The sequence below is a fragment of the Hakea prostrata genome, chromosome 4 (genome assembly GCF_041222555.1).
Source record: "Hakea prostrata isolate BN-2017 chromosome 4, UWA_Hpros_2, whole genome shotgun sequence".
Lineage (NCBI taxonomy): Eukaryota > Viridiplantae > Streptophyta > Magnoliopsida > Proteales > Proteaceae > Hakea > Hakea prostrata.
In genome coordinates, this window is record NC_142603.1 from 44,523,855 (window position 1) to 44,668,033 (window position 144,179).

The window sequence follows — 144,179 nt, forward strand, 5'->3', positions numbered from 1 at the left end:
TAAATTTCCTTTTTTCTTTTATTCATTTATTTTTCTCTTGACAGGTTATGGTCGTTTGGTTAGATCTGAATGTGATATTCTGTAATAAAGATGACCATTCTTGGTCTTTTGGCTAAGATCAGGTGTATTGAAATGAATCATACTTGCATAGAAGTTGTGAACACTTTATGAGCTCATATTCTGTCTCTGCATTGATTTCATGTCTGAGAAGTGGTAATTGTATCAGCAATCTACATGTATTCCCCCCCCCCCTCCCTTCTGTTTTTTGTTCCCCCATGCCTCTAGGTATGCAATTCAGATCACTACAATCCTCCATAACCAACCCCACGCTGATTCGAATCGATTGACATGTACAATCTAATACCAATCCATGTGCAGGTGCCTTCTCCTCTGCAACCATTTTCTGGTGAAGCTTGCAGAACTCTGCTCCATCAATTGTGCTTGTGCCATCTTTGGCCAGATAGATTCTCCTGACCATTTACTGCAATTCTCTCATATTAGTTTGCACCTTCCATGTCTTTCCTTGACATCTTTTCTTCCTTCCTCTATTGCAAAATTTTTAGGAAAGAGAAGGCTAAGCAATTTCACCTACTTGTGTTTCTCTAAGGCCTGCTCTACCCTCTCTTCAATCATAGAAGGTCAGCAGTAGCATGCCAATTTTTTACTTGGATTCCAACCAGATCTTGATGCCAGCATTTCACCGACTGATATATACTGTAATTGCTTCTGTATGAGGTTAGGTCATCATGAAAATGCAAAACAGATGAAGTTTCTTTGAATTCTATTATTTCTGTGCATGTTTAACTGGGAGAGGTTGTAAAGGCACGAGAGTAGCTTGAAAAAAGGCCAGTGAGAAGTATATGTTGTACCACTCTGGTGAATTGCTATGGTAAGCAGGAATCTTGTGCAAGTGCTCGTCAAGTTCATCAGGATCGATGCCTGTTTCAGGTGATGATACCCAGGTTAACACATTGCCTCGTTTCTACATGTTCCAGCGTCTCTGATCACAAACGTGGGAGATGGGTTTCAGTTTTCATGGATGTTAGCTTAATCCCTTTGAAGGAATTCCTGAACACTGATCTTAAAAAATGTCGATGTTCTGTTCTCTTTTTATCTTTTCAAGAATTGAGTTTTTCTTCACTCGGAAAAAGTTTGAGCCCCTTACCAATTAATGTTTTGTAAACTAAAGAAGAGTGTTTTAATCCAAAAAAAAGGGTGAACTTGGTGTCAAAGATTTTTATAATAGTAGATGGAGCAGTTTTTCTATGCAGTTTTACCATAGCAAGTATTTGTTATGAAGCTGTTTCGATGAATGCAAGAAAAATAGGAGTTTATGATGATATGAGTCGTAAGATCAATTCAACAAGTGAGGGGATTTTTTTTCCTTCTTTTTTCTTTTGTTCGACGGCAAAGTTTTTATGTAAAAAGGAAATGTTTATCTTTATCATCTGACCCAATCCCTGAGGGTCGAGGGATTCTTCTACACAAGGTTTAAAGTATCCCACGATACCATATGATACTAGTCGATACGTATCCATATTTGACCCAACCGATACGATACATCTCGATACGTCTCTCCATTGAATTACACTAAAATACATTAGTCAGAGCGATACAATACTCGATACAAGATGATATGTCTCTTAAAATCACCTTACCGATACGCCATGCGATACTGAAACTTTAAACCTTGCTTCTACACATATAATTACAAACATTTATAGAATAATATTTGTTGACTAAACCATTGTAAAACCAATGGTGCACAGCTTGACATTTAATCTATGACCCCATACCAAAAGACACTCCATGGAAGAGAAAGAGAGGAGTGTCAACCATTTTATGGGGGAAAAAAGAGAGTGATAGAGACCAGAGAGGTTGGTGTCACCCAGTTGATGGAAAATCATGAAAAAGAGTTAGTGGATGAGGGTTGGTGAGAATGGGTGAATTGTGGTGACACCAAGTAGGTAAGTTCAATCATTCTGATTCAAAATAGTCAACATAAAGTTTCAGGTGCATGTTTGTGTTAGTCCTTCCACTACTTGGTACTTGGTATTAAGGGACCACAATTCATGAGTTCATAGTTTTTATGCTTTTTTTTTGGGGGTGGGGTCCGGGTGGAATCCAGATCATCACCTCGACGGGGAGCACAGAGTGCTCCACGACGGTTTTTCCACCACAAAAACGATGGGCCCCATCTCTGAAAATTATTAAAAAAAAAAAAAAACTCCCATCACCACCCTGGGCCCCCTCTGTTTTTTGTGGTGGTAAGCCGTCGTTTGTGCTCCCCGACAAGATCGTTGATCCGGATTCGTCGGGGTGGGGGGGGAGTAATAGTTTTTAGCATTCAGTCTCTACTTAAGAGGTACTTAAGTGGTTTAATACACTATTTTATTTCATAAAAAGTGAAAATTTTTAAATATTTTTATTAATCTCAACATTGATATGAACTACATTCTCTCCCTCTTTCGCATAGTATTTTTTATATATTCTTGTTTTTGGGTATGCTCCTCACTTTTTTGCCCTCTCATCATCTCCAAGTTTGCTCACTCTTTATCCTCTCTTTTCTTTCTTCTTATCATTGACTCCGACTTTAGATCGAGGCGGAGTCGCCTTCCTGTCAAAAGAGCATACAGTGTTTTTCAGACACTTTTTCACCACAAATTAGTGTGAGACCTACATCTAAATAAATAATACAAATTTTAAAAGGTGAAACCCCTAATACATCATACATGCTACTCTTTCAATTTTGTAGTAAAAAAGCGTCAAGGAAGTAGTATGTGCTCCCCCAACGAGAAGGTGCTGGTCATCTAGACTCTTTTAATTCACTCTTTCTCCTCTCCCTCTTACTTTACCCTCATCTGCAGCTTTCCTACCTCTCATCATAAGTTCCTCGTGTCGGCGATATATGTGACATTTCAACGTGTCGCTAGGGGGCGACACGACACCCCTCAGCGACACCAATAAAACAATAAGTCGGCAACATATCACCCTGTGTCGGCGATATATGGCCGACAAGTCAATATATCGCTACATTCGCCAAATATAACAGCCTTTCGTTTGTTTTTTGCCGATTTTTCGTTCGCTTTTTGCCAAAGCATGAACCATACTCAACATAATTGTATAATGAATTGTAAAATTTAGTACATCTCTTTACTAATTGTATATTTGTGTTCTCTTTGCATATTTACATTAGATTATATGAATTTTCCAAACTTCCAGTTTTGCCCGCATATAACCGAACATGTGCCAATTATAAACTTTAGGTTAGGTGTTGTTTTAGGTCAAAATAACACTCCCAATATGTTTATTGACCTCGAATTAGGTTACACGTCAAATTTCAGGTCAAAATGACCTAAAATACCCTTCGAAACAGGGGTTCGATTTTTCATCGAACCCCTGCCAAAAGTCGATCGACTTTTGGCGACAAGTCGCCGTGTTGCCAGGGTCTGACACGGTGACACGGGCCGACATGTCGAACCTTGCCTCTCATCCCACCTTGCAGTGCAACTCATGGCATGCTCCCCGAATTCAGTCCTCCTCTCCTCTTTATTTCTCACTCTCTACAACTTCGCTTTACTTACTTCCTCCTCCACCATTATTCTTTTGACTGGTTATGGTAAATAGCATATATTATTATTATGGAAGTATATTATTCGAGCATTAATATATTGGAATTGGAATAGCCAATAGCCTTGTAACATTGTAATGAAATTTTTTTACTTTAAAAAATTATGTTACAAATGCACTGATTATTAAATATTTTAAAATTACCCCATAGTAAGGAAGTGGAGGAGAAAAGATACAGGAAAGAAAAACCTTTTTCTCACCTATAACCATATCTTCACTAAGAATACACATATCTGTTATAACTGTCATCTGACTCTCACCATCCTTTACCTAAACACTAAAATGACCTCTTTGATAGTGACTCTAATGGAATTATGGAAAACATATTTGCATGATTCCATCATTGTCATTGTTACCAAATTGTGTTAGTAAGGTCATAGTGATTAGAGATACTTAACCAAATAGTTATGTTTTGATATGGTTGTCATCAACTTGTTAAATCAAAAGTTAAATCAAGTTCTTTTTAACTTGTCTTATATTAGACAAGTCCTGAGAAAGCAATTAGCTTTTAAGTGATTGCATCGGGTATTGTATTGGTCACATGATTTTAAGAGATATTTGTCTCGTATAAGATATTATATCATATTGGTCGATATATTTTGATGTAGTCTACTTCTACTATGTGTTAAAATAAATAAATAAATAAATAAACATATATATAGATATGTATTGACTAATATCATGCTTTTAGTGCACAATATCGGTCAACATGAGAAATGATAAGATAACTGGATAACGGAGATCGATAGTTTCGAATTGATTTGGTGAGGTAAGGCTACGTAAGAAAATTGCTCACCTAAATCTATTTTTGCAAAAGCCATCGAGTTTGTCCTTGATAAACTCTATAAGGAAACCAACTGATTTACTGTTAGAGTGTTCACATCCGAACAGTGTCAGATATTCTTTTAGAGCTGACTTTTGAATGCTGGATTTATTTATTTTATTTTGGATTAAGAAGGTAATTATGGTGGTGGTGATGGAGCTTTAAAAATGGAGAATCATCTTCACGCGCCATTTTAAAAATATATTTGTTCTTTCACTGTTTGTGTTTTTCCTCCACTATTATTAGTTTCACGTTAGTAATAGTGGATGCTGTGTAAAAAACTTTGCATGAATTTATCTTTCAATTTTGTGGCTTATTACTCGAAAATGAGCAATTTCTAATTATTTTTGGTTATGCAGGATCATGAAATCTGTGGATGATGTTCTTCTTCTTTCCCAGATTTTCGGTCTTATGTTTTCATAAGGCCAGCTCTACCCTCTCTTCAATCATAGAAGGTCAACAGTTGCATACAATATTTATAAACTTGGGTTCCAACCAGATCTCTATGCTAGCAATTCACTGACTGACATATACCGTAATTGCTTCTGTATGAAATTAGGTCATCATGAAAATGCAAGACACATGAAGTTTCTTAGAATTCTTAGTATTTCTGGGCATGTTCAGCTGGGAAGAAGTTGGAAAGGCTGAGGAGTTGTTTGAAGAAAGGCCAGTGAGAAGTAACTGTTGTACCACTCTGATAAGTTGCTATGGTTAGCAAGGGAATCTTGTCATAGTGCTCGTCGGGTTCATCAGGATCAATGCCTGTTTCAGATGATGACACCCAGCCCAACAAATTGCCTCATTTCTACATGTTCCAGCGTCTCTGATCACAAACTGGGAAGATGTGTTTCAGTTTTCATGGACGTTAGCTTAATCCCTTTGAATGAATTCTTTGAACACACTGATCTTATAAAATAAGGGTGAACAGGTGCCAAAAGGGAGAGTTTTTCTATGTACTTTTATCATAATTTTTTTTTGTTGAGAGGCTGTTTTCATAGTATTTCTAATCCAATGCAGTAAAAATAAGAATTTATGATGATATGTAAGTCAAATCGTAAGAAAAATTCAACAAGTGAAGGGAGTTTCTTTTTTTCTTTTTATTTTTGTTTGACCTCGGAGTTTTTATATAAAAAAGACAATTATTTTATATATGTATAAGACTTTCATGAAAATTTCAAGGATATTCAAACTTTTCACCTTATATTGTAAGCATCCGGATCATCTCCCCGCTCGACCACAAAAAGCGTCCCCTGATGGAAACCTTTTTCAAAAAGTATTTTCCACCGTGGGCCCCACTAATCTTTGTGGTCAAAGTGCTCCCTGTCAGGGTCGCTGATCCGGTCCCATATTGTAAAGCATGGATATTTGTCAATCGACCCAATTCCCTAGGGTTGAGGGATTCTTCTCCACTTATGATTACAAACATTAACTATAGAATAATATTTCTTGGCTAAAACTATAGTCAAACCAATGCTTCACAGCTTAGGCTTCAGTCTATGCCCCCATACCAAAAGCCACATCATGGAAGAGAAAGAGAGGAGTGTCAACCATTTTATGAAAACACAAGAAAAAGATAGAGATCAGAGAGGTTGGTGTCATCCACTTGATGGAAAAACATGAAGAAGAGTGAGTGGATAAGGTTGGTGAGAATGGGTGAATTGTGTATTCCCAATAGCAAAGTTCAATCAGTATCAGAGTGAGTGGATGAGGTTGGTGAGAATGGGTGAATTGTGTGTTCCCGAATAGCAAAGTTCTATCATTCTCATTCTAAATGGTCAACTTAAAGTTTCAAGTGCATGTTAGTGTTACTCCTCCCTGTAGTTGGTACCTGGCATTAAGGTACCACAATTCATCAGTTCCTAGTTTTTATGCTGCTCCTCTTCTTCTTCTTCTTTATTTTTTTGGTAGCAATAGTTTTCATTAGTTAAGTGGTTTGATCCACTATTCTATTTCCATAAAAAGTGAGAATTCTTCATTCTCTCCCTCTCTCTCACAGTATCTTCTATATATTTTTCTCTTTGATTCTACTTCTCATCTTTTCGCCCTCTCATCAGCTCCAGAGTTTGGCTCACCTTTATCATGTCTTCTCTTTCTTCCTTATCATTGGCTCTTGGCACTTTAGTTTGAGGCAGGATTGTTTCCCTATCACAAGAGCACATATTGGTCTCTCAACACTTTTTCATCACAAAATTAGTGTGAAACTTGCATCTAAATAGTAATAAAAATTTTAGAATGAAACCCTAGTGGGTCCCACATAGATCTCATACAATGTTGTGGTAAAGAAGTGTTGGGAAAGTATGTGCTCCCCTAACAGAGAGGTGATCTGGACTCATTTAGTTCACTCTTTCTCCTCTCCCCATAACCCTCCCCTCCTCGAAAGTATGTTTTATATTTTTTTTTATTTTATAGAAATAAAGATAATAGATTACTCAGAAGGACATTTACATAGTTTAGCTACATCTATAGTAGTCCAAGTGTTTTTTAAGGCTATTGATGACCTATAGGCTAAAGTGGAAAACCATAGCTTGAGGGTGGGGTTCAAGAAAGTAGTAATATTTATAATGTTTGTACAAGAAGTTAGACGTGCCAAAATAGGGACAAAAGCAATTGGCCACTGCTTGTACTTTGTAGGTTGAAAGAAGTCCATGGTTTGTTGTAGCTTGCATCAGATGTTTGCAAACTTTATAAATGAAGAGTGGGCTCGATCGATTCTTGTATGAAGACCAATGATTGTAGCTTCAAGAATTTCACCTCTGTGTATACTTCCTGTGCTAGCATATATAAGCTATCCTTCCCACAAAATACCTACGCTCCATCCATTGAGTTCAGCTGTGGGTTAAGTACCCTTGCACATAGTAAAAGAGGCAATTGAGAATCATTAGTGATGCACGACTACATGGTTAGAAACATATTATGATAAAAACAAGTGAGTGTGTGCATTTCAACTATTCTACCAACATTATCTAAAGATAATTTAGGAGTTCTTAGAGGTAGTTGGAGGGTTTCATTCCAAGAGGAGATGTTACTAATGTTTCTTTGTGGGTTGGGGTTAAATTTTTTTTGGTTCCTTTCCTGCCATGCAAAGTAGCAAGTGATTATAAACATAGATAATAACCACTTTTTGCAGCATTTGTCAATGGTAGGAATAGAAAGGAAGGTGGTGCATAATTGTAATAAGGGTTGTTGTGTGAATTCATCTAAACGTAAGCCAAGCGGGCTAGTAGCCCAAATTCATTTGGTCCATTCACAGGAAATAAAAAGGTGCCAAGATGTTTTGACATCCTTTTCGCGGAGAACAAAACTTGGTTGAGATGAGGTCCATTGAGCGAGGACCGACCTGATTGGAAGTCCTTCATATAATACCCTCCAAGAGAAACTTTTAAATTTAGGGTGGGGGCAACTTCCAAAAGGATTTCCACCATGGGCGTAGGGGGCCATTATGGTTAGAGATTCTTTGTTTTGTTGGCTCCTTTATTGCCAATTTGGCAAAGAAATTTCCATTACAGGAGAGGAGAGAAAGCCATGAGTCATTTCTCGATGTAAGGTGGAGGGATATAAGAAAAGTGAGGTAAGGCTGATTGTGGGTAAGAGAATACTCTCTTAGTTGATTTGAATTTTTGAATTGTGCAATCGTTGCATCTCGCACCCAAACATTATAGTTGTGTGGCGAATGACAGAGGGACCGATCGGAACCTGGACCCGCTAAAGGAGCAAACCATTTAAACTTTAGGCACGGTGGGGGACCAGGCTTTATTGTTTCACCCTCCTTTTGTGTTTGGGTCAGACCTAGAAGATGTTTCTCTTCAAAAAAAAAAACATTATAGTCGTGTGGCTCTTGGATTGGTGCTAAGATTTGTTGATTGTTGAGAGGTTGTGTCCATAGGTCAAACCAAAAGGATGTGTCTCTTCCATTACCAATTTTTCTTGCCACCATTTTCTTTAGGCGAGGTAAGATGTTGCAGATGTTGTTCCAAGTCCATGAACCCTTTTTTTATTGTACTTTCGGATCGAATAAAGATGTATTTGGAAAGTATTTAGCCTTAAGAGTTTGGACCCACCGTGCTCCTTGATTGGTAAGAATTCTCCACCCTTGTTTCAGTGGAATTGCAGTATTGACATCCTCCATTTTTTTTGAATCCTAGACCTCCATGTTCTTTGGGGAGACAACATTGGTTCCATGATATGAGTGTGAATTGCTTTTGCTTATTAGGATGCCCAAGCCAAAATTTTTGACACAATGAGTCAATTTTCTTGCAAAAATTAATAGAAAATTTGAAAAATTGCTTATGATAGAGAGGTTGTGAGTGAAGAACTGATCGAATTAGTACTTCCCTTCCGGCATAAGACAGATATGATGCTTTCTAGGAAGCCATTTTTCCTGCATTTTGTGAAGGATGAAATGTAAGGATTTGGACTTTGCTCTTCCTAGGAAGAGATTTGTTCCTAAGTAGGTTGCTTCTTTGCTCATCTCTTTGATGCCGAGAGTAGACATGAGAGATTGCTTGTGCAGTTGTGAGACATTTCTACTAAAAAAGGCTTCACTTTTGACAAGATTAATTTCTTGACATGTAATATCTAAAAATGAGTTTAGAATTGCTTTGAGGGTCAAAGTGTTTTTTTTTTCTTTTTCTTTCTTCACGGCAAAACAATAGAATATCATCAGTGAAGAATAGGTGTGAAATTTCAGGGGCCCTTCTTGCAACTTTAATTTCTTTGAAGAGGTTGAGAGATCTATACTCATTAAGCAATCTCGAGAGGATCTCCATAATTAGGATGAAAAGATAAGGGCTCAGCGAACATCCTTGATGAAGTCCGTGAGAGCCCAAGAACCAAAGGTACGGGCTACCATTAATTTTAATAGAGAAGGAAGAAGTGGAGATCAAGAGAGTGGATGAGATTACACAATTTTTGGTTGAAGCCAATATATTGAAATAACTTGGTTAAGACCCTCCATTCGACTCTATCAAAGGCCTTAGACATGTCAAGTTTGAGGGCTATGTAGCCTGTTTTTCCCTCGTGTTTCTCATAAAGTGAAAAATCTCTTGGGCCAAGAAAATATTGTTAGAAATTTGCCTGTTAGCCACAAAAGCCCCTTGACGCGGAGAGATGACATCCCTTAGGAGTGGTTTAAGTCTTGAGGCCAAGAGTTTGGCCAAGATTTTGTAGCTTACATTACAAAGGCTGAAGGGCCTGAAGTCAGTTATCAACTTGGGTTGTTCTTTTTTCATGATGAAATAGAGTAGGGTGCGACTAAATTCAAAGGGTAGAGTGCAAGTAGTGAAGAAGGAGAGAACAAATTCAAACAGATCATTTTTTTGTAAGGTCCCAATGTTTGTGATAAAACCAAGCGGTAAAGCCATCAAACCCTGGAGCTTTGTGTGGTCCTAAAGAGAAAACCACTTTTTTAATTCTTCCAAGGATGGGGGAGTAGAGATCCCAGCCAATACTTCGGATGAGGGCAGTTTGGGAATAAGCACCCAATAAAAGAGGGATCCAAAGGATTATTGGAGGAAAATAAGTTATGCATAAAATTAGAGAAAGCTAGAACAATTTCAGAAGGAGAGGAGATTAACTTACCATTATGCTCTAGAGATTCTATCTTTCTTTTGCACATGCGTATTTTAGAAGAAAGATGATAGAATTTAGTGTTTTTATCCCCGTCTACCATGTATTGACATCTTGATTTTTGAAACCAAAATTTCTCTTCATCTAGTAAAGCCCGAGAGAGGGATTGCTTTTTACAATCAATAAGATCCCAATTTGGGCAAGGTGAGTTTTCCAAAAATTCAATTTCGGTAGAAACATTATGAAAAAAAATCATCATTGTTGCCAAAAGTTGATTTGTTCCAATGTTGAAGGAAACAAGAGGGATTAGAGAGCTTACAATTGAAAGGTACGTTACCTTCACTTACCCATGATGATGATATAGCCGAAAAATAATGCAGGTGATATTGCCATGCATTTTGAAAGTGACAAAGTTTTTGGCCAATAATAGGTGTGCAATCAGGGATGAGGATGGTTAGGTTGTGATTAGAGTCCGTAGCAGGGAGCTTTTTTAGGGTTGCATTCAGGAAAAGAGCAATCTAGGCTAGGCAAGCAAAGGCTCTGTCAGGTTTTCCTTAATGAGGGATGGTGCTTTGTGCTTGTTGGACTAAGTGAAGGATGATGGTGGCAAGTCAATCTCAATGATATCCAAAATGGAGCAAAGGGATTGGAATGTGGGAAGAGCCATCGATGGTTTAAACACACCTCTGAGCTTCTCATTTGGTGATAGGATCTCATTAAAATCCCCAAAAATTACAAAGGGTTTGTTAAGGAGAGAAGCATATTTTGTAAAAAAAATTTGTCGGAGGGGCATATAAAAAGATAGCGACCCAATCTTTCTTTTCATATGTGCAGTTGATTGCCATAAAATGACGATCCAAATTGAGTAGATTAACATTGATTTTACTCTCAGTGAACTTTAGAGCCCAGAGGACACCTTTGAGTCCTCTAGAACCTCGACTGTCCACAGAGGCAACATGTTCAAATCCTTTAAAGAAGGAAATTCACTTGTTGAAAACAGAAAGTTAAGAGGAACATTTTGTTTCACAGAAGAAAACCAGATCGGGTAGAAGATAATAAATATCCAACAATAAGGAAAAACCTGAAAAACAAAGACATAGACAGGTGCAAGATTAGATCATTAGTTATGCATAAAAGCGATTGTAGCATCTAGGTTTCCTAGAAAAATTATAGAAAAGACAAAAGATCTTACCAAAGAATATACAACAATCAAAGAATACAAACAAGAGCTTAAGATTTAAAGGATGTAAAGGTACCTCGGGGGTGTTCGGGTCCTGGTTGTTTGTCATCTTTGCAAGGCTCTTAGATACTAGTTGGTTTGTAGTTTGAGGGTTCAGAGGTGCTTCAGTCTGGGTAGCATTTTTGGCCAAATTAGAGTTGTGGTTATGATTGATGTTAAGGAGATAGAGGTAGATGCAGTTGTGAGCTTCCATTTCATTGAAGAAGTTGAAAAAGACAATGAGAGGTTCATTACAAGCATTGAGGGTAGCATAAAGGTTCAGGATAAGGGAGGCCAATGGTATGAAGTTTAGATACGGTTCAACACTTCTTTTCCGTTTTTGAGATGGAGACTAGCGTCATAGGCATTACTATTAGTCCCTAGTCCCTTGGTAGAAATCCTTGCTTGTCTGGAAATTGATTAAGGATCGGGCTAGATGGAGCACCATTAGCAGAAATGGGAAGGGATTGGGCAATATTCTCCAACTTCTCAAGTCGATCAAAAATCTGAGAAGTCACTTCATTAGAATTAAGATCTTGCTTTAGGAGGTTTTTGACTTCTTGCAACCATTGTTGGGTGGTTGAGTGATGTTGCTTAAATAATTCTTTTAGTTGCAGCTACCTATCAATCAACTCCTTGAAGTTTGAAAGTGGCTCATCATCTTCTGAAAGTTCCATGATTGTCTTGCCTTTATCAGCATCTTTTTCTTCCTTTTACTTTCTATCACTTCTTCCAGGTCTTGCCTTTATCTGCATCTCTTTCATCTTTACCTTCTCTATCACCTTTTCTTTTCCCTTAATTGAAATCTTTGTTGTATTTTTACAAAGAAGTGAACCAGACTTCTTTTCTTTACCTACAACAGGAGTATCAACAAAATCTTTGATTCCAAATCCTGTGAATGATGCAGCAGGCTTATAGGAGCCCATGGTATGCAAGACCTGATCATCTTCTTTTTTCTTCTTTATCTTCTTCTCCTACTTCTTTTTCTTTATTCACTTGTGTTGCAATCTTCGAACTTGTAGGCACAGAGAGTATAGCCGAAGGCATGGCCAGCTAGGATTTTAGTTCAGAAGTGAAGAAGCTTCTTGATAAACCAACAAGGAGATGAGCTACAGTTAGGCTATCATAAGAGAGCTGGGAGTCGTAGCAGAACACTTGATCATCACATTCATACTTTTTTGCAATAACCGATTTGATGGGTGATTTTCCCACACTTAACACAAAGTGCATTGACTTCATATTTAAATTCAATTGAATGCCATTCATTGGTTAGAAGTTGGATGAAGGTTTTTCGGAGAACATGCTTGTTGATATCAAAGAGTATTCTGATTCTAGCAACATCACCTGCAAGTCCCAAATCCTTAGGTTTCATTTGAACATCAAGAACCTTTCCCACCTTAGAGGCTGCTGAAAGGATCCCATTATAAGAAACATTGTTGAAGAGGATGCCCCATAACTGAATCCAAATTAGGATCAAAGGAAGCTTTGTGATTTTTCTGTTATCTCGCAGGGGAAGCAGAGCTAAATGTAGTAAGTAGCTTCCAAGCCACCAAGGAGACATGGAGAGATAAGAGTTTCGGTGGAGCTCAGAGATGAAGATTGCTTTGAAGTTTTCTCTTCCAACCTCGGTTACAGAGATGGCACCAAGATGTAGCCATTCCTTTGCTAACCGCTTACAGGTGGTGGTGATGGGTTCTCTTGGAAAACCAAGAGCAAAGCCATACAACACCAGTTTAGCAGAGTTTTCCTCAAGAGGGAGAGACCCAGAGTGATGTAGTGAAGCTCTTAAAGGTTCTACTACCTTCCAGGAGTCACTACATACACCTCTGTGGGTGTCAAAGCCTTTGGCTGAGTGCTTAGGAATGCCCGGAAGTAGAGGTCCACTAGGAGCCACCAGGTCGAGAGCCAGAGGGAGGGCAGGAGTGCTACTTGCTTATGCTAAGATTGTGGAGTAAAACATGGAAAGCAGGAAACATGGGATAGTGATAGGTTGAGGGAAAAGGAGATGAAATAGTGATAGTGATATGTTGTCACTTCTATTTTTGGTGAATGAGTTAGCTATGAAGTAAATGTGATGGGATTTGGGTGGGTGAGTGGAAAGTAAGTTTAGAAAAATCAATGAAATAGAGGGTTGTGTGAAGACTATCACTTCCGAAAATTTCAAACATGCATAAAGCCAGAAACCTAAACCGAGCATTAAAGACTTACCATGACTTCATGCCCCAAGCGGGAGTTTAACCTGCGAAAGAGAAGAAGTAGACAGAGGGGAATATTAAAGAAGTAGAGGTAGAAGAGGGGGAAGAGGAAGTAGAATAAAACAAGATCCATAGAAGGGCAGCTGTATCAGTGAAATTGACTATTAGCTTGAAACCTAGAAAGGAAGTTGTTATTTACAACCAAAAAGTGCCCATTTCATAAAGACATTGTCATAACTCCTAAGCTTTCGAAGGAAGGAACTAAAGAAGATGATCATCTTTCTCCATTTTAGTGTGGAGTGCTCCTGGAAGTATGTTATTCAGCATTTAACATATTGGAATAGGCTTGAAACATTGTAATGGAATTTTTTACTTGAAAAAAAAATTCTATTACAAATACACTGATTATTAAATATTTTAGAAGTACACCATCAATAAAGAAGTGGAGGATAAAAGATATAGGAAAGAAAAACCCTTTTCTCACCTATAACCACCTCTTCACTAAGAATCCACATATTGTTATAACTGCCATCTCACTCTCACGATCCTTTACCTAACCACTCAAATGACCTCTAATGGTGACTCTAAAGCTGTCTTTATTTGCAAAGGTGCACTGGGAGAAAAAAAAAAAAACCATGTGAGCCCTATGTGTAATGGGGTGAGGGAGAAAAAAAAAAGGAAAAGAAGGGATTTTGTGAAAAAAGATTAAATGTGGGTCCTAATTTTTTGCTTTTTACACTTTTTCATAAAATTTTGCATATTTTGTGAAATATTTAAAAAATGCATGGGATAAGAAAGTTATAGGGGTGCAAGTTTGGCCCTGGCAGCCCTAACCCGCCCTAAGCCCGCCCTGAGCCCGAATAGGGCTTGGGCTAAAGATTTTGGCCCTAAGGGCGGGTTAGGGCCAAAATATTCTGGCCCTGAACTAGGGCCAAGGGCGGGCCTGGGATTACTCTCTGGCCCGCCCAGCCCGTCCCTGAATTTTAGCCCTAACCCAAGCCCTGATTTTGGCCCTGATTTTGGCCCTGATTTTGGCCCTGATTTTGGCCCTGATCTTGACCCTGATTTTGGCCCTGATCTTGACCCTGACCCAGGCCCTGATTTTGGCCCTGACCTAGGCCCTGATCCTAGCCCTGATTTTGGCCATGATCCTAGCCCTGATTTTGGCCATGATCTTAGCCCTGATATTAGCCTTGACCCTGATCCTGGCCCTAATTTGAGTCTAACGACTCTGGACCCTCCACCCACATGGAGATGAATTAATTGTAATACATATAGGTGGATACTTGACACGTGTCAAATTTTAAAAACATGACCATGTTTTGTAGAAAATTAATAAAAATAAATTATAACCTCATTACCAATGTAATAAGCATCTATTTGATTTTGGCCCTGATCCTGACCCTAATTTTGGCTCTAATCTTAATATTAATTTGACGATGATCATGTACTACAGTACTAGATTTTTACCCTGATCTTTATACTAACATTGATATGAGTCTTGATTTTGATATTTAGTCACTTTGATCATATTAGACTATAAATTCACTTTTTATATTATTTGTAAGGTAATTTTTATTTTTCCAACAAAGTCATTTTTAGTTCAGTAAAATATGGATTTTGTTTTTTGACTAAGGCAAGATAATATATTATAAATAATAAAAACTATTACATAAAGAATTAATATCTAACAAATCTATACCCTAACTTCTCATCATGAATATCTAACAAATCTACTGTGATATTTCAAAAAAAATTATTAAAAACATATAGCTATGTTTGTAACTAAAACATCATTTTCTTTAACTATGAAAAAGAATACTTTTTTTTTGTTGAATACTAAATTATTGTCGATTTACTTGTTAACAAGGTTTTGAATATGATTTTTTTTGTATTGAATAAAGATATCAATTTATTGAACAGTTGTGAATGAAAACATACTTACCTATGGCTTAAATTCTTGACTTTGGAGATAAAATTTTCATTTATCAGATTCCTTTTGAATTATGAATCTCTGATGTTTCTAAGTTTACAAAAAGAGTTTGTGTGACATTCTCTATAATTGATTTGACTTTCAAATATGCCTAAATTTAATTACAATTCTTCTCTCTACTTATTCTATTTCATGAATAATTTTAACTCTTTGGTGCTGGAGAAAAACCAAAGGAAAAAACAGAATAAAAGAGAGAGAGAGAGAGAGCAAATTAAAAAACCCTAGAAATTTGAATTTCTCTATTTCTCTAAAATCTAAATGGGTATAAATAGTTAAATACATATTGAATCTAAGTTTTGGATTATTTGTTGACATCTTTAATATTTTATTTTCTAGAATTGAGTTTGAAATTTAAGTATTTAATTACTTTAATATGTATTTTAATTCCTACCTGTCGTACATTTGATATTTACGACCAAAGATATGGCCAATTAAAGCTAGGGACAAGGCCAATTAGGGCCTGGGTCAATTAGGGCCAGGGACAGGGCCAATCAGGGTCAGGGCCAGAGACAGGGCCAATTAGGGCCAATCAGGGCCAGGGACAGGGCCAATTAGGGCCAGGGACGGGGACATGGCTAATTAGGGCCGGGGGACGGGGCCAATTAGGGCCAAGGACGGGGGCCAATCAGGGCCAGGGGGACGGGGCCAATTAGGGCCAGGGACGGGGGCTAATTAGGGCCGGGGACGGGGGCCAATTAGGGCCAAGGACAAGGCCAATCAGGGCCAGGGACAGGGCCAATTAGGGCCAGGGACAGGGACAGGGCCAATTAGGACCAGGGACAGGGCCAATCAGGGCCAATCAGGGCCAACCCATCCCGACCCGGCCCAATTAGGGCCCCCCCCCCCAATTAGTTGGGCCCGGGGGGGGGGGGCGGGAATGGGGCGGGCGGCCCCCGGGGGGCTGGGGCGGGGGAAAACATTCCCCCCCCCCCCCGCCGGGGGGGGGACAGGCTCAACTTATACAAATTGGGCGGGGGGGGGGTTTGGAAGGGGCGCCCCCGCCCCCCCCGCGCGTGTCCCTGGCCCCCCCCCCCCCCCCCCCCCCGACCCCTTTTTGTTGGTTGGGCGAAGGCCCAAGAAAAAAAGAAAAGTGGGTGTGGGCCCCCCCGAAAAGAGGAGTTGTGTGTTTTTTTTATATAAAAAATGATGATGATTTTTTTTTGAAACTGAAAACAAAAAAACCAAAAAATATGGACTTGGAGTGCTCTCTATCTTGGTTTGAAGGCATTTCTACCTATTAGGTAAGTCACTTGACTTGTGTGCAAAACCCCTTTAGGTTTGGATTTGTTCTGGACCTTCAATTCCCCGTTTTGGCCTTCTTTGCCAAGATTGGTCGACCGATTGGTCGATCGGGCCATCGACCAATCCACTCGACCAATGAGTGTCGTCTTTGGCAATTAGGTTGATTCTTGCTCTATTTAAGTCCAACCTCGAGTCCACTTCGTATTTGCTGCCTCCAAACCCTCTCGGAACGAACCAAAGACCTCTCGCAAGTCATCTCTCTTGCATCCTTGGTGTTTTCTTGACGGATCTTCGTCGGAACTCTTCTTTTTGCATCAAAAGGTATGTCTACTCTCTCTTTTTCTCCTCCATCTTTGTTTTTCTTTCCTTTTTGAGTTGAGACAGTAGAAGAGATGCTGCATCCTCTCGTTGCAAACATCTCTCGAACATGTTCTCATGATCATCCTAAGGATTTAAGGCTAGAACAATGATCTTAACCATGATCATTGCAAGCTTTTGAAGGATTCATGATCAAACCATGATTTAATCTCTGTTAATCTTCTAATCTGAATTCCGATCTCTTTGGATCTTCTTTCATTGATCATGTTAGTGGTTAATGGTTGTGTTTTCTTTCCATGATCCATAATCCATAGAATTCTAGTTGTTCTCTTCTACCTTACTATGTGTTCTTCATGATGCATGATAGTTACATATATGGTAGGTTTTATTTCCTTATTTAGATTTATGCTTCTAAGCCTTATTCCATGAAGACCTATGCATGTTTTCATGTTTTCATTACTGAAAGCAATGATCCATCCTCCTATAGTTCTTGTCCTTGTTTTCTATTTCAAATTCATCAAGATCCATGTTTGAGTTAATTATGGTAACTTTTTGTTTCCTAATTTGGATCTTGATACCTTGATTTGATTAGTGTTTTGAGGTCCCCTATATGCTAGAATACTACCGATGTAGTCTACCCCTTGATTAGTACCCTTTTGAACCACCAAATTCGGATTTCATATCTTAAAACTCCGATTTTATAGGCTATCGTCGCATTGGTCGACATTGGTGTCGGACCACTCGACCAATCCACTCGACCAATGAGTACAAAGCAACTCGCAATTGGTCCCGTTTCGGATGTTTTGATATATTTTCTGTTAGGGATCTTTCCTAATATGTTGTATATACTTGTTTAGGACCTTCTTCTCAAGTTTGCCAAGATCTTACTTGATTTCTTAGGATCCTTTTGCGAGTTATAAAAGGTAAGGATGGTTATTTCCTTAATTACATAGATAGCATGAATCTAGTTTCTATATTTGAATATCATGAATATGTTTCCTAAATTAGATTCTTACAATGATATACTACTGTTGCATAACTTTGATTACAGTAGCATTACTTATTCATATTGAATTGATTCATGTATGATTTACTTACCAAAGTTATACAAGTGATTGTAATATCGATTTCTTTCCATATATGTAGTTACCATATATGTGATGATATGAATTGATGCATGTGTATGCTTACGTTTGGTTTGGAAAGGAGAGGTGTCCTTTCGACACTTCTCGTCCTTGGACTACTACGGGAATATTATGGGATGTTTCCGGAGATGCCCTCTGGACACCTTCCTAAACTGTTGGATGACATATCTAGGATTGTCTAGTAGTGTTTGGCTAGGATGTCCTGTTATGTCGGACCCTAATCGGAGGGGTATTGAGACCGAACGACCCGTGGTAGCAATGGGGATTCATGGGCGCTCAAGACCGGTAACCAACCCGTGAGAGGACAGGAATCACATTGTGGGGGCCATTTATTGGTAGGGTTGCATATGATTAGACTTGGGCTCACGGGCGCTTAAGACCGGTAACCAACCCGTGAGAGGACGTGAGAGCTTCCCGTTTACCATATGTGGATGATCAATAGGGTTGATGAGTCCGTAGTCCGAGTTGGTCGGTGCCATAGGATACGCCGACTCTAGTGTGAAGGATACCGGAAAGGATCGTCGGGGACGAGGAATGGAAGTATCTCGGATCCGACTTGATGTAACCAAGTAGAAGACTTGCATTTGGCTAGGTTTTACCCCCGACATGCGCCAAGACTTATACCAAATGGTTGTGAGAGAGTGTGTTGACCTAACCCCCCGCCAAGGTTTGTCCCCGGGGGGCCCAACAAAAAGGGGGGGGAGAGGCGGGAGAAGGGGGGGGGGGGGAGGCAAGAAAAAAAAGGGGGGGGGGGGGGGGGGGGTTGGAAAGGGAAGGGGGGGAGGGAGAGGGAGGGAGGGGAGGGAGAGAAGGAGAGAAGGAGGAAAGAGGAAGTGATGGGGGGGGGGGAGGGGGGGAGAGGAAAAAGCTGTGTTCCTTTGTTCCTCAAAGAAGATTCAGTTCCATATTTGTGGAAGTCCGGTCTTTGAATTTCAGGGTGAAAAGAGAAGGGTTTGTAAGAAGGTGCTGTCTGCACCGATGCAAGTCTATGCCCTAGTGGATGATGCTTCATCCGAAGGCAAGGGTATAGTGGAGAAAAGAGTCGATGAAGTCGAGTTGTCTGCGACTTTGTTGATGTCTTCCCCGATGATCTATCGGGAGTGTCTCCGGACAGAGATGTCGAATTCTCTATTGATCTCGTCCCCGGTGCCGCACCGGTATCTAAAGCTCCGTATAGGATGGCTCCTACTGAGTTGAAAGAGTTGCAAAATCAGTTGAATGAGCTCATTGATAGAGGTTTCAGACAGCCTAGTGTGTCACCTTGGGGAGCTCCGGTCTTGTTCGTCAAGAAGAAAGACGGTAGTATGCGCTTGTGCATCGACTACCGTGAGTTGAATAAGTTGACTATCAAGAATAGATATCCGCTGCCCGTAATCGATGATCTCTTCGATCGGTTGAAGGGTGCAGTTGTGTTCTCGAAGATTGACTTAAGGTCCGGATATCACCAATTGAAAGTGAAGTCTAGTGATATCTTCAAGACAGCTTTCCGAACGCGGTATGGTCACTATGAGTTTAGAGTCATGCCCTTCGGATTGACCAATGCTCCTGCGGTGTTCATGGACCTCATGAACCGAGTATTTCATGATGTGCTTGATAAGTTTGTGATTGTTTTCATTGATGACATCTTGATCTATTCGAAGAGCGAAGAAGAGCATGCGAGTCATCTAAGTTTCACTTTGCAAAGGTTGCGGGAAAAGAAGTTGTTTGCTAAGTTTAGCAAGTGTGATTTTCGGCTTAAGAGAGTGGTTTTCCTTGGTCATGTAGTTTCAGCCGAAGGTATTCGTGTCGATCCCGAAAAAGTCCAAGCTGTGGCTGATTGGGAGAGACCGAAGTCAAGAACGGAAATAAGAAGTTTTCTTGGATTGGCGGGTTACTACCGAAGGTTTATTGAGAACTTTTCTCGGTTGGCTACTCCTATGACTAAGTTGACCAGGAAAGAAGAGAAGTTTGTTTGGTCCGACGCCCGTGAGAAGAATTTCCAAGAGTTGAAAGATAGATTGACAAGTGCCCCGGTTTTGACTATACCCGATAGTTCCGGTGGTATGACAGTTTATACCGATGCGTCAAAGATTGGTTTGGGTTGTGTACTGATGCAACATGGCAAGGTCGTAGCCTATGCTTCTCGGCAATTGAAGGATTATGAGCGGAATTACCCCACTCACGATCTAGAACTTGCCGCCGTTGTCTTTGCTTTGAAGATTTGGAGACATTATCTTTACGGTGAGAAGATTGCCATTTTCACGGATCATAAGAGTTTGAAATACTTCTTTACCCAAAAGGAGTTGAACATGAGACAAAGGAGATGGTTGGAACTAGTCTCCGATTATGATTGTGATATTCAAGATCATCCCGGGAAAGCAAATGTTGTTGCCGATGCTCTTAGTAGGAAGAACCGAAGAAGACTTTGGATTTGAATGCTTTGAGTTTACCATTGTGGTCTTCTATTGAGAGTTTTGGTTTGGAAATCGTCCCCGAGAATTCTGATTTTATTCTTTTCGCCATGACGGCAAGATCTGGTCTTAGAGATAAGATTGTTGCTCAGCAGAGTTCGATCAAGAGTTTTTGACCAAAGTTGAGAAGATTTCTTCGGATCCCGAGTCGGACCCCGACTTTGGTATATCCATGGATGGTGCTTTGTTGTTTAGAGGAAGACTGTGTGTGCCCGCAAACGATGAAGTTAAGAAAGAAATATTGAAGGAAGCACACCAGCCGCTTTTATCAGACACCCGGGAAGCACCAAGATGTACAAGGACTTGAAGGAACATTTTTGGTGGATTGGTCTAAAGGCGGATGTTGATGATTTTGTTGCCAAGTGTGAGACTTGCCAACGTGTGAAAGCCGCTCGACAACCTCCATCCGGATTACTTCAACCCCTTCCTATTCCTAGTTGGAAGTGGGAAGATATCTCCATGGACTTTGTGACTAGCTTGCCTCGGACAAGTAAAGGCAATGACACCGTGTGGGTGATTGTTGATAGGTTGACCAAATCAGCCCATTTCATTCCTATGAAGATCACTCATACTACTGGATAAGCTAGCCAGGCTTTATGTGGATAATGTGGTTCGCCCGCATGGTGTGCCATTGAGTATTGTTTCGGATCGTGATCCTAGGTTCACCTCAAGGTTTTGGAATAGTTTGCAGAAGGCCTTGGGAACCCAATTGAACTTGAGTACAGCTCATCATCCACAGCCCGATGGACAATCTGAGCGGACAATTCAGACATTGGAAGACATGCTCAGATCTTGTGTGGTGGATATGGGTGGTAATTGGGATGAACACCTAGCTTTGGTTGAGTTTGCCTATAACAACAGCTTATCAAGCAACAATAGGCATGGCTCCATTCAAGGCTTTGTATGGTAGTACTTGTAGGACACCTTTGTACTGGACTCGAGACAGTGAAAGAAAAGTCTTAGGTCCCGAGATGATTGAAGCTACAAGTGCTATGGTTGATATGATAAGAGAAAGGATTAAGTCCGCCAGCCGAGACAGTAAATCTTATGCCGATAAGAGAAGGACCGATTTGGAATTTCAAGTTGGAGAGAAAGTCTTTCTCAAGGTCTCACCAATGAAGGGTGTGATGAGATTCAATGTTAAGGGAAAGCTTAGCCCTCGTTACATTGGACCTTTCGAGATTTTGGAAAAGGTTGGACCCGTTGCGTGATCGATTAGCATTACCTCCGTCTCTTGCTGGTGTGCACAATGTGTTTCATATTTCGATGCTCCGAAAATACATAGAGAATCCGGAACACATTTTGCAGCAAGCACCGAAGGACTTAGTGCTGATTTGACCTATGATGAAGAACCGGCCGAAATCCTGGATAGGAAGGACAAGCAACAAGGAATCGCGCCATTCCTTTGGTGAAGATTCGGTGGAAGAACCATACCCCTGAAGAAGCTTCTTGGGAGAAGGAAGAAGACATGAAGGAGAAGTTTCCTTACCTCTTTGGAAGCACAGTACGCTTTCAATTTCGGGGACGAAATTTCTTTAAGGGGGGAGAATGTGAAACCCAGCCCTAACCTTGACCCGGAAACCTTGTTGTTTGTAGGTCCGATGACCCGAAGTAAAGTAAGAAGTCAGCTTTGGGCCATCCCAAGAGAGGACTTGGTGTCCGGCTTTGAATCCATGAAAGTTGATGATGAGGTTCTATTTATGGAAACCGAATCCCGATGAAGATCTAATTAGTTGATGGACTTGGAGTGCTCTCTATCTTGGTTTGAAGGCATTTCTACCTATTAGGTAAGTCACTTGACTTGTGTGCAAAACCCCTTTAGGTTTGGATTTGATCCGGACCTTCAATTCCTCGTTTTGGCCTTGTTGCCAAGCATTGGTCGACCGATTGGTCGACCGGGCGCCGACCAATCCACTCGACCAATGAGTGCCGTCTTTGGCAATTAGGTTGATTCTTGCTCTATTTAAGTCCAACCTCGAGTCCACTTCGTATTTGCTGCCTCCAAACCCTCTCGGAACGAACCAAAGACCTCTCGCAAGTCATCTCTCTTGCATCCTTGGTGTTTTCTTGACGGATCTTCGTCGGAACTCTTCTTTTTGCATCAAAAGGTATGTCTACTCTCTCTTCTTCTCCTCCATCTTTGTTTTTCTTTCCTTTTTGAGTTGAGACAGAGAAGAGATGCTGCATCCTCTCGTTGCAAACATCTCTCGAACATGTTCTCATGATCATCCTAAGGATTTAAGGCTAGAACAATGATCTTAACCATGATCATTGCAAGCTTTTGAAGGATTCATGATCAAACCATGATTTAATCTCTCGTTAATCTTCTAATCTGAATTCTGATCTCTTTGGATCTTCTTTCATTGATCATGTTAGTGGTTAATGGTTGTGTTTTCTTTCCATGATCCATAATCCATAGAATTCTAGTTGTTCTCTTCTACCTTACTATGTGTTCTTCATGATGCATGATAGTTACATATATGGTAGGTTTTATTTCCTTATTTAGATTTATGCTTCTAAGCCTTATTCCATGAAGACCTATGCATGTTTTCATGTTTTCATTACCGAAAGCAATGATCCATCCTCCTATAGTTCTTGTCCTTGTTTTCTATTTCAAATTCATCAAGATCCATGTTTGAGTTAATTATGGTAACTTTTTGTTTCCTAATTTGGATCTTGATACCTTGATTTGATTAGTGTTTTGAGGTCCCCTATATGCTAGAATACTACTGATGTAGTCTACCCCTTGATTAGTACCCTTTTGAACCACCAAATTCGGATTTCATATCTTAAAACTCGATTTTATAGGTTATCGTCGCATTGGTCGATCGATTGGTCGATCGGACCACTCGACCAATCCACTCGACCAATGAGTACAAAGCAACCCCGAATTGGTCTGCTTCGGATGTTTTGATATATTTTCTGTTAGGGATCTTTCCTAATATGTTGTATATACTTGTTTAGGACCTTCTTCTCAAGTTTGCCAAGATCTTACTTGATTTCTTAGGATCCTTTTGCGAGTTATAAAAGGTAAGGATGGTTATTTCCTTAATTACATAGATAGCATGAATCTAGTTTCTATATTTGAATATCATGAATATGTTTCCTAAATTAGATTCTTACAATGATATACTACTGTTGCATAACTTTGATTACAGTAGCATTACTTATTCATATTGAATTGATTCATGTATGATTTACTTACCAATGTTATACAAGTGATTGTAATATCGATTTCTTTCCATATATGTAGTTACCATATATGTGATGATATGAATTGATGCATGTGTATGCTTACGTATGGTTTGGAAAGGAGAGGTGTCCTTTCGACACTTCGTCCTTGGACTACTACGGGAATATTATGGGATGTTTCCGGAGATGCCCTCTCGGACACCTTCCTAAACCGTTGGATGACATATCTAGGATTGTCTAGTAGTGTTTGGCTAGGATGTCCTGTTATGTCGACCCTAATCGGAGGGGTATTGAGACCGAACGACCCGTGGTAGCAATGGGGATTCATGGGCGCTCAAGACCGGTAACCAACCCGTGAGAGGACAGGAATCACATTGTGGGGGCCATTTATTGGTAGGGTTGCATATGGTTAGACTTGGGCTCACGGGCGCTTAAGACCGGTAACCAACCCGTGAGAGGACGTGAGAGCTTCCCGTTTACCATATGTGGATGATCAATAGGGTTGATGAGTCCGTAGTCCGAGTTGGTCGGTGCCATAGGATACGCCGACTCTAGTGTGAAGGATACCGGAAAGGATCGTCAGTGGACGAGGAATGGAAGTATCCGGATCCGACTTGATGTAACCAAGTAGAAGACTTGCATTTGGCTAGGTTTTACCCCCGACATGCGCCAAGATTTATACCAAATGGTTGTGAGAGAGTGTGTTGACTTAACCCCCGCCAAGGTTTGTCCCGAGGGATGAAGGACCCATTACCAATCGGCTGCTCAAGACCGGTGAAATGATCCGTGAGAGAATCCAAGATATCTTAAATGGTTGAGGATGTGAGTGGACTTTCCTAAAGAAGTACGGTGCTATGACTTAAAGCATGTCCGCCAATAGAGACCAAAGCATCCATAGAGTTAGATTCATTCATTCATTGTTTGTCTCATATCATATTGCATTTATGTTTGTTCTGGAATCCCGCCATTTATGTTATTATGGATTTTAAATCGCTTTACCGGGTTTCTTTGAAACTCATTCCTTTATTGTACAATGTTGTTAGACTATCCCGCTGTACCGAGTATTATGACGGTCCCTATGAAGAAGCGCAAGGCGAAGAGACATATCTCCAGGAAGGTGATTGCGGTTACCACAATTACTCAAGATCCCGCGAGTGGTTATGCTCCGTACGATGCTTAGTCCGACCATTGAGTGGAAGCGTCCTTGTGCTATTTATGAGATCTATACATACAAGGATGTCGTCTATAAAGTGGAGAATAATTTAGTTACCCAATGTACTTGCTACCGGGATTAGATTTTGTCTAGTTTATTCTTTAGAGCTACTTTTCCGCCTGGATGTAAAGTGGGATTTTTGCTTCACTTTACTTATCCGTTTGATACTCCGATTATATCTATTATTCTCGATTCGTTTATGATTCATTCTTTCATTATTGGATCTATGATTTATCTTCCGCACTCTTGTTATGATTGTTCATGATTATGTTATTGTTTATGTGGGAGGTTGATCACTCGATACCGATCTTCGGGCCGTGGATCACACTCGGGTATGCCGATAGGGTACCGGCCGGGAGGGCGGATGATTGGTATCGGAGCCCAAGGTTCGAGGAGATCCTAACCACAAAAGACAACAATCGAACATTCCCGAGTCATTGATCTGAAATGACTCTTCTACTCTTAGAAGTGAATAATAGAACACCGAATTAGAAACTTGACCTTTGAGGCATAATGTAACATTTCGAATAACATACCATAATTATACTTGAACAAATGACACTAATGCAAGGAAAAGAAAAGTGCATAACATACAATAATTAAAGAGAAACAAAATGAACTTCATTAATTTCAAAAGTTTTTACAATGATTACATCTGAAATGCATAAATGGAAAATCCTAAAGTACAGCCTATCTAGGTGATCTACTCGATCTCTCGTATGCTCCGAACTCCTCTCGCTAGCCGAGTCACCCGATGCTCTATCCTATCCCGTCGTGACTCCATCCTCTCGTACATCTGCTCCCGTCCGACCTCCATCCTCTCTAGCATGGAAGTCATCGATCTCATCTCGTGCACCAAGATCTGAAGTCTCCGGAACCGCATGTGAAGGGCCGCCCGCCTCGAAGTGTGATGAAGGAAACTCGTGATGCACTGTGCTCAGCCTCGCGCATATCTCAGTATCATCTCCGGCCCGATCATCACTATCGAGACCGATATCCTCTCCTCCATCCTCCGATCCCCGATCCTCATCCTCCGATTCATCATCATCCTCACCCTCCGGACCAGGAGATCTCTCTAACCGATGTAGTCTCATCCGTCGAATGGTCCGAGTCCCAATGGGGTATCCCCGTGATCTAGTGTCCATCGGTGTATCCTCGAAACTCACCCCGAAATGCCCGAAGATCAAAGTCGAAGCCTCCCATAGCAAAGGTTCCGCATGCTAGGCCGCAGAACCAAGTCCAAAGCATGACCCGCTGAATGATGTAGGAGAGATCGATCTCGAAGCCCATGTAGATGCGGTAGATGACCAAGGCCTCCATCACCGTGACCCGATGGTGATGTCCGGCTTTTGGCATGATGTTTCGGCCGACTATGCGACCGATAATACGTGCAGAGCCCGTCATCCGTCCGCTAGTCCACGGTGTGTAGCATCGACGGCTATCCCATAGCGTAGAGCATATCTCGCGAAGCTCGTACGGCATCGATGGCTGTCCAGATCCGCTTCCGCAGTATCCACACACACCGCCGTGGATAGTAAGGGACCCGCAAGATCTCAGCCGTTGTCCGGGTAGAGAAGCGAATCCGAGTCCGGAGGACCCCGCTCCCGAGGACAAGTCCGAGTGGATGTGCCCCGGCCTCGAGCCTCCTCTCGTGTAAGTAAGGTTGCCGAAGAACAACCTCACTAGCTCCGGTATACCGGCAAATCCTCGGTGAAGAGATGAGTCCACCGTAAAGTGTCGAACCTCCGCCGGATCCTAAAGGCTCCGAGCTGGCGTAAATGAAGTAGACGCCCCATCTCGATGTTACAATAGCTGAAGTAGGCCTCGCATGCAAAACTCGGCCCGAGGTGTGTCAAACATGTCCGGCCTCCTAACCTCCTCTCTAGGCTCGAAAGGAACCCGACCTCGCCCCTAAGAGCACCTACGATGCGACCTCGACCTCTACCTCCTCCCTCGTCCTCCCCTCTCGCATGGTGTATCTCGTGGAAGAGACAAGAGACATTTCCAATTAGTGCTATTTTAAGATTTGAGCCAAAAGGGTATTTTCGTAATTTTTCGGAAAATTTCAAATTTGGGGGAAATTTGATTTGAACATACTAGCATGTGCGCAATACTTGGAATTTCATGTCTATGAAGTTGTTTTGATGAAAATCGATCGAAAACTTGGATTAAAGCGAAAAATTCAGCAAGAAGGAAATTTGGGGATTTTGCAATTTAGGTCAAAATTGGATTTTTGAAAAGTTGAAATTGGTTAAATCAAATTGTATGGACCTATCTACAATGTCATCTTGAGCATGTAGCATTTGATCTCGTGCTAAAATTTCAAGCGGTTTGAGAGAAAACGAAATTTTTCTAAAGATATCGATTTCGGTATAAAACTTTGCGAGATGAGCACCAAATGTGTTAAAACTTGTTGTCTATGCATGGCATTGTGTTTAAAACCTAGGGAATATGTTTCTAAGCATTCCTAAGCATGATTTCTAGCATTGGATACAAGTAAAGCATGGTTTTATTGAAATGCAAGCATGAGAAGATGATAATGGAAGGAAGAATGAGAGATTTACCTTGTTTGTGAAGATGGTGTGTTGTGGTGTTGTTGTTGAAGCACTAAATCACCTCAAGAACACTTGTGGGAACTCTTGGAGATTTTCCCTAGAGCTCTCTCACCTTTGGAAGAAGTTAGAATGAGGTTGGAATGTGGAAATGAGGCTTATAATGCGAATTTTCGGATTCTCGTCTTCATTGGTCGACCGATTGGTCGACCGGGTCACTCGACCAACCACTCGACCAATGGTCACAAAGTTGACCTCATTTGCTGTTGAATTTTTGGAAAATGTGATTTTTGCCTTATGGAATATTGTTTGATGACTATATGGATATATTTGAGCATGATTTAAGTTTTCAAATCATTTGGACTTGTGGTTTATGTTGAATCTTCGAAATTCGGTATTTTGATGTTCTCGGTTTTGCAGTAATGGTTACTCCGAGAAGTGGGCGTGGTGAATCCAGTGGTCATGGAGGTGGTGAAGTACCTCAGGGAGGTGGTGAAGTACCTCATGGAGGTGGTGAGATACCAAATGCTGATCGGGGTACTCATGAGATCCCCGGTGCCCCGAATGTTGGAAGTTTCGTAGATATTGCCAATATTATGGGCAATATGATGCAAAGCAGCAAGCAGCCCGGCTCAACCAGATGTTGGTGGGTTTCATGACTCGCATAATGAGACCCGGCTGGTGCTAATGTGAATCCTCATGCCGCAGTCCCGAATGCGGGAGGTTTAGCTGGAACTCCTCATACTCGCCCGATGGAGAGTTTTCTCAAGATGCAAGTACCCACTTTTACCGGAGTTACCAAGGACCCCTTGTTTCCTAACAAGTGGCTTCGTGAGTTGGAGAAGGCTTTCCGACATCCGCAATGCTCGGAAGCTCGAAGATTTTGTTTGGTCGAGCGTGGTTGCAACAAGAAGCCGATGCATGGTGGATTTCCACTCGTCCTGCTTTTGGAAGGTTTGCATGCAGGAGTTGTAACTTGGGAGTTATTCAAAGAGGCTTTTTGTATGAACTACTTTCCCGAGGCGGTGAAGGATGCGAAGGAAGCCGAGTTTATGATTCTCGACTCAAGGAACTTTGTCTCGTGTTGGAGTACCAACAGAAGTTCGAGGAGCTTCATTTCTTTGCTCCAGATTCTTTGAAGGAAGACCTCGCCAAAGCAAAGAAGTTCTTCAAAGGATCGCGCCCGCCATTAAAGCTTACCTCACAGCCCAGCCTATAGTGAGCTATGCTCAAGTGGTGCAGAACTCGAAGAAGTTGGAAGAAACAGAGAAGGAAAGTGCTCGTGTGCAAAAGCCTTGGCAGTCAAGGAATTCTGGTTTGGTGGATCGCAATGACCGTCGTCGTTATGTGAGACCTACACCCTACCCCACTCCTACCTTTCAGGCTAAGAGTGTAGGTCGAACACGGGGTTTTCAGCAGCCCGGCCAGTTTAAACAAAGATGGCGGAAACCGACCACCAGCAAGTGCAAGTGCAAGTGCAAGTGCAAGTGCAAGGCCTTTTGTTCGAAGCCCTCCGTTGCAGCAGCCACCCCCGTTGGATCCAAAGCAATCCCGTTTGCTTCTACCGCAAGCAAGCTGGTCATTTCGCTCGTGCTCGTCCGAAGCGGCCCGCCCAAAGCAGCTCCCGCCCTGGTGGTGAAGAGTGCTCCCGCTCCTCCCTCCGGTAGAGTTTTCGGTATTTCCAAGATCGAGCAGGATCCAAGCCATGATGTGATTACAGGTACATTGTTAGTCGCTTCTATTTCGCATTTGTCTTATTTGATACGGGTGCATCTCATTCGCTCATGTCATCGCATTCATCAAGAAGACTAACCTAATCCCGAGAAGTTGTCTAGTTGTTTATTGATTAGTACACCTACCGGTCTGTTGTGAAACTAGATAAGGGGTTATCTAAATGTCCTGTGTTGGTTGGTGAGAAGAACTTGGAAGCCAATTTTGTGATTCTTGACATGAAGGACTTCGATGTTATTTTGGGAATCGATTGGTTGACAGCCCACAAAGCCTGTGTTCCTTTGTTCCTCAAAGAAGATTCAGTTCCATATTTGTGGAAGTCCGGTCTTTGAATTTCGGGGTGAAAAGAGAAGGGTTTGTAAGAAGGTGCTGTCTGTGACCGATGCAAGTCTATGCCCTAGTGGATGATGCTTCATCTCGAAGGCAAGGGTATAGTGGAGAAAAGAGTCGATGAAGTCGAGTTGTCTGCGACTTTGTTGATGTCTTCCCCGATGATCTATCGGAGTGCCTCCGGACGAGAGATGTCGAATTCTCTATTGATCTCGTCCCCGGTGCTGCACCGGTATCTAAAGCTCCGTATAGGATGGCTCCTACCGAGTTGAAAGAGTTGCAAAATCAGTTGAATGAGCTCATTGATAGAGGTTTCGTACAGCCTAGTGTGTCACCTTGGGGAGCTCCGGTCTTGTTCGTCAAGAAGAAAGACGGTAGTATGCGCTTGTGCATCGACTACCGTGAGTTGAATAAGTTGACTATCAAGAATAGATATCCGCTGCCCAGAATCGATGATCTCTTCGATCAGTTGAAGGGTGCAGTTGTGTTCTCGAAGATTGACTTAAGGTCCGGATATCACCAATTGAAAGTGAAGTCTAGTGATATCTTCAAGACAGCTTTCCGAACGCGGTATGGTCACTATGAGTTTAGAGTCATGCCCTTCGGATTGACCAATGCTCCTGCGGTGTTCATGGACCTCATGAACCGAGTATTTCATGATGTGCTTGATAAGTTTGTGATTGTTTTCATTGATGACATCTTGATCTATTCGAAGAGCGAAGAAGAGCATGCGAGTCATCTAAGTTTCACTTTGCAAAGGTTGCGGGAAAAGAAGTTGTTTGCTAAGTTTAGCAAGTGTGATTTCTGGCTTAAGAGAGTGGTTTTCCTTGGTCATGTAGTTTCAGCCGAAGGTATTCGTGTCGATCCTGAAAAAGTCCAAGCTGTGGCTGATTGGGAGAGACCGAAGTCAGTAACGGAAATAAGAAGTTTTCTTGGATTGGCGGGTTACTACCGAAGGTTTATTGAGAACTTTTCTCGGTTGGCTACTCCTATGACTAAGTTGACCAGGAAAGAAGAGAAGTTTGTTTGGTCTGACGCCTGTGAGAAGAATTTCCAAGAGTTGAAAGATAGATTGACAAGTGCCCGGTTTTGACTATACCGATAGTTCCGGTGGTATGACAGTTTATACCGATGCGTCAAAGATTGGTTTGGGTTGTGTACTGATGCAACGTGGCAAGGTCGTAGCCTATGCTTCTCGGCAATTGAAGGATTATGAGCGGAATTACCCCACTCACGATCTAGAACTTGCCGCCGTTGTCTTTGCTTTGACGATTTGGAGACATTATCTTTACGGTGAGAAGATTGCCATTTTCACGGATCATAAGAGTTTGAAATACTTCTTTACCCAAAAGGAGTTGAACATGAGACAAAGGAGATGGTTGGAACTAGTCTCCGATTATGATTGTGATATTCAGTATCATCCTGGGAAAGCAAATGTTGTTGCCGATGCTCTTAGTAGGAAGAACCAGAAGAAGACTTTGGATTTGAATGCTTTGAGTTTACCATTGTGGTCTTCTATTGAGAGTTTTGGTTTGGAAATTGTCCCGAGAATTCTGATTTTATTCTTCTCGCCATGACGGCAAGATCTGGTCTTAGAGATAAGATTGTTGCTCTGCAGAGTTCTGATCAAGAGTTTTTGACCAAAGTTGAGAAGATTTCTTCGGATCCTGAGTCGGACCCCGACTTTGGTATATCCATGGATGGTGCTTTGTTGTTTAGAGGAAGACTGTGTGTGTGCCTAAACGATGAAGTTAAGAAAGAAATATTGAAGGAAGCACACCGGTCGGTCTTTCTCTTGTACACCGGGAAGCACCAAGATGTACAAGGACTTGAAGGAACATTTTTGGTGGATTGGTCTAAAGGCTGATGTTGATGATTTTGTTGCCAAGTGTGAGACTTGCCAACGTGTGAAAGCCGTTCGACAACCTCCATCTGGATTACTTCAACCCCTTCCTATTCCTAGTTGGAAGTGGGAAGATATCTCCATGGACTTTGTGACTAGCTTGCCTCGGACAAGTAAAGGCAATGACACTGTGTGGGTGATTGTTGATAGGTTGACCAAATCAGCCCATTTCATTCCTATGAAGATCACTCATACTGGATAAGCTAGCCGGGCTTTATGTGGATAATGTGGTTACGTCTGCATGGTGTGCCATTGAGTATTGTTTCGGATCGTGATCCTAGGTTCACCTCAAGGTTTTGGAATAGTTTGCGAAGGCCTTGGGAACCCAATTGAACTTGAGTACAGCTCATCATCCACGATCGATGGACAATGCGAGCGGACAATTCAGACATTGGAAGACATGCTCGGATCTTGTGTGGTGGATATGGGTGGTAATTGGGATGAACACCTAGCTTTGGTTGAGTTTGCCTATAACAACGGTTATCAAGCAACAATAGGCATGGCTCCATTCAAGGCTTTGTATGGTAGTACTTGTAGGACACCTTTGTCTTGGATCGAGACAGGTGAAAGAAAAGTCTTAGGTCCTGAGATGATTGAAGCTACAAGTGCTATGGTTGATATGATAAGAGAAGGGATTAAGTCCGCCTGATCGAGACAGAAATCTTATCTTGATAAGAGAAGGACCGATTTGGAATTTCAAGTTGGAGAGAAAGTCTTTCTGAAGGTCTCACCAATGAAGGGTGTGATGAGATTCAATGTTAAGGGAAAGCTTAGCCCTCGTTACATTGGACCTTTCGAGATTTTGGAAAAGGTTGGACCTGTTGCGTATCGATTAGCATTACCTCCGTCTCTTGCTGGTGTGCACAATGTGTTTCATATTTCGATGCTCCGAAAATACATAGAGAATCCGGAACACATTTTGCAGCAAGCACCTGAAGGACTTAGTGCTGATTTGACCTATGATGAAGAACCGGCCGAAATCCTGGATAGGAAGGACAAGCAGCTGCGGAATCGCGCCATTCCTTTGGTGAAGATTCGGTGGAAGAACCATACCCCTGAAGAAGCTTCTTGGGAGAAGGAAGAAGACATGAAGGAGAAGTTTCCTTACCTCTTTGGAAGCACAGGTACGCTTTCAATTTCGGGGACGAAATTTCTTTAAGGGGGGAGAATGTGAAACCCAGCCCTAACCTTGACCCGGAAACCTTGTTGTTTGTAGGTCCGATGACCCGAAGTAAAGTAAGAAGTCAGCTTTGGGCCATCCCAGTAGAGGACTTGGTGTCTGGCTTTGAATCCATGAAAGTTGATGATGAGGTTCTATTTATGGAAACTGAATCCTGATGAAGATCTAATTAGTTGATGGACTTGGAGTGCTCTCTATCTTGGTTTGAAGGCATTTCTACCTATTAGGTAAGTCACTTGACTTGTGTGCAAAACCCCTTTAGGTTTGGATTTGTTCTGGACCTTCAATTCCCTGTTTTGGCCTTCTTTGTCGGCATTGGTCGTGATTGGTCGATTGGGCCGATCGACCAATCCACTCGACCAATGAGTCTTGTCTTTGGCAATTAGGTTGATTCTTGCTCTATTTAAGTCCAACCTCGAGTCCACTTCGTATTTGCTGCCTCCAAACCCTCTGGAACGAACCAAAGACCTCTGCAAGTCATCTCTCTTGCATCCTTGGTGTTTTCTTGACGGATCTTCGTCGGAACTCTTCTTTTTGCATCAAAAGGTATGTCTACTCTCTCTTTTTCTCCTCCATCTTTGTTTTTCTTTCCTTTTTGAGTTGAGACAGTAGAAGAGATGCTGCATCCTCTGTTGCAAACATCTCTGAACATGTTCTCATGATCATCCTAAGGATTTAAGGCTAGAACAATGATCTTAACCATGATCATTGCAAGCTTTTGAAGGATTCATGATCAAACCATGATTTAATCTCTGTTAATCTTCTAATCTGAATTCGATCTCTTTGGATCTTCTTTCATTGATCATGTTAGTGGTTAATGGTTGTGTTTTCTTTCCATGATCCATAATCCATAGAATTCTAGTTGTTCTCTTCTACCTTACTATGTGTTCTTCATGATGCATGATAGTTACATATATGGTAGGTTTTATTTCCTTATTTAGATTTATGCTTCTAAGCCTTATTCCATGAAGACCTATGCATGTTTTCATGTTTTCATTACCGAAAGCAATGATCCATCCTCCTATAGTTCTTGTCCTTGTTTTCTATTTCAAATTCATCAAGATCCATGTTTGAGTTAATTATGGTAACTTTTTGTTTCCTAATTTGGATCTTGATACCTTGATTTGATTAGTGTTTTGAGGTCCCCTATATGCTAGAATACTACTGATGTAGTCTACCCCTTGATTAGTACCCTTTTGAACCACCAAATTCGGATTTCATATCTTAAAACTCTGATTTTATAGGCTCTATCATGCATTGGTCGATTGGTTGGACCACTCGACCAATCCACTCGACCAATGAGTACAGCAACTCGTGAATTGGTCTGCATTTTCGGATGTTTTGATATATTTTCTGTTAGGGATCTTTCCTAATATGTTGTATATACTTGTTTAGGACCTTCTTCTCAAGTTTGCCAAGATCTTACTTGATTTCTTAGGATCCTTTTGCGAGTTATAAAAGGTAAGGATGGTTATTTCCTTAATTACATAGATAGCATGAATCTAGTTTCTATATTTGAATATCATGAATATGTTTCCTAAATTAGATTCTTACAATGATATACTACTGTTGCATAACTTTGATTACGGTAGCATTACTTATTCATATTGAATTGATTCATGTATGATTTACTTACCAAAGTTATACAAGTGATTGTAATCTTGATTTCTTTCCATATATGTAGTTACCATATATGTGATGATATGAATTGATGCATGTGTATGCTTACGTTTGGTTTGGAAAGGAGAGGTGTCCTTTCGACACTTCTGTCCTTGGACTACTACGGGAATATTATGGGATGTTTCCGGAGATGCCCTCTGGACACCTTCCTAAACTGTTGGATGACATATCTAGGATTGTCTAGTAGTGTTTGGCTAGGATGTCTGTTATGTCGGACCCTAATCGGAGGGGTATTGAGACCGAACGACCCGTGGTAGCAATGGGGATTCATGGGCGCTCAAGACCGGTAACCAACCCGTGAGAGGACAGGAATCACATTGTGGGGGCCATTTATTGGTAGGGTTGCATATGATTAGACTTGGGCTCACGGGCGCTTAAGACCGGTAACCAACCCGTGAGAGGACGTGAGAGCTTCCCGTTTACCATATGTGGATGATCAATAGGGTTGATGAGTCCGTAGTCCGAGTTGGTCGGTGCCATAGGATACGCCGACTCTAGTGTGAAGGATACCGGAAAGGATCGTCGGGGACGAGGAATGGAAGTATCTGGATCGACTTGATGTAACCAAGTAGAAGACTTGCATTTGGCTAGGGTTTACCACGACATGCGCAGTACTTATACCAAATGGTTGTGAGAGAGTGTGTTGACCTAACCCCCTGCCAAGGTTTGTCCCGAGGGATGAAGGACCCATTACCAATCGGCTGCTCAAGACCGGTGAAATGATCCGTGAGAGAATCCAAGATATCTTAAATGGTTGAGGATGTGAGTGGACTTTCCTAAAGAAGTACGGTGCTATGACTTAAAGCATGTCCGCCAATAGAGACCAGCATCCATAGAGTTAGATTCATTCATTCATTGTTTGTCTCATATCATATTGCATTTATGTTTGTTACGGAATCCTGCCATTTATGTTATTATGGATTTTAACTACCTTCTTGGGTTTCTTTGAAACTCATTCCTTTATTGTACAATGTTGTTAGACTATCCTGCAGTCTTGAGTATTATGACGGTCCCTATGAAGAAGCGCAAGGCGAAGAGACATATCTCCGGGGAAGGTGATTGCGGTTACCACAATTACTACGAAGATCCCATGAGTGGTTATGCTCCGTACGATGCTTAGTCCGACCATTGAGTGGAAGCGTCCTTGTGCTATTTATGAGATCTATACATACAAGGATGTCGTCTATAAAGTGGAGAATAATTTAGTTACCCAATGTACTTGCTACTGGGATTAGATTTTGTCTAATTTATTCCTTAGAGCTACTTTTCCATTTGGATGTAAAGTGGGATTTTTGCTTCACTTTACTTATCCGTTTGATACTACGATTATATCTATTATTCGATTCGTTTATGATTCATTCTTTCATTATTGGATCTATGATTTATCTTCCGCACTCTTGTTATGATTGTTCATGATTATGTTATTGTTTATGTGGGAGGTTGATCACTCGATACCTGATCTTCGGGGGGGGGGGGCCCCCCCGGGGGGGGGGGGGGGGGGGGGGGGGGGGGGGGGGGGGGGGGGGGGGGGCCGCGAGAGAGGGGGGGCGGGCTTGCGGGGGGGGGGGACCCCCCCCCATCAATCAAACAAATCATACTTTTTGGACGAGTGGTAAGATCCATACTTCTCAGTGGCGAGGTCATGGATTCGACGTGGATGACAAAGCTCTCCCCCTGAAGTTTGAAGATGAAATCAAGGTGCACGCAAGCAAGCTGGCCGAATGAAACTCAGATACCCAAAAAAAAAATCATACCTGTGATCGTGAAATCAAAATACCTCATGCCCTAATTGTATTGGACCGAACATACAAGGGTAAATTGAAACAACAGAGAAGACAAGCACATGATAACGGAGTTCGGCATAGCCTACTCTCCGGGATTCGAGTATGAATCCAATCCACTATAGATATGGGAGATTACAGATTTTAGAAGAAGAACAGCAAGAAACATAAAACCTGATATACACAATCTCTGATCTTCAAAAGATCATCGAAGGCTCGCCTTACTCTTGCGATCAGAAGCCCTCTCTTTCCATCACCAACAACCAACTAGAACCATAGATACAGGTGATCGAAGACGAACGCCATGAAAACCTCAAGAAGCTTCAAGAACCCGTAGCAGAGAAGTAAATCAGAAATCAGAAATCAGAAAAATGAGTTGCATAACTCGTGCGAGCCAACCCCAGCCCTAATATAATAAGGCCTGAACCATAAGAACCAAAACCGGTTCGGTTCATCACTAAACATATACAAGATTACCAGATTACCCCAACAATACCTTTTGGATTTAATGAAAAAAAATATTTTTTCAAATGTTTTTCCACCCCACCTTTATTCCAGCAAACAAATGCAACCTAATGGAATTATGAAAAACATATTTACATGATTCAATCATTGTCATTTTACCAAATTGTGTTTAGTCATAGTGATTAGAGAAACTTCACCATGATGTCCTCATCTTGTTAAATCAAAATTAAATCAAGCTCATTAATCTATTTTATATTAAACAAGTTCTATCAACTAAGGATAAGATGGTTTTAGCCAAGGTTTCAAGTGATTGCATCAGTATTGGATCGGTCAGATGATTTTAAGAGATGCTTGTCTCGTATTAAATATTATATTATACATTTTGATGCAATCTAATAGGTACTCTTTATAATAAAAAAAGAGAGAAACGTATCAATATTATATCAACTGTATCCAATATGAATATGTATCGACTAATATCATAACATTCTTAAAATACTTTAAACCATAGTTTTAGTGCACCATATCGATCAACATGAGAAATGAAATGATAACGGATTAAGGGGATAATAGTTTTATCCGTTTTATACCGTACTTGATATTGATTGATAGAAAACCCAATAAGAAAACAACTGATTTACTGATGAAATGTTCACATCCGAATCGTATCGGATATTCTGTAAGGACTGATCTTTTGAAGGCATTTGGAATTTATTTATTATTATTATTATTTTTTAATGAGAAGACATTTTGATTAAGAAGGTAATTATAGTGATGGTGATGAAGCTTCAAAAATGGAGACATATCTTCACGCGCCATTTTAAAATTATATTTGTTCTTCACTGTTGTGCTTCTTCCTCTACTTTCGTTTGATTCATTTTCGATGAGAATCTACCCTGAGATCCATCTTGTTCCCTAAAAATGGCTGTTTCTATAGTAACTCAGGCTTCAGAAATAACTTTGTGGGATAGTGTTTTAGAGTATACGAAGGTTTTGCAGGAGAAAGTTGGTGATCCTCTGCTTTGGGCAATCCAGTTATCTGCAACTGTTGAATCTGCCGGTATTTCTTTGCCTTCGACGGAAGTCGCTCATCTGCTGATTTCTCACATTTGCTGGGAAAATAATGTTCCGATCACATGGAAGTTCCTCGAGAAAGCTTTGTCTGGGAATCTCGTACCACCGTTGCTTGTTCTTGCTCTGCTATCTCGCAGGTTTGAGAGATTCTTCTTTGTTCTTGTGTTTTTGTTTTGGGTTTTTCAGTGGGATGTGATTTGACAATTAAGTTTCTTCCCCCCCGCCCCTTTGTTTCAGGGTCATCCCTAGTCGACAGTTGCAGCCAGCAGCATACAGGCTCTTTTTAGAACTCCTTAAGCGATATGCCTTTTCATTTTCATCTCAAATTAAGGGACAAAATTTTCAAAAGTGAGTTCTTTCATCTTCTTATCTTTACCTTTTTATGAATAAATCCCTTTTTATGAGAAGGTCAGAGTTGTTAATCCGTCTCTGTTACGCAATTTTATTGGTGTTGCTTTGTCTTGGTTAGTGAAAAGCTCTTCTTCCCTTTTGTGGGTTCCTTTATAATCTACTGTAAGAATTACTTCATGAAACAAGTAGAAGATATCCCTGTACAGAGTGTCTTTGTAGATTTACATGGCTCATCAGGTCATAGTGCTAGCTTTATGACTCAATATAGATTTTTTTTTGGAGGGGGGGGGGGAATGTGGAAAGAAAATGGTAAAGGTAGATTCCCCTTCCTAAGTAGTTCAGACAAAAGCTTTGATGACAATATGCTGCTGTTGCTAATGATTATAGAATTGATGACTATGAGGATGGAGCAAACAATGACTACTATATTTCATTAAATTGTTCAAAGGCAGGGAGGAAATACACTTGAAATTAGCTGATCTATTGAACCTATGAACTGGAAATTTGGAGAGAGGAGTCCATATGAAAGATGCCAATGGAATCAGATCCACAGGGTTAGAGCATCACTTGTGGATGCCAGAGCATTTTAAAGAACTTACTTCTGGGAGCTGCATCTAACTAGGCCCTGAAAATTTAATGTGTTTTGTACTACTGTTCGCAATGAAATAAGATCTTATCAGGGCTAGAAATATATGCTCTGCTGCTGCACCAAAATTTCTGTATTGGGCAAAGACAATTTTACAATCTACGTATTCTCATAACCTTTGCCAACGATATGTTTACCACAATTTATGAATTTATCTTTCAGTTTTGTGCTTTATTACTCGAACATGAATTATTTCTAATTTCTTTTTGTTATGCAGGATCATGGAATCTGTGGATGATGTTCTTCATCTTTCTCAGATTTTCGGTCTTCAAGCTTGTGAACCAGGAATGTTTGCAGTTGAGTTTGTCTTTTCAATTGTATGGCAATTACTGGACGCAACATTAGATGATGAAGGACTGCTGGAACTGACACCAGAAAAGGAGCCCAGATGGGCTACTAAGCCACAAGATATGGAAATAGATGATAAGGATAACTTTGATGGGAAGAGAATTGAACATAATGAGAGACTAAACAAGACAAATGTGAATATTGCTATTGATCTAATTGGACAATTTCTGCAAAATAAAGTAACTTCCAAGCTTCTTTACCTGGCATGCCAAAACATGTATGACCTTTGTTCCCTAATGATTTTTCTGCTGTTTTTGGCCAATATACTATCATTTGCATGTCTAGTTTGTGTCCACCATCTATCTGGCATGCAATCAGTAATCTCAGTATGTGTTTAGTGCTTCTAGGGGTTTAATTGAGTGATAGGTGTTTGAAGCATTACACCTTCCACTTGTCAGGCCATTGCACTGGGGAGATTTCATTCAGCGGTTACAACTGCTTGCAGAAAACTCATTAGCTTTGCGAAGTTCAAAATTATTATCTCCGGAGGTCCTGCTGCAGTTGATACCAGATAAAAATAAACTTCTGACCCGAAAATACAAAACCACTTCCCAACAAGAATTTCATGCAGTTTTGGCTTCTGGATCTCTGATCTCTTGTGCTGGTCAGTGTTATGGGGCTAGTAGGTCTGCTCTTTGGCTTCCTATTGATCTGATTCTGGAAGATGCAATGGATGGGTACCAAGTCACTGCAACAAGTGCAATTGATACTCTTGCTGGTATTCTGTATTTCTCATATTTCAATACTTTAAATGTGCTCTTCTTGCTGCTCTGTTGTATTCAAGTTTGATCAACTAGTCTTCTTGGACAATGGATTAATGGTTTTGGTTGATACAGGATTGGTAAAATCTCTCCAGGCAATTAATGGTACCACCTGGCATGATGCCTTCTTAGGTCTTTGGGTTGCAGCTCTTCGGAATGTTCAAAGGGTAGGACTATCTTATAAGTTCGATTTATTTCCTCACAAACTGCAGGCCATTTTTTCTCATATTTTTTATTTATATAACTTGCTTGGAAACAAGCTGATGTTCAATTGATTTTTGGTATCTTTTGGTCCGAATTATAGAAAACCCTGTGCAGGGTTGACTTCCTGGGTTTTCTGAATGGTGTAGGCAAAATGAGAACTAGTAAGGGATATTAACATCTGATTTTCCCTGAAGTTAATGCTGTTTAAAAGATATGAAACAACAATAATAGCTCATGGTCTAAAATTTAGTGGTTAGATAGTCCTCCTGGTATTATTTTGATTTTTAGCTATACCCTATCAAAGTAACCCCTTATAATCACATCAGAAATCTGTGCTCAACCAATGTGGCATCTTGAACCAATTGAATTTTGGGTTGACAAGTTTTACTGTCTCTTCAACATTGTGAAGCTGGGCTCTGACAAGAATAATTTTTTTAAAATGAATACTGAGTCCGGTCTACAAGCGACTCAGACAACTTGACCAGGTTTCTTCAAAACCAGTCTAGTCCATTGGTGTTATATCATTTGAATGATTAGGTTTTGAGCTCCAGTATTATTGATAGCATGTTTTAACATGAAGCATGATCTTAATTCCTCAAGAATAAGCTGGGAATTAAGGATGAGTTGCAACAGGGATATTTTTATTTTTATTTTGGGAAAAATCCATTTTGTACACGAAATAGCCCTGGTAAAAATTGGTAATAGACATAGACGTGTGTTTTTGTAGGATAATCCTAGTCCATACCGTGCCCAGGCTGGGGAAATATCCAGAGACATGCCACACTTTCCATCCTGGACCCAGATTTTTCAGGCTGATTTTGTCATCTGTATATGAGTCGTCCAACTGATCCTGCATCATTTTGTCAGAAGCATTGTCCTTATGCTCCTTGGGAGTATGGTATATTTCTTTTGAAGCTACATACACTGATTTGGTTTCATTGAATTTTAATTGTCTTACTAGGAAAGGGACCCCATTGAAGGTCCTGTCCCTCGAACAGACACTCGCTTATGCATTTTACTGTGCATTACTACTCTTGTGGTTGTCAACCTTATTGAGGAAGAGGAACTTGCATTAATTGATGAAGCAGACCATAGTCCCACTAATCAATGGAAAGAAAAGCAAGTTATAGGGAAGCGTCGGAAGGATTTGATCTCCAGCCTACAGATACTTGGTGATTATGATGGCTTGTTGACCCCGCCTCAATCTGTAATTTCTGTAGCAAATCAGGCTGCTGTAAAAGCTATGGTGTTTGTTTCAGGCCTCACAGTTGGGGCTGGAGAAGTTGAGTGCAGTAATGTGAGTGACATGCCGATGAACTGCTGTGAGTAACATGCTTCTCTTTCACCATCAGAGAATACTAAGTTAAGGTCTTCTTTATGGCATAGTGTAGGCTACCGTGTGCTTGCTATAGTTGTCACATGCATGCATGAAGTTGGACCATCCATTCCTTATTGTTATAATATCAATTTGTATTTTAGCTCTAGGTTTCTATTTTAGTTACTTTCTAATTCAGTTACTTTTTAATTTTTTGATTGCTTGGTTGACATGTAATCTCCCTAGGATAGTGTCTCTTTTAGTAGATTTGGAGATTCTATGCAGTGTGTAATTTTCCTTTTTGCTGTAACTCTATTTAGGAAACTCTCCTAAACTAAAACTTGATTTTACATTATAAATAAAATACTAGGGGAGAGTCAAAAGATACACGCACAAGCTCTCTCCCTCTTCTCTTCTTTTCTTTTTTTTTCATTCTGAATTTCCTTTCAGTCCCTAGGCTGATTGCAGGTGCTGAAATTCTAACATAGTATCAAAGTAGGTTTAATCAGTCTAGGGACTGTTTCTTCTCTCTCAATTTCTGAATATTTTTTTTTCCTGAGTTTTTTCTTCTACCTTATGCACAGCCACCTATACCTGCTGTATCCGTGTAATTAAGATCCTTCTTTACCAATTTATGACATGATTTTTGTCTATCTAATATTGCTATTGAAGGCCTAGAGGACGAAGGTTGTTTCTGCCATTATTTGTTCATTTTGTGATTTGCTGTAGATATAAGATCTAGCGAAAATCTTCTTGCCATCATTTGTTCAGTTCGTGATATGCTGAGATACAGGATCCAAGGAAATTTTTTCTTCACTTTTCTGAGAATTGACTGCGTCTGTAGGTCTTCCTCTTTGTCCGATGGAGTATGAATCTTTTCCATAACCTGCATCGACAGATACTTTTTTTTTTGGGGGGGGGGGGAAGTTTCTTTTCCTGCAAATTTCTACTATGAGGCATTTTTTTACCTATTATTACTGGTCATCACTACTGTTATTGCTTCAATGTCTTCATATACTTGTGAATGCTGCTGCTGATTTTTCTTCATACCTCTTGCTAGTTATCAGAATCGACAGCAATCCTGTATTTTCTTAAACTGTCATTGATTGGATTATATAATGCTCCTCCTATTTCATTAAGTCTTTAAATTCTCGAAAAAAACATTGTATTCCTTCAAGGTATGATGTTAAAGGATTGTCGGCATACCTTGAAGAGGGAATACAAAGTTTTTTTCGAAGGATTCTGTGATGAAATACTGTGTATCACTTGTTTGTTAAAATTAAGGAAAGAGCCTGCGACCATTCCTTTATTCTCTGGCTTTCTGGGTTGTGATGCACTATGGCTTACATACTTCTAAGATGCTTTTGGAATGTAATTGTTACTACTTCCCTACTTTTATTTATGTTGTTCTTGTTGATTAATATCCTTTTTACCAGAATCGACCACAGCCTCTTTTCTTCTGGTAAATAGGAATTTGCCATGAGTTTGTTTCATTACTGCAGCCAATTTCCCCCTGTTTTTCTGTCTACCAGAATCAATTTCAATAGTGTTATTCTTCTGGTGGATTAAATATTATATTAATGATCATTATTTCTGTAATAATTTTTCTTTTAATGCCTACGTTTTGGATCTCTTGGACATTCTACTAGTTATCGGCCCTTCCTTTGGTATTGGTTGGTGCTTCCCTTACTGCTAAGTGTTTACAAGAGAGCCAAAAGACACATGCACAAGCTCTTTCCCTCTTCTCTTTTTCTCCTTCTTCTTCTGTTCTTTGTGTATTCTTCTTTTTCTTTCTGAATTTCCTTTCAGTCCCTCGTCTGATTGCAGGTGCTAATATTCTAACACTTCTGTCTCATCTAGAGTCTATCCTGCTAAAGTAAACTTGATTGGATGATGACTGTCCAATTTGCATCAGGATGCATTGGATGGGGGATTTTCTCCCCACCAATATTTGTTATTCTAAATTTACACAGTTACTCTACCTGTATACACTTTTTCTTGTTCATAGTTTCTCAGCTGTCAGTCTGTTACTATGTTCTAATATTGTGCCAAGTCTTTGTGCTCATCTTGCTAGAAGCTGATATACTTTGTATGTTTACAGCCGGAAATTTGCGGCATTTAATTGTTGAAGCCTGCATTGCCAGAAATCTACTGGACACATCAACATATTTCTGGCCAGGCTATGTGAATAGTTGTGTAAACCAACTACCTCATAGTATGCCTGGTCAAGTGCCTGGTTGGTCATCGTTGATGAAAGGTGCTCCATTGACTCCATCAATGATAAATGCTTTAGTCATTGCTCCTGCTTCAAGGTATGCTGACAATTGTCCCCCTAAATATAGTAGAGTTAGTCATATTTTATTTGTGGAAACCTTCAAAATCTCCTTTCCACTGCGAAACTACCCTCACATGTACACATCTTCTCCTGCACTTTGTGAATATATTCTCATTTTCAGTTGTAAGTGAGCATGCATCTATCAAGTATGACCAAGCTCTAATAAGCGTCATTCATGATTCCTTCTTCCTGTTGGTTTCCAGATTACCATTAGGATTTGAAATTATCTTCACTGTGTTTACAGTGGGACTAAATCCAATCCCATGGATGTTAACTAGTTAATATCTTAGGCCATAACTTGATTTATCTGGCTATCGTATTATTAATTCTTCAGTCTATATATCCCGAAGCCTTGAAAATTAATGCCGTGATGGATCGTCAGTCCATCACCAGAATGTTGTATGTTCGAGCCAGTTAAGTAGGTCAACTTTAAGCTGAATTTGAAGTTGTAGACCACAATTTGTGTCTGACGAAGAAGATCAGTGGGCTGCACTTTTTGCTTTATCTCCTCCCCTTAAGCTTAGAGGGTTCTCCTGGTCTTCAATACTTTGCTGATGTTAGATATATCAGATGCCTCTTTTTGTAAATTTACCCAGGGGTAAAGCCACTGAATTTAAGCTAATGGATTTGATGAAAGCTTAGCAGAGCTCAACAAGATATTTGAGATTGCAATACATGGATCAGATGATGAGAAGATATCTGCTGCTACCATTCTTTGTGGGGCATCTCTAATTCGTGGTTGGAATATACAGGTACTGTCACTTACCATTCTTTGGTCAATTAGTTTTTGACTTGATAGACAACTAGAATACAATTTAACCCACTGCTGCAGTTTGCTTATTGTTTGACTTTCTTAATAGAATGAAGAAAAAAATCAGTATTTCTTTTGCAAAGGAGCTGGGGTTGGTTTATATTACTTTCTATGACCTTCACATGTTGACTTTATTTTCTCTTACTTGCAGGAACACACTGCTCAGTTTGTTATAAGATTGCTCTCACCTCCTGTGCCTGCTGATTTTTCTGGGAATGAAAGCCATTTAATGCGTTATGCTCCAATGTTGAATGTTCTTCTTGTTGGAATAGCATCAGTCGATTGTGTTCAGATCTTCTCGTTGCATGGCCTGGTAAGTGCTGCTTGTTTGAACCAAGCCTTATCCCAGGTTAAGCTACATGGTTCCTGTTTCCTATTCAACTCTGTAGGAAAACAGTTCCTCTAAAAATTAGGGGAATAGACACTGCAATTCACCATGTGTTGGTGTTGAACCCATTTGCTGAAGTCAAGCCTTGGGACCATCAATCACTGTTCAAGAATTTCTCTCATCTGATTGTGGTGATGTGTGCACAATTACCTATGGATGGGGATAATTGACAGGGATCTCAAGAGGTGGTAGAGACCTACAATATAACTGCCCCCCCTCTGGCCCATCTGAAACCAGAAATTCAGAAATTCCAATATGGTAAGGAACTTATGTTTTACATAGGATATTATCCATCAGCTTTGGTACATTCTGCCTTGAATTTAGCCTGGAAATAGAAGAATTTCTCAGATGCTGAGGAATTAGAGAGCCAATGAAGGTTCATATGCTGGTAATGTACCTCTGCCCTTAGAGTGTTTTGAGATCTTCAAAATTAGAGGGATTAACCGAGTTGGTTGTCCATCTAACAGGACATTATAACCTGATAATTTCACTGAAAAAAGAATGATGAGTGAATGCAAAAGCCAGAAAAGAAATAAGAAAAATAAACTTCAAAAATATAATTAATCTTCATGATAGCTAGAGACTAATGTTTGTCAGTTTTTCTTTTGCATATTACACCAGGTTCCACAACTTGCTGGTGCATTAATGCCCATCTGTGAAGTTTTTGGATCATGTGTATCCAACGTCTCATGGACTCTCACAACTGGGGAAGAAATCTCTTCGCATACGGTGTTCTCCAATGCATTCATTCTTCTATTGAGGCTTTGGAGATTTAATCATCCGCCTCTCGAACATGTTGTGGGAGATGTGCCCCCAGTTGAGTCGCAACTTACTCCTGAATATTTGTTACTGGTGCGGAACTCCCAATTGGTATCTCCTGGAAAAACACCCAGGGATCTAAATAAAAGCAGGAGGTTGACAGCTTTTACTAGTCCGTCGTCCATACAACCCATCTTTGTCGAATCATTTCCAAAATTAGAACTGTGGTATCGTCAACATCAAGCTTGTATAGCTTCTACACTTTCTGGTCTTGTCCATGGAACTCCTGTCCATCAAATCGTTGATTTACTTCTCAACATGATGTTCAGAAAGATGAATAGAGGAGCAAGCCAGTCTTTAGCTCCTGTTGCTTCTGGAAGTAGTAGTTCTTCTGTTTCAGGTGAAGATGCTTCTTTAAGACTCAAGTTACCTGCGTGGGATATCCTGGAAGCTGTTCCTTTTGTGCTTGATGCTGCTCTTACAGCCTGTTCCCATGGAAGACTATCTCCCCGTGAACTGGCTACAGGTCAGGTCTTGATTGAGTGGCATTGCTTTTGTTTACTGTTCGATTTTGTTGGCAACTTATGAACTGATATTTTTGTGTTCATTCTTGGGGGTTACTCAACTGAGGTATCATTAAAGATAAACAACTGAGCCAAATCAGATAATTCTGATGTTCAATGTTTTCTTCCCTCTTTGGTCTTCTTGGAAAGAAAGAGGAAGCTTTTTGATTAGTCAGCTTTTTACTTATATATTTGTTGGGCTTAAAGATTAAGTTTGTCCAACAGGGGGGAAATGGTGTTCATCTCTATGTATTATTATTCACGAATGTTGTTGGGCCCCTGTTCCCTGCTATGTGATGATCAATGGTGCACTGTCATTAGTACCAGTTTACAGGATGAAACACATTATTCATGACTTGAGCAGGAAGTAAGACATGCTTAGGTGGCACTGAGGTGTGTGATACCCATGTTTTCTGGGAACTTGTGCTATCAGTTTGAAGATCTGCTTCATTGTGTAGTTAACTATTCTGTAGCTAACCATTCTGACCGGCTCTTGTTATTGCTGGGCATCTGGTCTTGGTTTGAGTTGATTTGTTACTTACTCGTTTCCTTGACTTTTATCTCAGGGTTAAAGGATTTAGCTGATTCTCTTCCTGCATCTCTGGCAACCATTGTGAGCTATTTCTCTGCTGAAGTAACACGTGGTGTTTGGCAGCCTGCTTTTATGAATGGAACTGATTGGCCTAGCCCTGCTGCCAATCTATCTAATGTTGAGGAACAGATTAAAAGAATCCTGGCTGCCACTGGTGTTGATGTTCCAAGCCTTGTTGCAGGTACTTATATTGTCACCATGTATCAATTTCTGAAGTTTGCTTTAGGAACTTTCCTGCAATGTCTACCCCCAAAAAGAAAAACTATTCATCTTGCCAACAGACTGAAGTTGGTCTTTAGATTGGCAGTTGTACAATTGGAATCAACTAATCCAGTGAACTTTGCTTGGGTTCTGAGCCATCCAGTTTTCCTCTGTGGTTTTCTTTTTCCATTCAAGTACATGACACTTAAGAGTCATTAAGTCATCCAGTCTATCATATTATTCTGAATGTTTGGACAAAATGCAGCAAGACTCCAAAAGAGATCCTTGAATTTTGGATTGTTAAAAGACATGCCGGCCTTTATTGTTGGATTTGATTTTTATATATTGGAAAATGGGATGTTTTGGTGAAACTGGTAATCAGAATAAGAATGTGCCTGCCCTTTTGGACCATAATTCATGTTTTAATTGTTTGTTATTATTATTCTTATTATTTCTTTCCCCCTTTGTGATTGGCAGGAGCAAGCTCCCCAGCTGCACTTCCACTGCCCCTGGCTGCCTACGTTAGCTTCACAATAACCTTTAAGCTTGATAAGGGTTCAGAACGCTTCCTCAACCTGGCTGGCCCAGCTTTGGAGACACTTGCAGCAAGTTGCCCATGGCCTTGCATGCCAATTGTAGCATCTTTGTGGACCCAGAAGGTTAGGCGTTGGAGTGACTTTCTTGTCTTCTCTGCATCTCGGACGGTCTTCCATCATAATTGTGATGCAGTGGTTCAGCTTGTTAAGAGCTGCTTCACAGCTACACTTGGCCTGAATGCTTCCCCAATCTCCAACTGTTCTGGTGTTGGGGCACTTCTCGGTCATGGCTTTGGTCATTTCCATGGAGGCTTTGCCCCTGTTGCCCCTGGGATTCTCTACTTGAGAGTTTATCGGTCTATCAGAGATATCATGTTCATGACAGAAGAGATACTATGTATTTTAATGTTCTCTGTCAGAGAAATAGCAGTTGAAGGGCTATCAAAAGAAAAAATGGAGAAATTGAAGAAGACCAAGTATGGAATGAGATATGGCCAGGTTTCTCTTGCGACAGCAATGACTCGGGTAAAGGTCGCTGCTTCTTTGGGGGCTTCATTGATATGGTTATCTGGTGGCTTGAGTCTGGTTCAATCTTTGATCAAAGAAACTCTTCCATCTTGGTTCATATCTACAAATGGATCAGAGCAGGAAGGAAGGTGTGAGGGAATGGTAGCAATGCTTAGAGGGTATGCTCTGGCATACTTTGCAGTACTTTGTGGAACATTTGCTTGGGGTGTCGACTCAAAATCATCTGCCTCAAAGCGGCGGCCGATGATCCTAAGTGCTCACCTGGAGTTCCTGGCAAGTGTGATTGATGGGAATATTTCACTTGGTTGTGATTTGGCCACTTGGCGAGCCTACGTGTCAGGCTTCATAAGCTTGATGGTGGCATGTACCCCAACCTGGGTGTTGGAGGTTGAGCTGGATCTCTTGAAGAGACTGAGCAAGGGATTGAGGCGATGGAATGAAGAGGAGCTTGCCCTGGCTCTGCTTGGAAGAGGGGGACATCGAGCAATGGGTGCTGCTGCTGAACTGATAATTGAGAGTGAGCTATAAATCTTCTTTCAACTAACCTTTTATGGAGTAGAGGATTGTACAGCTAACGTTACCCAACATTAATGTGAGCAGGTGAGCGAGCTGATGCTTGTATCTTAGGAAAGTGACACTTCTCAGACTAGCAATGCTTTTTTGTTTTGCTTCTCAGACTTGCAACTTTTTTGTTTTGCTCCAAGCCATTTAGGGGTGTAAATGGATAATCGAAACCTGTTTCTTAATAGGATGCGGATATTGTATACCCCTTTCTTACCGGTTATTATCCGTCCGATAAAATTATCCGATTAAGTTATTTATTTAGATTTATTTTTCTTATTTTATAAATTTTTTACTTGTGGTATGTGACTAGTTTTCTAGATTTTCTATTAAAAGAGCTACTAAAGTTGTTAAATTCTTAAATTTCAAACTTAGCTCTCACAAATATGATGCTAAAGATGTAAACAAGTAGTTGAAAACTTGTATTCAATTTGTATTTATGCCCATTTAAAAGAATCTATTTAAGAAAATAACTATTTGATTATCATTCGACTCCGACTGAATTTGTCCGAAAATCGATAAGATATCCTAATCCATTCGAATATAATATGATGCGAATATGATATTACAATTGGAAGGTTTGAAACTTAATTAGGTAATATTGTTTTAATATAAATGTCTTTATTTTTTTTTTTTTTTACCTACTTATTTTTTGTATGTATTTTTTTTGCAAAAATGTTAATCCTATATCAGGAAGTGAAGAGCTAAGTATTTGGTTTATATATAGAAAGCATCATATGATATTTATCTTTTGAGCAAATTGCACTAACACCCCAAAATGAAGGCTTTAAAGCACTGACACCCCACTTTATGTTTAAAAAACACAGACACCCCATTCATTAAACACACTAGTCCATTCTGTTAATGAAAATGTTTATTTTTTTTTAATTCTAAAAATGGCCTTACCAAAATCAAAAGAGAGAAGAAAAAAGAAAAGCCCGGCTCCGATTACCCCCGCCTCCACAAGGGTAAAGTAATGAGATGAGTAGCCATGAGATACCAACCCGAACCACGCCACCATCACCACACCGAACTATTATCAAGTATATCCCACGATGTCGAGATCTCCAACGCGACCTCCGGTGCTCGGTAGTTGCTGAGAAATGCTGCGAGTCGCCACCCTCACAGCAGCCTGAAATCCCAGCTCTCCCGCAAAACGCTGGATGTACAAGTATCCTCCTACCAATTGTTGTAGTTCGGAATCAGAGTCGCAGATTGTCTGGGCCCTAAGGCATATCGAGGCCTAAAGATTTGAAAGAGTTGCTCATTGCGAAGACAATCCTACACGCCTCCGAGTTGTGGGTTTAGTTGGTAGTATCCTACCATTACAATGTCTGGATGATTCCAGCATAGTCTCGGAGAAGCTTATCAATTCGCCACTAACTCATAAACGAACAATGGAATGACCGGATCCCGCCGATCCGGATAAATTATCACCATCACCATCGCAATATAGTCATTAACCCGAGTTACCCATGAACCCTTGACCGGACTGGAGAAAATGTAATGTTCATGCATCCACACAGTATAGATTTGAAGACCGACATTGCTCGCATAGGGAGGGGGAGGGGCGATGGTCGGTTGTTGCGCATGGTAATCTATGAAAGCTACCCTCTCATGAAACACCCAGTGGAGCGCGGAGATAAAGGAGCCGAAGGCTTTCTTTTCTTCTCTTGATTTGGAAGGGCATTTTTGGAAGAAAAAAAGCACACAGAATGGACTAGTGGTTAATGAATGGGGTGTCGTGTTTTTTAAACATAAAGTACATAGGGTGTTAGTGCTTTAAAGCCTCCCAAAACATGGAGGTGTCAGTGCTTTAAAACCTCCATTTTGGGGTGCCAGTGCAATTTGTTCTTATCTTTTTTTGTTAAATCTTTCTCTTTCTCTTGCTTTCCTGTTGACTATTTTTTGTGCGTGAATAATGCAACTTGAAGGCATCGAAAAGAATCATTTTGATTGATCTTGGGGTGACTAGGCACCCTTAATTTGTGTTGCATGATTTAAAGTATTTAAATACTTTAAAGAAAATACCAACTACGATACATTTGTGTGCAACATTTTAGAGTGTTCAATGGAAAGTCTTAACAACACATGCAATCAATTTGAGAAGCAAAAGAAAATTTTATATCCCTTGGAATAAGGAGGTGTTTTTAGAAGTACCAAGAAAAATTACAGGTACGAGAAGTACAGACGATTTTGTTAATATGACCGTCTCCATGCCACTAAAACACTCTCGATTACAAGAGAGAAGCATGGAACAAAGAAACTGGAAGATTATCTCCTTCAGAGATCTTGGTATCCACGAAAACCACTGTTAACATTGTCCTTGACCTCCTGCGATTTGTGCTTGGCATCATCAAATTTGGAGCCAATGGTGTCCTTGGTGCTCTCGATGGTCTCCCCCGCCTTGTTCTTTGCCGCATCGTAGCCTTCCTTGGCTTTCTCTCCAGCCCACTTGGTATGTTCCGTTGCGGCTTCCTTGGTGTCTTCCGCCGTACGTGTTGCCGTCTCCGCCGCATCTCCTGCCTTGTCGTAGGCCATCTCCTTTGCCCGCTTAGCCTTCTCTGATGCCGTGCCTGTTGCCTCCCCAGCTTTCTCTTCTACGGTTCTCTTCATGTCTCGGGCCTTCTCAGATGCCATTCCTACTTTCTCCTCTGCTGTTCTCTTCACATCTTCTGTCTTCTCTGCACCATAATGCCCGGCATGGTGAGCAGAGTCGTATGTCTTGTCGGCCATCTTCTTGGCTGCATCACCAGCGGCATCATAGGCTTGCTTGGCCTTCTCTTTAGCCATCTCTTCGTTCTTCCAACCCAGACCATCTGAGATCCTATCCTTTGCCCTCTCTACCCATGAATCTGCTTTGTCATGTTCTGGGTCCAAATCTTCTGCAATGGAACTCCATGAAATTGCCAACTCTAACGTCACCACCAGAACAAGTATGAACCACAGCCTCGTGCAAGAAAACGACGAAGAAGCCTCCATGATTATCAATTATGAAAAAAACTCTGTGAAAGTGTCTCTGAAATTAGTTAGGAACCACAGAAAAACATGGCCTTTTATTGAGGAAGGAAGAAGCGAACTGACGAAGCATGCAAATACACGTGTGTAACAGGTGAGGTCTCTCTCCATAATAAGATGACACGTGTCTATTACGATCCTCGATTAGCTGACACGCACGTCTGGATCTTCTCTATTTTAAGGAATCTCCACATCCTGTTCGCTCAACCGTTGGATGGACGTCATTTGTGATGAGTTAATCGTAACCAATGTCTGAGTCTGAACCCATGCTTGAACGGCGAACCAGGAACCAGAGACCTCGAAGTTCGAACCATGGAGAAACTGTAACATCTTTCACCCTCTTCAAGTTCAAGTTCTTCGCTTTAGAATTTCGAATGAAGGAAGAAATGAAAACTTGAAGGGAATCTATGGATGACATAAGAATTCCGAATGGGATTCAAAACCAGTACTTGTGGGCTCTCCTTAACTGCCATATTTCATAGGTGCAAATACATGCTAGAATTTAAACAAGCTCACGCGGGGCTTGTCGTGAGGGGTTTGCCTCACACTCCATCAACCTTACGACCCGTGATCTCCTTCTCTGCTCTTCATCCATCAGGAGACATTGGTTATGCCCTTCTTCTTATTCTTCAGGCACCTGCACCAACTATCTTCCTCTTCAATACTGTTATCCGAGGTCTTGCACGTTCCCGTCGTCCTGATTCTCTTTGTAGTTCTGTCTTCTTACTGAAACGGATGGCTGAATTTGATATTCCCCCTAATAATTTTACCTTTACTTTCCTCTTCCAAGCTTGTGCCAAAGTGGGTTATGCCTCCTCTGGCTTGGGTCAACAATTCCATTCATTGGTAATCAAGACATCTTTTGCAATGGACTCATTTGTCCGCAATTCAATGTTCCAATTCTACTCAATTTGTGAGAGACTGCAAGATGCACAACTGGTATTCGATGAAACGGGTGAATTGGACGTTGTGTCATGGAACTCGCTGATTGGTGCATACCTAAGGAATGGCCAGGTTTCATCGGCTCTTGATATTTTTGAGAAAATGTCAGAAAGAAATGAGGTTTCATGGAATTGCTTGATTGGGGGGCTGGTGAGGTTGGGTTATCTTGATGAGGCACAACGGCTTTTTACCCACATGCCCAAGAAGAATCTAGTCTCATGGGTTGTCATGATTTCTGGATATGCTCAACATGCACGGCCAATGCAAGCTTTGGCTCTGTTCCGGGAGATGCAACTACAAAAGCAGGAACCAAATGCTGCAGTTCTGGTTAGCATTCTTTCTGCCTGTTCTCAATTAGGAGCACTGTGTCATGGGGTTTGGGTTCATTCTTACATTCAAAGGAACAATACAGATTTTGATTCAATAGTTTCTGCTGCTCTCATTGACATGTATGGAAAATGTAGCAGCATCAATCTTGCAATGCAGGTCTTTCATTCATCCAGAGAGAAGGATGTTTCTGCTTACACAGCAGCCATTTCTGGGTTGGCACTCAATGGCCTAAGTGAGGAAGCACTTTCGCTCTTTGAGAAAATGAAGAGTGAGTGCATTACACCAGATAGTATTTCCTTCACTGCGGTTCTCTGTGCTTGCAGCCATGTGGGTTTGGTGGAGAAAGGTTTCCACTACTTCAATTCAATGCTTGATGTTCACAAAATCAAGCCAGATTTGAATCACTATGCCTGTATGGTAGATCTTCTTGGCCGTGCAGGTTTGTTGGAGGAAGCAGAAAAGTTCATAGCCTGCATGCCAATAGACCCAGACAACGTAATATGGGGGGCCCTCCTTGGTGCGTGCAGGATCCATGGGAATATAGAAATGGGTCAAAGGGTGGGGAGTTTTCTGATAGAATCTGATCGAGACCATGATGGACGTTACATTCTTCTTTCAAACATTTATGCAGAGACTGGTAAAGGAGATGATGCTCAGGAAGTTATGAGAACTATGCAAAGAAGAAGAATTAAACGTGTCCCTGGGAGTAGTCTGATCGAGGTAGATAGTGTTGTTCATGAGTTTGTAGCAGGAGATAGATCCCATGAAAAGACTGATGAGATCTATTTGATGTGGGGACACATAGCTGGAGAGATAAAGAAAGTTGGTTATTCAGTAGGGACAAAAGGGATCATGTTTGATGTAGAAGAAGAGGAAAAAGAAGCACTAATTGGGTACCACAGTGAAAAACTGGCTCTAGCATTTGGATTTCTTTGCACAGAGGCTGGATCAATGCTTCGAATAGTGAAGAATATTCGGATTTGTAGGGACTGCCATTCTGCTATGAAGCACATTTCTATGGTTTTTAATAGGAAGATTGCAGTTAGAGATAGGAAGCGGTTTCATCATTTTGAGGGAGGGTCTTGCTCTTGCATGGACTATTGGTGAGCAAGTTAGAGAAGCCAGAAAGTTTTAGCTTCTGGATCTCTGACTCCTTATGCTAGTCAGAGTTATGGGGCTAGCAGATCTGCTCGCGGGCTTCCTGTTGATGTGATACTGTAAGATGCTATGGATGAATACCGCGTCCATGCGATAAATGCAATTGGTAATCTTTCCAGTATTATGTGTTTCAGTTCTTTAGATGTGCTCTTCATGTCGTCTGTTGTAATCCAGTTTTTATCTGCTAGTCTCCATGAATGATGGATTAATGGTTTTGGATCATACAGGTCGTCTAAGCAGTTAATGGTACTGCCTGGCATGAAGCCTTCTTCGGGCTTTGGACATTATCTCTTCAGCTTGTTCAAAATGTGGGATCATCTTACAAGGAGGATTTATTGCCCTGCAAAGTGCAGGTAGAATTGCTATTATTGCTTCTTTGAAAACAAGCTGATGCTCCATTGCCTTATGGTGTCTTCTAGTCAAAATAATTGAAAACCTGGTGCCGGGTTGACTTTTGGTTTTTCTGAATGGCACAGTAAAAATGAGAAATGACTAGGGATATTAACCAACTGAGTTTTCCCTGAAGTTATACCGTTAGAAAGATATTAAACAAGCATTAATAGCTCATGGTCTAAAACTTAGTGGTTAGATTTTTCTCCTGGTATTATCTTGATTTTTTTATGTGCCCCCCAAAGTGACGATCCCCTCCCCCCCCCCCCCCCCCCACACACACACACAAACACACAAACACAAAAAAAAAAAAAAAAAATTCACATGAAAGGTGTGGTTAATCAATGTGACAGCTGAATCAAATGAATAAGAGTCATAACTGCCATGTCAAAATGGTAAAACCCATCTTCTGATAAGAACATCTTCTCACAAATCTGGTTATGACCAGAATATTTATCCCAATTGAAGCCTGGGTCAGATCAACGATTCAGACAATGTGACCTGATTTTTTCAAAATCAGCTTAGTCTACCAGAGTTATACTTTAGGGACTAGGTTTTAGCTCAAATACTATGAATAGCATATTTTAACGTCAGTTATGCTCTCTGTTCCTCAAGTATATGTGTGACTCAAGCATGAGTTTAAATGATACTCTTGTTAAAAACCTTTTTTGGACACAAACTTCCCTGAAAAGAACTAACCATAGACATGGACATGTGTTTTTGTTGGAAAATCTTGATTCTAGCTGTTTTTAGGCTGTATTGCTAGACATGCCACATTTTCCAGTATTTCAAAATGAGCTTTCTGTGCTTTTCAATTGTGTTCCAGTTTTTATCTGGTAGTAACCCTGGATGATGAGCTGATGCTCTATGTATGGCGTCCCAAGAAAATGACATAGGATTGGCCTGCCTAGGTGTACCCAACAAATGATGGCTTAGTACCAGGGGGTTTGGGAGACTGGTGACAAAGTAAAAACTTAAGTCATACATTGTTCTGGAGGATATCTGGTAGTAATGAAGGGTAGCTAAGATGTGTTTTGAAGCCATGAGGCACATAGGGCCAAAGCAAACAATGTCATGCCTGGGTAGGGTTGGGTCGTTCTACTGGTGTCAGCAAACTTGTGACTCCGGTACTGTGGCCACAGCAGGAATATTGTGCCTGCAAGTGGGGAAGAATGCAACCCCCTAAGAAAGCAGCATTGTACTGGCCTGCCTTTGGATTGGTGAAGTTTCCCACAAAGAGATGGGAATCGCTGTGGTTGTACAAACTGAGTCCCACATTGGCATGAGAGTAGATCACAGGTTGTTAATAAACAGTAGCCATGTCTACTTGGTGTGACCTGTTTTAAAGCTGTGTAGCCCATCAGGCCAAAGCGGACAACATCATCTAGGGATGGTCTGGGTTGTAACATTCATTTATCAGAAGCATCGTTCTGATGCTCCTTGGGAGTATCCTATATTTATTTCCAAGCAACACACCCCCATTTTCTCTCATTGAATTTTAATATCTCGTTAGGAAAGAAGCCCGTTGAGAGTCCTTTCAGTTGAATTGATACCTGTTTATGCATTTTACTGTGTATGACAGCTTGTAGTTGTCGATCTTATTGAGGAAGAGAAACTTATATTAATTTATGAAGCAGACCATAGTCTCACTAATTAATGGAGAGAAGCTATTTAGAGAAATTCATCAAAAGGATTTGATCTCCAGCTTTAAGATACTCAATGATTACGACGGCTTATTGACTCCACCTCAATCTGTTATTTCTGTAGTAAATCTGGTTGCTGAAAAAGCCATGATGTTTGGAATGATCTACTGAAATGATATTGACTCCACCTCAATCAAGTATCTACTGAAATGATCTAGTATGGACTAATACGTGTCAGTATCGGTTACTTCTGATACACATTATGTATGTCCTTTTAATAGAAAATAGTATGTCTTGATCGGTATTAAATTGTATTGGCTGTTACTGATTGATGCTATACTATATGACTGGATATATATATATATATATATATATCAAAACTTATCATACATATGTTAAAATTTCCATAAGTTTACGATACATACAGGCTGATAAGGTTGAATACAGGCTAACTACTCAATACATATTGTGATACCAACCAATACATGTTGATACAGCCATTAAAGGCCAATATGACTATAGGAGAATGATTTTTGGTTAGGGGATCAAAGATTGAAGGAGAGTTGATACAAAATGATATTTCTATGAAAAAGGTAGCTTTTAGAAACTTGATATTTGTGTTTAAATCATGGATTTTGATCACTTTTTTCTGGGTATAAATCAGTACTTTATGGGTAATAAAAGGTTGGTGAAGCATCAGACGATCACTTGCTAGGGTTTGTACTCAAGCCATTGAAAGTCTATTGTCTCTTTATTCCTTGTTAAATGGGCGAACCCGGTGCCAAAGGCTTCTACACAAGTAGAGTCCCCGAGGGGGGAGGCTTCCTACACAGTCTTTTCCCCAGAATTTTATGTTGTGAGGCTGTTTCTCCATTTTACAAGGTGAATGAATGAGATTGGGAAGAGATGATTCGTCTCACAATCTAGCTTTGGTACCACTTGATGTTCTCGTGGATTGCTTGGAGACTAAGAGATCAGGTGATGTGAAACACAGGGATCCCCCTGTCTGAAATCCTAAGTAGGACCCCTCAAGATGGATCCAAGAAGCCTCTATAGGCTGGCCGAACCTTGTAGGAAGGCTGTTTTGGGCATTTTAGCCCCTAATTTGCTCCTGGAAATTAATTTAGAATTATTTCAATATTTTATTAAATCAGTCTGTGTCTGTTTAGGATTTGTTTTGAGTCTTCTTATCTTCTATTTTGAGTCAAAGATGTGTTTGGAAGAAGTCTAGTTTGATGTTAAGTTGGTTGCTTGTTTCTTTAGTTATTTAATTAGCATGTGCTATTAAAAAACTTAAGGAGTCCAATGGGGGTTGTAACAGAATCCTTGTCTGATAAGAATCTCATAAGTTGAGTCTAAGTCTGAGTCTGCTATTATGCTATAAATAGCCTCTCTATTATAAGTTATTTTCAGATTTGATGAATTGAAAAGTTTGGGTGTCTAATTGCCTAAGTGTGGCACGGCTCCTAAGAGGGTATCCTGTGGTTGTCTTTATGAGTGATCTCAAGTTATTTTCCTGCAGTCAAGTTTTGAAGCCTCAAACATCAAGTCTAGCAAGCTTTCATCAAGTTCCAGCCTTCAAAGTAAGTTACAAATCATTCCTCTTCTGTCCGCAGCCCTTCCCCACACCCCTCTCTGTCCACAACCTTTACAGCCCCTTCCCTCTTGTGTTTGATCTTGAAACCTTCCCCAACCTCACACACTTGGTCTCTGCTCCTCTCCCCTTCAATCTCCTGCATTCCCAACCCACCTAACAAACCCTAGAGCCCTCCATTTTCTTCCTTCTTCCCCACAGCATCAGTTCTTAACACCATTAGGATTTCCAGATTCCCAGCCCCTTTAATCACCCTTTCGTTTCCCTTTAGGTCGCCCTTTGTATTAGATCACAGTCCTAACATTATTCTCCCTAAACCTGCCCTGTTTTCTGGACTATTGAAAAACCTTGCAATTCATCTTCTTCATGGAGAACCTGCAGAATTTTCAGAAATTGCAGAAACATTCTTGAACAACTTAACTTCAGCCCCCTACACCTCTGGACAGTTTCTGGACTAAATATCACAACAATAGTTGTGGACTGCAGAACCAGCAACCCTAGGCCTTCTTCCAACCCTAGCTGAATCCATCAAACCCTAGTTTGACTGTTGACTTTGACTTTTCAACATCTGAACTTCTGTTTGCAGTGGAGTTCAGATCTGAATATCAGTCTCAACAGGCTCTAAACCCCATTGGAAACCCTAAAGCCCTTCCCTCTTTTGCTGGAAACTCTTGGGCTAAACCCTAAGTCTAGGGAATTGCCAGTTTCCCCTTTGCCCTAGGCCTAGTTTACATCATCCGGTATCTAGGGTCTAGGATGAACTGGTAAGCGTGGGAGTCAATCAAGGATTTTAGGTCAAAATTATTGGTAGAACCTAGGGGTAGATGGTAAGGTTGGGTTATGTTGAGGGCCAGGGAGTCTATTAGTTAATGTTTGGTGTTCCGTTGATGGTAGCTTATCGTTGAAATTGGATATCTGCACTCACAGTTTGGCTTCCATGTTTTGGGAAAGAAGACGACGATAGAATCTTGGGCCTGTAAAGGTCAGATGAGCCTGTGAGTAAAATCGAGTTTTACTTATTGTGTGGAGAAGATTCAATCCAAATACTGGATATTCTGATGGTGAGTTTGGTCTTGCAGGAATTGATTTAGATGGAGTTTCTAGGGTATGAATGAGGGAGTGGAGCTGCAGGTGGATAAAATGTCAAGGGGGTTGAGAGGGATATCCAATCCCTGTTTGGGGTAATTTCTTGGTGGGATTGATATCTGGGAATTTCAGTTTTAGTAAAACATGAAACATAAAGGGAAAATTGGGCTGCAGAGGATTGGAAGAAAGGAAGAATAAGGAATTAGAGAATGATTCAATTTACTAATTATAGATGAACAGCAGGTTGAAGATTGAAAAATGTCCTTGAACTTGCTGATTTTCCAGCAAGAAGGTCTTCAGTGGAGATTGAACTTGACAGCTTTGGGGAGGGTGAAAAATTCTATGGAGGAGTTTGGAGGAGCTGGCAATTGGAATAAACTAACTTGAAGTAGCAATGCTGAAAACAAAATTCTCATTCAGTTATAGCCACAATTGTTGGCATAACTTTCAAACCCAAACTAGAAACTAAGACGCAAAACTTGAATCTAGGATTCCTAACTAGGACTCACTGTGAAGTCCAACCCAGATTATAACTGTAAAAGTAGTAGTGAAATAAAGACTAATTTGTAATTTTAGACTTTTAGTAACCTACACCTGTGCCATGGTTTAGGCAACGATGTTGCCGTGTAGGGGGATATCCCCTGAACCTTTTGGCTGTTTTTCAGCTTCCAACTGAGTCATGTAGGACACAATAACCTGGTAATTTTTAATGAAACAGAAAGTGAGGATAATGGTCGCTTCACAGTGACCAAGTGCTTACTGATTCAAATCTGGTAATAGCCTTTCTGTGGAAGCAAAGTTAAGGCTTTGTATATTATGATCCACCAAAGACCCTGCAGTAGCAGGAGCCTTGTGCACGGAGTACAATCATAGAAGGATGAGGAAGGAAAAATCACCCAGGGGGTGGGGGGTTGCATAAGATGATGAGCCTTCATGATAGCAAAAGACTGATGTTGGACTTCAGGAGAATCATAAGAAAAGACATGCATAGCTTAGGTCATGTGTCAAGTATAACCTCAAATAAAACAGGTTTGAGGGTTAGGGTTCTTGTAGATAAGTTTTGTTGATAAATATAATGGATCTTCATGACAGCTATGGACTGGTGGTAAAGTTTCTTATATTTATCTTTTATTTTTATTTTTATTTTTATTTTTTTTCCACAAAGATCCCACAATTTGCTGCTGCATTAATGCCAATTTGTGAAGTTTCTGGATCCTATGTATTCATTCTCTCAGAAGTGGAATTTATTTTTCCCATATGGTGTTCTAAAATGCATTTATTCTTCTATTGAGAATGTGGAGATTTAATCATCCTCCTTTTGCACATTTCATTGGGGATGTGCCCCAAAGAGTCCCCAACTTATTCCTGAATACTTGTTAATGGTTCTCTGAGCTTCCAATTATTATCATTTGAAACACACCCATGGATCAAATAGAAGTAGGAGGCTGGCAATAGTTGGTAGTCCACTGTCCAGGTAAGCTCTTTTTGGGGAATTATTCCTGAAGTTAGAACTATGGTATTGTCAACATCTAGTTTTTATAGCATTAATGCTTTTTGGTTGTGACCATGGGAACCCCTGTCCATCGGATGATTTGTTTCCGTTTGTGCTTTTTGCTCTGACATCCAGTCCCCAGGGAAGATTGATTCCTGTGAACTGTCTACAGGTCAGCTCTTGATTGAGTTGCATTGCTCTTGTATGCTATTTAAAAGAAAATAGCAGCATTGTTCTTCTTCTCCTTTGCATGGACACGAAAGAATTCCATGGCACCCACTCTTAGTGGCCTTCCAAATCTGGGCTGCTGTGTCCAACAATAAATATCCCCTGGCTAGATTTGGATGCATGAAATTCAAGAGAAATGACATGATAAGAGAGTCATGTGAAATCCACTTAGCCTGAAGAATGCCAGCAGTCAAAGGTTTGGTTGTAGTGCCCATAATATGACCGACTAGACCTCTTCTAGTAATTGTCAAACATGCAGAACGAAACCAGATCAAGTAATTAGTTCCATCGAACTTAACAGAGAGTGATGGAAGGTTGGGATAATTTTCATGACTTGTCAAAACTGCAGAAACATCTGTTGTAGTCATATCTTCAGTCTACTTACCAAAAACAACAACAAAAAAACAATGTGGATCAAACCTTCTGAAAAATCTGATCAAATCTGCTGTAATTTTCTCTGAGCAATTGTAATCTGCTGATTCAATGTTGCAGTAATTTTCTGATAACTACTACATAAAACCTACTGAAAATTCTGAGCAACCTTCTGAAAAAGAAACTGATCAAACTTGTTGAATGGGCTGATCAAATCTGCTGTAATTTTCTTTGAGTAGTTGTAATTTTCTGATTCAATGTTGTAGTAATTTTGCTGATCAATACTGCATAAACTTGCTGTTCTTCAGTCTTCAAACTGTTTTAGAAGAGTCTGAAACATTGCAAGAGGTGTAAAACTCCAAAAAAAATTGCTTCATTGCAGTAGAGATAAGAACAACATCAAGGAGAGTCAATAGCAAGAAAGAACCTGATCGTGTCACTAACCAATCAAAAATAAAATCCTATACTAATCTAGCAAGCAGAAAGTACGGGGTCGAACTATGGGGAACTAAAAGGCTAAGTCACTAAGATTGAATTCAGCAAAACTAAATTTAAACTAAATCTACTAATTAATGCAAAAACGTTAACTATGAATACGTGAAGATCTTTGGGATTTCGAATCTCCAATGCTTTTTCCTAACCGATATAACTCTACACTTCAAAGCAAATTAGGGATGGTCTTCCTAGATATGCCCTATCTTCGCAAGACTATCGTCCTTCGCGAAAGCTTGGCACGCTTAGTTTGCTGAGCTATAGAACATCTTTGGCCAAACTCAAACACAATCAACTAGAAGATATAGAACAATCAAATTAATGAAATAAGCATGGTTCATCTACATCCCAAAGAAAAGGAACTAGCTACTCATTATCACAAAGTTCATAAGAAAAATAAAGATGAAACATAGGGAGAGAGAGAGAGAGAGAGAGAGAGAGAGAGAGAGAGATGTGGTCTTCTTCTTCAGCAATGAGAGAGATAAGAGCCGCGTTTCGCCGTCTTCCTTCTCTTCTGTGGCTGGCTTCTCTTTTATGTCTCCCGCACACAATGAATCCCTTCTCTTTACCCGTTGATTTGGATTTTGGAAAACCCAAACGTGGAAAGTTGTAGATATTTTCAATATCATTCCATAGCATCTTGAATCACCGTAATCCAATCTCATATGAGAGAGATATGCCCAAAATACTGAAGGTAGGTCTATTTACCCGATTTTCAGATTATTACCAATTTTGTTCCTTAGACCTCCACCTGTTTCCAATTTGGCTAAGATCTCACTTTTCATGAGTTTTTTGAGCAGCAAGATTGAATGCCATAATTTAAAATCCACCAATATCTAATATATTTGTCAACTTTACTCCATATTATCTCTAATATCCAAAATCACCTTATTCCTGAAAAATACACAAAAATACTCAGTTAGCTCTATTCAATTAAATAAGTATGGGGAATTAAATCAAATAAATAATGGTAAATGCATGCTTATCAAATACCCCCACACTTGAGTGTTTGCTAGTCCTCGAGCAAAACGAAACAATAAAAGTAATACGGAAAATAAAGAAAGAAAAACCTAACTCACTTTCGTAGGAATCACGGTTGCACTTAGCATGTGTAACAAGCCTTTAAACCCATAGGTTACCCTAGTGGACGAGTTGTGTCTCGTGAGTATTTGCAGAGAATATACACACAATTCTTAAGTGCTCTTCTAATTATTATGGCAATAGTAAGAGTAAAAAGACAGATTCCAAGACAAAGACACTTCACTAAAGATTGAAGGGAATATAGGCACCCCCACACTTAAGCTCTTTACACCCTCTCTTGAGTATAGCTCTAGGCAAACAATTCAATCGAAAGTCTCCTCTTATCTTCAGTCTACCAGTTCACCCTCAGATAAGACTAAACTAGGTACCAAATAATACCAAGAACTCAAAATCTAAGCGATATTGTCCTTCTTAGACATTTCACCTTTATAAGCACATTAAGTCACTTCTTTCTTTAATGCTCACAGTTCTAGTCCGTGCAATGTCTTGCCTCTTAAGCTTTATAAATGGCCTATGTAACGAGTGTTGGGTCAGCCGCTCTGAAGTCTTCAGCCAGACTCAGTGAGATGCAGCCAATGGAGGTGGAAGTTCAAATCTAAATGTGAATGGTGACTGCTCCAAAGAAGTGGAAGAGTCCAACAATGTGTTGCCTTCCTCAATATTTAGGTTAGATTCCCCAAATGGCAAGTAATATTGCAGGGGATCATCAATAAACATGTTTGGAGTATAATTAGCCACTACCTCATCAATAAAGTTAATCGCAAAGCACTCTTCATCCGTATTTGAGCTTAAGGATGCATTGAAGATGTTGACTCTAAGTTTCTTATTGCCAAATGATATGTTCATGAAACCCGATCTACAATTGATGCAAGCATTCGTAGTGGCTAAAAAGGGCCGTCCAAGAATGACTGGTAACTTATTGGTAGTTGTATTGTCCATATCTAGGATCGAAAAATCAACAGGAAAATATAGATTCTCAACCTTTACCAAAACGTTTTCAAGTAGCCCACAAGGTCGTTTGATTGAGCGGTCTGCCAATTGTAGAATCACATCAGTGGATTTCAAATCTCCTAGACCAAACCTATCATAAACTGAACCGGGTAAAATATTCACACTGGCTCCCAAATCAAGCAATGCTTTACTTATGGATAAATCTTCAATGACACAAGAAATTAAAGGTGTACCTGGATCTTTAAGTTTAGGGGGCAGTTGGTTGAAAATTTTTGAGCTGACTTGTTCAGTTAGGTGCACAGTTTTAGGTGTTTGAGTCTTCAACTTACGCTTTTGGGTGCACAAATCTTGTAGAAACTTAGCATAAGCTGGGACTTGTTTGATAGCATCTAATAGTGGGAGATTGATTCGAACTTGTTGGAATAAATCAATCATCTCTTGCATCTTAGCATTTTTTCTATAATCTGGAATTGAGGACTTAAGAGCTTCAGGGAAGGGGGCTTTGGGAGTGTAAGATTTAGGTGTAGGACCCTCTACAATCGGAATGTGCAACCCCTTACGAGGAAATTGATGGGGAATACTCACAGGTGGTGTTTCTTTACTAGGCTTGTGTGCATCATCGCCAATCTCATGGGTCAAATCAACCTCTTCTCGACTCTCAAGATCAATGGGCAATGGCTTGGGAGTAGGCAAAGGTGCATAATATTCTTTCCCACTATGTGTCACAATAGAGACTGCTTAGACTTGTTCTTTCTTAGACCCAATTTGATGATTAAGGTTACCTATTGGTTGACTAGGTAACTGACCAACCTCCCTCCAATTGATGGCATCAGCTAGTTGACCAAGTTGGGTTTCCAATTTGTTAATGGACTGAGAATGGGAATGCAACAGTTGAGTGTTTTGCTCTAATCCACTAAGTGCTTTTAGTACCTTATCCTCAAATGATGAATTATCTGAGGGTTGTGGAGATGATGGTTGCTCATTCTATAGGCATTTTGGTGTATATTAAATGGAGGTGGCCTATAAGGTATTTGATTAAAGGGATTGGGCATTGAGTTTCGCCATGAAAAATTGGGGTGGTTTCGCCATCCTGGGTTGTAGGTATTGGAATATGGATCATTGCCCAATTTAGAGACTCCTTGGGCCAAATGTGCATGCTCCTTAACAAACTCAGGGTATTGTGTAGCCAAATAGCACTTACTGACATGATGGGATATGCTAGAACATAAAACACATGCTTCAATCTGATTAGGTGGAGAGAAACTTGTAGGAAGTGGAGATGGGGTTTGTTGTCCTAATGACAAGAGATGGTCCAATTTCTTTGATAGCAAGTCAACCTTAGTGCTCATCTCAATGGTAGGATTGATCTCATAGAGACCGCTCCTCTTTGGTTGCCCAATGGATGGAATCTCAGTCCTAGCTACTGAAGCATGGTGTTGGGAGTTTTCACTAAGGGTCTCAAAAAGTTCCCATGCCTCATTCTCATTCTTGTGCATGAAAGTCCCACCATAAGAAGAATCAACCATTTGCCTATGTCGGTCTTTAAGGCCATCATAAAAGCATTGAACCAATTGCCATTTAGGAATAGCATGGTGGGGGTACTTTCTAAGTAATTCTTTTAATCTTTCCCAGGCCTCATGAAATTGTTCTCCTTCTTGTTGGGAGAAACTTGTTGTCGCTCTCCTAATGCTATTAGCACGGCCAATGGGGAAGAACTTTTTAAGGAACTCCTGTTGCATTTCTGCCCAAGTAGAAATTTTAACATTGCCCAAAAAATGAAGCCAATGCTTAGCTTTATCTTTAAGGGAGAATGGGAAAAGAAGTAACATTAAAGCATCAACTGAGAGGTTTTGAATTTTAACCGTGGAGGACACCTCTAAAAACTCATCTAAGTGCTTATAAGGCTCTTCATTGGCAAGTCCATAAAAAGATGGTAGCATTTGAATCACACTAGATTTGATCTCATATTGAGCCGCTTCTATGTCAGGCAACTTAATACAAGAAACCGGAGTATATATCGTAGGAATGAAATGCTCACTCAAGGGCCTCATTGGAGGCTCATAGTTTGCCATGGTTCTTTGCCTTTTAAGATTGGCCAAAATCTCTTCTAACTCAAAGTCAAGTGGAGTTAACTCAGGGTTTAGGGAACGACGACCATGCATACACACAGAAGAAGAAAAAAATAAGAAGCTAAATAAGTAAAATTAAAAGAAAACAAATATAGCAAAAGGGAGAGTTTAGAACGTACGTGAAGCGCAATCCACGTGATCTTTCGAACAAAAGTTACACATGTGGGATCTGAGGGATCGGGATTTTTAAAAATTAGCCTAAACAACCCAATCTAATGCAAATATTACAATTGAAAAGTCCTAAATACAATTATATCTAAGAAATAAAAGATAACAACCTAAACTAATTATCGAATCGCTACTCTTGCAGTTACCTACAAAACAAAAGAAAAAGAGATTAGTTAAAGAAGCAAAGAAAAATTAAAAATTAAAAAAGCTAAAATTACTCTAAAAATTATGCCTAATTGACAAAAATCAATCCTGGCAACTGTGCTTTGGTTCCTCGGTAACGGCGCCAAAATTTGATCGTGTCGCTAACCAATCAAAAATAAAATCCTATACTAATATAGCAATCAGAAAGTACAGGGTCGAACTATGGGGAACTAAAAGGCTAAGTCACTAAGATTGAATTCAACAAAACTAAATTTAAACTAAATCTACTAATTAATGCAAAAACGTTAACTATGAATATGTGAAGATCTTTGGGATTTCGAATCCCCAATGCTTTTCCCTAATCGATATAACTCTACACTTCAAAGCAAATTAAGGATGGTCTTCCTAGATATGCCCTATCTTCACAAGACTATCGTCCTTCGCGGAAGCTTAGCATGCTTAGTTTGCTGAGCTATAGAACATCTTTGGCCAAACTCAAACACAATCAACTAGAAGATATAGAACAATCAATTTAATGAAATAATCATAGTTCATCTACATCCCAAAGAAAAGGAACTAGCTACTCATTATCACAAAGTTCATAAGAAAAATAAAGATGAAACATAGGGAGAGGGGAGAGAGAGAGAGAGAGAGAGAGAGAGAGAGAGAGATGTGTCTTCTTCTTCAGCAATGAGAGAGATGAGAGCCGCGTTCGCCGTCTTCCTTCTCTTCTGTGGCTGGCTTCTCTTTTATGTCTCCTGCACACAATGAATCCCTTCTCTTTACCCGTCGATTTGACATTTATTCTTTCGGATTCTGGAAAAACCCAAACCTGGAAAGTTGTAGATATTTTCAATATCGTTCCATATCATCTTGAATCACCGCAATCCAATCTCATACGAGAGAGATATGCCCAAAATACTGAAGGTAGGTCTGTTTACCCAATTTTCAGATTTATTATCAATTTTGTTCCTTAGACCTCCAACTGTTTCCAATTTGGCTAAGATCTCACTTTTCATGATTTCTTGAGCAGCAAGATTGAATGCCATGATTTAAAATCCACCAATATCTAATATATTTGCCAACTTTACTCCATATTATCTCTAATATCCAAAATCACATTATTCCTGAAAAATACACAAAATACTCAATTAGCTCTCTTCAATTAAATAAATAATGGTAAATGCATGCTTATCAGAACCCCAAAGGAAGAAGAAACAAATGAGAAGGAGAGGAGAAGATGCTGGCGATGGCAGAAACAGAGACAAAGTCCAGGAGAAGAAAAAAGAGAAGAAAAAAAAATCGAAAAGAAAGAGGCAGAAGAAAGAAAGAGAAGGAAGAAAGAGAGAGAGAGAAAAAAAAAAAACTTGCTTGGGTTTGTCAAGAGGCTGGTGATGGCAAAAACAGAGAGAGAGAGAGAGGCAGTCCAGTGGAAGAAAAAAGGAGAAGAAAAAAAATCGAAAAGAAAGAGGCAGAAGAAAGAAGAGAAAAGAAAAAAGTCGTGGAAGAAAGAAAGAAAGAAAAAAACCTTGGTTTTTCGATTCTAATTTAACTTGGCTCTAATGCCATGTGGAAATAATTGAATCCTTAGGTTATCAATGTGACCCCTAAGCTTCCTATTTATAATAATGTGAAATATACAAAGTTACATAATTACTCTCACTAACCAACTGAATAATAATAACTTGAACCACAACTTATAATTAAACCAACCCACAAATAAACCGAACCAACCAACAGTTGATCTAGGAGTTGCTCACATAATTGATAACTTACGAGAAAGTCGTTTCAGGTGGCACGACCACGTTCAACGGAGGCCTATAAATGTCCCTGTACAGGGAAGTGATATAATCCAAATTGAAGGAACTAGAAGAGCTAGGGGCAGACCTAAGATAACCTTAAGAAAAGTTGTGAGAAAAAATATGCATAATTAGGCTTTGTATCTAGCATGGCCTCAAACAGAACTGATTGGAGGGTAAGAATCCTTGTAGTCGATCCCATTTAGTTGGGACAGAGCTTATTGTTTTTGTTTTTGTTTTTCATTGAGGATGAGGATTTGATAAATCTTGCCAACACCATAATGTAGTTGCAAATATTACTTATAGTAAACACTTCTGTAAATCATTTAATTGTCTAGTAGATCCTAGCCCCCCTCCCCCTCTTTCATTTATCACTCATGATGATTGGCTTCATTCAACGGATGAAATAATTGAAATTAACAATCCATCCAATATTGCTGCACTGCTCTCATACCTGTGCTGGACTGCCATGCCCCACGATACAGCACTAGCAGCAATGTACTGGATGAATCACTTTACGCGTGACTTGGACAAGAATAAAACATCCATAATTCGTTGAGGTCTATGGTACCTATGTTTCTAGGGGTCTAGTTTTTTCATTTTGTCATTCGGGTTCAAGATATACTATTTGTATTGATCCACTGTGAGCAGCTTGTTACGCTGGACATCTGGTCTTAGTTTGGGTTGATTTGTTATTTACAAATTTCTTTTATTTTTCATCTCAGGATTGAAGGATTTATCAGATTCTGGCAAAAACCCCAGCTACATAGATAGCTGCAGCATATGGTGTTTGGCAGCCAGGTTTTGTATGAAAGGAACTGATTGGCCAACGCTTGCTGCTAATCTATTGAAGGTTAGAGGAACGGATCAATGGATTTTTGGTTGCCAATGATGTTGATGTTCCAAGCCTTTTTACAGGTATTTTGTTGTTACCATCTACCAATTTCTGAGTATTTGATTTGAGGAACATTCCTGCAATGTCCCTTTTTACCTCATATCACTTGCCTCTGTAGTTAATGGGAAGACAACATGACATGGGGGACCACTGGATTCCATGCTGAACAATACTGAAACTACCCAGATTTTCAGGAGATTATTGTACCAAAAGTGTTTGGAAAGGATCCTGCTGTGATGAAGGGCCTAGGACACATGATTTTAATTAGATAACATCCAGCTGTCTTGTGGCTTGAGGTCTGGTTCAGTCCTTGATCAATGAGACTCTTCCCTCTTGGACCATAGCTGGAGATGTGGAAGCCAGAAGAAGGGCTTTGGGAAAATGGTGGATGCTGAGACTCGAGAGGGTATTCACTGGCCTACTTTGCAATACTTTGTGGAACATTTGATTTTGGTGTTTGACTCGACGGTTGAAGATCTTCTGAGTTCACATGATAAATGAGATGGTCTCAATTGGTTGTGATTCAACCACCGAGCAGGCCTATGTGTCGGAGGCTGATGGCGGTATCCACTCCAACGTGGGTGGTAGAGGTGAAAATGGATCTCTTGAAGCGAGTAAGGAACTGAGGCAATGAAATGGAGAGGAACTTGCCCTGGTAATGTTTCTGAAATGGGGAGGTTGGACAACGAATGTTATTGCTGAATCGATGATAGAGATGGAGTTGTAAGTCTTCTCTCAACTACCATTTTTCTGTATTATTATTTTACCATTTATCAAACTGTATGGTAATGTCACACCAACATTATATCATATTTATTTGGTACGGTACATGGAACATAGTTCAGTTTGAGTAAATGGTACATAGTATGAATTGACACCTTTAATTTGGACACACAATGTTTGTTTCTTTCTAAATCTTAGAATGTTGTTGTGTATTCATATTGGTAGGGGTTACAGTATTTTTTCTTTTTTAAGTTGCGATATCATTCTTGAACCCTAGAGTAGGAGGGGAAATGAGAATTAGTTGTTAAGTTCCATATTGAGTAAATATTGATTATGATTTTTTTTTTTGGTAAAAGTTTTGAATTGATCAGGACCAATTGGAATTGCTTCTTTCTATATCTTAGAATGTTGTTGAGATCAAAAGGCTGATTTGAAGTGGAAAAAAAAAACCCATTTGTGAAACCCATTTAACTTATGCCCGCCCATTTCTAAATATCCAATTTGTTCATTCACACCCTCCTCAACTCCCATGACTTCCTTCCGTGGTTTACTTCCTCCATCTCGTGCTTTCTTTCTTAATTAAAAATCCGTCACGGTGACAGAGCGGACCGAGGCAACCAGAAGTAGGAGGGGGGGGGGCGGGGGGGGGGGGGAAAAGCCTTGTGTTCTGAACCCCAAGGTTATCCAATCCACAAGTACTTGAAACAGTTGATTTCAAAATGAAGCTAACGATCCAAGAACCAGGAAGCCACAAGTAAAAAGAAACCCTAACATTCTGATACATATCCAATCACAGAAGAATAGAACAAAGGCCCCGATGGAGATAACTAGGAGCATCAATATAGCAGGCTTGAAAGAGCATGGAGATACAAAATTGTTGAACTGATGAATATCCATGGTTTTTAATTCCACAACCCTAACAACATGTTGCCCCACAGATGCTTAGCTATTGCAAGAGAAGCAGTAAGCAAAATACTTTCAAGGTCAAGACCACAAAGGCTACAGAATCAGCAGGGACCATCTAGAGATTTGAACTTAAAAAGGAAACCCATCATGAAGAATTTTCAGGGGAAAAAAAAAAGATTTTATACTTTGGTAAAGTATTAAGTTTCCAAAAGATTTTTTCATCGTAGGTCTCAATCTCCTCAAAGCCAAATTGATGGCGAAAGCTTACTTGTCAAAGAAAGAAGTGGTTATCTATCTTTTGCAATTAATGATCAATTTTAAGGGAAAATCTAGGATGAGGTGCCATGTTTGTTTAATCATGAATCAAACCAACTTCAAACCAACTAATTGACAAGTAAAGTTGAAAGGGGTTTGGAGTTTGATTTTCATTGCTTCCTCTACAAATCGGTAATTCTGTACCTGATTCAAAATGCCAAATAAGGTGATAGGAGGTTCCAGCACAGCAGCACGTGAAAACACAGAGGAACAACAGTGAAGAAAGAAAGTGAGAGATGGAAGAAGAGAACAATGGAGAAAAGGGAATGAGGAGAAAGTCATGAGTGGAGGAAGTGCGTGAAACAACGAACTGGGTATTTAGAAATGGGCGGGTTACATGAGTATAAGCTAAATGGGTTTCACAAATGGTTTTTTTTTTTTTTCCACTTAAAATCAATCTTTTGATCTGGGCTTTCTATTTGGAATATTCCACAATGTTGCATCCAAGTGGTCCACTGCCATACACAGCAGAGAGAAGTGCACATTAGAAGATTTTTTTCCAGAATGACACTAGAGATTATGATCTTCGCCAAACATTGCAATGATGGAATTCCTGGCGATTTCACAATTCAAGGATGACACTATTATATTCTGAGCATCATTTGATCTTCTGCTTCATACCTTTTTCCAGCTTTTTTAGAGAGGAGTGGGACATCTAGAGGATTTTTTTTTATTTTTCAAGGATGACACTATACATTCTGATCATTTGATCTTTGTTATGTCGAAAGGCGAGGAGAGACAGTAGGGAAGAGTCCCAGGGCTTTCTATTTTCTGAGACACTGCAATAGTTCAGATGGAATGCCATTCCATGGAGGACTCGACAGTTTTTTCAGTTAAAATCCTTCAGAAACGGAGAACATTGTTTAGACCTAAGAATGCTTTAAGATCCTTCTGAAATTTAATGAAGTAATGTGTATTTAAGAACCCTGGTGACAAGTTAAGGTTGGCAGATAAATACTTTTTGTATATAAAAAAGAAAATATGTTTGGCATATTTTCCAATAAAATGATTTTTATAGGTTTTAAAACTTGTATGAGTCCATCCAATATGGAAGGTTTTTGCAAAAGCAATGTCTAGGAGGATAATAAAGGTAATTAATTCTCTGCGTAGATTTATGCCTTTATCCCAATAATTGTTGCTGAGACTCTTTCATGGCCTTGACCCTAGGCTGAAACTGTGGTTTACCAACCATCTCCCCAAGATTCACCTTTTAAAATGAAAAACAAGGCCTGAGACTACAAGAGATCAACTATCAAGATGACTTTTGGAACCCTAACTCTAGCTCACAGTTTTTGTGCCATTAAAAAACCAGAGACCTCTAGGAAATGAAATTTTCATTGGATATATTTGTTAGCTTGATCTCGAAAACCTTGGAGGAGACAGTCCATCATAGGAATGACCTTTCCTTGAAAATAAACAATAATTTAACTATTTTCAGTGATAAATTTGACAAATATACACAACGTAAATCCAATTTTGATGTCTATGTGCTCTTTAAACATAAAGTGGAGATGCACTGGCATCCAGATCAGTCCGTTCAATTTTTTTGTCGCGTAAAAAGAAGATGTCAGAGACAACAAGAGATCAACTATCAAGCTGACTTTTGGAACCATCTTCTTTCTCAAGAGGGGTGAGGATTGCAGTTGGGTTGGTTTTATTGCAGCACAAGTCCATTTTCTGTAACAAAAGTCTATAATTATATTGTGTAGCAATTCCATATATGAAAAATGAGAAAGCTTCTGCTCTTTATCAATTGTAAACTTATTGGTCCTCTACAGTTCATCTGTTTCTGGACACTGGTAGCAAACTTACAATCCCAAGCCGTCTGTTAAGGTTGGATAAAAATCTTCAACAACATCACAATCCACTCTGTTGAATAGAAAGAGGGGGGAAGAACATTTCTAGTGAGAATACTAAGTATGTAGAGCTATATAAAAAGAAATAAAATGATTGAAGCAATTTCCAGAATCAGGAAGCCTATTACAATCTGCAGGAATCCATCCAACCCACCATTTCTCATTGTCGTAAATCACCATTTTATTAAACATTGAATTATCTGCAAACAACGATTAAAAGCACTCTTGCTGTTAGATTTTTCATATGCAGGTATTCCAACTTTTATAAGAGAATTACCTCCAAGCGAGGTTGAGATCTTCCAGTCCTATTTGAGTTGCACTGAGAATTCCCAAAGAAACATTAAAATTTGATTGAGGCAGAGTGACAGCTGGAGTCAGATTTTGCAATCCCATTTTGAATTCTCTATAATTGTAAAATGAACAAGCTTGAGTACTTACAGGGATTATCAGATATGATTCAGGGGTGATTTCAAGCTTGGCATTCTTGAAGCTTAGTGTTGCAGAGCGGAAGTACTGCTTGACATCACCTAAATGGACTCATGGAACAAGGTATGAAGGCTCAGTTAGAGGAAACAATTGGGACCAAGCAATTTCCAGAAAGAAAATCACTACTTGAAAAGCTATTATGTAATGTACCTGCACTACAGCAACTATGAATGAAGGAGACCACAAATCATAAAAAGAAGCAGATAGCTGATCTCCTACTCATTTGATAGGACAGTAAACAGGAGTTACCCTACAGAAGGACGACGAAATCAATGTGAGCAAATAAGGCAAAAGAAATTAAATCAAGTAACAGATATATCATGTTGCAGTAGCTTTCAGTACTTGGAACATTAGCACATACTAACAGCGGCAAGTTCAATAGATAATAATAGAAATGATGCAATATTGCTCCAACTGAATCAATAACCAGTTCTCTGTCAAACAATGCAGCAATAACCTGCATAGAGTCTCTTAAATTCATACATGGTCATACCTTGACTATTAAAACGAACCTAGGACATCTTACTTGAATTAACTCAGGCTTAATCATAAGCAAAGTTTATAGCCTTCTCTTTTGTCAGAACAGGAAGGATAAAAATAAAGAAACTTACTTAATTTACAGAAAACCAATTATATGCATTCACATTTGCATTCAACAGCATACATGACAGGAATCCACAAACCCACAAACCCACAAGCCCACAAACCCCATAACATGCATCCGCTTCTAGACCTGAGCAAGACTCAGTGCATGCAAGTATAAAGAACAGTCAAAGCCCTTAATGCATGTCAGATAAGCATAAAACCAATTACATGCACTCACATTTGCATTCAACAGAATGTACATGACAGGAATCAAACCCTATGATCGTATTCACCATAACCCTAAATACCATAAGAAGTTCAGAACAAGGTGAAAGAATCAGAAGACTACAACAACCCTGAAATGAAAGAAACAAAAACCCTATAAATTACAGAATACATTAGGAACCGGAACCAGAACCAGAAATTAGGAGGAATATAACGGAATTGTACCATCATCATCATTCCCATCTTCTTCGCTTTGGTCTTCTTCTTCGTCTTCGACCTGAGCAGTGATGTCAAAAAATTGGAGTAACCCAGAATTCTTTCTCTTTGTCTTGCAGACTCATTGTATCCTCACGTTTACTGTTTAGTCTTTCCTGATGACCCTTTTCCAGCTACCTGCTTTCCCTTCACCTCTTTTTCAGCCATTATCTACAGCTACAGGAGGGGAGAGAGAAAGAATGAGAATGGAACTACCATGGGTGGTTCACAATCAGCACAAAAGGAGAGGGTTTATAAGCGAGTACAAATTTATCGTTTACCTCACGTATACACATTGGAAACACATTTGTTTTAAAAACCACTGCAAAGCAACTGAAAAACATTTGGTCTCAACCTGTTTTCAGTTTTTGTATCTTTTCAACCCTTTACAAATAGAACTAGGCTGTATAATTTGTATCAAACACTACCAAAAATATTTATTTGGGCAAACATAAAAAATGAAAACTCTATCAATGACTACCAAACTGAATGGACAGAACACAGAATGTATGTAACTTTCAACTGGTATATGACCAAAATTTCAGTATCCATCTGAGAAATCTTAGAAACAGAAAGTCAGCATAGACAGTAAAGAGAGGTTTCATTTTTACTTCTCTTTACTCAAACACCAAAAACAATTTTGATACAAAATCTGCAAACATTTTCTTCTTTTTTCTTTTCATACAAAGTCTCCTAAGCAGCGTATCTGATCCATTTGTGGTTCTTTTTGTTGTATCATACATCCATTTCTCAAGATAAGTTGTACAAGATAAGTTGTATGACGCATACACCTGCACTTCAATTTGAAGTGTTTAGACCTCTCCGATGCTCAACAGTTAAGAAATAGGGCATTGTCCCAGCTGATAAGGATCACAAACCACCCACTTCACCAATATCAAGTCCTCGACAGTGATATTTCGTGCACCACCACCTATAAAAGTCATAGTTCATCAACGAAACCCAATTTGATCAAATCAGAAACATGATGATAGGCAAATGTTTGTGTCTTCTCCCCTCTGTCTTCACATTACACATTTTCTTCATCTTCCAACCTGTCTTATGCAGTAAAAATAATCATGCATCCTATTCAAGAAGTAAAACTTCACATATACAAGCTGAAACAGAGCCAATAGCTATACACCAATGTGCTAGTAGCTTATCAGGCAACACCACTACACCCAGGCAACTTTTTCAGTCCCTGGCTTTGAATTGCTCTGCGCACAAGAAATGCATCCTGCCACCTTCCTGCATTAGCATATAAATTAGATAGTAGGACTCTACCAGCACCATGAGTTGGTTCTAACCTTGCCAAGTTCTCTGCAGCCTTTTCTCCTATTTCCATGTTCCCATGATTTCTACATGCTGCCAGCAGTGTTCCCCATATCACAACATCAGCATTCATGGGCATCGTCTGTATTAGTTGGTCAGCCTCTTCTAGATGACCAGCTCTGCCTAAGAGATCGATCATACATCCATAATGTTTAATATTTGGATCAACATTATATACCTTCTTCATACAATTAAAGTACCCTTTTGCAGCATCCACCAATCCTGCATGACAACATGCACTCAAGACTCCTATGAATGTGATGGAGTTAGGTTTTATGTGAGTCCTTTGAAGATCTGTGAATACTTTCAGGGCCATGTCAGCATGCCCATGCATCGCCAATCCACATATTATAGCATTCCATGGCGAAATTGATGACACCTTATCACAGATCTGATGGAAAACCTGCAAGCCTCCATCAATGCTTCCACATTTTGCATACATATCAATAATCCCGGCACTCAAGTTGTCATTGAGAGGAATAGAATTGTTACGTATAAAATCATGCACCCATCTTCCTTGCTTCAATGTTCCTGACGTGGCAATCGCCGAGAGGATGCTCACCATTGTAATTTCATTTGGCTGGATGCCACTAGCCAACATTTCATGGAAGAGTTGCAATGTCAAATCAGACTGCCCACTTTGTGCATAACCTGCAATCATAGAGCTCCAGGAAATGATATCCCTGTGGGGCATCACATTAAATAAATTCCTTGCTGAATCAACCATGTCATTTCTCACAAATCCTGCAATTAAAGCATTCCAAGATGAGACATTACTTTTACTCCCTGATTCAAACTGTGAACACGCTAGATTAATCTTGTGACAAGCTGAATAAAAATGGATGATTGTTGCCTGTACAAACTCATAGCAGTCCAATCCAGTCTTCACCATCGTGGCATGAAATTGTTGACCATCATCAAATGCTGCTGACCGCGCGCATGCAGAAACTAAATCCACAATCATGACTTCATTGGGCCCAAACCCAGCTTGAAGCATTTTGGTATACATCAACATGGCTTCACGCAGCTTCTCTGCTCGTACATACCCATCAACTATGGTGCCCCAAGAAACTAAATCCTTCTCAGGCATCCTGTCAAACAGATCTCTGGCTGAATTGATAATGCCAGCCTTTGAATACCCATTTAACATCACATTCCATGTCACTATATTTCGCTCTGGATTGTCATCAAAGATTACCTTGGCATCAGCTAAATTTGAACAAGAACAGTACATGTGAACTAAATTAGTTGAAACCAGGTTATACGATTGAAGCCCAAGTTTGAAAGCCAACCCATGGATCATAAATCCATGTACAAGCCCACCTAATTGGGAGTATGCTGAAATTACACTGGCCAGTGTTACATCGTTTGGGGCTATACCCAAAGCTCGCATGTCTTGAAAAGCACCTAGAGCATCAACAAAGTAATCATTCTGAGCAAAACCCATTATCATAGTTGTGAAAGACACACAATCTCGTGCGGGCATTATCTCAAACAACTGAACAGCATCCTGAAGGCGACCACTCTTCACATAACCCCCAAGCATAATGTTGCAAGAAGCAAAATCCAATCGAGAAGAAGAATCAAACATGGAGCGAGCAGACTCAATCCGGCCACATTTGACATAGAGATTGATAAAACTGTTATAGATGAAAATGTTGGAGTCAAGGCCGGATTTCAGCACGAGGGAATGAAGCTGCTCACCCTGGATGAATGCCAACAGGGAAGAACATGACTTGAGTGCAGAGACCACAGCATAGTCAGAGATGCCAGTGGGTTGTCTCTGGTCTCTAAGGCTGATAAAGAATGAACGAAGATTGTCTTCAGGGGAGCCGTGGAGTAGTTGAGTTGGATCATTTTTGGAAGCTGAGGAAAACCGTTTTGCATTTGATCTTTGAATAAAAGGCAAAAGGAATCGACGGCGAGAAAATGAAGCGGTACCTCTGATGACATTGATCATGAGATGAAACCACAGGGCAGGAGCTAAATAAGCCTTTGCGAGGTCTTAAAGCGAGCAGATGATGAACCAAATCTAATCATATAAAGACCTTTGTTACCTGCAAATACAACTTCAGTTGGAAAGTTCCTTGTAAATCAATCTGCAATATTTTCGTTATTTATTTTTTATTTACAAGCAAACAAATTGATTTTTCGCAAAAATAGAACAACCCAATTCATAAAAGTAATGCTACAACCTAATACCACCAGGGTTTTATTCTACCAAACCAGTAGAAACACCTTATAGTTCTGTTCCTGTAAATGGCCATTGTCAACAACCCATTGCCCATCTCTCCAAAGTTTAACAAGTTGAAAGGAAAATGAAGAAGCCAAAGTTAATAGTACAGAAACAACAGAAAAGAGAGAGAGATAGAGAGAACAAGAAAAATCATACCTTGATTACATTCGAAGTCCCTCTCAAGCCGCTGGTTCCTAATTGAACTTGAACTCTGTCCTTCCGCTTCAACACATCTTTATTCTCAGGGCTTTCCTATTCCTTCGCCGTCTTCCTTGTTGTTTTCATATCCAAGTGGAAGTCGAGCTCCTCAACTCGATATGACTCGATGTTCTGCTTCTGCCAATCGCCATTTCTCCATAGAAGTGAGGAAAAAAATACAAATTTTCCTCAACGAACGAGTAACCCTGCTGGTTCCCGAGTGATTTCGGGAAAACCCACTCGGTAGTCAGGACTCAGGAGCTCACGACTCACGAATCCCCATTTTTTGTTTTTTTTTAGTTAGAGGGGGTAATTTGTAGAATCCGGATCATTCTCTCCTTACACTTTTACGGTTTTACCTACAAAATCAGAAAGAGCCCACAAATGAATAATAATAAATAAAAATTAAGAGGAGTTGGATCTACAGTGATACCCTGTGGCCAATGAGACCAGATCCATGACCAACAAGCACCCGAAAAACACAAAGGTCCAAGGTCCCAACCATATGAATTTCAATCCAATAATTTCTGCAGCTCTAATTGAAGTGTATGCAAATTTTGGCAATATCAATCTAGCAATGCAAGTCTTTTTTTAACCTAGAAAGGACATTTCTATTTATATAGAAGACATTCCTGGGTTGGCAGCATCATGTGGAATGGTAATATCTTAATAATTATTCTTTCATCTTCTTCAAATTTAGTTGGTATCTACTTACTTTCTCATCTTTTGATTCAAAGTTTAGAGTCACTTTCGTCACCCAGAGCTAGAACATCGGGAAAGGCTCCGGTATGAATTATTGCACTTGGGAAGCTCTGTAAGTACCCCCTGACTTGTTCTTAGTGATTTTAATGAAATGTTGTGTAATGATGAGAAGATGGGGAGACTTCTAAAACCTCAACGTTATATGGATGTATTTAGGAATGTAATTGATAGCTGTAATAATTTTTAGGTTAAGTGCATGGGACCAAAATTCTCTTGTTCAAATAAAAGACTTGGTAGGGATCTGGTTAAGGAATGTCCAGATAGAGCTTTTGTTAATGTTGAATTTATTGACATTTATGGGAGTATTTAAGGGCACAAGCACGCCATAGTAGGGTCGGACCACACCCCTCTTGAGGTCACTTTGCACCCCGCCAATAAAAGACCTATTAAGTTTCACTGTGAGACCAAATGGGAAGATCATCGTGAGCTCTTGAATCAAATCCAGTTAGGTTGGACAACTCCCAGTCTTGGTTCCCTTGCTTATCAACACTATCAGAAAATTAAACATTGTATTAAATCTTTATGATCTTGCAGTAAAGCTGCTTTCCAAAATGCCTCTCTAGAGATTGCTAGGTTAACCCATTTGTTGGAAGTGTGTCAACAACAACCCCCATTTGAGGCCTTAGCTAAGGAGGAAATGGAGTTAAAACATGAAATAGAAAAACGACTCCTTTCTGAAGAAAAATTTTGGTGCCAAATATCTAGAGGATAATGGCTCCAAAAGGGTGATTGAAACACTAAGTTTTTCCATGCTTCTACTACCCAACGTATACAGGAAAATTCTATCACCAAACTCAAAAACAATCTTACTACTTGGTTAACTGAGGAATCCCACATTCACTCTAAAATCTATTCTTATTTATCAACTCTTTTTTCCTCTTCTCCTACTTCTCCTCAAGACTTTCTTCTAAGCACTTCCCCATGCATCACAGCTCCAATAACTTGGCCCTTTGTTCCCCTTGGCTTTGATGGTCTTCCTTCAAATTCTAGCAGAAGCACTGAGATGTCATAGGATCTGATCTTATTTAGGGTGTTCAACATTTTTCTTAGGGGGGTTATATGCTTAGAAGTTTCAACAAGACCTATGCTTAGAAGTTTCAACAAGACCATCATCTCCCTATACCCAGGAGAAATCATCCCCATGATGTATCCCATTTTAGATCTACCCGTTTATGCACCACTCCTTATAAAATCATAGCAAAGTGTTTGGCTAATTGTCTAAAATTCATTTTGAGATCTTTCATTAGTTAAACCCAAGTGTTTTTGTTACAGGTCGAGCCATTTCTGATAACATCTATATTGCTCATGAGTATCTTCACTTCTTCAAGAAGTCAAGTGCCACTCCTGGTTATATGGCCCTTAAACTTGATCTATGTAAAGCCTATGATAAATTAGAGTGGTCATTTATTGATAGTACTCTTTTGACTAGTGAATCAATTGGGTTATGCAATGCATCACCACTGCAAAATATCAAATCATGATCGATGGAACCCTTTCTAAAAATCTCTCCCCCCATAGAGGCATTAGGCAGGGTTGCCTCTTGTGCCCCTATATTTTCATCTATACCAAGAAACGTTATCTCAAAGACTCACTTCTAACCTTGATATTCTTAGACTTCCTGGTATTAGAATTTCCTAAGTGGGGCCTAAGCTTAATCATTTATTTTCTACAGATGATTGTATATTTGTATGTTGTTCTATCCTGCTTCCATTCCTAATGCATCACATATAAATATTCTTTTACAAGAGTATGAATTGGCCTCAGGGCTTCATATCAATCATGATAAATCTGTTGTTTTATTTAGCCCCAGGACCCCCCCCCCCCCATAACCTTAAAAGTGACATTGTCTCCACCTTTGATATCAAGGAAGTCCAATGCTTTAACAAAGCTTTATTGGCCAAACAGAGTTGGAGACTCATAACCAATCCTGATTCCCTATGGGGCCAAATTATGCATGTGAAATATGTCAAGGATACACCTTTTTTGGATTGTAGAGCACCTTCCTATTTCTCTTGGGGTTGGAAGAGCATTCTTATGGGTAGGATGTTCTTCAAGAGGGGCTAATTAGACAGGTGGGGAATGGGGCCTTGATCAACATATACAAGGACCATTGGTTTCCCTCTTTACCTTTTAAATGTATTAGTAGCCCCCCTCTAAACCATAATCCAATTTGGGTTCATGATTTAATTAATTGGCAATATTCTTCATGGGATCGATATTCCTTTAATTCAATCACATTTTCACCTATAGAAGTGGAGGGTATTCTAAATATTATTTTATTTCATGTAGATTCAGTTGATAGATGGATTTGGTTTAGGAGTAATATTGTAATTTTCTATTAAATCTACTTATCACCAATGCATTGCAATGGCAAATGCTCATGGTAACACTGCTTCATCTTCATTAGTGTCTACATATTGAAAACTTATTTGGCATATCCCCACCCTCCTAAAAATGAAACATTTTTTTTGGGAAATTTCACATGAGGCGCTATTGCAGGAAGGAAATCTCTTTCTTCTCGAAATTTAGCTTTAGCTCCATTGTGTTTGCTTTGTGGATGTATTATTTAATGTGTTACGCCTTATTCTTCTATCCCCATGCTAAACAATGTTGGGAATTATCACCTTTACAGTTTGACACTAGTGAATTTAGAGGGGAACATTTTCAAGATTGGTTAGACTTTATCAATACAAAATTCAAAGGTTTTGGGGATATGAACAGGGTGAATCAAATTTGGAGTGCATTTTTATGGAGTATATGGAATACTAGGAATTCAGCCATTTTCGGTGGTGTTGAGACTTCGGTGCATCTCACAATGACACATTTCTTATTTCTTATTGCAGAGATTTACAATCTTACTAATGGACCTCATTTGCTTATAGGGACCCCTTTTTTTTTGCCACTACACATTTGGAGGATGTGGAGTACTTCCAAGTCTTTATAGATGGCTTGTGGGATAGCACTCTTAGAAAGGGAGGCTTTGGTTGTCTTCTGTGGAACCATCTTGGCAATTTTATTTCAGCACAATGCAATGATGGTAGGGGAGATTCTGCTTCATTTTTGGAGCCACTTGCTAGGGATGGAGTACTTCTGGCTAGATCATTGGGTGTAAATAATTTTCAAGTTAGTTTGGATTATTTACCTACAATTCTAGCCCTTCAAAGTTTTACATCCTCTCTAGATTGGATGTGCAACAACTTAATTTTCTATATTTTAAAGAGTTCTGTAGATTTTGGTTTTGTAATTTTTCATTTTCTAATAAGTCGGACAATGCTTTCGCTGATTTCTTAGCAAAGGGAGCTCGTCAATTTTCCCTTTCTAGATCATGGTGGACTATTACAACTTTGTTAATGGTAGATACCTCATTGATGTCTTCCAGGTTTCTTGGCTTGAACTCTTTTATCTAATAAAGTTTACAGTTCATGGCCAAAAAAAAAGAAATCATGGGTTGGCATTCAATGGCCAAATCAAGGAAGCCCTTTTGGTTTTTAGCAAATGAAGAGTGAGACATTACACCAGACACTTATCTCCTTCATAGCAGTTTTCTGTGTGTGCAGCTTCATGGGATCAGCGGAGAAAGTTATCCACTAATTCAATGCTTGATTTTCACAGAATCAAGCCATATTTAGATAACTATGCCTATACCTGGGGAAAAAAAAAGTCTTTTATTGTGCAAGTGCACTTTTATACCAAATAGAAAATTGTAATTAAAGGCATGATTTTAAATTGAGAAAGTCTTCAATAGTTTTTTAGTTTTTTCTTTTCTTTTCTAAGCCACTTATTTGGTATGTAAGTGCATTGTTGTGCACAACAGATGATGTTTTTCCATGCTGTATGGTAGATTGTCTTGGCCATGTATCAGGTTTATTAGCTCAGATTCTAATAAAATTAAACCTTTTTTTTTTTTTTGGATAATCAGACCATATTATTATGGGGCCCCCTTAGTTGGTGGAAATGGAGAAAGAGGTAAGAAGGTAGGGAGTTTTCTGATAGAATTCGTTAAATGGACATCACGTCTTTCAAGTATTTAGGCAGTGTATGTAAAAAAGATGGCTGAGGAAGTTATGAGAACTATGTGAAGAAGGAGATCTAAATAGTCCCCAAGATTAATTTGATGAGGTAGATGGTGTTGTTCATAGATTAGTTGAATGGCACAGATCATGTCAAAAGACTGATGGGACCTATTGATGCGCAAAGACATGGCTAGGGAGATAAAGAAAGATACATATACAGTAGGAATGAAAAAGGGTTTGTGTTTCATGCTGAAGAAGAGAAAAAAGAAGTTGTAACTGGGTACCACAGTGAAAAATTGGTTCTGGCTTTTGGGCATCTTTGCACAACTTGGTCAATCAATGGTCACATATTCAAGAGCTGAATCTTCTAGTTTTGGTTTCCCTAATTGATCAAAGAAATAGGGAAAGGGCAACTATCCTAATCTTGGTTACGTATTACAAGAAAGAATTTCTCGTAGTATTTATTAACTGTTTCTCAATGGTCAAGTTCATTCAATTCTAGTCAACTGAATATGATTATTTAAACCATCAACAATGTAAGTATGGGTCAAATGGTGGGGAGCTATCTGGCTGATGCTATGACATTCTCTTACATTAAATCTTCAAACATGTATTCAAATCCTAGTAAAGGATTCATGGTGAAAAGTTAGAGGAAATGGAACTCCCCATTCATGAATTTATAGCCAGGAGAAATATGTGTTGTAAATAATAATAGAAATTTTCACTTGAAGGTTTGTGAATAAATTACCTCTTGAAATCTTGCTTCTTCATCCCTAACTCCATCAAAATGTGCATCATGGTAAAGACGATCTTTTTCACAGTTTTAAGTTTTAACAACAGGAGTAGTCATTTGGGAGAAAAGAAATGACTCTCTATGTGTATGTTGTAATTATTGAAATTTACACAAAAGAACAAAACAACAATGATCTCTGCTGTAGTGTGATACTTATTAATAAGGGTCTTACTATTCCATTAAAAAATATAAATCATATAAATTTTCAAGTAAAATTCATCTCCAATGGAAATGTTGTTCTTAAATCATCTTTTTTTCTCTCTGAGAATTTAATTCAAGGATTGGCATAACCACATTTTTTACGGTTGTTGAAACTTTCACGTTACACTTAAAATTTTCACAATCACAATGATGGAAGTTTTACAAACAAATTAGCATATAAGATACTAATTGATAGGAAATTTGGTAACATGCACAATGGCTAGCATATAAGTGATTTTCAATTTCCAACTTTTAATTAAATATTTCCTCATATTTAGTTTATATTTTGAGTTTTATTTAATCACATCTTTCCTTTATTCAATGATGTCTTTTATAAAAAAAAAATCATATATTTCCATTATTTGGTAGTTTCTTTGTAGAAAATAAAATGGATTTAAAGTCAGTTTTTTTCCCTATAGTTAATTAAGGGTAGTACTATAACTTGACAAAAGGGTAAATAAGTAAATAGATAATTTCAAGGTTATTTTTGAAATTTTGAGAAAATATATAGATGCCACATCATTAGTAAACTAACGGAGCTTAACGGTAGAGGGCATTAGTAATTGTAAACAAATTTAAATATTGGATTAATAATTTTAAAAAGTACATAGAATAAAATAGTAATAAAACAAAGTACAAGAGGACAACAGTTTTTATCCCTTAAATAAATTAACTTACAAATAAATGAAGAGAGACACGGAACAAACCGAATCTCCTTAAGACAATTAGTTCTTGCCTATGATGCTTGGCAATTGACAAACTTCACCTCCCAAGATACAACTCTTTGAACCAATTTGAATAGCACTCCGACAAATTGGACTAAATTAAACATGATAGAATTCACCACACTTAGAAACTAAATAAAATAATTGATTTCGAGACTTTAACTAAAGAAAACTAAAAATCAGAATTTTGAGGAGAAGAAATGCCAACTCCAAAAGTCATTCTACTTCCCACAAATCTCTCATCCTATTTATAAGGGATGAAAAAACACATATAAACCATTGTGAACATTTGAAACAGTATGCCTCTTTGAGACAATATGTCCTATGATCTGGAAGCGCACTTGAATCAATGTATCATTTGAAACATGTCTATTCCAATCAACGTATCCATTGAAGAAGAGGCATATTGAATCAGTGCGATTATTTGATCTAAAAATTAATTTATAACTGTTAATATTTTTCTAAATCAAACCATTGATACAACAATCTCCCACATTTAAAAACAATGACTAGAAGAAACCTAAATGTGGTGATAGCACAACAATGCATCAAAATAGTTAACTTTCGCTTTAAACCTTCTTTAGTGACAACCTATGGGACTCACTTAACTAGTCGATAGATTGTGCTTGAATCGTCAATTGTTTATGTAAGCCTAAACAATAGATCTCACATAGAGTTCTCCCAATTCTATACTTGTTCTCGGTTGTGTTCATTTTTTCGGCCCTGAACTTCTCGGGATTCATTAGAGAGCAACTGCTTCACGATATCTAGATTTTCCATTATACATCACATTTTGCGGCCTTACAATTGCAACTTGATTATCACAATGTATGCGAAATGCAGGCATTGATTTTTGCCAAAGTAAAATAATTTCTAAAGAATGTCGAAGCCACTCTACTTCTTCACTAGCTTTCTCTAAAATGATGAATCAGAATATCCTCTAGAAATAGATATTTTTTTGGGATTAGAACCCAATATATATAGATCTCAAATGGATCAACCCATTCACCATATTCAACTAGCTAAGTGGAGCAACTCATTTAACTATCCATATCCCATAATGGGCTTGAAACAGTATTATTTCTTCTTTCCTTCTCATTATCTTGATTCTCAAAATCACATCAACTTCACCCATGTCTTTAGTATCAAACTTAGACTTTAGAAATGTCTTAGCTGATTTCACATGTCAAGACTTAATCCTCATTGTTAGCACATCATTCACATAAATGCCCCTATTAAGATAAAATAATGTATAGATATACCTATCAGTATCATTAATATGAAACTCATTTGATAACAAAACATTATCAAATTTTCTTTGCTACTGTTTAGGGCTTGTTTATGTCCATATAGGCGTTAATTATATTTCATTGTTTCCTTTGCCTTGTGGCTTTGGATCTGGATTTGTTTATAAGGCCAAACACTAAGTAAGGGTTTATACAAATGATTCATAAGAATCTTACCTCTAGATGTTTTTACATATTATAGCTTTGTGATTTCTAAAGTGTATAGTTCAATCATTGATCTTGAACTTACATATTTAAACCAATCAATGTCACACTCTCTTTCCCAAGAGTAAATGATACAAAACTCTTAATATACAAAAGTATGTTTTCTCAATCTAAACCCCATAATTTGGGTTTGCTATATTTGAAATAAATGTTAAAATACCAATCATATGTATTACAGGTAGCCCATAATATATCATACATATTTACTTATGCAATATAGCAAACATGGCATTAACATATATTAATAACTCTAGGCACCCATGTAACCTTTTTATCTATCAGTAGAAAGAGTATTCAAGCTAGATAACCATTACGATTGTGATCGATGTCTGATTACATATACCCAACTTCAAAACATATTGTTTTTGTTTCATGTTAAGATATAAATATTCTTTCCTTTTTTTTCCGATAGAAAGTATTTTCACTGAATGATGGGACAAAGCCCAGGGAATACAAATAACACCTCATGCAACCATGGGGAGGAAAGGGGTCACTTAGTCCGAGATAAAACAGTGAGAGTCTTCTTGGCTAGGGAGTGGGCAAGCCCATTATATGCCCTAGATTTAAAAGAGAAAACACACTTTTCAAACTCCTCCATAAGTATCCCAACATCAAACCGGATACTCGTAATTGAACTTGGAGGGGAGAAGACAAGTCATTAAGGACGTTGATTAAATTTTCACAATTTGATACAATAGATATATCCCGAAAACCTCAAGGTGTCTTTCTATAAGCACTAAAACTGCAAGTATAATATCATACAACTTATCTCAATCAACTACATACATAGTTTAGAAGTGAAGCAAAAATAATATAAATTAAACGAAATAATATCATGAGAGCAGAAAAATTAGAGGAGGAACAGTAAAAGAAAGTTGTTTTGGTCCACCACTGTGAATATGCTTCCTCTCAAAACTAAAAATTTGAATTTCAATAAATATTGAAATGAAAACAACACCAGAGAAATGTTTGTCGAATCCAAACTCAAGATATAAAAATGTTTACACATAAAAAATCTAACAAAATTGATAATTAAAAATACATGCACCATACAATTTTGTTAGCCGTTCATGGAGCTTCTTAACAACAAATGTGTCCAAAAAAACTCTTAGTCGTCACCATAATGTCTAATAAATCAATGGATGAGGAAATCCTTTAGGCAATCAAATTTAGAAGGTTCTTACTATGCTTGCAAAATTCAATAAGTATTTTAACAATTGCTAACATTCACTCATTTGCAATCTTTCTATGTTCACTGGCATGACCACTCATTCTTTGATCATTGATACTAGCACCATCTACAATGAGTAATGTATCCTTCCAATAAGTTAAAAAAATATCAAGAATAGTCTCCACAAGATTTAGTGATATGTGGCACATACGTGATGGAATATTATTCCCAAGTCTTGCACTTCTACCAAAACCTGCATCACCAACAAATTATGGTCTCATTAGTGGTCATATTAACATTTGGAACATCCATAGGATCATCACCCCTAATAATGTCCTCACTAACATTTTGAACATTGAAAAAATGAGCATCCAAAAAGTATCAAATGTTCCCGCCTTCTGTCACCACATTTAAGTTTCTTCGGGTCATTTTTTTAGATGTGGGGGAGTGTTGCATCAATGGTTTGATTTAAAAAAATTATTATTATTATAAATTAATTTTTTGATCAAATAGTCGCAATGATTCAATGTCTCTTCTTTAATGGGTACGTTGATTGGAATAGACATGTTGTTTCAAATTAATACATTAATTCAAATATCTTTCCTCTCATAGAACATTGTTTCAAAGAGACATATTACTTCAAATGGACACATGGGTTCATTTGTATCTTTTCATCCCTTTATAAATAGAATGAGAGACTTGTGGGAAGTAGAGTCACTTTTGAAGTTGGTATTTTTTTCTCCTCAATTATTTTCTTTAGTTTGAAGAGTTCTATTAAAGTTCGATTGAGTCCAATTCATCAGAGTACTACTCAAATTGGTTCGAAGAGTTGTATCTTGGGAAGCGAAGTTCATCAATCTGCTAAGTACTGTAGGCAAAAACTAATCGTCTTAAGGAGATTCAGTTTATTCCAAACGTCTCTTCATTTCTTTGCAAGTTAATTTATTTTAATTTTGAATTTTGTATTTTTATTAAGTGCAAATTTCTATTAATATTTACAACAAGAGGATAGATTTAATGTGGCATATACTTGGTCATAATGATAGAGACTTCAGTTAGGTGACAAGCCTTTCAGATGAGTGACAGAGACAAGAGGGTTTGTGTGGAATTTAGATGATAAGGAGATAAAAGCAATCACTGGGAACCAGAGTAAAAGAAAAAACTGGCAGTATGGTTTTTGAGTTTACTGATAAGGAATTGCAAGTAAACATTCTGATGAGGATTTAGTGTTTGAATGGTAATGCAATTAACTATATCTTAGCAAGAGAGAGTTTCATAATTTTTGGAGTAAGTTTTGGTGGTTGGAGGAATAGAAGAAGGGTGGAGTTAGCATTCAAATGTTGAACCTGGCTTTTCATCACTCATGCAACTAGCCTTCTCCAGTATTTGTGTTTTTTGCTCGCTGAAGAGAAAAGTCTCTTCATTCCTCATATCAATGGCCGAGATCAAAATCTCGAAGGTGGCCGAAAGTGTTTTGCTTGACAGTCCTGCCCATTAAATGTGCAGGACTGAAGCAAGGTCCATAAAAAAGCCTTCCTTACATTCTTACATCTGAAGTGCTCAGCTATACATTCGGTTATGCAGGACTCCCACATATAAAAGCAACAGCTTAGCGAGCAAGGTCCAGCACAGCATAGATTACCTTATGAATTGGATCATTTGTATCAACTTCTGGGACAAATTTCTTCTGGTGGCTCAGGCACAAATGTTTCTGACAATAAAAAATTACAGGGCTCAAAATAATGCTTCTGAAATAATTTCTGGAGAAAATGAAAGCATTGATCTTTGATGTTGCCATAGCTTCTCTGCTTTTGAATTTAACACATGGGGCTTAATAGGTGACTGTAAAATCTGGAAGATGATGAGGGATTAGGAGAAGAGAGGCTTTTAACCAGTGGAATTAGAGACTGGACAACATCAGTCATTAGAGGTCGATAATCAGCTTCTGGTTGCACACAGACAGCAGCAATTGCAGCTACCTAAATCATGAACGTGATAAAAAGTTAGAAACTGAATATATTTGTCATTGCAGTATTGACAGTTCTTGAACCAATTTTAACCTGAATCAGTTCTTTCTTTGAATACTGTCCTTGTAGAGCTGGATCAACCATTTGAATGACTTTCTCCCCGTTGGTCAACCTTGGAAGAGCCTATGTACAGCAATTGGACACATATGTTAGCTCAACATCACTGGCTTGAAAGCATAAGAGAAGGTAAGTTGAGCAATTGGAGAGGTAAGTAGAAATTTGAGCTCTTATGGAAAACTATTTTGTTCTCTGAACCAGTGGGCACTCGCCTTCATGCCCTGATTAATAATTAAAATGAACATGATCAAGTAGGGATCAAGTTAAGGACCAACAAATTGGGGAGACTTTCATGGATTCAATCTTGGGATAGAGATATATATTGTTGGTGGCTTGCTATGTAGAGAGCCCAAACCTGAACCTTTACTGTACCAAAGGCATTGGTATAGCTTCATACCACTGCTTTGACCTTGATGAATGCAAAAGGAATTATGAATCAGGGAGGCAGTGTTACAGGTTTCTGTTACTAACCCAGGTGACAAGGAAATGTTCCCCAGGAGGCCGATTTGTATCAACTGGGGCACGGCCTGTTAGAAGCTCGAGGAGAACCACCCCATAACTATACACATCTGATTTTGTTGTTAGCTTACCCATTGAAGCATACCTACATTGTCCAAAAGAAAATATAGTTTGATGATCAAGAGCATGACAATATCTAATCAACTTAGGAGAGCAAGTGGGAATAGAGAGCCTAGCAGCAGCAACAGAGTTTAAACCAGTTAGTTGATGTGGCAGCTAACAAGTAGACCACAGCAAGCAAGCAACAAATCACTCACTCGGGTGCCATGTAGCCTGCAGCCCCCATTGTCATCGGTATCTGACCACTCATCTTGTCTAGACCCATCTTGGCTAGTCCAAAATTGGAAGCCCTGGCCCTGAAGTTACCATCCAACAAGACATTGCTGCATTTGAAATTCCGATGGATGATGGATGGCACTGCATACTCATGAAGGAACTCTAGAGCTCTTGCACAATCGAGAGCAATCCTCAATCGGGTCCCCCAATTCAATGGTTGATGTTGGCTTCCAGTTGGATGTACATGGCTTTTCAGACTACCATTGGGCATGAATTGGAAGATGAGAAGCCGGTGGTTCTGGTCTGCACAATAGCCAAGCAGCTCCACCAAGTAGGGAGAACGGCATCGGCTTAGTAAGTCCACCTGTGTGGTCAAGTACATGTTGTAAAAAAACCATCACATCAGTATCCCTTACAGAGTAATTCTACTATTCACAGCCATTTAGATCATCATATAAGTGTGGATTGATTGAAGAGGACCACAAAACAGAGGTGCTAAACCCAGACAGTCATGCAAATGGAACTCAAAAGATCTCTTCCCTTTGATCAAATTAATTTAGAACACTTGAAAAAGCTAAGAAAGAGACATTACCTCAGTCCTAAACCCTCGCTCTCCTCTTCTGGGTTCCTTGCGGAGCATTTTGATTGCTGCCACAGTTCCATCACTCAGTGTAGCTCTGTATACTACTCCATAAGCTCCACTGCCTATCACGTTGGCTTCTTTGAATCCTTCTGTGGCCACTTCAAGCTCTTTGTAGGTGAACACTTGAATCCCTCTCCCTTTGAGTTTCATTGAAGAATTCGCTCCTTGAAGGCAACCACGCTTTACCTCTGCTTTTCAATTTCAAATCAAAACCCCAAAAAGATTTAACAGGCATTGTTTTTCAAAGAACCCATCAAGATTTTTGGGCAGAATGTATAAAACCCAGATAATAGATAGCGAAATTACCAGGGCTAGCGATTAAGTCTAAGGAAGTACGAAGAGCGAACTGGGGAAGGTTCCTTTCGTTGTTATTGCAATTGTTGTTGTTGTTGCTGCTGCTGGTGGTTGTGGGATTGCCATGGGCAGTGCTTTTGCTGGACTTGAGCTTCCGAAGCAATGCAATGAGGAGAATCACAGCAAAAAGCAAGAGAAGTGAGACGATTACAGGAATGACTACAACGAGAGGGGTATCCCAGAAAGTGTGATTGTTTTGAGGATTTGGGGGCTGAGGATTTGAGCTCAGGTGATGATGAACAGTAAGACCTGGAGGAGGAGAAGCAACAATAGAACGAATCCCCATAAGCTCCAAAAATACAGGAAGAAAGATGAGATCAAGATAATGTAAAGTTGGATAAATAATTAAGACAAGAAGAGAAGAAGAAGAATGAATGAATGAATAGTGGAAAGTGGGTTCAAACTTCAAAGTAGAAGGAAATAAATGGTGGATTGCATAACCCCATTCTAAGGGTTTTATGAAAATGGTGGATTGATCCGTATGACCCCATACTAAGGGTTTTGTTCCTTTTCAGGGATCTCAAACCTTTCTGTAGTCTCACATAATTCCACACTTCTTCACATGCTCTCTCTTCTCTCTCCCTCTCTCTCCTAAATTATATGCTTGAGACCTTAGCATTACTCGTCCCTTCTTTTTGTTTTATGTAGAAGGGTTGTTTGAGACAAAAGAGATATTAGATTGAATAATGGAGGTTGGTTTCTCTTGAGATAACAGTGAAAGAGTGCTGATGTTATTGTCCGTTTTAAACATTCACACTTGAACAATGATCCATTCACGGACTTCATCCGTTAGAGGATCCCATTCCAATTAGAGTGTCCCCTTGAAACTGACCAATCATGATATCATATCTCCAATGTTGAAAAGATTCCCTTGAACCTAACTGATGAAGAACGAGAAGCTACACCCTCAAAAGAAAAAGAAAAGAATAAAAAAAATGAATGAGAAGAATATCCTTAAAAGAATTTAGGTTTAAAAAGTAAGGGGAGGACCTGTCATCAGATTCAAATTTATTGCCAGCAATAAAAACCAGAAAGGTGATAAAGTTGCATTGCATGGAGTAAATATGGAGACATGGACCATATCCCTTACATAGACATTTTGTTGTGTCAGCCTGGTCTCTGGCTTATCTCTCCCTTTCTTGGTGACTCAGAATCACCCTTCTCACAGCTCATTGGTCTTGACAACACATGCATTATGGTAGGTGATTACAGATAACAGGAAATACAGAGAGAGAGAGAGAGAGAAATAAAAAAAAAACAGAGAAGACGATCAGATGACTGTGGTCCTCCCAACCTTCCCTGGCCTCTCTGTGGTGGAACCTTTGTTTTACCCTTCTTGTTTACTCACTCTATTTATTCCAAAACAGTGTTGCCTTCTCTACTTGTTGGAAGCATTATGTCTTGAACTCAATTCTTTTTTTTTCTTTTTTTTTTTTTTGGTAAGAATGTCTAGAACTCAATTCCAATGTACTACAAAAATTTCACAAACAGAACTCACGGATTCTGTACAGTGCAAATATCCACAGCTTGGCTTTTCTTTCTCTACAATAATTAATTGTCCATCTGGGTACCCACACCAGCTATTTCCCTGTACAATTACTTCCAAGTGAACAACTGGGCAACCTTCAAAATTCAATGGTCTACAGTTGCAACGTCACGCTAAGGCAACTAAGTGATAGGAAATAAGAGAAATAAGACAATGACAACCTCCCAAGTCTTTTTCTCCTTTACACATACACTACCCCATGGCACTGTATTGATTATGTGACGAGCTCGGTATCAAAGGCTTCTGCATAAGTAATGTCTGAAAGAAGACAATTTTTCCTCGCAATTTTACTCCAATAATTTTTGCTAAAAAACTGTTTAAACACCTTGCTCTCAGGTTACAACCAGAGGATTACTTGCCATTGTGCCAAGACCCACATGGCAAAGTAGGCAATTCGACTGCCATAAAGTGTCTTTTTTCCCCTTTCTAATAGATCTATCTCCTGCAAGGCAAAAAGAATTTTACAATGACTGCAGGCATCAAAGCTTTGGTTGGTGGATAAGGACCACTAACCAGATATGGACATGGTGGTATATAAGTTTTCACCAATTGGATTTGGTGACCTTTGGAGGCTTTTAGATCGAGCTATCAAACGACCAACAGTTCTCAAAGGTAGCGCGAATACTAACAAGGCTGTCCAATACAAGAAGCTGTTAATATTTAGAGTTCAGCAAATCAACATGTAACCCATACAGATAGAACCTACCATGTGGTCAGTTAATTCTACCCGGACACCTTTGATGTGGGGCGTTTAGTTACACACCATCTAGTGCTGCTTCAGCCACTAAGCACTGCAAACTAGGTGCAGTAACAGTCAGAATATCCTAGCACCTAATTGGAAAGCAGGAAGGCTGTTGTGATTTCAAGTTCAGAGTTGGTATAGCCAGGTTTCTAGTAATACCAATTACACACCAATTCAAAAGCCGAGATGAGTTTGTTTATCATCCCGGTTCTAATCCAAATCAACCAGGAAATACCAGTTCTGGATCGTTCGTCGCTACCATAGGGACTACAATTGCTCAGGAGAAATAATACGCAAATAATTAGCCATAGATCTGATGCCAAAGGCTTCCACACAAGTAGAGTCCAGAAAGGCAATTTTCCTATGCAATTATTTTTTTTGCTCGGAGGCTGTTTTGAAGCTATCTTTAATATAAAATAAAATTCCAAATTATTACCAACCCCACTTCCCCCAATTCTCTTCTCCCCTGGCTTTTTCTTCTCCCCAATGGCATCTCTATATTTTGCCTCCTAGAATCTCGCTAGAAAAGACCACCACAAACACAACTTACTAATGCTGCAAAAAATGAATCCAACACAATTCTAATTTAGTGAATTTATTTGTATTAATTTTCTATTCTTTAGGCACTCATGGGACCTCCCACGAGAAAAATATACATCAAGAAGATCAATCTCGGGAAGAGAGACCTGTCGCCAACTTGTAGGTTCACGAAAATTTTTCTCACCAAGTTTCATATCTCTGAAAAATGAAGCTTCAACGAAACATCAAATTCTGAATGAAGGAACAAAAACCAGAAACAGGAGATATGGTAAAAACACCCAAGAAAAGGTGTTCAGTAACAAATCAGCGCTGCTCCCCGCTTCCATCAATTGCCAGATTGACCCCAGCCCTGTCAAAACACCATTAGGACATCCAATTAGCAATCTGCAAAGCAAGAACAATCTTCAAACTTTAAAACTCACCTAGACGCAATGACAACTATGTTAATGACACATCTTACCCTGCCCATGTTCCATCTGGACTCGGCCAGGTTTGCACATGGCAGCTACCAATGTGCAGGGTCAAATTCATACCTAATTTACTGTAAAAGCAAGTCCATAGGCTTGATCTCCACCCCCAACTGATTGCTTATTCACATGTTTTACATAAGTAATATTTTCTTATCAATTTTACATTCTTGCTTATTTAGAAAAGAAAAAAATCAATTGATAGTTGTCTCAACTCAAACATCCAAAAAATCAAATCATGGTACATGATATTTTTGCAAAACAGGGAGGTTAAGGATAATATTATGTTATCTAAGAAGTGGGGACATGAAATTTACCCTATAGGTTTAGTTAGTCTAATTATGTAAACTCCTCCCAACTTAAGTTAAAAGGGCAGAGTTTCTGTGTTTTATTTCAGTTAAACCACAATTATGGAGAATCAATTTGGTTTTATGCCAGGAAGATCTACAATGAAAATTATTTATCTCATTAAGAGACTCATAGAAAGGTATAGAGAGTGTAAGAAAAACATTCATATGGTTTTTATTGATCAAGAAAAAGCTTAAGATTGAGTGATGTATGACACCCCACCCATCTCAAGAAAAAAGTCCCACAGCCCAAAAGAAGAACTAGGCTTGTTGCCCAGCACAAAGAAGCATAAATCGATACCAGAGGTAGTTTGATAATTTTTGGTAGCCCTACTCAAGCCCAGCTGAGCCTATTGATAATTAGGAGCTTGTTAGAAATCCAACTGCTTTTAAATTGTTATATTTGAGTCAGTCTAGGTCGAGATAAGTAGGAGTCCTATTTAAAATAGAAGTCTGATTTAAGATAAAAAGTCCTATTTGAATTTGTGTTTGAGTAGACAACCTATTCTTGTAAGTTGTAACAAAACACAGTTTCGAGAATACAACTATTGACAAGTTTGTTGCAGCATGTCCAGGCATCGTGTAGAGCTTTTAGGGTTTCAGATGGAAGGAGTTTCCTTTGGCAGAGCTGTTGGTCTGCCTCCACTCACCCATTGTCCACCCCTAGCTTTCTAAAACTAGTAAGTAACAATCCATATCACTCCCCCCCCCCCCCCCCAAAAAAAAAATTACTATTGAGAAGTTTGTTGCAGCAAGTTCAGGTGTTGTGTAGAGCTTTTAGGGTTTCAGATGGACAGAATTTCCTTTGGCAGAGCTGCTGTTGTGCCTCTGCTCCCCTATCCTCCATCCCAGGCTTTATAAAACTAGTAAAGTAACAATCCATATCACTCCTATCCCCCCCCCCCCCAATAGCACCCTGCTGTTTTTCCCCCTTCCCTATCCCACTCGGTCATCCCTGTTCTTCCCTAAAATCCCCTAACTCATATTCCCCAAACCCTCCCACAGAATTCCCTTCCTTCTAGATCCAACCACCACCACCACCACCCCCCCCCCCCCCCTCCTCCTTGCCATTAACACTTGATCCCCGTCCCTGTCCTATTTACCTTCTAAAACCTAAATCCCCAAAACCCTAAACCTAAAGTTGAAAACAGTAAGATTCAGACAAGCTATTTTAAATCCTAGACTGTAACCCTTACTTCAGGCCCTATACACCCATCCAAGAGACCCAAAATCCCCAAAACAGCCTTGAATCCATTAGCGGCAGGGTTTGTAAACCCTAACTTGACCGCGTTCATCAAGAGATCTTGGTTTGTTGGTCCTCATCCCTTTGAGGCAACATCAGAGTGGTATGAAAGCAATGGATGAATCAGCAGTAGCCAGTGCTTTGGAGAACACGCAGAAAACCCTTGCAGATGTTTCAGCACAAGTACAAGATTTGCAGCCAAGATGGTTCAACAACCTTGCAAAAAAGAAGAGTTGCCTCCTCCACCTCTACAGGTGAAACCCCCAAATAGTTGTTCCCACTAGTGGAGAAACTACCAGGAATCATCAGAACAGGGAAGATGCTAATGAAGGTGCCTATAAATGTGTTCTTAACGGTGGTTAAAAAAGGGGTTCACATCCTATGCAGCCCCGAATTCAGCAGCTATCTAACGGCATTCACCTTGTTCATCTGTGTTGCCAGCCGACACGGCGACATATCACCCGGCAACATTTGGAGGGGTGTTGATGAAAAATCAACCCCCAGTTTCAAGGGATATTTGGGATCATTTTAGTCTAAATTTTATTGTGTAGCCTAGGTTGAGGCTAATAAACACACTGGGAGCATTATTTTGACCTAAAACATCACCTAAACTAATGTTTCTGATCGACACGTGCTTGGTTGTATGCAGGCAAAACTGGATGTCTGGAAAACTCGCAAATTCATATGAAATCTCGCTTGATCGATACAAACAATACAATAGTCGGTGATAACAAAGTAAGATGTACTTGTAAACATCGAAGATCAAAGCAAAATAGGGTTAAAATGCAAGAAACATGAGAGAGAAGTGACATTGGCAACATATTAGCGACATTGGCGATATATCGGCAACTTTTTGTCAACCTCATGTCGGAGGGGGGTGTCGTGTCGCCCCACTCCGACAAGGCGAGATATCACTGACACTTCGAACCATGCTTATGAATGCCATGTGTCCCCCTTATTTCCAACCGTAAGATCTTTGAAACCTCTGATTAGATTTTAAACCGGCTTAACTAATGCTGGTTCATCATAACTCAAATCATACCAAAGCTTACACAAATTTTTACTTTCCATTGCCACATCTCTAATCTTTCTCTCAACGTCAGCACCGTCACCATCATCGCCAGAATTCATTTCTGTAGCTGGAATATGAGTTTTGGTATCCAGAGCTTCTGATCAACATAGCCGAAGAGATATCTGCTTTCAAGCATAGAGAAGATCTCATAGCTGAGCTTGCATGTCGATACTCGGATCTTGCATTGGAATCCATTTCTAACTAATCTAAATGGATATCGACCGCTGCTAACCTGATATTTCCTCTAGTTCTACTTCCTTTTAGATGGGAAGTACTTTCCATGCTTTCAATGGCAGATGATGCTGTCGCTTCTGGACACAAATCAAAGTTGCTCTTATGGATTATACAGGTTTTAAAAAAAAAAATAAATTAAAAAAAAAAACACCAACTATTTGTCTGAAGGAATCAACAGGTTTTACTTATATGTGTGTCTTCCTTAAAGAATCTATGCAGATTTCTTCCACAAATTTCTGCAGATCCTCCAAAAATCTATCTGTCAGATTTATGTTCAATCTAAGAATTCCCCACCTAGTGCCTACAACTAAGATATCAGAATGAATTCAAGCAAAAATGCAAATACTTCATTTCTAGATTCAAGAATTAAGAATTCATGATCACAGCTTCAATCTCCAACAATTCCTTCTCTGATTGACACCTGTTTTACCTCTCCTCCGGTTCTGTTTTCAAAAACTGATCCATGACTCGTCCCACAAACGAACAGAAATCTTTCCAGCTTATGCGAGCATCTCTCTTTTCCTTTCTTGTTCCTTCCAATGGAGTAGTCCAAGAAGGAAGGGAAGGTTTAAAGTTAGTTAAACAAATAAAAGAAACAAAAGGGCAAGGACAGACGAAAAACACACAAGAATTATATAGTTCATCGCCCATCGGAAGGAATGGAAAGCTAAAGGTTTGGAGATTGGTTTAATGCTTGGTCTGATCTGAGTTATGATGAACCACGAATGGTGAAGTCGGTTTAGAATTTGATCAGAAGTTCCAAATATCTAACGGTTGAAAAAAAGGGGACAGTGACATTCATAAGTTGAATGTCAATGGATAGCTGCTGAATTCAGAGCTGCAGAGGATGTGAACCTGTTACAGAGAAGAACAAGAGAATGGTCAAACCAGGGAATCCAAGCATGACAACCCTATGTCTGATAGGCATGAAGGTGATGACAACCCCCCCCCCCCAAAGGAAGACCCAATCATACACCACTCACATTGGAACAACATATCAGATCCTATTTCAATGGAGGATAGGACCAAAGGAGAGGTGGAGATCATCACAAGGTCAAGCTCGAGCTCAAAGAGTCCAATGGTTCTGTTGATCCTCAGGTATTCTATGATTGGAGAGCTGCCCTAGATGACAATTTAGATTGGTATGACTTGTCAAAAGATATAAAGATGAGGTTGGCTTGAACTAAATTAGTAGGTGCTCCCTGAGAGTTGTGGAACACAACTGAAAGGGAACTGTAATATGAAGGCAGAGAACTTACAACATGGAACCAGATCAGAAGAGATTGACAGGAAGGTACCTACCCAAGCACTTATAAGAGCAGTTCCATACCCTGAAGCAAGGTAACATGTCTGTTGTTGATTATATCCAATAGTTTGATTCCCTAGCATCTAGAACAGGGACTAGGGAAAACAAACTTCAGAGTATGACCTGGTTCGAGCTTGGCTTAAAATATGAGTTCCAGATGGTACTAGGTGAGACAAATGTACATGACAATAGGGACTTATTTGATAAGACCTTATGAGCTGAAACCTTTCTGTCCCAGAGGAGATACAACAATCAAGATCTTGACCATCCACCAACCTCTACAGCCTTCACACTAGGCACCACCTCCACAATTCCCCCACAAGGTGTTTATCCTCCTAGGGCAGACTACAACGGAAGAGGCCCCACCAACAGTCCCAATCCTGGAGAATTTTATTACTGCCATAAGATGGGCCACTTTGCTATAGAGTGCCCTCAAAGAAGGGGAGTTGCTTTCCTTAATGCCAACCAAAAATATCTTGAAGATCAAGTCATTTGCCCCACTAGAAGCAGATCCATAAGACTTCTATGAGGAACAGCACTTGGACCAAAATCCTCACGTGAATGTAATGTCCAAACTTTTGTAGCTGAAGCGAAGGGAGAAGACTAGAGGAGGAGATACGTTTTCTACACCAAACTTAAGACAGGTGAACATCAAGCCCAAGTAATAGTGGATGGTGGCAATAATGTCAATGTGGTACCGACAGTTTTGTCAAAAAAGCTGGTCTCAAGACTGAAAAACATCCTCAGCCCTAGAAAGTATCCCTCCTCAATAGTGTCAACCTAGAGGTTTCTTTGAGATGTCTACTACCCATCAACTTACACTCATACTCCAAAGAGATCAGAGGCGATGATGTTCTCATGAGGTCATTAAATATCATTCTCAAGAGGCCCTGGTTGTATGATAATGATGTCTTTTTTTGGTAAAGTATGATAATGATTTCACCATCATGGGTAGGGAATAAATGTAAAATTGACCACAAAGATCAGAAAATTGTACCCCTACCCCTAAATCTGCTAGAAGAAATCTTGAGCAGGCATGCCCTGAAGACAAATCAAAGAAGTTCAAGCACCAACCAACAGCTCTTGGTTGTTCCACCTAAGAAATTTGAAGGAGACTCAAAGCAAATATTGTGGCTGCCTCAATTCAAGCCCCCCATTGAGACTCAATTGAGGAAGTTCTCAATGACATGCACAAGATTACTCATAAAGGGGCAAGCTACCATTTCTTTCTTGTTAAGTGGAAGGACAAGCCTAGGAGTGAGAACACAAGGATCTATGCTATTCTTTCAAGAGAATTGATCCGAATATGCATGAGAAGTAAATGCCATTCAACCATTCGTTGGAGATGAATGTTTTTGAGAAGGGAAGAGGCTTATGTAGGTCACCTCACCCACCCTAGGAAGAGTCCTAAGGCTCGAAAGAAAAACTAGGCTTGCTGCCCAGCAGCCTTAGAAGCATAAATCAATAACAGAGGTATTTTGGTAATTTCAGCAGTCCTACTAGAGCCCAGCTGGGCCAAATTGTAATTAGGAGTTTGTTAGCCGTCCAAATTTGTTTTTAAATTGTTATTTGAGTCAGTCTACGTCATAGTTGTCAAGGCGTCGCCTCGACGTCTGGGCTCCTTCGGAGCACCTCAAATTGGCGTCGCCTTATTTTTAGGCAATAAGGCGTCCGCTTTTTTTTTTCTTTTTTAAATCACGAGAAAGATGCCTAATTGAAGGCATATATTGAAATACTTATTAGATTCCGATTGTAAAGTATCTATTGTTTGAACCTATATGTATATGTATAATGACACTACATGTGATCAAATGTTAAAATAAAAATAAAAACAAATAAAATCAAAAGAGAATAATTTCTTGACTCAAGTCTCACACTCTCACTCTCACTCTAATCCCTAATCTCTTTCTCTCTTCCTCTCTTCTTCTCTTCCATTCCCACGACGACACTCCGGCAAGCAGTGGCCAACGACAAACAACTTCTTCTCTTCCTTTCTTCTCGCGACTTTTTATTTAGGACCTATTATGTGTGGTTTGTAGTATGTTAGATGACTTGAGGTAGTCTGATATTAGTTTTCTTATTATATAAGATATGATAGATTTAGAGTGAATGAGATGTACACTAAAAATTTCACTTAAAACACCTCAAAAGTGCCTTGGAGGGCGCCTCGTCGACTCATCGCCTCAATTAGCCTAAACCGCCTTGCATCGCCTCATCACCGTGACAACTATGGTCTACGTTGAGATAAGTAGAAGCCCTATTTAACGTAGAAGTCCCATTTGAATTCTATTTTTTTGTTAAATACTATTAGGAATCATTAATAAAAGGCTATAAATAGACAGCCTGCAGTTGTAATATAACACAGGTTTTAAAATACAATTATTGAGAAGTTTGTTGCAGTAAGTTCAGGTTAGGCTCCAAGTAGAGCTTTTAGGGTTTCAGATAGAAGGAATTTCCTCTGGCAGAGCAGCTGGTCTGTCTCCACTCCCCAATCCTCCATCCCAGGCTTTCTAAAACTGGTAAGTAACAATCCATATCATCCTCTCACTCCCCCCACCCCCAACCCAAAAAAAAAAAAAAAAAATTAACATCCTGCTGTTTCCCCCTTCCCTATCCCATTCGGCCACCCTCTTCTCCCCGAAACCCCAAAACTCCTCTCTCTCAAACCCTACCATCAGAATTTCCCTTCCTTCTAGATCCACAACCCCTCCCCCCGGGGCGGCCCAAAAAACTCCCACTAATATTTGATCCCAGTCACTGCTTTATTGACCTTCTAAAAGCCCTAACACCTTGAAACCCCTAAATTTCCAAAACCCTAAATCTGAAATTGAGAACAGTAAGATTCAGGTTTAGTAATTTTAAACCCTGGACCTGCAACCCTAACTTCAAGCCCTATAAATCCATCCAAGAGACCCCAAAGCCCTTAAATAGCTTTGAATCCATTAGCTGTACAGTTTGAAAACACAAATTTGACCGCTGTTCATCAAGGGATATTGGTTTGTGGGTCCTCATCCCTTCAAGGCTACATCATAGAATCCCTAGATCATTAATTTGGCAAGTAACAGAGAAAAGAAAATGTTGAAAATAAATATGTGGACATGGATAAAGATATGTATGATGGTTCAATGACACATCTACGAATTGTGGGGGGACAAGGTGATGAATTCCCAATTACTCTTGGGCACACCAAGAATTAGCTTTAAGCCCATATTCATTTGCACTTATAATGGATGATTTAACCAAATATGTACAAGATGAGATCCCCCTTGGGGTATGCTTTATGCTAATGATCTTGTTTTGGTAGATGAGATACAAGTAAGGACTAATACCAAGTTAGAATCATGGAGAGCAACTTCGAAATCAAATGGCTTTAAACTAAGTAGAACAAAGCCAAAATATCTAGCATGTAACTTTGGTCGTGATCAAACGGATAATGATGTGGTAACACCTAATAAGAAGGAGATTCGACAAACAATAATTTTAGGTACCTTGGCTGATAAGTAAAAAAGGTGATATAGAAGATGATATTTACCAAATAATTAAAATGGGGTGGATGACATGGAGAGGTGCATTTGGAGTCTTGTGGAGTGTTGTGTGTTCCACGTTTTCCTTTAAAGGTGAAATGAAAATTCTAAAGGACCGTTAAGACCAACTATAGTGTATGGTGCAAAGTGTTGGGTTGTTAAGAAACAATATATAGATGAACTCAATGCAGCAGAAATAAGGATGATAAGATGGATGATTGGCAAAACTAGGAAAGATAATATTAGAGCTGGTCTAGGAGTAGCTCAGATAAATGATAAGTTACGAGAAAGTTAATCAAGGTGGCAGGCCACATACAACGGAGGCCCTTAAATACCCCTACACGAAGAAGTGATTTAATGCAGATTGAAGGAGTTAGAAGAACTATCAGCAAACATTGAACAACCCTAAGAGTAGTAGTGAGAAAGGATATGCATAACTTGGGCCTTGTATCTAGTATGGCCTCAAAACTAGAGCTAATTGGAAGGAAAGGATACATGTAATCAACCCAACACATGCATAAAGGAGTAAACCTGATGTGGGAGAGTTGTTAGAAAGGCACTGTTTGATTAGGAGAGGAAGAAGTGAGGGATGTTTTTGCAGCTGTCTAGGTTTTCAGGCAAGGAAGTCTTGCTGGGGAGAGTAGAATATTCTTACGTGTGGGAGTTGAGGGTTTTGTAGGGTTTTGTAGGGTTTTGTAGGGTTTTTGCTAATTACTTCTGGAGGTATTTTACTTTTAGTGTACGAAGCTTAAGGTCCGTAATGGTTGCTTGTTATTAATGAAGAAGCCTTCTCGTAAATCTATTCAGTTCTAAGGCATTTGGTTATTGCTGTAGCTGTGGATTGGGTACTTGTGTGTGTGTGATTGCGGCAGGCTATCTGGGGTCTTAGCACTCAACATGGGACTTATTTTCATCAAGTGTCTCATTTAAAGGTCCTGAACATAAAATTCATGATCAGGCAATGCCATTGTCAATCATGGAACTAAATCTCGACTTCACACTGAATGAGACAGGTTGAAGAGGGAGTTAAGAAAATGCAAAGCTTCTATCTGTTTCAAACATTTTCAATCCTGCTTTACCCATATTTTGATAATATCACAAGTTTTGACTTGAACATCTACATAAATTCACTTATTCCCATCAAAACTTCAGGGAAACCTGGTTGTTGATTAGGACAGCCATTATTTATAAACCAAAACCGCACTTATTTATTTCAAAAATCATTCAAGTAAATGTTCTTATATTTAAGCAAAATGTCATTCAAGTAAATCATTAACTCAAGATCTTATTCATAAACAAGCAGATAAACCATGTTCTAATCCAATAAAAACAGTTCAAAATCATATTCCAAATAGATAAGATAACCAACAAACTCCCCACCCAACAACACCCCCCCCCCAAAAAAAAAATTATTATTCAGGAATGAAAAGAAGATTTAGGTGGCAGTGCAATTTTCAACTTTTAAATCCTGAATTCTCCCTCAATCTAAAATTTGCTAAACCTTAATATGAATTTATGATAAAACAAATTTGAAACAAGCAAGCAACAATAAACCACTTTACTTGCTACCCTTTTATTTCAGAGGGATACCCTTTGAAAATTTTGAAATGAGAGTTCATCAAAGAAGTTGGTGATGAAATACTTCAAGAAGCCAGTTATGTATTCTGTTAGGTACCTGAATGAGGTTACTTAACAAGGTGGAATAACTCAAGAAGAAAAACGAGACTTTGAATAAAAGTTGAATAAGAAACAATATAACACCAGCAGAGGTGATTCCACGCTACCCAAGAGCAAAGCCCACATAAACTCCAATGCCAAACATGCTCTCACTCTTCCCCCCTATTTATAGCAATATGTCCACAATATAATACGAACACCCAATCGAATAGGACCTCAAAAGTAACCCGAATGAAAACCTTCAATCTAACCTAAAAAGAACCCGAAACAAAGGACCTCAAATCGCCAACGCTCCATAGAATAGGGATACCCCCCGAGTGTAGACGTGTTACAGGGACCACAAACCCCCCAACGCACCTGTCCCAAGGTGAAAATCGAAAACCCGGGGGTTAATGGAGGGGCAAGGGGGTCTGGGGGCGCGGTGGTTGTTAGGCCTAAGTTGAGACGAAACACTCCGAGAGGCCCAAATAACACAATCTTTGGCCATAGGGATTGACCAAACCCGAGCGAGGAACGAACCAACCCCAAAACCCTAAACCCATCGCTTCTCCGTTCCGGGCAACGAACCGGGGCACGACACCCAAACCCATCGAATCGACTGGATTCAACGGACTCAAACACACTGCCAACCACCGTGGTGCCAAAGCGAGAGATTCTATCGCCCACCGAACCCACAGGCCCCGGAAGTCCCCAACCGGCCGGCCCGTAGACCCAACAACGCACACTCAGATGTTCGAGGCACCAGCCGGTCTCGAATTTGATGTGCAGAAGAGCACCAATCAACCATTCCCCCCGGAAAGACGACAAGCATCCACCCGGGATCGTGAACCGAACCATGGGACCCGAATGAGGTTACAACAAGGTGAATAACTCAAGAAAAAAACGAGACTGAATAAAATTGAATAAGAAAAACCCAGAGGACCACCACCCAAGACAAAGCCTCCAAACCCAGCTCAAAACAGCCCACCCCCCCCTATTAAGCAATTATTCCTACAATATTAATTACGAACACCCAATTCGAATAGGACCTTCAAAAGTAACCGAATGATATTACTCTCAATCTAACCTAAAAAGTAACGAATACAATAGGACTCTTCAAACGCATCGTTCCTCCATAGAATTTAGGGAATTACTTTCCCTGTCGAGTGTAGACTTGTGTTACTAGGGACCTATCATATTCTCCAAACTACAACCGTGAATACCTTTTCAGCTTGAAGGCTTTAACAGAAATATTACAATCAAGTAAATAATCCTTGTTTTTTAGAAAATATACATAAAAAAGATATTATAGGTTTTAGCATTATCTATGTCTATATACCAAAATGATGTAGCTTGAGAGAAAAGTTTTAAAAAAGAATAAGTTAAAAACCAAATTAGCAACATTGCCGAAGGTCAAAGTGTAGTGATAAAATCATTAAAGGAAATGGAAATTTCGCCATAACATTCTTATAACTAACAAAATAAATAGCAAACATTTTAAATGGAAATTGTGAAAGAAAAGAGTTTTCATCAAAATATATAAGATATAGTAGAAAAAGAAACCCTTTAGATAAAAAGAATTCTGAAAAGTATCATCGCCATATTTGCAATAATGAAGGCCACTATGCAACTTAGTGTCCGACAAAAAGACCAAGTGCAAGAAAAATGAATAATCTTTTAAGGAAGCGCCAGTGTCAGAAATTTTATTCAAAGACGAAATCTGTAATGTAGATGATATTTTTTATGAAGTTGAATCTGAATCTGAATCAGAAAATTCAAATGACAGTGAAGATGGGAAAATTTCCATGCTTCATGAAGATTATTATCAAGGGAGAAGAAATTTTTCGATTTCTAAAATTCAATTAAAATTTTATGAGCAAAAAAAGAACAAAAATATAAAGTATTTATAACAGAAAGAGATTGATGCCCATTCATGTAGCCCCTGCACCAACAGGAGACCAATGAGAGTGTGCAAAAAGGTGTCAACATGGTTGGAATTTAGATTTCACAGGAACGACGATAATTTCATGCACTTCTCTATCTAAACAATAGGACCCACTGACCATCCATAACCATAATTAGATGAATTCAGCTCATAGGAAAAATATCAAATAATTAATTTGGTAGAGGACATTGACTCAAGAACAAATTTGTTAGAAGCTACATTGCAAAGTTCGGGCCTAGACTAACTGAGAAGCAATGGAAGCAAAGAAACCAGTGACTTCATTAGATTCAATAAAAATCCAACCTAATGACTCACTGGGGGATGGCTGAACTAACTTAAAACTGCTGTGTCCAATTTTAAAATTGAAACCTTTTGCAAAGTTAGAATCTTTATAAATTTACTGACAACAAAGTCACTAAATTAACCGAAAATGGAACAGCAGAGTGAATCAACTAGATGATCATCCCACACCAACCAGTTGAAGGGCAAAACATTAGATTCACCACAAGATCAGTCAATTGGAAAAATTATGAAAACTGCGAAGTTCCTACCTATCAGCTTGTCTCTTCGAACTAAAAAGAAAACTGTTCCATGTGAATCCACTTCCTAAAATAGGGTACGAGCATAAAAAAATGAGGAGTAATGCAAACAATCATAAGTAGAAAAAAACCCTAACTATAAAACAAATAGTCCAATCTCAGGTAGTAGATCAAATGCTCGACAAGCATACATTAAATCCAGACTTCTTTGTGAGTTCTTCTCTGACTCGATAATCAAAGAACAAAACGGAAACATACAAAGAAACAAGAAAAAATAAATTAATAATTAAATCAGGGGAAATGAATGAATGAAGCAGAGATCACAGTAGGTGGAAAATTTGAAATGAATGAAAGGCGTTGTTACAGCCAATTTACAAAGGGAAACTCACTTCTTGTTCCTCCGACCACGCTTGGGACCCCAAGCCTCCAGCTTAGCGATGGGGCAGCCGCACCTGGATCGAAACAGAAGAACCGCCCGTCCGTTAGGTGGTGCCATCTTTTTGAGTTCGGACCTTAGACAATCATAATCAGGATTCGTCTCAGAGCCACCTTTACAAGGCAGATTATCAATTTCCTTAGAAGAAGATTTCAAGCAATCCTCTGTCTGCAACTGAAGGTCGAACTCCATAGCATTCTTCATACCCTTACAACCAGGATTATCGCATTTTCTCGACCTGTAACTGCAACAGATCTCAATAGAAACAACAGCGACGGTGAAGAACACAAGAAACCCTAGAATGTAGGGAAAAGGGGATTCACGAAAAGCAGCGGAATGGGAGACGAGAAGAGAAGGAAGGATTTGGGAAAGGGAACGGAAGATGTAGGAGAAGTATGAGGTGACAAGGAATGTGCATGAAAAGAGAACAAGGATAAGAATGAGAATATCGAGAGTTGCAGAAGGAGAATGCTTGCAGAGAAGGGCATTGGAGGAGGAGCTATGACTGTTCGAAGAGGAAGAATTTCTCTTGTTGGATTTCTGAGAAAGTGACGAAGAAGAAGAAGAAGAAGAAATTGAGGGCATGGCGATGACGGAAGAGAGAGAGTGGAGCATGTTAGGTGTTCTGGTTTGAAGAATCGAAGGAGACCGAAACGGAAACCGATTGCCCTTCGCTTCTGTCGATTACAAACTTTAGACTTGTGGGCAAGTGCCAGGTGGCGGCTTGTTGTCTGTTAAGACTTAAAAACCTGTGCACAGTTATAGAATTTACGAAAGTTGCCATTGTTTTACCTTCGCTGCCTCACAGGTCGCACGAGCTGAGGAAGATTCTGTACTTTTCTTCGTGGTAGATTTTCATGGCTTCCGTAGATCCATTGTCTTCGTGAGGTTCGTGCTTGAACCAGGAAAACCAGGAGAAAGGCTGAGAACCCGTGAGCCTGGGCCTGGGCTTGGGCTTGGGCTGGGAAATTGAGTGGTGGTTCCCTCGCAATGAGTCGACCCAAAAAGAAAAAGTGAGTTTCCTAAAACAAAAGATACGTGTTGTTTCAATTAAAAATATGTTTGGTTGATGGAGAATGGTAAATGGAGGAGAAAAGAAAGGAAGTGAAGTTAAAGGAATTCTTTTTACTTTTGTACATAGTTTGGTTATAAATGAAGTGAAATTAATTTTACCAAGTTGTTTAGTTGGCTACAAATTTGATGTAGAGTTAGTGCAAATTTGTATAATAATTTATAAATCATCTTGGTTTATCGTAAGTGCTACAATTATAGTATTCCATGATAGAAGACTCTCAGCGCAACCTAGCTAGCTTAGTGCAAGAACATCATATGCCTTGTCAATAAACTTACACTTCACTTATAAATCGATGATTGCATTACAAACATGCACATTCATGTCCGTGCACTCATCCTGCACGAATGTAAGGATGGTCTCGTCCTTTGACTTTTGTAATTTCTGACTTACGAGTTACAAAATAAATGCGTGAATAAGTTTGCTTTCAACTACCAATGGTCTCATTAAAGATAGAGGAGTCAAGATTCTCTCTGGTTCCTCATTCACATCCTTGATTAAGCCCAACATTTTGCTTATCAATTTCTTTGGTACGGGCTTGGGACCTATCTAATTTATTGACCTGATTTTGTTATTATTGTGTTTGCCCAAAATCTTGATGGATTATGCTGACATGTCAAGGTCTCCAACTGACCCAAGGGAATCTGATATTTAGGCTGTGTGAATTCTATTTGTCTCGCCATGTCGAAGAGTTTGATGCCTTTTAGAGGTAGACAACTAAATCCATGGGGTTCCTTCTAATGGGGAACATGTATCATCCAACTGCTATGACTAAGGAAGAAGAAGAACTACGTCTACTGCTAAAAAGGATAAAAGATCAAATGTAATTGTCATTTGTATATGATTGTGTGTCCTCTTTTACATTGTTCTCCTTAAATAGATACAAAGGTAGTTAATTACTATTATGATTCCCTTACATTTTAAATTTGAAAAAAACATATCACCATAACCCCCACAACTTCTAATAACTACTAACCCCTACAACACTCATTAATTGCCAGAATTTCTATAGTCACCATATCTTCTAGTCCTACAAAAATTAGTTTTGCTAAGACATATATTGCAAAACTTAGTCATCTTTTTGTGATCTCAAATTAATGATTTAGCTCCCCAAGATAAACAGGCAAAATCAGTTATGATGGCCCATATTGGGGGTGATAAGGAAAGAATAAATAAACTCGAACCAGTTTCGATTTGAGCCCATCCGACCAAACAAGATCGGTTTGAGCCTAACCCGACCAGCTCAGGTCAAGTTGGACCGACCAAGTTAAGGTCGGTCGAATAAGTACAAAGTCTGAATGGCAAGGTAAATCTGAATAAAACTCTAGCCAAAGAAATGGTATTCAATCAAGATTCAACTAATCATATTTGAGTAGGAGTCAATGACTAAGATTCGGATCGCAACCTAACTAAAGTTTGAGCCCCACTCAAACTCATACTTAGAAAAGCTATAAGAAGGTATGAGAACACAAGAGAAAGGTACGCTGAATAGAACTATCACTATTCGAATTCTTATTGTTCATTACTTTCTTGTCTTCTTTAGTTGGATCCCTAACTAGATCGTCGAAGGTGAAAACTTGACCTCCATGGTCAAGCTCATTATTGCAGGTTCAACCGGCTAAAGGAACGAACAGGATTGTGCAGCAACAGGGGGACTCTTAAGAAGGCCCCAAATGGTTTGAGTTAACTTCATAACTTTCAAAAGGTCTTCCCATATGTTTAATGCTATTAAAATTATTTTCCAGTTCTAGATTTCTGGTTCTGTTTGCTTCTATCATCCTGTGTTGAGGAACCTTATTCTATGGCTATTAGGTTTGTTGCAATAGTTTTGAACATAAATTAAAACATTGTTGCATGAAGATTCACATGTTGATGTATTTACAGGAGGCAAAGCAAGCAATAGAACTGATGGGGAAGTGGGAAACCATTGATGTGACTGATGCACTGGAGTTTTTTTTTTTGGTGAATATGATGTTGCAAGTTCTTATGATTTTCAGTTGGATGAGTAGAGTATACTATAGATTTGAACATGAGCGAATATCCCCAAGTATAGTATGGAAGTGCAAATTATTTTTGACATTTATATTGGTTAGTGTCTGCTTTTGTATCTTTTTTTTGGTTAAAGTGTCTGCTTTTGTATCACTTCTTGCATTTTGGCATCATCCCTGGTCAAGAAAACCTTCAGATGTCTTTGGTCTTTCAGTGCTGCTGGGAAATTCCTTTTTTGCTTCATCCTAATACTGCACTACTCTTTTATTTTAAGTTACATGGATTTCTCGTATATGTACATACTTATTCTTCCTCCCTCTGATAAGGTTCATGCTTACGCAGTGAGTGTCCTTGAAAGAGCTGATGATGAAGAGCTTCAGTGTTACTTACTTCAGCTGGTTCAAGCTCTTCGATTTGAGCATTCTGATAAATCTTGTCTTTCTCATTTCCTCGTGCAACGCTATATATTTAAATTGTCTGTCTAAGAAACATTCCTTTTAATACCAAGCTTCCACAATAATTGACTTAATTTCTCAAACTCATCTGAAAGCATTCTTATGGAATTTTGACAGCATTGTGCAACATTGAATTGGCTAGCTTACTGCGATGCTATGAGGTTGTGGAGCTCCATGATCATGCCAAAGCATTTTTACTGTACCTATGAGATTCTCAAAGATAATATTATGAAAGTATGGCCTTGCTAAGAAACATCATATAGATAAACTTAATGTAGCAGAAGATGCTAAGATGGATAAGTAGCAAAACTAGGACGGATAAGGTAAAGAATGATCACATTAGAGCTGGTCTAGGAGCCGCTCTAATAAATGACAACCTATGAGAAAGTCAATTGAGGTGGTACAATCATGTTCAACGGAGACCCTTAAATGCATTTATACAGAAAAATGATTTAATCTAGATTGAAGGAATTAGAAGAACTAGGGCAGACTTAAGATAAACCTTAAGAGAAATGGCTGGTTGGAACTTGTTAGGCAAGGTTCCTTGTAACCGATCGATCGATCCCATTAGTTGGGACAAGACTTGTTGTTGTTTTGCCCAATATCGATGCTTCTCTCTCTACATAGCATTGTTATCCTGATACATGGGGGGTAAAATATCATGAAAACTGGTGACCTACAAATCCTTGATTATTTGATGCCAGATATTTGACAGCTAGTGAATCCAAAAAAAACCAAAGGTCCAGCCAATTTGTGGAATCAATTTGCAAATTGCTACCTGCTTGTACAAACGTGAGAACTCCTTTTAGCTCTGTTCTATGAAATGTAAAGAAATCATTTCATTGCCTCCATGTACTAGAAATAACATATGTTATATGGAGTTTCTTTATAGTTATTTACAAGGTTAAAAATTCAAAACATACATGAAATGGGTGGGGTTTGGGTTTGGATTTTAATTTCGTGCTGTATTAAAAATATAAGGGTTTGTTTTGCGGCCAAACTTGTTTCCCATCATCAGACGATGCGCCAGAAAATTGAAAGGCCTAAATTGCAACCAGTATAACTGCCACTACCATCCTCTGTCTCCCCTCTGTCCACTTTTGACAACACCCATCAGGACAGTGGGGATAATACACTTGAAAATAATGGATCACTGCTCTCTTTTCTTCACTGGTCTTGAAGATGCAACATCTGTTTGATCTGTGGAGAGCTGGTGTTTGTGGGTCTCACTCCACAGTGGAGAGTGGGGAGATCATGTTGAGGAATAGGTGATAGGCCAAAGGGGATCAGCCGACGGATCCTCCTAAGATATGCAACACCCCGGAGAGCATCGACTGAATTTCGATTCACCAGAGGATTGGAAACCCTGCCAGTGAAATTTGGGGAAAAAATGGAAAGAGGGATACTAGGTGATAGATATTATTCCTTCTCCTGTCTTTATTGTTTGATCTGCAATTTGCACTAATCCACATGGGAATTACATGATTTGTTCCATGTCTCTTAGAAAATGATTTGGCGCTTTTAGTAATTGTTGGTTCGATGGGCACTGGTAAGAGTGAGAATTTGGATTATTTAGCTTAAAATTAGCTTTGCAGAAACAAGAGAGCAAGCTCCTCATAACCCCTGGTGAGGGTTGTCAAGCATACCTCAACCCTCACAGTGGGTAGATTCTAAGTCTCCCTAGACTCCTTGGTTTTCTGGGTTCATTGGTACTTTCTGAAAATGTGGGACTTCATTCTTCTGCAAATTGTTTATGCAAGCAGAAGCAACGGGCAGGGGGAGTGATGCAGTATCACTTGATTGGATGGGCTGCCAAGCTAGACTTTGAAGCCCAAACCAACAAGAGCTGGTTCAAGAGTTTCTGGTCCAATAAGGGTTGGAAGCAGTTAATTTACTTAGTATCTATTATTCTAGTCTTTTAATTGTTTTTAGTTTCCTATTTAAGAGTCAGAGTTGAGTTGCTACTCGCAAGTTCATTTCAAATTGTTGCAGTCTTAGTAGGAGTCTTGGTATGTCCCTTATATATTTGCTTGTAATCTAGTGATTGCCAGGATGGATTGAGACAGAAGTTTTTTGTTCCAAAAATTGGATTGTGTGTTCTCTTCTCCCTTTCCTGCGACTTTCCCCTACTTTTCTCACTATAAATCCACCACCATAGCAGACCCCTTCGAGTGTCTGCATTAAGGAGGGGGATGCTGGGGGCAGAGCTGTTGGTGAGTAGACACTGAGAACAAGTGAAGGTTTGTCAGATTTGGGGGGTAGGGGAAATCACAATGAAACACCCACTTCAGCACTGAGAGAGAAATGGAACTTGGGGTGAAAAAAGGAGGGGGGGGGGAATCTGGTTACAAGCAGACTAGGTTCCCATCATATTTAGGGGAGAATTGGAGACATCAAAACACACACACACGCTACCACACTCTGTTGGTCTATTACTTGTAAAGGGATCATGACTGTTATAATGAAGTTGGCAGCTGGATCATGATGAACTATATGACTTATGGAGCTGTAATTTACTGTACTAGTAATTTTTTATGCCAAATGGTGTTGAATGTGACTCCATGATTAAACTCCAATGTGTTCATGTCATCTTAAGGGAGCAGCTATATTTCCATGCGATCATTTTAATTGAAGGACATGTGCTTCTACAAGAATGGGCTATGTAGAGCAGCTACTTTATTTTGTAGTTTCTCTCGACTCCTTAACTTTTGTTTAGATCTGGTCTGAGCTTGTTCTCTTTTATTGTTATGGGGTACTTCTAAATATAGTGGCCAAACAACTTGTTCATGTTTCTTAAACAAATACTGAGCTCCTGTTGCTGACAGTTCCTGTATGTTAAAAAATCACTGAAAACTTGTATACATGCCAAACCAATTTCAATCTACATGTTTGACTAAAGAAATTGGTCTCTTTGAGTTGTAGGCATCTTGACAACCTTCTCCTTAGGGACGATGGGTGTCTCTTCCATGTGGATTTTGGTTTCATTCTTGGTAGGGATCCTAAACCATTCCCTCCACCAATGAAACTGAGCAAAGAAATGGTTGAGGCTATGGGTGGAGCAGAGAGGTATCATTTCCTTGTTATAAATAATTGTTGGTTTAATTTTTGTTAGGGTGGTTTCTTTGGTCAGATTTGTTTTGGTATGTTTTGAAGTGTCAAGATGCTCGATGACAAATTGTGGTACTGGTAAACCAGGCACTGAAGTGATTGGTAGTGTTGTGCTCAAGGGCATGTATGTGCCTTCAGGCCCTTCATGATATACGAATCACCTTGTGTCAATTCTTGGGCTGCTACCCACCCTTCACCCCCCCAAAACTAATAAATTCTAGGTCTAAACCTGCTTTTCAGTAGGCGACATTCCATCTTTGAACTGGTTCCATGACTGGAAGGTCAGATGCCTTGGGTGGAATAAGCCTACAGCCACAATGCAGTTGATGTGTTAACATGCCCAGAATGACTATATGTTGGTTATGCCTTATTTGGTATCTTGTATCTTGGTGTTAAATGGTTCCTGTGTAATTAGATTATGAGTTTTCTCTTGCAGCCAGTATTTTATTATACGAGGTTCAAATCCTATTGTTGTGAAGCGTACAACATCCTTAGGAAGTCTAGCAACCTCATCTTGAATTTATTCTATTTGATGGCTGGATCCAACATTCCTGACATAGCTTCTGATCCTGAAAAGGGCATTCTTAAGGTGAACTCCAATTCTTAACTGTATCCTCCAACAAAAATTTGCAGATCCCTGCTGCTTGTCCCAAGTCTCTCAAGTTTATTTATTTATTTATTATTTTATGCTTGTAGCTTCAAGAGAAGTTTCGGTTGGACTTGGATGATGAGGACTCCATACACTTTTTCCAGGATCTCATCAACAAGAGTGTTAGTGCCTTGTTCCCTCAAATGGTTGAGGCCATTCATCGGTGGGCTCAATATTGGCGCTGATCCTAAATTTTCCTTCAGGTCATGGTACCCTTTATGTATATAATAGGTAAGCTTGATCACGGTATTTATTTTCTTGAAAACATTGTCTTCATAGCAGAAAAAAATCTCGGAGTAGATTCTATAACTATTTACCAAATTCTTCAGTGGAACATCTCTATATATGGTGCTTATGGTTGGTAGTTGGTGCCGTGGAGACAATGAGATCTGTGCTAATAGACAACTGCTTTATGACACTGACTAATGCTTTTAACTTTTTGTGTTTTCCAATATTTGACTGAACCATTGTATATCTAAGTTTTTCGATGTGTCAGGCATTGGATATGTTCAACTGGTTTGGTTAGTTTTGGTGTGTGAGATTTGTAGTTTAACTAATTCTATGCAATTATGGTAGAAGTCCTTGTATGTAGATGCATGTTTTCAACGGTAGATTATTTTACAAGCCCTTTTTCCTTAATTTAGAAGGATACTTTGTAATTCAGTTAGCAAGATCAGCTGTAAATTCATGCTTCCCTGGAATTTTGAGGATTGGGTTGGGGGGTTGGAGATATCTATTCATCAAAAGCTCTTTTAGTATTTATGTCTTTATATCATTTCTCTTTGTTAAGGTGTTTTACATTCCCTGATTAGCAGGGCTGCAACAGGGTTGGGTTGGGCCGGACTTTTGCAATCCTAATACTATATATTTTAATCTAAATTCATTCATACCTTGACCCTAATTTAGGGATAAGGATTATTGTTCCTGACCTTAAGCCTTAGAGGATCAAGTCAAGTCCATTTTCGTCCTGATTGGTCCTATCTTTGTCCTTGTTCCTAATTTATTGAGATCAAGCATCAATGACAAAATTGGAGTCAGGATTAGGACAAAAAAAATCAGCAATGGCTTGGGACAGGCCCGGTGGGCCAAAATATATTCTCAAGCCCTCCCTTGGCCCTAGGGTTAGAATATTTTGGCCCTAATCCGGCTTCAAGGCCAAATTCTTGATCTCAAACCCTATTTGGAGTTAAGACCGTTAGGGCAAATTTATCAGGTCCATTTTTGTGGATGTGTGACATGTGTCCTGATGTCACATTAGATGCTTGATGTCAAGTAACATAAAAAATTTGTAATTAAATTTAAAAATAATTTGATGTGACTTATAAATGGATCTCAATCTTTGGATGTGATGCTAAGACAATTGTCACACATTTACAAGAAAATGGATTGTCCATTTCCTACAATCTATTTATTTGTTAGAAATGGACCAGACCAAACTTGCACCCTACTAATTAGGAATGTAAAATTATTAACTTCTATATAGCCTCTTATTAACAAAAAAATTGTGGAATATCCTACTATTGTAATAGGGGTTAAGAAAAAAGTAACATAATAATGTAGCTTTTATGTCTAGAATTTTATCCAACTGGGGAACAAGTTATGGAATCATTAAATGACATATATAAATTGTCAACTTCGTAATTCACCACTTTGCTTTAAGTATTTCTAAAAATGAAAAATAAAAGGGTAATTATTAGCAAAGAACGGAAGTTCGCTGGGTATCGCCGGTTCGCTACCCAACGAACCCAGTGAACTTTCGCCGAATATCGGCTATGCGTTGAAGGGCTTTCACCGGAAGCTTCCTCCCTTCCATCCTTCTTTGCAACTGCAAGTTCTTGAAAGCGGGTATCTCACACCCATCACTCATATGATAAGAATACTAAAGCTTGGTTGTTCACACCCATCACCCATCCCCAAACTTCTCCTGTAACAGAAAGGGTAGCTCACACCCATCACTCAGAAGAGGAAGATGAAGTTAAAAGAGTTTACAATTTCAGTTGGAATTTTGGAAAGACAACTTATCTCAGATTGATAAGAAGAGGCAAAAGAAGAAAGACGGAAGTAGAGAGAGAGAGACAGAGAGATTTAGATTAGTTTTGCCGGAAAATCGAAGATTGGAAGTTTTTGCTAGAAAATCGTAGTTTCGCTGGAAAATCATCAATTTTCCGGTGAAGTTTTATAATGTCGTTTTGATAACATTTTTAATTTCGCCCACTGGCGAACTTGGCAAATTTCGCCTATATGTTTTTCCGTGATTATCAGTGCCGCTCTCTCTTTTTTAATTTATCGGTCATACCCCATTACTAACCTTGTTTGGTATTCAATTTTTACATATACATGTATATTTAATATTACTCTCACATCGTAGCATGTAATGACTAATTTAACATCTATCCATGCCCGCCCATCCATCTTGGCGGAAATCACCCTCCATGGTCACCACCCTGTTGAAAACCACTCATCAAAAGTAAATAAATAAACAAACCATCACCGTTTCCACTTAAAACTGGATTTGGTGGGGGTGTTGTGTAATTAATGCGTAGCATTTGCACCAAACGGTCAAGATCAAGCTTACTTTTTTCAAAAATGGATATTTGAGATCTTGTAGTTAAAGCACAGCAGTGAACTCGAGCGGCCGAGCGGATTTTTGGTGGTTATGAAGCGAGAAATTTGTAACTTCCAAAAAATTTGAAAGTTAGAGCGGATTAATCGAGGTGCACGTAAGTGGGCTCAGAAGAACCTCATATAATAATAATAAATAAAAATTTGTAACTTCCAAGTTCCAATGTAATTCCAAAATTTAGAAGTGTTTTTTTTGTTTTTGGGTAAGAATTTGAAAATGAAATTATAATTTTTAATCATCTCTTATCAACGGAGTAGGGTTCTGCCATAACTTTACCGGGGAAAAACGAAAAAGATGAAAAATAGGAACACACAAGCCTACGAAATCCGAAATTTGAAATCCCCAATTCCTGATTTCACCCTAGTTGCCGCCATTTTTTCTTCTTTCAGTTATCTGATTTGGAACCCTAAAACCTGCAATCCTCTAATTCCCCTATTGTAACGACGTTTGTTGCAGCAGCCAACACCTGTCTCTGTAGCTGTGTCTTTCGGTTCCAGCATTCGATTTTCCAGTGGATCGCAGCATCTCTTTGTAAGTTTCTCTTTCATTACCAATTCCCAGATAACTTGGGAGTAAGAGCTTGATAAATTCCTTAAAGACCAAATTTGTTTTTAGATCATATATATTGTTAACAATATTTAACAAAATCTGGTTTATTCGTGAGTGTTCTCAGGCAATCGGAAGGCGTGGTTTAATTTAACTCATTATTGTCTTGTTTCTTTTGGTGGTGTTGGTAGCAGTTTCAATTCTGAATTCGATTGAGCAGCCTTAGTTCCTTGTAACGGGTACCGTGCCAAGAATTTTGGATTTGAGCCACGAAATTGGTAATCACTAAGGTAAGAAACCCCTGCTCTCGCCGAGCCCATCTTCCCATTACCGTATTCTTTCCCTTGATCTTGATTTTTGGTCTCTCACTTTCTCGACTGGTGTCTGAAGCTCGGTGAACAGAGGAGAGTTAGGGTTTGGAGAGAGAGTTAGGGTTTGCAACGATGGGGTGGTGTAGGCATTGTTCGAAAAATACAGAATCTGTGCGTGATCATATTGATGGGTTCATATGTTGTGCTGGTTGCGGAAGGGTTATTGATCAGGATAATTTTACCACTGATGTCACCTTTGTTAAAGGTGCCGGAGGCCAGAGCCAAATGGCGGGTAATTATGTGAAGACCATGCAAGGGGAGTACTCTGAATCCCATGAAAGGACCTTGAATAATGGAAGATATTTAATCGATGACATGGTCTATGGCCTAGAGATTGGTGGTGGGGATTCAATAGTTGATCCAGCTTCTGCTTTGTATAAAATAGCGGTTGAGAAGAATTTTACTAGAGGGCGTAGAACATCACAGGTTGCAGCTGCTTGTCTTTACATTATCTGTCGTGAAAAGAAAAAGTCTTATCTCCTCATTGATTTTTCCGAACATCTGGCGATCAATGTTTATGTGCTAGGTGCTGTCTTTTTGCAACTTTGCAAACTGCTAAGGCTTGAAGAACATCCACTTGTTCAAAAGCCTGTTGATCCCAGTCTTTTCATTCATCGCTTCACAGAGCGTTTGCTAAAAGAAAAGAATGTTGAGGTTTCGAGGGCTGCATTGCGCATCATAGCTAGCATGAAGCGAGATTGGATGCAGACAGGGAGAAAACCTAGTGGTTTATGTGGAGCGGCAATATACATAGCTGCACTTGCATATGGTCTCAGATTTACAAAGTCAGATGTTATATCTGTTGTACGTATATGTGAAGCAACATTGACAAAACGGCTGATTGAATTTGAGAATACGGCATCAGGGGGCTTGACGATTGAAGAGTTCTATACCAAGTCAGAAGAAGTTGAATTACTACAGTCAAGACAAGAAGAACTAAATGCAGGAGGGTCAAAAGCGTTGGGAATGACAGAATTGCTTTGCGAACACAAGGATCGTGGGGATGCTCATTTTGCTCATGGACTTTGCAAGCTTTGCTATCAAGATTTTGTTGAGCTTTCTGGAGGACTTCAGGGGGAATCAGAACCACCAGCTTTTCAGCGTGCTGAAAGGGAAAGAATGGCAAAAGCTTCTGCAGCTTCAGAAGTTGAAGAATCAAGTCCTGGCTCCACATCTTACCATAGCGACAATGGACAGAAACAGTTTGAGAGAGGAGATGAATCTGCAAGAGAAAAGCCTCCTGATGTGATTGAAAATGACAGGATAGGGCCTGGGGCTGCTGCTGAGGATCACGTTTCTCAAAATGGTTCATGTCAGTCACAGGGAGATGGGGATAGGGATAATGTAGCTGGTGATGAATCTGAAAGCCTTTCTGATATTGATGATGTTGAGGTTGATGGGTACCTTCACAATGAGGAGGAGAAACATTATAAAAAGATCATATGGGAAGAGATGAACAAGGAGTATCTTGAGGAACAAGCAGCCAAGGAAGCTGCTGCTGCTGCTACTAGGGAAGCACAGGAGTCTGACTTACAGAACTGTTCCGAAGAGTTGCGCAATGCACGGCAACTTGCTGCTGAAACTGCTGCAGCTATGGCAAAATCAAGAAAGGAAAAGAAACAGAAACGGACAGCAAATTCTAATAATAGAAATGCAGCTCGAACTGCTGCTGAGGCTGCCAGTGAAATGCTATCTAGGAAGAGATTAAGTTCAAAAATCAATTTTGAAGTGTTGGAGACGCTGTTTGAGGATTCTACTGCTCCTGAAAATTCCAAGAGAAAACGTGTTGAGTCAGATCCTGACAATGATGCCAGTGGGCTGCAAAGCCATGACTTAGGTGAGAAAGAACAAGTATCAGATTTGGTGGACAATGTTGATGATTATGGAGAGGATGACTATGAAGAAGGGGATGGTGGCATAGCTTATGGGGATGGATCGTATTATGGGAATGAAGAGGATGGATATGGTTATGATGATAATGGTGATTATTAATGTAGAACTCTAGTCCTTGGTTGTTTTATGTTTTTAATTCATTTGGACATGGTGCCAAAGATGTTATAAGATTACATTTGCTAGTAACAGTTAACAATTGGTATCATGGCTTCAATTTTACCAGAGGGAAATGGGGAGGTACTGCTACTTGTTGTTCTTCTCTATTCTCATTATTTGTTATGAATGTAACTTGTTAGTCTCCTAACTCTATGAGGAGACTAGCAGAGAGGGGGAGTCGTATTGAAATTTAAATTCTTGTAAAACTCTTATTCTTTTCTATTTAAAAATAATGAAACCTCACCCCAGAAGTTAGTTGATTGGGGTTTTCTTGTCGTGGATGTAGGCTTCACAATGAATGCCGAACTACGTTAATTCTTGAGTTATCTCGTGTGTGAATGTTTATGCTAAATTCAACATGGTATCAGAGCAATGGCATCTGCCACTAGTGAATTAGTTTGGATTGGTGCCCTACTTCAAGAATTGGGGGTGAGAGGTTCTAAAAAATCCATGAAGTTGTTCTGCGACAATCAAGTGGCTATACACATTGTTTCGTAATCCGGTGTTTCATAAAAGAACTAAACACATTAAAGTTGATTGTCATTTTGTTTGTGGGAAGGTTCAGGATGGAACTATAGAAACCCCTTATGTTAGAATTGAAAATCAGCTTGCAGATGTCTTCACCAAAGCTTTGTCAAAGGATTGTTTCAAATTGCATTGAACAAGTTGACTTCAAATGATGTCTTTGATCCAACTTGAGGGGGAGTGTTATGAATGTAATTTGCTAGTCTTTCAACTCTATAAGGAAAATAGCAGGGGAAGTCATATTAGAATATAACTTCTTGTAAAACTCTTACTATTTTCTATTTAAAGATAATGAAACCTCATCCTAGAAATACGTTGATTGGGGTTTTCTTGCCGTGGATGTAGGCTTTACAATGAATGCCGAACCACGTTAAATCTTGGGTTCTCTCGTGTGTGAATGTTTATAAATTCAACATTTTTGTTAGAAATCAAGCGTTAAACAACCAAAACAATGTTTAAACTTGAGAAAAGAAAAGAGAGAAGAAAAAAGAAGAAAAAAGAGAAGAGAGAACAACAAAAGAAGCTTGCGATTCAAGTGCTTAGCATACAACTTGAGAGACAAGAAACTTGTCATCTGAAAAAGAAATAAAGAGTACAACTCATGGATAAAATTGTTAGTATTTTAACTCCTAAATTTTGTCCAAAATAGAGAGTACATAAAAAGGAAAGTTCTGAAATTAGTAAATTGCAAAAAATAGAAACTATGCTTTATAGAAACTCCCAAAACTTTTATAGCAAATTTCCTACACTAGAAATAGAAAGTAGAGTAGCATATCTAAAAAAAAGGAAGCAAGCATCAAGGCATAATATTGTCACGTTATTGTTCACGCGAACAGTGAAATAACCCATTACTTCAAGACTCCCCTTCAAGCTGAAGCATACAAGTCTCCCATGCCCAACTTGCAACAAACTGGGTCGAAATAGAGCTTTAGTGAAGAGATTAGCGAGCTGATCAGTAGAGCTAACAAAGGGAGTTTCTGTAAGCTTTTTCTTGACTGCATCATGCAATAAATGACAGTCAACCTCTATATGCTTCGTCTTCTCATGGAACACTGGATTACTAGAAATGTAAGTGGCAACCTGATTGTCACAAAACATCTTCATAAGAGCAGAAACTGTGAACCCCATCTCTTCTAATAAGGTACGAAGCCACATTAATTTAGCAGTAGTGTGGGCCATGGCCTTATACTTAGCTTCAACACTAAACCAGACAATATTGGATTGCTTCTTGCTCCTCCAAGTCATAAGATTTCTACTAAGGAAGGTACAATAACCTATAGTAGACTAGCAATCAGTGACGGATCCACCCTAATCCGCATCAAAAAAGACGACTAGTCCATACTTTAATGTGGTCGATAGATGAGCCGTTTCTTGGGTGCACTTTTGAGATATCAAAGAACTCACATTGCTGCATCCCAATGAGCCTTCCTAGGAGACTGTATAAATTGACTCAACATACCAACAGAATAAGAATTATCAGGATGAGTAACAGTAAGATTAATTAGTTTCCCAATAAGACTGGCATGCTTGCTTCTAAGCCTAGCAACATTCCTATGGACCCTTAGTTAAAGTTAAGACAAGATGATGGTGATTTGTTGGACGATGTCTAAGAAGCCCCTTTGACATCTCTTCATTTGCAAAGAATTCTCGACGTGAAAACACAGAGACAAAGGGCTGATCTTTGAATAGAAAAAAGAATGGATCTGCAGGGTCCCAAATGAATTGGCTTATTCAATAAAAGCCTTGTTCTTTGGAAGATCTATCTCATGTCTTGTACTGCATGGTTCCACTCTACAAGAACTCTGAATCCTTCTCTTGAAGCTCATCCTCTTTATGATAAATAATCCGCTTGCCCCAAAAACTAAATTTGTATCTGGCTAAATCGGTTAGCTTTTCATGATGCCATTGAGTCATTGACCAAGGCCAACATAGAATTGGTTATCATCCCCAATTCATTATTTAATTGGTATACAATTGGTAATTTTTTAAGAATTAATGAATTGAAATTGGATGAATCTTCATTTACTAATTGTATCTAGGCACAGGAACCATGCTAATTGATTTATTATCTTCTGTCTATTTTATTTTTCCAAGGTTTGCAATCTCATCCAATACAATCATTTAAAATTGGCATGAGTCCAACCAATTTAAGGATGAGTTGAGATTGGACCTTGTGCCCGATTCAAAATATGTAAATAGTAATACCCTAAAGCTGTGTTGAAAAGTACCATTTTTTAGTATAAATTAGTGTTAAGAAATAGCAACCTAACACAGTGGAATAAAACAAGAAACAAAAGCAAACACAACACCAATGATTTACTTGGTTTGGTCACAAGGACCTACATCCAAGGATGAGTAGTGAACTCATCAAGTCATACAATAATCCAATAGCAAGAACATGTTACAGCCCTAAGCTTCTTGAGATAAGAACTCTATACATGGACCAAGAGAGAAACAACAAGCATAGAAACGACTACACCTGAAACCAAGACTGAACCAGCCACTCTCTTCATGCGCAGGCCAAGAACACCAACAGCAACCGTAGTGTCTTCAACACATCAACAACATAAGCTACTAAACCACCATGAGAGAACAATCCAAGAAGAAGAAGCACAAGGCTAGGGCATAACCAGAACCAGCAGAACACACTTGCACAGGAGAGAAAATGAGAACCAGAGGAGAAGAAAGAATGAATCGTATGATGCCCTAACCCCAAACATATGCTTTATATACAAATGACTGAAAGGACACAAATACCCTCTAAACAAGTAAATAAGACACCCTTGTCCTGTTCTAATAGTAAAAGACAGAAAAGCCCCTTACATATACAACATTCTCCACCTTGATTCTGCTATTTTGAAATTGCATGAACTTGAGAGTCAACACAAACCCATCAAAAAACAATAAAAACTAAAACTAACTATAGAGATAATAATTTCAACATTGTTCAAAGCAGATTTGAACTTTCCAATAGGAACAATTTTAGTCATAACATCAGCAGGATTGATAGAAGTATCTATCTTACGCACATCAATAAGACCTTTAGCAATTGTATCTCTAATAAAATGTAGTTTTATATCAACATGCTTTATTCTTTCATGATACACATTATTCTTAGAAAGACACAAAGCACTTTGGGAATCACAATACACAAGAGAATGCAAAACATTAAAACTAAGCTCCCCAAGAAGCCCCTTAAACCACATGCATTCCTTAATAGCTTCAAACAAAGCAATATATTCAGCTTCAGTGGTTGAAAGTGCCAACACATGTTGAAGGGTGGACTTCCAACTCACAAAATTCCCATCAATAGTAAACAAGTATCCAGTTAAATACATTCTTTTATCCAAATCAGCAGTAAAATCAAAGTCACAAAACCCAACAATGCTAAGATTATTAACACAAGAATTATCATGAACAATTCTATAAGATGCAGAATTTTTCAGATATCTTTACAACCACATAACAGTATCTCAATGTAAATCACAAGGCCTACTCATAAATCTACAAACAAGACCAACAAAGTATGCTATATCAGGCCTATAACAAACCATAGAATACATAAAGCTGCTAACACATTTTTTATATGGCCTATCAGTTACAACAGCATTAAAAATCAGTTCTAAGCTTAAAATGAGCACCAAGAGGAGTATTTACAATTCTAAGATTATCATTTCCAAACTTGTTTACAAGTTTATGAACATAACCAACTTGAGACAAAGTAAAAACACCATTAGGCCTATCCCTATGAATATCTATGCCAAGAATCCTTTTAGCAGCCCCTAAGTCTTTCATTTCAAATTCAGATTTCAACATAGACTTAAGTTTATAAATTTGAAATTTATCCTTAGATGCAATAAGCATGTCATCAACATAAAGCAAAAGATAAATGAAAGAATTAAGACTAAATTCACGATAATATACACAATTATCATAATAGCTTCTCTTATACTTATTCTTGAGCATAAATTCATCAAATCTTTTATACCATTGCCTAGATGGTTGTTTTAAGCCATACAAAGATCTTAACAACAAACAAACTTTAGTCTCACTCCCCTTAACATAAAAGCCCTCAGGCTGAATTATATATATTTGCTCATCCAACTTACCATTCAAGAATGCAGTTTTAACATCCAATTGTTCAAGTTCAAGATCAAATATAGCAGCAAGGGCAAGAAGCACTCTAATAGAAGTGTGTTTCACAATAGGAGAAAACACTTCATTATAATTTATTCCCTCTACCTGAAAATAACCTTTAGCTACTAATCTTGCCTTATATCTAGGTTATTCTACACCGGGAATACCAACCTTATATTTATAAACCCATTTACAACCAATTAGTTTCTTTACTTTGGGTCTATCAACAAGAGTTCAAATCTAATTTTTCATCAAAGATTCCATTTCATCCTTCATGGCAACAAGCCAATGCTTGTTGTCCACACAATCAAGTGACTCTTTATAGCTTCTAGGCTCACATCCCTCAAACTGATCAACTACATTAAGAGCGTAAGAAATTAGATTTGGACCAGAATTAGACACTTCACACATATTAACATATCTAGGAGATCTTTTAATTTCTCTCTCTTAGACCTATCTTTAGCCAATAAATAATTATCTAAAGGATCCACATATTCAAGCTCTTCTTTAATTTCCAAAGAACCACTATCAGTCCCTAGATCATCATCTTCAACTATAGAATCAGATTCATCAAGTTCAGTTTTAGATTTATCATCTAACTCCACCTCAAATTTTCTTATCTAGGTCATGGGAGTTAGAGATGACACTAGAGGAATCAATTTTCAGAAATTCAAGTTCATTGAACTTAACATCTCTAATAATTACAATCTTCTTTTCCTCTAAACACTAAAGCCTATATTCATTAACACCTAAAGGATACCCTAAGAAGACACACTTCCTACCCTTAGGCTCAAGCTTACCCTTATTTTGATGAACAAAACATACACAACCAAAGGGTTTTCACACTTTGTAATCAGCATGTACATTACTCCACCTAAAATCAGGTGTTTCAAAGTCAATTGAGGAACAATGAGACTTATTAATGACAAAACAAACTGTACTAGCAGCTTCAGCTCAGAATTTCTTACTTAGGCCAAATTCAATCAACATGCACCTAACTTTATCCATGATTGTCCTATTCATCCTCTCAGCCACTCTATTCTGCTGAGGAGTATATGTGCATGTCCTATGTCTAGTTATTCCATGTTCCTTGCAAAAAATTAGAAACTTTTCATTCACAAATTCAAGACCATTATCAGTCCTAAGTTTTTTGATTTTCTTCTCAGTTTGATTCTCAACTAAGACTTTCCACTCTAGAAATTTATCAAAGACAACAGACTTATCGCTAAGAAAATACAACTAAGTCTTTTTAGAGTATCATCTATAATAGACAAAAAAATATTGGGCACTTGAAAGAGACAAAGGCACATTTGGATTTCCCCATAAATTAGAATGTATATATTCAAGGATTTGAGTGGTCTTATATGAAGAATTAGGGAATTTAGTCTTATGGAGTTTACCCATAGCACACACATCACAAAAAGTCAAAGGGTTGAAATTCTTAAGGCTTATTTGGCCACTTTTATAAAAGTGTCCAAGACCCTTACTACTAATGTGGCCCAATCTTTTATGCCAAAGCTCCACCTCACTAACAACCCTACTAGAGATGCAGCCCCTAAAACTACACTTCCATTTAAGAAGTATAAATCATTCTTCAAATCAGCAGTAAGTACTACACTACTACCTCTCATAACCTTAAGAGAACCATCCCTAGATGTGTAATGAAAACCCCTAGCATCAAGCTGACTCAAGGACAACAAATTTCTCCTAAGTCCAGGCACATGTCTTACCTTTTCAAGATCTCTAACAGTCCCATCATTCATTCTAAGTCTAATAGATCAAATCCTCACAACATCACATGCATGATCATTTCCCATCAACACCTTACCACCTCTAATGGACTCAAAAGTGATAAACCACTCTCTTTTAAGAGTCATATGGAAAGTAAAATCTGAATCTAGAATCCAAGTATCAAGATTACTACAAGTGCATCACTTGTCACATCAGCTACATGAGTAGCTTCCATTCTCTCACTTCCAATTTCATTTTGCTTCTTTTGTAACCTCTCTCTACAATACTTCTTAATATGTCATTCCTTCTTATAATAATAACAGATCTTCTTATTATTATTAAACTTTTCATTAAAATTCTGATTATTGCTTGCATTACCATTCTTTGCAACAATCTTCTTCTTTTTCTTATTATTATTGAACTTTCTTTTAGTTTCGTAAACACTTCTATTTTCAAGAATTAGCAAACAAACCCTCACTCACATGCTTTCGCTTCTTCTCAGTTTTCAACTCTATATCCCTGATTTTCAAAGCTTCCATTACATTATCAAGGGTTATAAACTTTTTACCATACTTAATAGCATTCTTAACACCAACATGAGAATCAGCCAAAGAATTCAATAATAGAACAGCAATAGCATTATCAGTTAATTCTTCATCTAAATCAGCCAAATCACAAGACAATTTATAGAATTCTTCTACATTATCAGTAAGAGTCTTAGAAGCATCTATTTTAAAACTAAATAGTTGTTCTTTTAATAAAGTAATATTTGGAACAGATGCAGTCATATAAAGCTGTTCAAGTTTAAGCCAAACCTGAGCTGTAGTCTTACAATCTCTTACCCTTCTCATAACTGTGTTACTTAAGTGCAAAATGATAGTACTATAGCAAAGATCTTGCATATTTTCTTTTTCTTTTTCAGTCAAAGATGAAGAGACTTCTCTTTCTTCTTTAGAAACTTTAGAGACCTCTCTATCTACTTTTAATGCATTATGACATCTATTCTGAACAAGAATGGCATGCATTCTGTTCTTCCATACCATAAAATCACTCTTACCATCGAATTTCTCCAATTCATATCGGGTTGGAGCCATGACAGAAGAATAAAGATATTCAGTTAGAATATATCTTACAAATCAAATTAGCAACACACTAGATACTATTTACTTAAACAATTTTAGAATTTAAACAAAATTTTTTTTCTGAAATAAACAATATGATAATATCATAATTAAATCAAGAAGTTAAGTAATAGATTTCAAATAAACAACAGACTACAAGTGATCAATAATAATAACCAAGAATAGTTAACAGTAAGCAAGAACAAAAAAATACAAGTTACAAACTATATGCAATTTATAATCAGAAATATAAAACATAATCAATTTCAGAATATAATCATAAACCAAACATCAATTTCATATATCTAATATGTTTAGCACAAAAGCCCCAAATCAATTTAAAGAAACTCTAACAGCCGAAACACCAAATGAGTCAGACAAGAAATTGAGTCTCAATTTCAAGCAATAAACAAGGGATTTCACATGCAAGTAACTTCAATATATACACAAAAGCCCTGAGTCAATTTGAATAAACACTAAGTTAGGGTTTCGGTCAGAATTAGGGTTTAGTGAACAGTAACAACCGAAGCTCAAGATGTTTGTAAATGAAGACAAAGACAGCATATAGTAACTAGTAACTAATAGAAAAGCCTTCGATCAGAGTGAACAAAATCATACAAGAAGTAATCAGTCAAGACAAGAACAGTAACAAAGTTCTGATGCAAAAAACTGTTAAGAAATAGCAGCCTAACACAGTAGAATAAAACAATAAACAAAAGCAATCACAATACCAGCGATTTACTTGGTTCGGTCACAAGGATGAGTAGTGAACTTATCAAGTCATACAATAATCCAATAGCAAGAACAGGTTACAGCCCTAAGCTTCTTGAGATAAGAACTCTATACATGGACCAAGAGAGAAAAACAACAAGCATAGAAACGACTACACCTAAAACCAAGACTGAACCAAAAACTCTCTTCATGCGCAGGCCAAGAACACCAACAGCAACCGTAGTGTCTTCAACGCATCAACAACATAAGCTACTAAACCACCATGAGAGAACAATCCAAGAAGAAGAAGCACATGGCTAGGGCATAACCAGAACCAACAGAACACACTCGCACATGAGAGAAAACGAGAACCAGAGGAGAAGAAATAATGAATCATGTGATGCCTTAACCCCAAACATATGTTATATATACAAATGACTGAAAGGACACAAATACCCTCTAAACAAGTAAATAAAACACCCCTGTCCTGTTCTAATAGTAAAAGACAGAAAAGCCCCTTACATATACAACAATTAGAAAATATAACATTTTTTATTTCTCATTTCCCTTTTAAATTTTTGGCTAAAAACTGAATATTTTCTATTGGTTGTGGTGAATGATGCTTTACAAGTGATGAGATAGAGACTTTAAAGTCATTTTCTGAAAACATTATCTATCCATTGGCATTCAATGCTGGATTATTTGTGTCCAAAAGTTAATTAAACTATGAAAGGAGACTCTTTATATTATACGAGGGAGGTGGTCACGAAAACCTTGAATTATGACACTTCATATTTTTCAAATCCGACAACTACAATTATAAGATTCAGAAAGATCACAACCATTGAACCTAGAAAATGCCACATATCACTATCTAAAAATTACAAAACAGCAAACAAAAATTCTGGGCTACAAAAACAATGAGGATCTGTTGCCTTTTTCAAACAAAATATGTTTGTCTTTATTTCTCTAATAAGGTCTGTTTGTATTAATACTTCATCATCTATCATTTTGGTGGGATTGTTTGGTGGGTCTATCATATCATCTATATTAAACCAAATTATGTCCTCCATAGGAGATTAAACCTTATAAACTTAGGTCAACTCTAAGTTTAATCAAAACACGAATCCAGTGTAAAAGGTTTTCATACGAATAGAATTGCGGGGATAAGAATAAAAGCCTCTATTATAAGAAAATAATAAACATTAGCAAACAGTGATTGAAGTAAGTGTGTATATAACTAAAAGAAGAAAAAAATAGAGTTTCTTCTATGGCGCCCCTTAAGTGGGCCCTAAATTAGTGACTGCCTCTTTAATAAAGATGATTGACATGACGTCCCTTGCTTAAAGTCAAATATTAAGTTTGGGTTGAAAAATATTTAATATATCCCTCTATAAAGATGAAAGTACCCTGAGTTAATTCTTTTTTCCTTCCCTCCATTTACTTCAGTCTTCATGAGAAAACTTCATCTAATTGGTGGAATTTGCAAGAGCCAAAGGTGAGCATGATAATCACTGATGAAGACAAGGAAAATCATTTGGACCAAAAGCTTTCATATAAGAATAGCGGTTTAGGAAGTGGATTGCTCTCTCTTACCTCTCTTTTTTTTTTTTTTTTTGAGTTTTTTTCATGAAACCCATTTAAGTCGGGCCTAAACTTTGGTTTGTCCATTAATGTGGCCAAAATTATATGCTACAGACATTGGTCCTTTTAAAAAATTACAAGTTACCCGATGGTACTTTTCTTTTAATTTCAAAATTGAAATGACCATTTTACTAATGTGGTGAAGAGAAATATAAGTTTTTTATTTTTTTTATTTTACAAAACTCCACTTTATTTTTTCAAGTTTATCAAAACAACTCCTTGTTCACTCGATTTAGGTTTTAACCCTTTTTCTTCTTCCATTTAATAGAGCAACAAACGAGCATACTCAACCAAAATCTGCTTGTAGACTCCTCCACTCCTCCATTTCCCTAAGCAAACACTAAACACCTTCCATTTACCAACCAGCCACCACTACTACTACTGCAATCCCTTCTATTACCAAATCCAAGCCAGACAGAGATGGAAGAAAAGAGTTAGAAGAATCTCTCTGCCAGAAAAATCTCTTCTTGTTGTTCAATTTCTTATTTGTGAATTTTATTTGCTCTCCCATAAAACTATCCTTAATCGGATGAACAATGTAACTCATTAGAATATCGTGTTGAAGAAATGAAAAATGATCACAGTATTTGAGCTGGAACTTCTAGGCGCGTTACAACCTCACACTAAGGTGCTATGAGGTATTGCGAACCGTCTCCCAGGATACAAAGAAGCCCAACTTCGAGTTGAATCTCTTGAGTTTTGCTGAGCACTCGCAAAACTTAAGACCGGGATTTTCTCTCTTGTCGCTGTTGTGAAGCTAGACGATATATAGGCATTGAGGTGCCTCTCTGAATAGTTCATGACCCTCTGCCCCAGGGATACGAATCCGCGTTCGGAAGCCTCGGATCGTTCGGCCGCACGATCTAACGGTCCATATTGAACCATCAAAACAATATTTATGGATCTACTTCCATCGCCCTAGATCTACCGTTGATCACAACACACGGTTTAGATCTGATCTCGCTCGAAGCGATGCAAGCGATGCAAGCGTGCGTTAAGTGTTAAGTGTTAAGTGTTAAGTGCGTGCGCCACAAACGCCCACAGCCCACGCCGCGCGACTGTATCGTCCTACTTACCCCCCACACACGGCGTGTCTCATTATTATAAGTTAGAGTTAATAGGTGGTACCTATTAATTAACCTGGATTCCGACATCTCGGTTTCCAATGTGGGACTATATAATAATACACTTTCCTAAAATAACTAAAGAAAAGTTTTCCGCACTTACAAATCCAATAAAATGAAACATATTTTATTATATTAAAAATAATACAACATATCGCGGCAATGAAAATAGTCATTTCTTTCCCTTATTTTGGATTCAAAGATTTGACTCTCACAAACAGTGAAGAATAGTTCCAAATACAACAATAGAAAGGGAAAACAAAATCGAACCGAATAGATTCAAAGAAAACCCGTCCACTTTGAAATTGGGGCAATTGTTCCCCCTTTTTTTCTTGACGTGTTGGGTACATAAATGAAAATTTTCCAACATGGGAGTGTTTAGGGTTTAGCCCTTTCAAAAGCATTGGAAATTTTGCTCCAAAATCAAGAAAAGCATAAGCCCAGAAGAATTTTAATAAATCTTGTAAAAATAGAAGCAAAGAAGTTCAGGCCTAGGCAACTCCAAAGCACTCCCAATTAGCTTATAACCCAATTGTTGGGGAACTTTCCAACAAGCTAGCTTTTCACTTAATGTACCGTCTACTTTCTGAAATCTTTCGGATCTCGCTTCCCCCGTAATCTTCTCTCTAGTTCCCTTTTCTCTTTAGATTCTCTTTCTCCCTTAGGGTTTACCTAGTTGGAAATCTGGGGGAGATTTGTTGTTAGGGTTTGAATGCAGGCTGCAACTGCCATTTTTGTGTCACCTCTACGAGCTGGTCCCTCCTTTTCTTAATTCCCCCATCCACTAACATTTATGTCCAACCCCCTTACCCATGCTTTGTCCCACCTATTTTAATGAAGGAAAATGATGGATGCTTTCCCAACACTCACCTCTCTTTTCATTCCTTGACATTTTTGTCACTTCTTTGGCTTTTTCTCTCTTTTAGTCTTAAAGGCTGCCTTTCCATTTTTACCTCCATCTTACTTTTCTTCTCTTCTCTGTCTTCTCTGCCTATCGAAGCTCAACGGCTTCTGTTATTTCTTCCTCTTGCTTTCTCTCTATGGATGCTTGGTTTGCGGCGCGACATGGGTCGATCTTGGAACTCACCTCCAACTCAACTACTCTCATCAAGAAGCTACTAACAATCCGGGACGTTAGGCAGTCTCCTATAGTTTCTAGACCGGTGCGAGTGGAGGAAGGCACTTGAACCTCTGAGGCTGTTGTCTAGAGGATCACTAGCCTTGGTGTTTCCCTGTTCGATGTGCTGCTGACAAAGCTGCTCCCAAGCAAACGGAACTGTTGGTGCAACCTAGAGGGGGGGGGCGGTGATTAGGTTGTACCTCGTGGATTATACCAAATTCTTGGTTTGATTGCAATTTCAAAGTAGATTGACAATTTGAATGAAATTCAATAAAGACAAGCAATCACAACACAAGAATTTATAGTGGTTCGACTTTACAAGTCTACGTCCACTCCTCTCTTAGCCTCAAAAGAGTGTTCCACTACTGAATCTCTTTCAATACAATGGGTAGAGAGTCAAACCCTTACAATCTTTGTTACGGGGCAAGAGTACCCTTTACAATCTTTGTTCACGGGCAAGAGCACCCAAGCAATCTTTGTTCACGGGCAAGAGTACCCAATAACAAATTCTAATCAACCTAGACTAGAATTCAACAACCAATTCAAATACAAGAAGTGTTGGATATTACCTAACAAGGAGAGTGACACTTTACCCCTTGTGTGAGTGTGATGCAATGAATGAATGAACGCTTCAAAAACAGCAATGCATCAAGGTAAGGCTCCAATGACCTTCAATGACTCCAAGCTTGGCTTCAATGAGCTTGCTTAGCAACTTTGGAATGACCCTCAAAGTTGAATGGAGTGGGAGTGCTTGTGATGGTGCTAAGACACTCAATATTGGCTCTTTCACTTGTGAGTGAGTATATGGCTTAATGGGGGGAGAGGATTAGTCTCAAATGGGGGAGGTTGGGCTTTTATAGACCTCAACTCAATGCCCTCCCCATTTTCCCAACGGATATAAAATTTTAATGAAATTTTACTCCAGACGGTCAGCCGTTTAAAAAACTAGCCGTCTAAAAAAATAGCCGTTGAAAAAATAGCCATTACACTTAAGGCCAGACGGGACCGTCTGCCCAGACAGAATTTCCGTCTGGACATAGAATTCCGTCTGGCCTTCTGTTTCTGAAAAATTAGAAATGCCAAGATTAGAAAGTCGACCGTCTGCTCAGACAGTTGACCTTCTGAGCTTTGTTTTGCTGAACAAATTTGGGGTTAGGACATGGCTTGGGTTTTTGGAATTTTTGGTCAACCCTAAGCATTGTACACCTCACTAACATGTCCTAGGTCACTCTAGTAGCATGAATTACATATATGTTATGCGAGAGTGTCTTAAGCTCTAATTCAACCTAAGTCTTGATCTTCGACTTGATCTTCGGCTTGATCTTGAGCAACGGTCTTGATACTCATCTTGACTTTGGTTCTTTGTCTAAGATGGTTTGGGTTGGTATTGAGCTTGACTCTCCGGTAATTCTTTGATCCGGTCATTTTGCATCGAGATTCATTGTAGTGGTGAGTTGGACAAAACACATCTACATGGAATCATTAGTAGAGTGTTTGTCATCATCAAAACTGATTGGAGGCCGATGTGGCAAATGCTGACATGGCATTTCCCAACAGGAACAATAAAGATTTCTTTGGCCATGTGATAGGTTACTAGAAAGCTGCATCTTCTCTGAACTTCTCCTCTTTGATGATGACTAAAAGGTTTGTTGCTTGCTGGGAATACCTTGGTGCAACAATGATCTGTTGCTACAACGAAGGCTTCTTTGTAGCGGAATTTGTCACCAATGACCAACGTAATGTTGTGCCTTAGACACCAATGACCAACATAACATTGTGTTGTCCAAGGCATTGTGGTGGGTAAACAATATGCTTCTACACATGGCTTTGGAACTATTCCCAATATCTTACACCATAGCATACACAACATGTCGCTCAGATTGTTACCATTTTAGAATAGTTAGGAGACACAAAAACCACACCCTTCTAGGACCACAACATACACCTTTGGGCAAAAGCAATTGTGGCAACAAGACCCAAATGTACATCTTTAGGGACAAAGCTTATATCACCACAACATTGTATTTGTAATACTATCATTTAATGTTTCTATTGTTCCTTCCATAAAATAATAATAATAAATAAATAAAGAAATCATAGATTCATAGATCCCCTCATCTTAGACTATTGTTGACTACAAAACCTAAATTTTCATCTACCTGTGATTTTGAGGGAGACTTTTAGTGGTGGGGAAAAGCTGCAGTGGTGAGGGGGAGGTGGTGGTTCTGACAGTGGTGAGTAGTTTCCAAGAAGAGAGAGAGACATTGGGCGGGAATTGAATATTAAGGACAATAACGTAATTTTATAGAGTAAAGGCATTTGGTTACACATTTTAAAAATTGAAAACTTAATAATCAAATGGTCAAAAAGTAACAATGGATAACTTGTAAATTTTCAAATTGACTAGTGTGGGCAGCTGATAACTCTATGAATAGAGTTAAGATTGGTAACTTTATACTTGAGATGGCTTGATTTAGGAGTATTTTATCTTTGTTTTAGTGTTAGTATTCATTAGATGTTGTCTTATTGAGTCTTAAAATGTTGCATCTTGTATAGGTCATTATTGTCACTCTTACATGAATTTCCCTTCAGATTAATGGATGAATTTGATTAATCATCTTTCTCTTGAAAAATGTAGGTGAAGATCCATAATAGAAGAAGAATCTGTCCTCTAACTTTGCTGTAGAGTTTGCTGCAGCAATGCGGAGCAGAATATTCTTAGATCCAATTTAAGTGGAAATGACCAAAAGGGCTAACTTAATGGACTTTCTTCGTTTCATTCCATGAAAGATCTCAACCGTTGATATCAAAGAAAAATATTCTAATCCTACAAGCCAATTTTAACCTAGGACTTTGGGGGAAAAGAAGGGTACAAAGAAGGGGAAATGAGGCAAAAACGTGGAGGAGAGGAAAGGAGGAAAGAGGAGAAGAGAGGAGAGAGAGCAATTCATGGGAGAAGCTGCTAGAGAAGAAGAACTGATGAAGGAGAATGCTAGAGCTCTTGTGAAAGCATTGAAGCTCTTAGTTCTTTTCCTATCTTCTTATCTTTTAGCTTAATGATAACTATATCTATCTCTTTGTATTTGATTTCTATTATGGGCTAAACTTGTGTTGTGTTGGGATGATAGTAGTACCTAAACTTGAATTTTAAGATGTAACTATCATATGTTCTTTAGTTTTATTGCAATACAATTTATTGTCAATGAATTCAGCATGTTATATTGATTAATTTCAGTTATTGAATGATCTTTCATGAACGATTATTATGATTTTGTTAACTGGAAAGTTAATGCAATCTAGATGTTTGATGAATTGTGTGAATTAGCATAATCTTTAATTGGATTATGTTAATTAGTAGGTTGGGTAGGAATACTCAATTACCTCATATTGCCATGATTGAGATTGGGTTTAAATTGCATTCATATTTCAATTCTTCATAGGAATATGCAAATGTTGAATTAGGATGCTAAGCATATGTGTATTGGAAAATACCATTATGCAACTTCATTCCAGGTTCTTGATATATTTTGGGTTGTAATATTACTTTAGTATTTGCATTAGAAAATTCAGGGGAAGGGAAACTTGATTCCCAACACTCTTTTCACTCACTAAGTTCCTTCTATTGCTCATTCTCCATTTTAGTTCTTTAGTTTAATTACCTGTTATTTGATTATTTAGTTAGTCAATCACAAATCAATCTTGTTAATCTTGTTTAATTTAGTTTTACTTTTACATTGAAAGTTAATGATAAAATTCTCCGTGGGATCGATACTCTACTTATCATTTATTACTTGATTATGACACGTGCACTTGCGTAACATCTTGGTACACAAGCAATAGAAGCATTTAACTTTGGCTACATACGTGGGCATACCAAAGTTTAGGCTCAACTTAAGTAGTGGGTAGCATGAAAAAAAACTTCATTCTTTTATTTTTTGGTTTGTTTTGTTTCTTAAAAGATCACAGGTGGAAATTGGGAGATGGGCCCAATAAGAGGACTCCACTAGAATATTTATTATTAATACATTTTAGAATAAAAAATAAGAATAATTAAATTGTTAACAACTTTTTTTTTAGGCAAGGAATCTTGCTTACAATTTACATTATACAATTACGTGACATTTCCTTTTGTTTTTTTAGCAAAGCAGTTAGGTGACATTTCTTTCATTCTCATTGTGGCAATTTTTCATTATTCAAGTTTGTAATTAAGTAATTGAAATAGTGTGCAAAAAAATGTGCTTATAGATGAAAACATATAATATTACCACCAGACTGCGTAACATTTTATGGGCGTAAAGCAAGGTCTAAAGATCGGTATCGAGTATCGTATCAGTCAGGTGGTTTTAAGAGACGTATTGTTTTATATCGAGTATTGTATCGCTCTGATGAATGTATTTTAGTGTAATTCAATGGAGAGACGTATCGAGATGTATCGTCTCGATTTGGTCAAAAACGGATACATATCAGCTAGTATCGTATGGTATCGTAGGATACTTTAAACCTTGGTGCTAAGTGGTTGGAGATATTCTCTCACCGTTCTATTCCCTTTTGCCTCTCTAAAAACCCTAATCATTTGTTGTCTTTCTTCTCCTTCTCCATACGATTAGTTTACTATTTGTTAATGTAGCTTCTTCTACACCACCCCTGTGGCATGAACTCCTTTGCCACAGTGATGTGAATTTCTCCACCATTGGTGGCGTGTTACTTTGTTGTCTTCTCCAACCCACTCCCCTCCCTTCCACTCTCACCTCAATTTCTCCACCATTGGTAGCGGAGAAGGACGTTCCGTATATGGGGAAGATATTGAACCATGTAGCAGCGGTCAATCGCTTTGACATATAGAGAAAGTCATGGAAACTGATGTGAGTTTTGTTTGGTGATATTTTGGTAGATCCTTGTTTTTGTTAGATATGGTTATTTCACTTTGTGCTTGTAAGCGATGGGGTAAAAAATTGGTCGACCCTTTATGTTTTGTGGTTAATAACACTCTTTCTAGGGGTCCTGGGCTTGCCCATACCTTATCTTGGAAGGCCTAATCTATCACATGTATGACAGATTTGTGAAATTCAACAACTGGATGTTGGATGTATACATTCACATCTTGTGCTAACATGTGGTTAACTCTGTATTTTTTTTTTTTTGGGGGGGGGGGGGGGGGGGGCATCTCTGTATTTCTTTTTAGTTCTTAATAAATGATGTTTATTTTCATCAAAATAGAATAAAAGTGGTTGATACTAAGAAATCGTTTCTTATTATTAAATATCTAGAGTCAATGCAATTTGCGGTTGAGATTTCACTAGGTAGAAGATGCTAGATTTAATGATTATGAGCTTGATTTTTTTTATTCTTTCTTTCTCAAGCTCGGCATCATCGTATCTAAGATTTCCCACTTGTGTAATTTGACTCCTTGATCCTTGTTAATTTGTCCGTGGCATGATAAGATGTTGGGGGTAATTGTATTACAAATTCTACAAAACACAAAAAATGAAATTACAATACAATTGAAAGATGAAGATCCTTAGCCAATTCGGAGAGCTTGATGTTGCAATCAAACGAACCATCGATGAATGAGGTTGAGTCACACATTGAGTGCTGTCTTTAAGGTAATTGATGCATCCTACTACCAAAGGTTTTTCGCACCACCGCCTCTAAGGTAAAGCAACCTCCAACTAGAAGATGAGGTAGTTCTTCTAGTCCTTTCAAGGAGCCAAAAACTAGAGCGTAACACTTAGACCAACTCAAAGAAAGAAATTAACTTTGTAACACAAATAATGCAAGTGTGAGGAGTATCTCTATTGCACACCACATGTAAGGAAGGGTTGGGTTTATATAGGCCCAAACCAAACCTTACACCCCTTGAAATTCTCAAAGCAATGAATTGGGTCATTGAATCACCATGACTCACCTCCTCAAAAGGGGGAGAATCAATTCTCCACTAATGAAGAATCAATGAGCTGTCCCTCCTCCACTAATGTGAATAAACCACATTAACCTAACCTCCCCACTACTTGGAGAAGTAACTCTCATATTCACTTCTTTTGAATGAATTGGATTTAATCCATTCAAAAACCTTAACCCCTCTCATGGTAATGGGCATTAATGGTCATGAAGTTGAAATGAGAATTGAAGGTTAAGAGTTAGAATTTGAGTAAATTCCACACTTCAAGCAAGCCCACCTCATCACCATGATCAAGACTTTTAAGACCCATGACCAATGTCACGAAGAGCCTCACAACTAAGGTCATGAAGGGCCTCCTTTTCTCATGGTGCATCATTACCACCTTTACCTCATGGGTCCCACACACTAACAAAACGATTAAAATAAAAGAAATGTTAAAGCTAATATAGATTTTGATTTTTTTAAGTCAAAAAAGTCTCAAGATCGAAGAGTCTCCACACCACCCCCCTTCCCTCGTTTGGGCCCATAGGCCTCTGCTCCTTGTGACAGAGTTGATTACCCAAAAAAAAAAAAAAAAAAAAAAAAAACATAGTAATGAGGTGTAAAATGACCAATGCATTTCTACAAAAAGCGAAAATCCCAGAATTTTTGTGCGCGCTTGTGCGGATGGATAATTTGGACACGTAGCCATGGAGACAACCAACAACTTTGATTTACTTGATTGAGTTTTACATTTAAAAAGTCTTAAATATTACAATTTTCTATCCCTTAAAGTTTTCAAATTTACAAAATCAATTTTTTCTTTTTTCTTCAACGGTGTCAAGATTGGCCATTTGCACGAAAACCCGGGAGGTAACCAACCCCGTAGAGGGGGGGTCCCCCCAAAACCCCCTATGACTAAATGGCATCTATATCCCAGTCTGACCGGCGGGCGGCCGACCGGGATTACAATACAACAGGATCCGGCCAGGTGGTTCATGGTAGGACCGACCACACTAAAAAGTCCATCTTTATAGCCATATGAGATGTCTTCGTGTAGGTAGACTCCTACCACCAAACAACTGGAAAAGAGAGTTAGTTAGGTAAAAGGACTCTTCTAAAAGAGTTACTCTCCTACAACAACTCATAGCAGGTTACTCCGAATATAACTCTATCACCATACACTATATAAAGACCTCCGGTAAACACTAGAGGGCGGTATTCATACTTCTTGTGATCAATTACTTGAATTCTCTATTGAGTAGTTGAGACGATTATTGGCCGACTTGTTCGTCGGAGACGACCCGACCCCTCAAGGTCGAGCTCGATCTGCGGGTTCGCGACGGGGAAGGACGAGCGAGATTCCGTATCAACAATTGGCGCCGTCTGTGGGAATTGCATCAAAAGTCATGGTGCGATCGAAAGTGAAGGCTGAAATCGGAAGGAGGTGGAGGATGATGCTTGAAGGGAATTCCTCAACCTGAAAGATCGGAATTCCCGACCGGTGGAAATTAATTCCGACCAGGTGGAGATAAATACCGATCAAGGGAAGAAAAACCCCGAGCACCCGAATCATGGAGCATTAGCAAATCAAGTTGAGACACTCCGGAAGGAACAAATAAAGCTTCGGGAGGAATTATCCTCCATGAATGAGCTACTCGGGATGGCCGTGGGTCATATAATTGCCCCTAATGCAGATCCTAAAAATACTCAAAAAATATTGGAGGGAAGCAAGAATAACCACTCGGTCCTTCCGATCGAACGCCTCGACCATCTCTAGAAGACGGACGAAGTCAAAAGAGAAGGTAGGCGAAAAATCCCGGCATCCGAGAAAGAAATTCCAAATAAAGATCCTCTGTTCAATGAAGATCATGATCGTGGAAGTAGCAACGATCCTCTCAAAGAACCAAAAACAAGAGGGTTGAGTCCGACCGAACAAGCGGGAAGATCGTTTGAGCAAACAAATCAAAGAGTTAGACGAGAAGGTAAACAAGTTAAACGATCCAAAGAAAGAAGAGCTATATGCTTTTCTAAAAGAGGATCCTTTCATCCAAGCTATCTTCGAGGCGGAAATACCAAAGAGTTTCAAGTGCCCAACTTTCATCCTGTTTGATGGATCGCAATGTCCAAAGCATCACATCACCGCACGGATCGACCATGTCAATTTATAAGCATAATGAGGCAGCCATGTGCCAAAGTTTTGCAGCCTCTTTAACCGGTTCCGCATTGGCTGGTTCTTGGCACCGCAAGCGGTTCGATTGTGAGTTTCGATCAACTAGGACGAATGTTTGTGCTGCGCTTCCAAGGAGGAGTCGGATTGAAGAAAAGAGAAGATACTTTGTTTTCTATAAAACAAGGTAGAGCGGAATCTATCCGAAGTTTCCTTCAGAGATTCAATAATCTTACCATGCAAATTGAAAGCATGGATGAGAAAATTGCCTTTCATGCGTTATACCAAGGAATTACTCATGAAGGATTGCTAGAGCGGCTGCTCCAAGATATGCCAAAAACATATGCGGACTCGAGTGAAAGATGTCACAAACAAGCAGAGATTTCGGAAACCATAGAATCTCGAAAAAGAGAACCAAGGGCCGAAAGAAGAAGCAGTCGAGAAAGGGTTCAACCGACCAGGATGTTAGGGATAAGCTCGACCAAGAAAGGTCGAGCAGAATCTCCAAAAAGCAGGAGATTAGTAATCTTCCACCACCGAATACAAGAATATCCGAAATCTTGATGCAAATCAAAAATCAAGGACATATGAAGTGGCCGGATAAAATCCGAGCACCGCCAGGAAAGCGTGATAAACGAAAGTATTGTGACTATCACAAAGATCACGGCCATTGGACGGACGATTGCAAAAATCTAAAGACGGAGATAGAAAACTTAATCTCCCGAGGACACTTAAAGAAGTATATCCAATCTAAAGAAGATGGCCGACCACATGACAACCCTATCCCGAAGAGAGAAAGGTCGAGCCACAGAGAAGAAAGAAGAAGTCCGGCCAAACGCCGACATGAGGCGGATGAAAAACAAAGAAAAAGATCTCCAGTCTATACTGTATTTGGTGGTCCGACAGAAGAATCAAATCGACAAGCAAAAAGAAAAGTACGATATATTGGGAATACTGAAACCCATAAAAATGTATCTACTGAGTCAATAATTTTCTCTTCCGAGGATCTACGGGATATCACAATCCCTCATGATGATGCCTTGGTAGTCAAAATTCTCCTGGAAGGAACTGAAATTCATAGAGTGCTGGTAGACACTGGATCGTCAGCAGACATATTATCTTTAGATGCGTTCAAAAAAATGAAGCTAAAAGAAAACATGCTCGTCCCATGCGAAACCCAGCTTTATGGTTTCACGGGATCATCAACCCGAGCAGAAGGAACGATCCGATTAGAGCTACGGATTGGAGAGCACCCACGAGATAGAATCATACAGACTAATTTTATGGTCGTACGAGATTTATCAGCATACAATGCAATCATAGGACGACCAACCCTCTGTGCACTTGAAGCAGTGGTCTCCTCGCTACACATGAAGATGAAATTCCCGACCACTAAGGGAATTGGAGAATGTTTAGCCGACCAGAAAAGTAGCCGGCAAAGTTACAACGACTACATGCGGAAAAAGAAAAGAACGAAGTCGACCATGACCATTGAAGTTAGAGACGACCGCGATGAAGAAACCTTGCAAAGAGCTGAACCGGTGGAAAAACTAGAAAAAATCCACTTCAATCCCGGCGAACGAGCAAGGTACCATGATCGGTTCCGAGCAAGAAGCGAACCAAATCGGAACTCACCGAGTTTCTAAAAAAGAATTCTGATGTTTTCGCTTGGTCGGCTGAAGACATGCCAGGGATCGACAGGGAGGTGGCTGAGCATAAACTCTGTATTGATCCACAGGCAATTCCGGTTGTTCAGAAAAGAAGAAACTTCGCCATTGAAAAACATGAAGCCATTCGAACCGAAGTGCAAAAGCTAAACAAGTTTATAAAGAGACAGAATGGTAGCTAATGTGGTAATGGTCAAAAAAGAACAAATGGCGGATGTGGATACAGGATCAACAAAGGAAAGGACCACTATCCAACCAGAATGACCTTCTATGATGCAAGGGACACGAAATGCTGGTTCATGGATGCATATTCAGGATACAACGGATCCATGCATCCGATGAGAAAGATACGGCATTCATGAGATAGGGAAGCTATTACTATAAAGTAATGCCTTTCGGTCTAAAAATGCGGGAGCAACATACCAAAGAGCGGTAAATAAAATTTTCAAACATCAAATTGGTGGAATATGGAAGTGTATGTGGAGAATCGGTGAAAAGCATCTCAAAAGAAAAAGAGAGGAAGTATTTAAAGTACTGGAAATACAAGATGAAGCTCAACTGAAAAGTGTGCTTTGGGGTATCTTGAGCAAATTCCTGTTCATGGTATCCCAAAGAGGAATGAGAAAGAAAATCGGGGAATTTTGGATATGAAAGCACAAAACAGAGAAGTCCAATGCCTAACGGTGGGTAGAGAATAGATTTATTTCTAGATCGGGAGAAATGGCCATTTTCAAAATTTTAAAAAGAGCAGGTGAAAGGAAACATCGGAATGATGAATGCCGGAGCATTTGAGGATCTAAAAGACAAAATAACACTGTAGAGAAAGAAGGAGCACACTATATTAGCGCGTGGTAGGGTTAGTGGTCGTGAAGAAGAGGGTAACATACAAAAGCTACTATGTTAGTCAGTCTGAATGATGGAGACCAAGTGGAAACAAGCGAGGTTAAGGCGAAAACTGTCCATATTTCCAATCTCATCCCATCGGGATGATGAATTTACCACTCAAAAAATTCTTCACAGGACTTGGCAAGGATGGTGACATGGGCCGTGGAATTGAGCGAACATCAAATAGAATTAAAAAAGTATCAAGGCTCAATCCGAGACTTCATTGTTGAAAAACAAAAAAAGTCAAGAGGAGACGACAAGGGTAGAATTAGTCAAAAGATGGACTGTCGTGGACGGGTGAGCAACCTCAAGGAAGTGGAGCAGGCCTATTAATGAAGAGTCTGGGGATTTGAAATAAAATATGCCGTTTCAAGTTCAAAGCATCCAACAATGAGGTGAATACGAAGCTATGTTAGCGGGACTCGGGATGGCCAAAGCTTTAAGCATTCAACATCCGGAGATCAAAAGTGATTCACACTGATTGTAAATCGTGAAGGAGTTTATGGAGCAAAGAAAGAAGAATGGAGAAAACTGAATGGTCAAAACACAAACAGACTTTAAAGAGCTAGAAATAACTAAGTACCAAGGGTTGAAAACAACGGTGATTCATGATCTCGCGGCACGGACGGAATGAATGTCCAAACACGGATCTACCTTGAAGAACTGAATAGAGCATAAACAAGGGAACATGCAAAAAACCATGGGTTGGATGGAGCCGATCATACATTATCTTGACAACGACGCTCCGAAGACCAAAAAGGCGGCAATAAGAAGAGAGAGGGGTTCACGATCGGGGACGGACTATTATACAAAAGATAAGAACTCTAAGATTTTGGGACAGAGAAGCTACAAAGTGTTAAGAGAAGTTCATGAAGGAACTGGGATCACAGAGGATCGAACACTCTCTAATACAAAATACGCCAAGGATTCTATTGGCGACCTTAGAAGAAGATGCAAAGACTGTCAAGAAGTGTGACAAGTGCAGACATGCAAAAATCTCCATATCCCGGGTCCCTTTAACATCAACTCTATCCCAATACCTTTTGCAAGATGGGGAATAGACCTGGTAGGGAAATTACCTAAAGCATCGGGAGGAAGAGAGTACTTGGTAGTAGCAATAGACTACTTTACAAAGTGGGTAGAAGCTGAACCCCTTGCAACTATCGACCGAAGCGGATGAAGCGTTTTGTCAAGCATAACATATCGACGGATATGGAGTTCCAAAAATATTAGTAACCGACCATGGAAAACGGTTCGAGAATGCAGCATTCTCAACATTCGCAAAGAACAAGGGATCGAGCATAGATTTTCTTCAGTAGCTTATCCCCAAAGTAACGGCCAAGTCGAAGTTACTAATAGAACCATGCTCGACGGGCTCAAGAAAAGGCTTGACCAGCTAAAAGGGAGATGGGTAGATGAACTACCTAGTGTCGTGGTCGTACGAACAACTCCTAGGACGACCACGGGAGAATCTCCATTCGACTAGCGTATGGAGCGAAGCTGAGTCCAGAGAAATCCAAATTGGATCACCTGAGAAATAGAATTCGAAGAAGAAGCAAACATCGAAGGAATGCGAACCAACTGGATTTGATTGACGAAGTAAGGGACAAAGCCAGTTCCGTCTTGAAGAATATCAAAGAAGAATAGCGACATATTATAATGCCGGGGTTGAAATGAACAATTCTTGCTGGCGAACGGTACTCGCCGAACAATGCTGAGATCCGACCAATCAAGGGAAGTTATCCCCAAATTGGGAAGGACCATACATAGTTATACGACAAGTCGCCCCGGAGCATATCATTTACAAGATCCGGAGACGAGCGACAGGATCCTCGATCATGGAATTCGAACAATCTCGGGAAATACTATCAATAAGAATAGCATCCGAGAAAGTCATAAACATGACAAATTTTGAGCGTTTATTCCGGTTTGCCATTTATTTAGTATGTAGACAACATGGGAGATTCATAATCCCAAGAAGTCAGATCAGTTTTTATATATAAATAAAGACATTTCTACAAATTACTACTCAACTTGAGAATACAGAACGGAAAAGACCGAAATTCTCAGGAGAAAAGACCGAAATTCTCGAGCGAAAAGACCTGAAATTCTCAGTGAGAAAAGACCCGAAACTCTCAAAGAAAAGACCGAAATTCTCAGCGGAAAAAGACTGAAATTCTCGAGCGAGAAAAGACCGAAATTCTCGGGCAAAAAGAAAATTCCGGCATAAAAGACCTACACTGATAGGCAATAAAGACCTAAAATTTTTTAGGCATAAAAACCCCAGAATCATACCAAGTTAACATGCCGGGAGGAAGGGGTTATGGACGAGCGGTTGTTGACTAACAGCTACTTAGTTCTTGACCGAACAAAACCTTACTATACCGAA

General features: G+C 39.1%; 7 protein-coding genes, 2 long non-coding RNA genes, 1 other non-coding gene and 1 pseudogene across 17 annotated transcripts in view; 6 read left to right on the plus strand and 5 right to left on the minus strand.

Moving 5' to 3' along the window:
• LOC149019056 (RNA exonuclease 4-like) overlaps nt 1–201 on the plus strand; it is a 17,930-nt gene extending 17,729 nt beyond the window's left edge. The window contains exon 7 of the mRNA XM_089153145.1: nt 1–201. This exon is cut by the window's left edge and continues 337 nt beyond it. The gene's annotated coding sequence lies outside the window, so the exon portion shown is untranslated.
• A 37,187-nt stretch (nt 202–37,388) lies between these two features.
• Nucleotides 37,389–48,995, plus strand: LOC149019057 (mediator of RNA polymerase II transcription subunit 33A-like). Its single transcript, XM_089153146.1, has 12 exons — nt 37,389–37,818; nt 37,919–38,029; nt 38,896–39,243; nt 39,425–39,744; nt 39,863–39,954; nt 40,953–41,313; nt 43,408–43,618; nt 44,279–44,393; nt 44,604–44,765; nt 45,462–46,125; nt 46,729–46,935; nt 47,433–48,995. Exons 1-12 carry the CDS (start codon nt 37,529–37,531, stop codon nt 48,545–48,547), a joined length of 3,996 nt encoding a protein of 1,331 aa, XP_089009272.1. The 5' UTR covers nt 37,389–37,528; the 3' UTR covers nt 48,548–48,995.
• A 1,868-nt stretch (nt 48,996–50,863) lies between these two features.
• On the minus strand, nt 50,864–51,590 carry LOC149019058 (uncharacterized). The gene has a single exon (XM_089154043.1). It carries the CDS (start codon nt 51,560–51,562, stop codon nt 50,864–50,866), a length of 699 nt encoding a protein of 232 aa, XP_089010169.1. The 5' UTR covers nt 51,563–51,590.
• Nucleotides 51,591–51,823: 233 nt separating this feature from the next.
• LOC149019059 (pentatricopeptide repeat-containing protein At3g62890 pseudogene) lies at nt 51,824–68,645 on the plus strand (annotated as a pseudogene). The gene is made up of 4 exons (XR_016173202.1): nt 51,824–54,134; nt 54,256–54,381; nt 68,283–68,475; nt 68,571–68,645. The product of XR_016173202.1 is annotated as a pentatricopeptide repeat-containing protein At3g62890 pseudogene (transcript).
• LOC149019060 (small nucleolar RNA R71) lies at nt 64,902–65,008 on the plus strand. The gene has a single exon (XR_016173251.1). It is a non-coding gene; the product is annotated as a small nucleolar RNA R71 (small nucleolar RNA).
• Nucleotides 68,646–72,224: 3,579 nt separating the features above from the next.
• LOC149019061 (uncharacterized) lies at nt 72,225–73,681 on the minus strand. Its single transcript, XR_016173027.1, has 3 exons — nt 72,691–73,681; nt 72,530–72,571; nt 72,225–72,452 (listed from the first exon to the last, which is right to left on the minus strand). It is a non-coding gene; the product is annotated as an uncharacterized LOC149019061 (long non-coding RNA).
• An 893-nt stretch (nt 73,682–74,574) lies between these two features.
• MEF18 (mitochondrial editing factor 18) lies at nt 74,575–77,857 on the minus strand. 3 transcript variants are annotated; one of them, XM_089153147.1, is made up of 2 exons: nt 77,525–77,857; nt 74,575–77,189 (listed from the first exon to the last, which is right to left on the minus strand). In XM_089153147.1, the coding sequence occupies exon 2, from the start codon at nt 77,090–77,092 to the stop codon at nt 74,963–74,965; it is 2,130 nt and encodes a 709-aa protein (XP_089009273.1). In that variant the 5' UTR covers nt 77,093–77,189; nt 77,525–77,857; the 3' UTR covers nt 74,575–74,962. The 3 variants fall into 3 exon arrangements, with proteins under 3 accessions (XP_089009273.1, XP_089009274.1, XP_089009275.1); XM_089153148.1 differs by having other exon boundaries at nt 74,575–77,201; XM_089153149.1 differs by having other exon boundaries at nt 74,575–76,998; nt 77,074–77,857.
• Nucleotides 77,858–87,802: 9,945 nt separating this feature from the next.
• LOC149019063 (Protein kinase superfamily protein) lies at nt 87,803–91,199 on the minus strand. Of its 2 annotated transcripts, none has more exons than XM_089153151.1 (6): nt 90,571–91,199; nt 90,214–90,455; nt 89,603–89,985; nt 89,298–89,430; nt 88,803–88,892; nt 87,803–88,721 (listed from the first exon to the last, which is right to left on the minus strand). In XM_089153151.1, exons 1-6 carry the CDS (start codon nt 90,902–90,904, stop codon nt 88,560–88,562), a joined length of 1,344 nt encoding a protein of 447 aa, XP_089009277.1. In that variant the 5' UTR covers nt 90,905–91,199; the 3' UTR covers nt 87,803–88,559. The 2 variants fall into 2 exon arrangements, with proteins under 2 accessions (XP_089009277.1, XP_089009276.1); XM_089153150.1 differs by having other exon boundaries at nt 87,804–88,721; nt 90,214–90,452; nt 90,571–91,048.
• A 2,183-nt stretch (nt 91,200–93,382) lies between these two features.
• Nucleotides 93,383–106,895, minus strand: LOC149019064 (Ribosomal protein L34e superfamily protein). Its single transcript, XM_089153152.1, has 2 exons — nt 106,169–106,895; nt 93,383–93,795 (listed from the first exon to the last, which is right to left on the minus strand). The coding sequence occupies exons 1-2, from the start codon at nt 106,828–106,830 to the stop codon at nt 93,750–93,752; spliced, it is 708 nt and encodes a 235-aa protein (XP_089009278.1). The 5' UTR covers nt 106,831–106,895; the 3' UTR covers nt 93,383–93,749.
• Nucleotides 106,896–110,756: 3,861 nt separating this feature from the next.
• On the plus strand, nt 110,757–114,563 carry LOC149019065 (uncharacterized). Of its 2 annotated transcripts, XR_016173029.1 has the most exons (4): nt 110,757–111,140; nt 112,654–112,797; nt 113,276–113,428; nt 113,536–114,563. It is a non-coding gene; the product is annotated as an uncharacterized LOC149019065 (long non-coding RNA). The 2 variants fall into 2 exon arrangements; XR_016173028.1 differs by having other exon boundaries at nt 110,757–112,797.
• Nucleotides 114,564–116,295: 1,732 nt separating this feature from the next.
• On the plus strand, nt 116,296–119,314 carry LOC149019066 (uncharacterized). Of its 3 annotated transcripts, none has more exons than XM_089154465.1 (3): nt 116,296–116,642; nt 116,785–116,947; nt 117,048–119,314. In XM_089154465.1, the coding sequence occupies exon 3, from the start codon at nt 117,101–117,103 to the stop codon at nt 119,018–119,020; it is 1,920 nt and encodes a 639-aa protein (XP_089010591.1). In that variant the 5' UTR covers nt 116,296–116,642; nt 116,785–116,947; nt 117,048–117,100; the 3' UTR covers nt 119,021–119,314. The 3 variants fall into 3 exon arrangements, with proteins under 3 accessions (XP_089010591.1, XP_089010593.1, XP_089010592.1); XM_089154467.1 differs by having other exon boundaries at nt 116,849–116,947; XM_089154466.1 differs by having other exon boundaries at nt 116,852–116,947.
• The last annotated feature ends 24,865 nt before the right edge of the window (nt 119,315–144,179 follow it).

What these genes read in the sequence shown, in the direction of transcription:
- LOC149019057 (XM_089153146.1), top strand. Translation starts at nt 37,529, where the DNA reads ATGGCTGTTTCTATAGTAACTCAGGCTTCAGAAATAACTTTGTGGGAT. An exon ending in AAGGGACAAAATTTTCAAAA is followed by an intron (nt 38,030 to 38,895) that starts GTGAGTTCTTTC and finishes TTTGTTATGCAG; the next exon opens with GATCATGGAATCTGTGGATG. An exon ending in TTCGTGGTTGGAATATACAG is followed by an intron (nt 44,394 to 44,603) that starts GTACTGTCACTT and finishes TCTTACTTGCAG; the next exon opens with GAACACACTGCTCAGTTTGT.
- LOC149019058 (XM_089154043.1), bottom strand. Translation starts at nt 51,562, where the DNA reads ATGGAGGCTTCTTCGTCGTTTTCTTGCACGAGGCTGTGGTTCATACTT.
- LOC149019064 (XM_089153152.1), bottom strand. Translation starts at nt 106,830, where the DNA reads ATGCTCCACTCTCTCTCTTCCGTCATCGCCATGCCCTCAATTTCTTCT. An exon ending in CGTGGTCGGAGGAACAAGAA is followed by an intron (nt 93,796 to 106,168) that starts GTGAGTTTCCCT and finishes GTGTTTTGACAG; the next exon opens with GGCTGGGGTCAATCTGGCAA.
- LOC149019066 (XM_089154465.1), top strand. Translation starts at nt 117,101, where the DNA reads ATGGGGTGGTGTAGGCATTGTTCGAAAAATACAGAATCTGTGCGTGAT.
- LOC149019063 (XM_089153151.1), bottom strand. Translation starts at nt 90,904, where the DNA reads ATGGGGATTCGTTCTATTGTTGCTTCTCCTCCTCCAGGTCTTACTGTT. An exon ending in AACATTTCCTTGTCACCTGG is followed by an intron (nt 88,893 to 89,297) that starts GTTAGTAACAGA and finishes TGCTGTACATAG; the next exon opens with GCTCTTCCAAGGTTGACCAA. An exon ending in CAAAGAAAGAACTGATTCAG is followed by an intron (nt 88,722 to 88,802) that starts GTTAAAATTGGT and finishes TTCATGATTTAG; the next exon opens with GTAGCTGCAATTGCTGCTGT.
- MEF18 (XM_089153147.1), bottom strand. Translation starts at nt 77,092, where the DNA reads ATGATCAATGTCATCAGAGGTACCGCTTCATTTTCTCGCCGTCGATTC.